The sequence below is a fragment of the Dioscorea cayenensis genome, chromosome 19 (assembly GCF_009730915.1).
Source record: "Dioscorea cayenensis subsp. rotundata cultivar TDr96_F1 chromosome 19, TDr96_F1_v2_PseudoChromosome.rev07_lg8_w22 25.fasta, whole genome shotgun sequence".
In the NCBI taxonomy this organism is placed as follows: Eukaryota; Viridiplantae; Streptophyta; class Magnoliopsida; order Dioscoreales; family Dioscoreaceae; genus Dioscorea; species Dioscorea cayenensis.
This window is the reverse complement of record NC_052489.1, coordinates 23,611,476-23,716,100: the sequence shown is the minus strand read 5'-3', so window position 1 is coordinate 23,716,100 and position 104,625 is coordinate 23,611,476. Positions and strand designations below refer to the sequence as shown.

General features: G+C 34.0%; 8 protein-coding genes across 15 annotated transcripts; 4 read left to right on the top strand and 4 right to left on the bottom strand.

Moving 5' to 3' along the window:
• Positions 1–13,576: 13,576 nt before the first annotated feature.
• LOC120249867 (CRAL-TRIO domain-containing protein YKL091C) lies at positions 13,577–15,594 on the top strand. Of its 2 annotated transcripts, XM_039258555.1 has the most exons (6): positions 13,586–13,920; positions 14,149–14,407; positions 14,500–14,536; positions 14,625–14,730; positions 15,185–15,295; positions 15,366–15,594. In XM_039258555.1, the coding sequence occupies exons 1-6, from the start codon at positions 13,792–13,794 to the stop codon at positions 15,492–15,494; spliced, it is 771 nt and encodes a 256-aa protein (XP_039114489.1). In that variant the 5' UTR covers positions 13,586–13,791; the 3' UTR covers positions 15,495–15,594. The 2 variants fall into 2 exon arrangements, with proteins under 2 accessions (XP_039114490.1, XP_039114489.1); XM_039258556.1 differs by lacking the exon at positions 15,185–15,295 and having other exon boundaries at positions 13,577–13,920.
• On the bottom strand, positions 15,510–18,071 carry LOC120249866 (cytochrome b-c1 complex subunit Rieske, mitochondrial). 2 transcript variants are annotated; one of them, XM_039258553.1, is made up of 2 exons: positions 17,581–18,071; positions 15,510–16,385 (listed from the first exon to the last, which is right to left on the bottom strand). In XM_039258553.1, exons 1-2 carry the CDS (start codon positions 17,747–17,749, stop codon positions 15,742–15,744), a joined length of 813 nt encoding a protein of 270 aa, XP_039114487.1. In that variant the 5' UTR covers positions 17,750–18,071; the 3' UTR covers positions 15,510–15,741. The 2 variants fall into 2 exon arrangements, with proteins under 2 accessions (XP_039114487.1, XP_039114488.1); XM_039258554.1 differs by lacking the exon at positions 17,581–18,071 and adding an exon at positions 16,771–17,354.
• A 767-nt stretch (positions 18,072–18,838) lies between these two features.
• On the bottom strand, positions 18,839–23,178 carry LOC120249590 (glycine--tRNA ligase, mitochondrial 1-like). Its single transcript, XM_039258152.1, has 9 exons — positions 22,633–23,178; positions 21,774–22,156; positions 21,563–21,680; positions 20,917–21,111; positions 20,555–20,779; positions 19,998–20,057; positions 19,827–19,907; positions 19,312–19,717; positions 18,839–19,241 (listed from the first exon to the last, which is right to left on the bottom strand). Exons 1-9 carry the CDS (start codon positions 23,152–23,154, stop codon positions 19,012–19,014), a joined length of 2,220 nt encoding a protein of 739 aa, XP_039114086.1. The 5' UTR covers positions 23,155–23,178; the 3' UTR covers positions 18,839–19,011.
• Positions 23,179–45,277: 22,099 nt separating this feature from the next.
• Positions 45,278–48,114, bottom strand: LOC120283321 (O-fucosyltransferase 13). 3 transcript variants are annotated; one of them, XM_039289969.1, is made up of 6 exons: positions 47,893–48,114; positions 47,720–47,817; positions 47,515–47,585; positions 47,217–47,305; positions 46,901–47,122; positions 45,278–46,199 (listed from the first exon to the last, which is right to left on the bottom strand). In XM_039289969.1, exons 1-6 carry the CDS (start codon positions 48,021–48,023, stop codon positions 45,467–45,469), a joined length of 1,344 nt encoding a protein of 447 aa, XP_039145903.1. In that variant the 5' UTR covers positions 48,024–48,114; the 3' UTR covers positions 45,278–45,466. The 3 variants fall into 3 exon arrangements, with proteins under 3 accessions (XP_039145903.1, XP_039145904.1, XP_039145905.1); XM_039289970.1 differs by lacking the exon at positions 47,893–48,114 and having other exon boundaries at positions 47,515–47,625; XM_039289971.1 differs by lacking the exon at positions 47,893–48,114 and having other exon boundaries at positions 47,515–47,622.
• A 1,768-nt stretch (positions 48,115–49,882) lies between these two features.
• On the top strand, positions 49,883–54,348 carry LOC120250142 (OVARIAN TUMOR DOMAIN-containing deubiquitinating enzyme 1). Its single transcript, XM_039258926.1, has 9 exons — positions 49,883–50,281; positions 50,854–50,919; positions 51,033–51,116; positions 51,211–51,333; positions 52,695–52,747; positions 52,877–52,926; positions 53,008–53,108; positions 53,503–53,805; positions 53,899–54,348. Exons 1-8 carry the CDS (start codon positions 50,006–50,008, stop codon positions 53,779–53,781), a joined length of 1,032 nt encoding a protein of 343 aa, XP_039114860.1. The 5' UTR covers positions 49,883–50,005; the 3' UTR covers positions 53,782–53,805; positions 53,899–54,348.
• A 9,542-nt stretch (positions 54,349–63,890) lies between these two features.
• On the top strand, positions 63,891–75,481 carry LOC120250058 (histone-lysine N-methyltransferase, H3 lysine-9 specific SUVH4). Of its 2 annotated transcripts, none has more exons than XM_039258812.1 (17): positions 63,891–64,057; positions 65,591–66,220; positions 68,264–68,332; positions 68,403–68,477; positions 69,262–69,330; positions 70,057–70,111; positions 70,243–70,352; positions 70,477–70,656; positions 70,921–71,019; positions 72,084–72,182; positions 72,494–72,543; positions 72,858–72,946; positions 73,376–73,535; positions 74,170–74,275; positions 74,364–74,546; positions 74,700–74,918; positions 75,066–75,481. In XM_039258812.1, exons 2-17 carry the CDS (start codon positions 65,597–65,599, stop codon positions 75,177–75,179), a joined length of 2,301 nt encoding a protein of 766 aa, XP_039114746.1. In that variant the 5' UTR covers positions 63,891–64,057; positions 65,591–65,596; the 3' UTR covers positions 75,180–75,481. The 2 variants fall into 2 exon arrangements, with proteins under 2 accessions (XP_039114746.1, XP_039114745.1); XM_039258811.1 differs by having other exon boundaries at positions 65,554–66,220.
• Positions 75,482–76,044: 563 nt separating this feature from the next.
• LOC120283261 lies at positions 76,045–78,755 on the bottom strand. The gene is made up of 3 exons (XM_039289897.1): positions 78,603–78,755; positions 77,696–78,105; positions 76,045–77,604 (listed from the first exon to the last, which is right to left on the bottom strand). The coding sequence occupies exons 2-3, from the start codon at positions 78,096–78,098 to the stop codon at positions 76,166–76,168; spliced, it is 1,842 nt and encodes a 613-aa protein (XP_039145831.1). The 5' UTR covers positions 78,099–78,105; positions 78,603–78,755; the 3' UTR covers positions 76,045–76,165.
• Positions 78,756–84,947: 6,192 nt separating this feature from the next.
• LOC120249678 (ADP-ribosylation factor GTPase-activating protein AGD3-like) lies at positions 84,948–98,774 on the top strand. Of its 3 annotated transcripts, none has more exons than XM_039258271.1 (19): positions 84,948–85,382; positions 86,857–86,933; positions 87,723–87,823; positions 88,731–88,801; positions 89,479–89,541; positions 90,128–90,172; positions 93,156–93,221; positions 93,367–93,414; positions 93,510–93,605; positions 93,786–93,827; positions 94,982–95,197; positions 95,299–95,430; positions 95,827–95,970; positions 96,096–96,182; positions 96,266–96,604; positions 96,892–97,034; positions 97,145–97,241; positions 97,785–98,290; positions 98,383–98,774. In XM_039258271.1, exons 1-19 carry the CDS (start codon positions 85,338–85,340, stop codon positions 98,498–98,500), a joined length of 2,436 nt encoding a protein of 811 aa, XP_039114205.1. In that variant the 5' UTR covers positions 84,948–85,337; the 3' UTR covers positions 98,501–98,774. The 3 variants fall into 3 exon arrangements, with proteins under 3 accessions (XP_039114205.1, XP_039114204.1, XP_039114206.1); XM_039258270.1 differs by having other exon boundaries at positions 95,749–95,970; XM_039258272.1 differs by lacking the exons at positions 84,948–85,382; positions 86,857–86,933 and having other exon boundaries at positions 87,809–87,823; positions 93,137–93,221; positions 95,749–95,970.
• Positions 98,775–104,625: the final 5,851 nt, after the last annotated feature.

Genomic DNA, 104,625 nt, shown 5'->3' with positions numbered 1-104,625 from the left:
TAATACTATAAAAATATAACAACAATAACAATAAATTAAATTAATTCTAAAAGAATAAAAATAAAATGATAAAATTGTAACAAAACAACAATATTAATAAGTGAAAATTGCCAAAAAAACCCTACAACTTTGCCAAATTGCCAAACAAACCCCCATAGTTTCGGAATACCCAAAAACCCCTTCTTTTTCAACTCCATGATTTTTGAAACCCCCAAAGTACGTAGCATGCATTAAGCGGAGTGTATTTAAAAATTTTATGGACGAAAATGCCCTCTGACGGAAGTCGTGAGTGCACTCCATTTCGAGTGTGAGAGGAAGTGGGTGGGTTTTTTTCTTAGAGCATTACAATGCTTTGTCTTCTCTCAACTCGCGACTCAGACTCAACTTGCGTCTCCAGCTCTTCTCTTCCCAGCGACTCTTCCCCTTTCCACTGGCGTCTCGAAGAAGAAGTCCCGTGCAAGTATTCGGCATTTCGTCACTGCGGTCCCTAAGGTATTCATTATGGTTTTTTTGTTAACTATTCATTACGAAGAGACATTTTTCGGTTTTGGTTTGTGATTTTGTTTTTTGTTGGAAGACATTGAAGCTTTCGGGGGGATTAATCGGTGAGGGTTTTTGTTAGTCTGCGAGGAGATGTCTCGGCTAGGGTTTTTTTGTTTTGTTTTACATTTTTCGTCTATGTATACGATCGAAATAGTTTTTCCGATTGTTGTGCTTTGTGTAATGTTTATAATCTACGTTTACCACTTTCGATTGATATGGTTACGATTTGTAAAAAAATGAGGGTCTCCGTTTAAACAATGAGCTTTTACTCGTTTAAGTTAGTTCGTCTCCGTTTAATTATTTGTATCTCTGTTTAATAGTATACGTCACTGCTTAAAAAATGATATTAGTGTTTAAGAACTGAGTGTTTACCGTTTAACAAATTACATTTCCGCTTAACAATGTGTTGTTATTGTCGCGAGCTTGTGATTATGGCGGTCGATCTAGTTAATGGGCGATGCTACTTGACACGCGTGAGTGGAGACCGTGGGGTCGAATCGAAAGTTCACATGATCCCTCGACATCGGGAGATCATCCGAAGAACACGTTCACGGCATTTCATCGAGTTGGAAGTCGTATACCAAGAGCGGGCCCTTCTTGACTCTCGTGCGGAGATACGATAACCGCACTCAATAAATTCGGGATCGGGGAAAGCATCGCGACTTTCGAGCCCTGAAGATGTGGCAATCGTTCTTGGCACTGCGTTGCGATGGGGAGGCGATCGTGTTTCGAAGAAGAAAACACGGTCGACTTCGAAGAGAGGTATTTATCGAAGACGTCACGAGAGACAGAGACTCCATCGGGAGCACTCTTGACGAACTCGTTGGACGAGAGGGAAGAGGAGAATTTTGCAAAACTACTGATGGTGTACCTCCTGGGTACAATCCTCTTCCCAAATACCTCCTGCTCGGTTCCTAACTGGATCGTTGATTATGTCGATGATCTACCTGGAATGGGGCGCTACGCATGGGCATGAGCGGCGCACTGAGTGGCTTATGGAGGACATACCACAGCCGCTACCCGAGTCGCAATCTAGATCTTGCGGGAAGAAGACCAACACCGGGTATGTTAAGGGTTGCAGTGGCGCTTTAACATCCGGGTTTTCTGAGTGACCGGAACCGGAAAGAAAGTCCGTTCTGCAAGATCCCAAGGATCTCGTGCTACGGTGAAAATACTTACCGGAAGCAGCGGACGATAGAGACGAGTTTGTCATCTCTCAAAAGAAAAGAGGTAATAATTCAAAAATATTTTTATTTAGCGTCAGGCGTTAACGTTTAACCATATCATTTACCGTTTAACTTTTATTCATCTATCGTTTAACATTATAACTTACCGCTTTAACTTTGTTCAACTACCGTTTAAACTTTTTTAGTTTAATGTTTAATTTGTTTGTTCTTTCGTTTTAACACAATAGGGTTATAACGCTTTAAATATACTGAGTTACATGTGTAAATATAGTTTTAATTGTTTAAACTAAATAATTTCGCTAAGATTGTTTGCTTTTACACATGCTAGTTTCGAAAGTGGTTCCCGCGAATGCTCTGATGAAGAAGTATTTGTTCGGCAACCGCCGTCGGTCGGATGCTATTGCTCGAACCGCTTGCTCAAAGGCAAGATGAGAGGGCAACCTCTTCCCTGGCTGGGACGCCGCTTCTCCCGCTTCGGGCCAAAAACGCATTCGCCGAGGCCGAGAAGCCCTCCCCACCCCGCCCGACCGTGGCTTCCCCCGGCACCGGTGTCCAGACTCTAACGGTGGCGGCTCCCTGCCGACTAGGGGCGAGGATGTCACCCTGCAACTCTCATGCGAGCTTGCAGGATTTTTGATGACCGAGGTTCCCTCGGCTGTCGCTCGGGTGAGGCATCGAAGGCCGGTCACAGTCGCAATCGATCGCGCCTTCCCTTCAAACAAAATGAAGCTACCCGGGGATCGCTGGCCGTCGGAGTTCGACGACGAGGACATCATCGGGTGGCCCTTCAAAGACGGGCCTCATTCAAGAAGCTTGCAAAAAGAGGAAAACAATAATGCCTCGCGTCTCCACCACGTACGGTGACGATGAAATAATAGCGAAGACCATCGGCAGCAGCACCATCGCGGTCGATGTTGTTAACATCGATGACATGCCCATCACGGTGGAGGAGATTGAAGATGGCGCTGAGTTTGCCGCGGTGGAAAAAGATCGTCGACTACGTTGTTGACGACATCATGCATACGGATGGAACCGGCACTGACGATAAGCAGTATCAAAGATGGACACAATCCATGAAGAAGAACAACCGGACAACGTTGTGTCTCCCATCGATGCTCGCCGCTGGAACTCACGGTTGAGAAGGTCGTTGAGTCTATCCTCAACGAAGTGGAATTCACGGTGGAACCAACGGCTGACCGTGCCGCATCGAAGGCAGACACAATCCCACAAGAACAAGAAGCATGCAAGGAAGTGTCTCCCGTTGATGCTTGCCGTCGTGCCCCCATTAAAGGAAGCCAATAAAAAAGTAGAAGAACTTCAGAAAGTCTTCATTCCGAAGAAAAAAATACGTCGCTAATCGCGCCTCAATAAGTACTGACGGGAGTTGATAAGGATCTTCCTCAACTGCCCTATGGACAAGTAAGTTTGAAGTTTTTTTATGATATTGTTTAAAACTGCTTTTTAGTTACCATTTTAAGTAGGAGCGTTAACGTTTTAAAAATTTTGACGATAACATTTAACTTATAAGTGATACCCTTTAAATATTACCGCTACTGTTTAAACATTCAATATAGAATTTAAAGTTTATACTTTAACGTTTAATTTTTATACTTACAACATTGTTTACATGTCTTTGTTCCGTTCAACCACAAAGAGCTCGTTGTGTGGAAGAACGACTCATCGAGACCACACGAGCCAATCTATTCGACCGCTCGAAGGGAAGGAGATGGTCACGCGAGCGATGTGATGGGACGATTCGTATGTATCTTGCAAAAAGAGCGATGAGCGTAGTGCCATATCGTTATAAGAGGCGCCGCCCATCACACGCCGACCCGGCCTTGTTCATGTCAAAGCGAGGCGGCAGCGCATGAATCCACGATGGCTATGATTGGAGATGCCAGCCGCAACTTGCGTGAAGTGGACATCGTCATCCTCCCGAGTAATTATGAGTGGCCACTTCCAGTAGTCGTCGCCCCTGACAATGAAAAAAACAAGAATACGGGCATTATTCTTCATGCCAAAGCCGAAGAATACGATAAAAACGCGCTAGAAAAATGGTAAGTGCTTTTAATAATTTGTGTTTGTGTAATAGTGTTCGTAAATAATCGACATTCTAATATGAACTTGTATATCTCAACAATGGAACCTATTCGACCTCAGATCGACATGGAGTTGGGCGAGTCGGCGACCGCAAAAGTACCCGCTTGTTCACGGCTAATCGAAGCCCCACGACGTAAAAAAAGGAAGTGTCGATCGCAGCCGCCTATGTCATGCGGTTTATCGAGCGCTACTCGCCGGTGAGAAGCTACTGGGTACCGCAGATCGACGTCCCCTTATTTGCGATTAAGGTATGTTTCCCGCATACTTAGGGAGGGGAGGCGCACGCATCACGACCAGGAGGGAGTCTCGCAAGCGGGTTCTTAGTCATTCTTTCTATATTTGTATACACGATTCTTTCTTTAATAATCCAGATTCATTGTTTAACATACACTTTCGGTGTTTAAGTATATAGTTCATTAGTGTAAATATCAATGTAATTGTTTTAAACTCCGCTTTTACTCGTGTAAAATGAACCCAGAGGGGAGTGTACGCAAGCTGGGTCATGGTCATCAGATAGGTGTAATAGTTTTCAAATGTAAACCAGCTTTTAAATTAATTCATTTTTTTCCGAAGAACATGACAAAATTTTGTCAATGTAAATGTATATGTATCTAAATTCAATTAAATTCATTCCGTTTCGCTTTTGAGGTTCTGTTCTTGTTGGATGATATTGTAGTCCGCAGGGTACATTATCGGGTAGGGTTCTGCTTTCATTTTCATTTTTCATTATCGGCTAATATCAACATTCATTTTAAGCGTATAATGATAACTTTTCGCCCTTTAACTTTCGTTTTCTCTGTTTAAGTTTAGGTTTCTCTGTTTAAATTTAATATTTTCCGCTTTAAAAATATCCTTATTATTTAATAATATCAATGTAATTACAACAAAAATATACTTAATATTTTTCTCGTTTAAAAATATCCTTATTACTTAATAATCTCTTATAGAGTGTAATGTAATGTTCCGATTTTTTATGTCGCGACGGGAGTGGAAAGCGCTGGGGAACCGAGCGTGTATTAATTACGCTTAGGGGAACCGCTAGCACCATCCCGTTGTACATTTTAAGCGGATACAAAATTTATTTTTAAACGATAAAAAAATAATAGCTTAAACAGAGAATAAAAATATTTAAAAACGTAAGAGATATATTTAAATATAAAGTTCAATATTTAAACAATAATAAGAAGTATATACACAATGCCTAGTCGGCAAGTATTCATTCCACGATCTGCGATTGTGACCGAAAACGTGGCAATGGCTACAACGCAACTTCGCGGACCTCGGACGCTTACGACTCGATCCTCTTTCGCCTCAGGACACTCGAGGGTTGCTCTTCTCGTCACAAAGGTGCATAGAACGCAGTTCGCGATTTTCATCCATCGGCTCTGTCATTGTCGGTATGGGGAATATAGCTTCCTTATACGCCATTTTTGAAGTCGAAGCTTCCTTCCACAATCGCCCGGTGTTTCTCGTTCTTCAGAATTTGAAGTCAAAAATTCCTTTTGATTGCAGAAATTCCTAAGTGCGTCTCGAAAATGTTCAACGCCTTCAAAACATTGTCGATATCCAACGACAACACTTCACTTGATCGGATGAGGAAGGAAGGCATGCCACACCCTCGAGGCTCGCCATGATGTGGAAAGCGAGAGCTGCCAGATTCGAATTCCCCGCGACACTTTAGTTTAAAGCGAACACGATCAATATTTAAAGCAGAGACACAAAAATATTTAAAGCGATAAACATAAATCTTAAACGTTAAAACAAAAAGTTAAATAATAAGTTAATAAGTTAATCGGAGACAATAGTGTTTAAATGGAAACTTGATAAATGTAAAGCAGATGGCGAGGGATAATAAACAATAATTAACTTCTACAACTATATAAACATAAAGCGAGAAGAAACTTACAACGAGAAGAACTCGTTTTCGGTGGGATACGATGCCACATCATCCGTCCCTCAACAACAAGATCAACAACGTAACATTTGAAGATGGAGTGCACGTGACACATGCTGTTTGGAAGTCAACCTCGCTTTTATATGAGACATACTGCTTTTATGTCCATCGAGTGTGATAAACTTCACCGACACGGAAATATCGAGACCCCATCGCTCACATATTTCATCTAACATCGATTCCCAAGAAGTCGGTGCAGTGAACATTAGCACTCGTCCCTCCCCGTAGTATCTAGCAATAGCACAAAAAAACTCTCCATAATTTAATCGGAAGAGCTAAAAATTGAATACACCAAATGAGAAGAAGAAAAAGAAGAAGAAGAAGAAGAAGAAGAAGAAGAACAAGAACAAGAACAAGAAGAACAAGATATGAGCCTTCTAAACTTTGTTTGAGAAAAAAAGCAAGCGGAGGCAAAAAAAAATTGAAAAACTATTGATAAAGAAAGTTATGATTGGGCGCCATTTTTCCCACCTTTTGCAAGGGCAAAAAAGGAATTTCATATCGTGGACCCACTTCAACTTACCGGCGGGGGGTTAAAAGGAATGTAAAATATAACGGAGGGTTGTCCGGGGTGTGCAAAAGTTGGAGGGGGTTTTTCGGAAGTTTTGAAAATTACGAGGGGTGAACAGTAATTTTCCCTATTAATAATGGAGATTGATTGTAAAATTAATTATAAAAATTAATTATAAAAATAATTATGACAATAATGACAACATATTACAAATAAAATAATATTATTGGCCAATGTATTTATTTATTTAATATTTACTCTATAAGGGCATAAAAGACATTTTGCACATATTTTTTCTATTTACTTTTCTCATTCCCAATGAATTACTCTCCCATACCCTCCAACCAAACACAGTTTTTCTTCCATTCCTAATCCATTCCCCCTTATTCTCATTACTATCTCATTCCTCCTCAACTCCATTCCTTGCAAACAAACAGCCCCGATTCTTATTTTGAAAAGATATGGAATCACTCCACTTCCGTACACTCTGACTATTAACCTTACATAGAGTGTTTATAAAAAAAAATATATAATATTTAATTATTATTATACCAAATTTTGGAACAGGCCGGGTCAACACCGAACCCAATGGGAAAAACCTAGAGCTGTCAATTCGGGCTTGGCCTGCCGGGCCAGCCCGCCACGCCAATAAAAATGGGCGGGTCGGGTTGATTTTTTATATGCCCACCTGGAGGCGGGCCTAAATGGGCCAACCCGTGCGGGCTCGGGTTGGGGCGGGTCAGCCGGCGGCCCGATTCTAACTTATATATAATATATTGTATATAATTTATATATATATATATATATTGATATTGACATATTGTTAAGGATTTAAATTTTGTGATTGTAATTGATGTTTTTATTTTATGGTTTGTTAATTTTGCTAAATTTTTGTTGATTGTAATGGATGAAATGTATTAATTGTAATAGATGTTTTATCTTGTGGTTTTTGTTGTTGTGTTTTTTTAAAAATTTTTGTTGATTGTAATTTTTGTAATAGATGTTTTTTATTTAGAGATTTTTGTAATTATTGTTGATTTTTGTTAGATTTTTGAATATTATAATGGATGTTTTTTTATTTTTGTTAATTATTGTATGTTTTAATTTTTTTAATTTAGTTTTTTTATGAATTTATAATGAATGTTTCGATGTTTTATATATTACTAACGTTTATAAAAAAATAAAAATAAATTAATTATTTTTGATTTTTTAGCGGGCCGACCCGCCCAACCCACAACCCAAAACGGGTTGGGTCGGGTCGGCATTTTGCCGGCCCGCCAAATAGTGGGCCGTGGGCAGGCAGGCCCGCCAGTCCGTTTTGACTGCTCAAAACCCGAAACATGATGCAGGCTTGATACGAGCCTGGGCTATTGCCAGGCAACTTCTTGATGGTTCAACCTTTTGGGCCGGGAAGCATGCAGGCCTGGGTTCAATGACAGGCTAGCAAGTCCAATAGCACAATGTGTAGCCCATGAAGCACTAAAAGACTCGATTGAAGTCAATTGTAAAGTCAGAGACTGGTATTAACTATTAAGTTGTAAAACAAAACCAAAAACTACAGAAAAGCTCTTGAGATGTGTCGAAGGCTGAAGATTGGACATTGTAAAGTTTCTAGTTTCAGTTCTCTAGATTTTTTTTTACTGGTAATTATCAAAAACCCCTTAGAAGCTTCTTTTATGTAATTTGGGTATTTTTAAAATGATTTTTTTTACAGTTTATTTTTTAGTAATTCTGACATAAAATAGATGATGTTGACAAAAACAACCCTTAGTCTTTTAAGTGAAAAAACATAATATTAAACCGGAAAATCAGATATTAAATAGAAATAAATAAATATTAATCGAAAAAGTAACATATTAAGTGAAAACTTATGTGCTTATACGTAAACAAGCAATGCTAAACAAAAACTATAATTATTAAATTGAACGTACATGTTCTACGATAGAATAAACTGACGGAGTGAGTTGCATTGACGGAAAAAAATAAAGTGAGGAGAAATTATTTGGGAAATTCAAATGTCATAGAGGTTGTTTAAGAAGTTTTGAAATTTCTTTTTTTTGTTATAATTTTTTTTTATTTTTTTAGTTGTTTATTTTTTTCTCATTATTTATTTTTAATTTAAGTTTTATTTTCTCTAGTCACAAGTTTCTCAATTTTTTTTTAACTTCATTTTTATTTTTATTGTAGATGTTCTTCTTTTCCACTTTTGTCTGTAGATATAGAGATGCTTGATCATCACTGCAGTGGTACACCGCAAGTGAAATCACCAAACAATTATGTGAATAAATACTTTAAAAAAATAAATTTTAAATAATATTAGTATAGAAAAAATCATTATTAATTCAAAAATTAATTTAATTTTATTTACTATGAGCTAATTAAAATTTTTAATTAATTTAAAAAACTCTTTAAAACAATTTTCAAACAACTAAACTAATTAATTGCACCAAAAATGTATAACATTATGACCATATATGAATATAGATATATAAAAATAATAAATTTATCATTTAAACACCATCTAGAAAGACTATTTATACATCTATATCACATATGTAAAATATTAAATTTCAAGTCTAATTTCTTATTTTATTTTTATTTTTTATTTTTATTTATTTATTTTTTTTTTTATTTTCATTTTTTGCACAAAGAATTTCAGTCTAACTTATACAAGGAATATATATATAAAAAAAACCTGAAGCATATTGCAATTTTCCATTTTTGTTACCAAGTTTGATATGGGTTGTTTTTTTTTTGGGAAAAATTGCTTGCATACCCCTATAAAACCATAAAATTGCTTAAATACCCCCATAAAAATACTATGTACTTGCATACCCTCATAAAACTAACTTTTTTACTTATATATCCCTACCGTTAGTTACCGTTAGACACCGTTAGGGTTTATGGAATTAATCATACTTCCCACTTAACCCAACTTAACAAAATTACCTAATTACCCTTAACATCATCCAAGGTCATAATTTTTAGTATGAAATTATTTGTTATTTTTAGTATGAAATTACCCAATTACCCTTAACATCATCTAACTACCCTTAACATTATCCAAAATTACCCAATTACCCTTAACCATACTATGAAATTATTTGTTATATATTGTTACACGTTGTAATTTTTACCTATTTTTAGGTTGTGTTTGTAAAGAGCATGTGATAATCTAAAATGTTTTAGAGATGTTTGTAAAAACCTTAAATAATGAATTTACTCAAAAATTCATAATTTTTAATATTTTTAAAAATAATTAAAGCGTATATAAAAAAATTATATTGGTTATATATAATTTAAATAATTTAAGTCTATAAATACAATAATAAATTTTGATGGGTATATTAACAAACTTATAATAGTCATTTGTTGAATGAAATGAGTAATGTCTACAAAATAAGAAGAAAAAAAATTTCAAGGGGTATATAAGCAAACCCATTTTGGTAATTTACCTTTATTCCATCTATTGATTTAACATCATTAAGAGTCAACTTAACCATAGGGGCATAGAAGCAAATATAATTGATTTGTAGGGGTATACAAATAAATATCATTTTTATGGTGGTATTTAAGCAAATTTATGATTTTACAGGGGTATGCAAGTAAATTTTTACCCAAGTTTGCCGCCAAGCAGGAGCCACAAAAGGAATACCTACCAAACCATCTACAATAAATGATAAATTAAATGATGGTAGAAAAGATAAATTTCTTTATTAATTTTCACATGTCAATAATTCACTATTATATAAATAAATTTCTCAACCAAGCATTTAATTTGATGATGGAGGTAGGGACTCCATCACTTGAAGTGGGACGTTTCACTTATTTGTTGGTTTTTTATTTAGTAAAATTAATTGATAATTTGCCAAACTTCATTAAGCCCAATGTAAAAGATATTGGCATTGAATATTCATCACATAAGTTGAAATTCTCTTGACTCAGTAGTGGTAACATGTACTTGATTACCACCGAGTGAAGATGTATGGCTTTTATTTAGAGGTGTATTTGAGCCGAGCCGTTCATGAGTAGCTCGGTGTTTAGCTCGATAAAGGTTCGTTCGTGTTTAGCTCATATTGTAAACGAGCCAAGCTTGAACATCATTTTTAAGCTCGATTAATAAACGAGCAGCCAAAAGCTCGGCTTGTTTTGGCTCGCGAACACAGCTCGTGACCAAGTTCATGAACAAGCTCGTTTATAAGCTCGATTGTGAGCTCGTTTATATATATATATATATATATATTACATTATATATATGTATATGTATATGTATATTAAGGTGTATATGTGACTACGTCATTGTTGTCAATTTGAGTTACACATATAGGGCTATAAACTATTATTCGAAAGGCTAAAGCTCATTAAAAGCTCGGTCAACTAGTTCATTAAGTTAAATGAGCTCATAAGATAAACGAGCCAAGCTTGAACACCACCAAACTCGGCTCATTAAATCTTGTGAAGAACTCGTTTATTAGTATAATTAAAAAGCTCGCTTTATAGTATCATTTACAATTTTATTTGTAACAATCATTAATATAATCAAACTCAAATCGAGTTGAGTCACACTTGATAATGATTCATTAAATAAGTTTACTAAATAAAAAAATAAAATATTAAAAAAAAATAATCAAGCCTTAATCAAGTTAGCTAGCTAAGTCTAAGCTTCGAATTTTCTTAACAAGTTGAGCTCGAGCATGAAGCTCGAAAGAAGCTCGATTAGAGCTCGAGCATAGTTAAAATAGTAACGAGCCAAGCTTGAACATAAAAAATGAAGCTCGAAGAAAGCTCGGCTCGAGTTCAAGCTCGATTAAATAGTAACGAGCCAAATTTGAACAAGGCAAAGCTCGGCTCGGCTCGTTTACAGGCCTACTTTTATTCTAGACTATTTGCATACCCTTACTAGGGAGTGCTTATCGCAATTATAAAAAAACACTAAATAATAATCTATAATTTAAAATTACAAATATATATATATATATGTAAAAATAATAATTTATGCTAACAAATATAGAAGTTTAAATTAAAACTCATTGTTATAATTAATGAATTCCAATATATATATATATATATATACAAATACACATATCATCACCAAATAATTTTTACATCGTTCCCTCTCTTATAAAAAATAAAGTGGTCAAATTCTTCCTAATTCAAAACTTGAGAATTAATAATAGGTATGATTTAGAAAATCAATTTTTTTTTTGTACAAAAATCTCTAGACTCCATAAACATCCAAATTTCGTTTGGTTTATTTATTTCAATTCAGCTACATGAAAGTATCATTTATGACCCAAATTAATATTGAAAAGGCTCCTAGCTTTAAAGACGATTATAAAAAATAGTTTGATCCCTATTTTTTTTAATATGGTATAACTTGTCACATTTATATAAAGTAAAACATCCCATTTTTCTCATAACATTTTATTTTTAATAGATATTATTTATTAAAAAATGAAAATAGAGAATACTTTTCCAAAACAATGACACGTTGATATTTTCGTGAGAAAGAAAGTATATCATTGCGTTTATTTAATTCCGTGCTTTTGCGAGCTAAGAACTCCAATAATTTCCTTTGCAAAAAGAAGATGAGCAAAATTAATTAATTCATAATTGTTCAAAGTAGAGAAGGAAAAAATACATACGAAAGATTTTAATATTATTTAAATCAAATTTTTTTTTGTATAATCACCTTATTATTTAAAATCAAAATTTCTTGTATAACCACCTTCATAATTGAAAGTTGGTATCTTCTTTTACCCCTTGTTTAGTTAGAGGATTTTGGAGGGGTAGCAATGGGTGAGGAGGAGTGATGATTGCTTGGTTGAGGGAGTAAGGAGGAGGAGGAGTTTGGAGGGTGCTTCAATCCTCCAAACCCGTCACATCCCACCCCTCCAAATCGGGGTTTTTTTTAGGGGTTGAATTATTCAACAAATATTTTAAACTTTAAATGCATATGAAAAGACCAAAATACCCTTTATCAATTTGAGAAATTACCATAATATATTTTTAAAACCTAATCTCATATCTCATATTATTTTTGTTTTCTCTTATATTTTTTTAATGTGTCAATTTAATAATAATAATATTATTATTATTATTATTTATATAATAGTATTAATATTATACAAAAAATATTATTACTAATGTTAAAATTAATAATATAAAAGTTGTACAAAATAATCCTAGATATGTATAAAAAAAATTATGATCAATTTTATATAAAAAGTCAAATTAGTAAAATACACACCACACCTCTCCTCACTCCTCCTAACTCCTCCTTCTGAGGAAACAAAAAAGATAGATTACCCCTCAACACTCCTCCAATGAACTAAATATAAAATTTTTTCAAACCCTCCATTCTCCTCTCCTCCTTACTCCTCTTCACTCCTCCCCTCCCCCCTCCCCCTTTGAACCAAACAAAGCCGAGGCTTGGGAAATTCCATGCTTTTGAGGGCGAAGACTTCAAATAATTTCTTTTGTAAAAAAAATGTGCAAAATTAATTAATTCATAATTATTCAAAGTAGAGATAGAAAAATATATACAATTTTTTTTTAAATTATTTGAATCAGAATTTATAGTATAACCACCTTCACAGTAAAAAAAAAATATATCATCTCTTGTTTAATAAGAGGTTTGGGGATCGACTCTTTAATACAATAATTACAGTGAATAGTTTATTTATTTTATTAAAAAAAATTTAATATATATATAATAGTATTTATGGACCAACAACAATAAGACTCACAAAGTATTTATTTTTATTGGCCTCCGAAAATGATGTGAATCTAACATTTCTACACCCATCTATTCCAAATTAATTAAATGTATTCATTAAATATTTTTTTTAATAAATAAGTGACAAGCGCCGAAGCTGAAATAAGGATGTGCATATATGTGGAGCGCAACTACAATATATGACATTATTATTCATTAAAAAAAAAACCCAAACAATGACACAAATACATACAATAATAGACTCCAACTCCCATTCTCATTTATGATAAAAAATTAATTTTAGCAGAGAGCCAGTCACGGTTGGTGGCCTAGAACTTCAACTTCAACTTGTCCAGAGGTCTCCCTCCACAAAAATTATAAGTTTCAATCCTTTTGACAGAATATATATCTCAATACTTCCAAAGAAAACAAAAAATTGGAATTAGTTTGTGTAGGTGAGATATGACTATTATAATCACAATTATCTTTTCCTAATAACAACTAGACCAAATCAAGAAATCAAAAAGGTCCATGTAGTTAAATCTTAAAACTCTCTAGATTTCTCTCTCTCTCTTTTCAAGATTGAGAGTCGTTAATGATGAAGACATTAAGCAGAGAGAGATAGGCTTCTTCTCTGACTGCATTAAAAGTGTGCTCCAACTGCCACATCTCTTTGTGTGTGTGTGTGTGTGTGTGTTCCTGTGAGTATAATAACTATAAAGAGAAGAGAGCTTGGTGGGCTTTTTGTTCATCATCACTGAGTAGGTAGTTGGTGGTAATGGATTCAGGAGCTAATGATGATGCATCAAGAGAAGTGAGTGTATTGGATGAAGAAGAAGACACTGATGAGTGGAAGAAGGTGGCCTTGATGAGGGCCTTTGTTGAGAAACAAGACTCAGCAGCCAAGGTCCTCTCTTTCTTTCTCTCTTTCTAATGAATATAATTTTTTTTTTTTCTTGTTTTGAGTTAATTTCTTATCTGCAACCAAAATGAAGAAGTAGAAAAGTCTCATCTTTTGACAATGAGTTTGTGGTATGTTCTTAATTGATTGGTTCAATATGTAGACAATTATATGTTCAGTTCTTGAGATTTAGAAATATATGACATATTTTTTTTCTGGTTATGTATTGAGCAGGAAGAGGATGATTATATGCTGAGAAGATTTCTGAGAGCAAGAGAACTTGATTTGGACAAAGCATCAAACCTGTTTCTCAAGTACCTCAAATGGAAGAAGGAGAACATTCCTAAAGGTTTCATTTCTGAATCAGAGGTGCAGAATGAAATTAGTCACAAGAAGATGTTCATGCAAGGACTCGATAAAAAAGGTCGGCCTATAGGCGTTGCGCTTGCAGTAAAACACTACTCCTCGAAACGAGACCTCGAGGAATTCAAGCGTGAGTTTGATCAAGAAATCAAACTTCATTTTTTTTCTGAATGTGATGAAATGGTAGCCATGTGAATTACTCATTTGAATTTTTTTTTTCAGGTTTTGTTGTGTATATTCTTGGGAAATTATGTGACAGGTATTGTGAAAATTGTTTAATAAGCCATGCATTCTTCTTCATTGAATATATGGCTTCAATTGACTGTGAATCATTATCTCAAATGAAGGATGCCAAGAGGACAAGAGAAGTTCACTGTCATTGGAGACCTTCAAGGATGGGGTTATTCAAACTGTGATATTAGAGCTTATCTTGCTGCTTTGGATATCTTGCAGGTCAGTAGATTTCAATTGATTTCAAGTCTTCCTTTTTTTATTCCTTATTAAGGTTTGTTTATATTAAGAATATATAGAGGAAATGCGAAGAATTATCAACAATAAAAAACATAGTAAATAATGGAGTCAAAAAGACGAAATAAATGAAATATAATAGCTCAAGATTGTGCATGAGTTGTATCACTTGTATGATACTTTAAACTGTTTCATTGATGTTTGAAACTGAGAGAATGTGAGAAAGAAGACTTTCAAGGCTAATACAAAGCAATTGTTTATATTAAAGCCATGTGTATTCCTGTAATCTTCAAATATAAATGCTAAAGATTTGAAAGCATTTGAGATCTATCCATACTTATGTGGATTAAAGTATTGTGAGGACGTCAATCTAGAAGCATATATATGTATATATAAATCGTGAAGGTGGTGCCTGTCTTTCTTGCTATATTAATTACAGAATAACTACCCTGAAAGGCTTGGCAAGGTGTACCTGGTTCATGTGCCGTATCTTTTCATGAAGGCATATAAGATTATATACCCATTCATCGACAAAAGAACTAGGGAAAAGGTGAAGTCTTGTTCAGCTAATTTACGTTGAAGCTGTATAGAAAATTTTGTGATGAATTTTTACTGCACAGATCATCTTCGTCGAGGATAAAAACTTGAAGGAAACTCTGCTGGAAGACATTGATGAGGACCAGCTTCCGGAGATTTATGGTGGAAAAGCTCCTTTGGTTCCAATTGAAGAATCTTTAACTGCTGAATAGCTGTTAAAAACAATATTTACATATATGAAAATTATTTATTTTCAGCGAAATCCTTGTATTAGTTCAATAATAACAATTTAAAAGGCTTCACCTTTTTTCATATGACAACGTTTACATCACTGAACAAAAAAGAATTGAATTATTCAAAGTCCAGAACCTGAAATTTCAGGCAGGAAATCAACTAGAAAAACCATGGAAAAATCAAAATTTTGCCTTGCGCAAGACCCATTTGAAGCCAGAGGATTTTTCAGCCAATTTGCAGTTTGTTCTCCTCCAGAAATGTGTAAGTGGGGACCTCGAGGTTGAAGGGAGCTGGACCTTTGCGAATCCTACCAGAAACATCGTAATGAGAACCATGGCATGGGCAGAACCAGCCACCGAAATCTCCAGCGTTTGGTAAAGGAATGCAACCCAGATGCGTGCAAACACCAATGACTATGAGCCACTCTGGATTCTTGACCCTAACCGAATCTTCCTGAGGATCGCGAAGAGACGCCACATCTACATTATTTGCTAGTTTGACATCATCTTCAGTCCTGCGTCTTATGAATACAGGCTTCCCACGCCACTTGACAGTAACTGTGGTCCCAGGTTCAATACTGGAGAGATCAACCTCCAGGGAAGCAAGGGCGAGCACATCCTTGCTGGCGGACATGCTTAGCACAAACTTGAGGATCAGAAGGCGAAGAAGAGATGCGTAAACAAATCTCCCGCCTGTCAAAACAAAGTATGCGAAAGCTCGTTTGCTTGGATCACCTGGAGGATACCGTTCATGGTTGTATTCATCATAAACAATCTTCGTGCTCGGATTCTTCATGGCTTCTACTGTAGCTGGCAGGTCAGCTAAACCCAATTCTTGATGCCCTGGGGCAAGTGATTCAGAAGCAAAACCTACATGAACAAACAAGTGTTTAAGATACAAACACCATCATATAACAAAATCACTATGCAATTCCAATAAGCATTTATCATGACAATTCCCACAGCACACACTCTGCTGAGACTGTTACACAGATTGATCTGATATATACCCATAGAAAGTCCAAGTAAACCTATGATTTAAATGTTAAGAGTTTGTTTGAAAATTTGATTAATCAAACCAAAAAGATTCATATTCTCCTATTGTCAATTTTAAAGAGCAGGACAACAAAGAAGATGATATCATATAAAGTTTGTATTGCAAGTGTACCAAATATGCAGAATTAAGTGTCCAATCAAACAAACTAGCTCATTAAAAATTTTCACAACTCATTAGAAGCATAACCATGACAATAACCTTGGCAATCTACCATCAAATTAGCTGCTCACTGAAAATCCCAAAAACCTTATATTTATACTCTTTGGAGTTGCAAAAAGAACCTAACTTCAACAGATGACAAATACTGCTCCAAAAAAATGTTCTTGGAAGCTATTAAATGAGTAGAAAGCTTTAAGAGGAGAATAGTGTGACAAAACCATAAGCATATGAAAGTTAAACAATGATGACAAATCCTCAGCAACACATAGATAATAACCATAGGAAAAAGTCTTCAACTTTTAGTGCACATGGTGACATACATTCAGTATCATTCCACTTATTCAAAGAGAGAACTCCAATCATAATTAGACCAATGGGCAAAAGGAAAGCTAAGGCATCATGAATTGTTATGTTTGAAAATGGACCTCAACCATATAAAATGGAAAAGATATACTAAAATTGAAAAACAAGCCCACATGCATGGTGTTCTCTTCAGCATCACGCTCAACAAAGCTCGCTATCATAGGTAAGAATAGCACAATGCATCAAACAGAGGCCTTAAATAAATCACATCCTTTGTCTTTTTTTTTTTTTTCATATATTAACAGCAAAAGCATGAAAATGACCATTTTCTAAATAAAATGCAAACAAAAATGAATCAGATTCAAACAATTTGGCAAATTATCTCCTTTTATCAATTTCTACAATAAAAACGAGATTAGAAAAAGCAACCTTTTCTCAATCATTAGCATCCCAACAAATTCAAAATATTTTGCCAAATAAAAAATAACTGCGGAATGATCATTCTAAATTGAAAATTCGCAGACGAAAATCTGAAAGGGCCCTGACCTCTGATCGATCCAAGAAGGGCGGAAGCCATAGAGAATCGAGGGGTGATCGATCTAGAATCATGACGGGAGGAGACGCCATCCATTGGGTTACGGGAGGAGAGGAAGGAAGCGGCAGAGGCTGGACAACATGAAAGGGACGCGAGCCTTCTCCCTGAAACCCTAAGCATCTTCTTCTCCTTCAAGCTTCGGATTCGAAAGCTCTCTTCTGGGTTTCGTTCTTGTTCTAAGCTTTTCTTTCTTCGAGATCTCGGCGCCGGAGAAGGATGGAATGAGCTTGTATGGTATGATGCCCCTCGGTCATATTTTAAGAGTTATACTGCTCTGCGGGACACACTAATCTCAAAGCCTCCGTGTCTCGAAGACAATAAAGTAAATGCCATAGAAGTGTATATTCAAAATTTTCACGGATGATAGAAATTTTATGCCAAATATAAATACAAAGGTTTTAACATCTATGTACTTTCGTGAATATCCATATTACACATAAAACCACTGCTTATAATGGTTTAATAATAAAATTATAAAAAAAAAAAACTTCTGTTTTGGGACAAGCCCTTAACCTTTGAATTTTTAGATTCTTTATAATTACAAAATGGTTATCATTTTTTTTTATAACTTGCACACTACCTAATTATATATGAATTTTAATTATAAAAACATGATTATCTAAAGACTAATTATATTTATGCTTGACAAATGAACATTGAATAAAGTTTATTTTTCCAAATATGCACATGGCAAATATATAGATAAGTTCACTACATCCATCCCAATAAAAATATGACCTTAAAGAGCCATTTGGTTGGTGATAATGATATATTACCATGTAACGAAATTATCATGATAATATAGATGAAAATATTATATATAATTGAAAATATTATGATAATTTAATATAACCATATTTGGTTGAAAATTCTTATTACCAAAAATAATTTATTACCATTGTATGAGATCACCACATATTTAGTAATCCAAGATAAACATCAAATTTAATGGTAATAGAATTACCAACTTTCTTGATAATGTTTTAAATTTAGTAATGTAATATTATCATCTACATTAGCACCTATGCAATATCTAATGTGGTAATATTTTCAAATCACCACGTGATAATCTTTCTACATTACCGCAAACCAAATGCCTCCTAAAAACTTCATAAACACATTGATATCCTTTAACCATGCTGCCGGCTAACTAGTAAAATGTCTGCTATGATATCCATGCCATACTTTAACTTCTCCAGAGTAAGTGTCTTTAAGACTAAACACAAAGCTTGCATATTATTAGACAAAAGATCCAACAACTTAAGAAGTGAAAATGCCAGGACTTGAAAATGGGTAACACTTGTGACGTTAATATATTTGTATTCTTTGGGAAGAAGATAATATATAACTCAATATAAAAATTGTGATGAGGCTAAATTCCATCATTCATCTGAAGAAGCTGCGTGAGTTGGATACCTCCACATAACATCAGCCCAAGTACTCTGACCTTCGGTGACCTCTTTCACCACAGAAGCCACCTCGTCAACAGCGACACGGATTTGCTCCTTGCTATCCCTCTCCCTAATGGTCACAGTAGCCACTGAATCCACAGTTACAGCAAACGGAACGCCAATCTCATCGGTTCTTGCATAGCGTTTTCCAATAGAAGTGCCTGCAACAAAAGGGAAGTGAGAGAGTCATCTATTAAATCAAATGAACATATCCCATGATTTGGATTGTACCTGTAATATCTATAATATTAGAGATCCCAGCTTTTGTCAATGCCCTTGCAATGTTTCTAGCTACCTCATCGAACTGATCATTTTTAACTAATGGAAACACAGTGCACTTGATGGGAGCAACAATAGGGGGGAACCTGAACACATTTAATTGCTCGCCCTCTGATTTACTAGGTCTTGTGTAGAAGGAATGCTCGTATAGGCAGTAGATGATCCTTCCAATGCCAAAAGAAGGTTCAATGACAGAGGGGGTGAAAACTCTCTGGTGTTCTTTCTTTTTCTCCATGCTTATTGATACCATGTTTTTGGTGATGGTGACAGTTTTCCCAAGAGTGCAGACAAGGAATTCAGCCTCTCCCTTGGATTCTAAGGTTGCCTTCAATTCCAAGGCTTCCTTTTCAGGCATTGCCTGTCCAATAATAAAAGAGAAAATGTGGAATTCACATGATTTAAGAGGCCGGAAAAGCAAGAATTATTTTTAACTGCAAAAGATGCTGATAAGAGACCACATCACCAACCTCTAATGCTTCAACTACCATCTTTTGACTCCCTTTAAACGCAAGACCAAGATCCTTCTTGGATGGGGTTATAACCAGTTTCTAGAATTATATAAAGCAACAATTACATTTATGAAAGGAGGTGCGCATATATTGATCAAAATTAGGTTAAGGCATCAGAATAAAGCTCACCTCCACCTCTCTAGGTTCTGAGAATTTTTCATGAGCAACCAAAGGCACACCACTTTTATCCTGTAAGAAATGATAGATTTACAAAAATTTAGTGCAATATTCAGTAAGTTGCAATGGCAAAGATGAGGAATCAACCAGAACTTAAAGCTTGTTCAAGAAAAGAGAACAACACATTTATAGATAACAATCAAGATATCTTGGAAGCTTCAAAAAGACCAAGGAATCTAAAATAATCAGCTAACATCGCCAATATATATTTATATATATATATATATATATAATATAGATATATAGATCTACTGCAGATATGACATAGGAGATTTTAAAAACCCCTGCACAAATATAAGGAAATTAAGACTGCTAAGTGCTGCATGAGAGTACAGGTGGAATCCATAGAAAGAGGATATATTACTCAAAAGAAAAGGTGAAGCCATTTTTCATAGTTAAGACATCATTGATCACGAAATCTACTCTTCAACTAACTCTTTATTTCACTCAAAGATAAGAAAGGAACAAAACAAGAAAAGATTGCAGAATTATCACAAAAATTCTCTTACAGTATGGGCACGCAAGTCATAAGCAGATCTATCTGCAATTCCAACACACTCAATCCAGCCGAAGGAAGATTCTATCTCCGCATCCCAGCAATCAGCGGCATAGTGGGCCATCTCATTTGGCAGATGTTGGCGGAAGCGCAACCGTTCTTTGTTAATTCCAAGGTGTGTAAGGAATAGGAACACTCTCCCAATGAAATAACCAAGAGTCTCATTGTTGATGGTTCCCTAATAAAGTGATTGTGAGAGTAGACAAGAAAACATAAGATAAAGCACAGTATGCCATCACATTCATAATAATAAAATATGAAAGACCCACGAAACAGTCAATATAAGATAACCAAATGAATACTTATGCCATCAACCTTTGAAACTGCTTCTCCGAGAACAATCTTCCTGGCCGATTTCCCAGTCAATTGATCCTCTCTTGGGAACATCAAAAATTCCAACTTAGCAACATCATGAAACTTAGGATGAGATTTGTCATCTGGATCCACAAAATGTTCAATTTCCGCTAATGTAAACTCACGTACTCTGAGGAGACCTTGGCGAGGTGATATCTGAACATAATAGAAAATACAGTAGATGATGACACAAAGTAATTAATTAAAACCAAAGCTCAAAAGATATCAATTAGTATATTGGACACGGACAGGACAACAAATAGAATGCCACAGATGTGCGATAGCTAACCCTGAATGTCTCTATTGATATTTGTCTTTCAGAGTATTTAGGAGGAAAGGACTAGCACGATCATACTGTACAATAAATTCCACAACAGTTTGATAGAGAAAACTAAATGCCGTTGTGGAAATGAGATATTCACCAGCAGGATAGATTCAAATATATATACATATATATATATATATATATATATAGAAGAAAATTGGAAGCTAAGAAGGTGCATAAGTTTCCACATCTGTGTATGGTAAATCATTTGCATAACATGATAAAACCAGTCCACAAACTAGAAAAAAAAAACATAGAAATAGATAACAAAATGAGCCCAACCTCATTTCTAAATGCCTGGCCTATCTGGGCAGCTGCAAATGGAAGCTTATTGCCATTGTAATAGTACAAGTCCTTGAAGTTCACAAAGATGCCCTGTGCCGTTTCTGGTCTCATATACCTATCTCAATATAGCCAAGCAAATCACTATATGTACAGAAGTTTATAAGCACTACTGCACAGAATTACCAGAGGAAATGTATGTTATTCTCACCCTGTGCTCAGACCTGTTGGGCCTATAGAAGTTTGGAACATGAGATTAAAGGGATATGGATCAGACAGAGGATTCTTTGTGTCTGGCGCCGTAATTCCATACTCTTTGAGTTTCGCCCCCAATTCCTCAGCGGAGAGATCATCCAATACAGCAATAACATGGTTTAGCTCAGCAACCTTTGCAGGTGCCAAAGTGAGGTCCTTCTCAAGCTTCTCTTTGCAATAGTCCTTGAGAAGATGGTCTGCCCGGTAACAAGTTCCTGTCTTCTCATCCTTGACCATAAGGTCAGTAAACTTGTCAACATGACCTGAAGCCTTCAAGACAACTTCAGGTGTGACACAGGGACAGTCCACTTCAAGCATGTTCTCCTCCAAAACAAAATGCTAACCAAAGAAAACCAAGCCATTCAAGAATTCAGGGACTGAAAAAAATAAAAACAACTAGATATAAATATACAGATACAATGAGAAGCAGAGATAAACATCTTAGAAGGTTGACAAAAAACCACCATCTCAAAAGTAAGATATTCAATGAATTTGGCATTAAATTCATTGCTAGAAAAAGAACTGCCTTACCTCTGCTGATCATCATACATTATAAGCACACAGTTTTTTTCTGGTAAGGAAGATGAAATTTTGCAGATTTAGGTCTCTAAATTTCCGTTTCCACGAAGCAACTAAGAATCCATTAAAATCCCAGACTCCAAAAGCCAAGAGAAACATAATGAATAGAATAACATATACAAATCATCAGAAACTTCAAATAAAGAAAAAGGAAAAGACAGAAAGATCGATCAAATCATCAACTCCATAAAAGCTCTTGCGATCAATATATATATATATATATATATATAGTTTACCTGGCGCCAGAAAGCAAGAACATTCGACTTCACAGCGCAGCCAGGAGGCCCATAATCGTATAACCCAGCAACACCGCGATAGATCTTAAAAGACGGGATAAAAAACAACCTCCTCTCCAGGGTATTCACCACTGTCTGCCGGAACGCATCCTTGCTAAGCCCACCGGTGCCGCCCTCCCCGTTGGCACTGCCCTCCGCTTGGAGCCGCTTAGCCACAGCAGCAACCTCGAGCTTCAAACCCTTCAATGACTCCACGGCCGAATCGATCTCAGATTGTGGCGTGCCGGGGCGAGCTTTGAGGGTCCGCACGGCCTCCGCCTGCGCTTCAACGGCGGCCTGCTTCTCAGCAAGAACTTCCCGAAGAGTGGCCTCCGAGGAGGAGGAAGAGGCCATGGGAGAAGTAGAGGAGGAGATGGGGCAGCGGTAGAGGAGGGGGAGGAGGAGAGAGATTAGGGTTTTGGATTGGGGTTGAGATTGGAATAGGGTTTGAGGGCGGAGGAGAGTGGAAGTGAAGAAGGGCATAAAAGCGGGGTGCTAGAGAGAAATATCTTGTTTTGTTTTTCTCTCCATTTTGTTCTTTCACTTTTGGGGTTGGAATCCACCGAGAGTTTGCCTTGAGATTGAGATTTTTTTTGAGTGAGTGGTGGATTTTTTTTGGAGTATTGTTGTGTAGGTGATCACGTGTAGAACACGTGATCATTGAGATGCCACGCGGAGAGAGAAGAATATCTCTTGTTTGCCTTGGGATGGTGTTTGGGATGATCCCGAAGCATTTTGCAAGGATCTGAATGGAGATTTCGGATTGAATGTGATTTTTTTTTTTTATAAAGCTCAGATTTTTTTTTAAAAAAAAATTAAGAATTTTTTATAGTGAGCAATATTGGCAAAAGATTTTTTTTCTGATAAATTGAAAATTAAGTTCAGGGTGGAATGCAGCCAAGCTTTTATGAGTTGAAATTGGGGTCGGCACAAGTTTGACTTGAAAAATATATGTTTACAATTAAAATAAGCTAAGTTCAAGCTTAGCTCTTTGGTCATGTTAAGCTCAAACTCAAGTTCGAGCGCAAAATGAACGAAGCTCAATCTTTATTCATTAATGGGCTCATTAAATATTTAAGCTTGAGCTAGAGCTTAATATCAAATTAATATAATAAATTAATTTAATACAATAAAGAGTAAATTTTTAAAATATTTATTTGCTATAATATTTTTCAATATAAGTCAAATAAATAAATAAATTACCACATTCATGAGCAAGCAAGTTGTTCACGAGTAAGCTCACAAAGCCTTAACGAGTCAAATAATAAGGGTTTAACTAACTGTTTTAGCTCGAAAGTCAATTTCAAACTTTGATTGATTCGTTTGCTCAACGAATAAGCTATATATATATATATATATATATATGTTAAAATATCAAATTAGTCACTCTATTTATGTTTTCCACCTTTTTAGTCCCTCTAATATAAAATTCGTCTTTTTGGTCATCATATTTTTACATTTTTGTCTTTTTGGTCCCTCTAATTGACAGATATGCCCTTTTGGTTCTTCCAGTTGATGAATTAGAGTGACCAAAAAAGATGAAAATATGTAAATACGAGGACCAAAATGGCGGATTTTACAATTAAAGGACGAAAATGTGCAAATACAAGAACCAAAAAGGGCGGATTTTATATTAGAAGTACTAAAAAGGCGAAAAACGAAAAATAGATGGATCATTTTGATATTTACATCATATATATAATGCTCATGAATAACTTGGTTTGGAGCCGTATAAATTGTGGGGAAGTCTCTTCATAATTTAGCTTTTCTATAACTTTTAGCAGAATACCAATTTGTGAACAATTGTCTCAAATGTATATTATCATGACAAGTCAAAATAATCTATTTGTCTGGAGCAATATGTCCCCAACAATTATTATTCATTTATATATAGAGAAATTGTTCAAAACATCCCTCACACTTTCCCATATTTACAAAACAACCTTTGATTTTGCCATATCCCCAAAAAAGTCCCTCCTTTATCATCACTTAAACTTCTCAGTCCAACAGCATGTTAACAGGGTTAAAATAGAGATGAAATTACACAGCTACCCCTCTAGCAATTACACAATTTTCAAAGTTTTGGAATTTCACTACTTGTCATAGTGGTTCGCATCCCGAGAATTCCTAGAAAACCACAATTGCCTTTATCTTCTTCCTCTTCGATGCTGGTGGAGTGGTTGTCATGCCGACTAGAGATGTAAGTGGGGCGGGGCGGGCGGGGGCGGGGAATGGGGTCCAATCCCCATCCACGCTTCCCACAGGACGGGGATTCCCCGCCTCCAAATTTCCCGTGGGGGAGAAATTATCCCCACTCACTCCCCCGCGGGGATCCCCACGGGGTCGGGGAATCCCCGCCCCCTCCAAATATATATATATATATATATATATATAAATATAAAAGTAGAAAACTTATTTGACACTTGTCAATTTCTCATAGAAATTTTACCAATATTATTTTAATAATATTAAAATATTTATAACATAACACTAAATTATATTGTTTTAAACTAATTTTTATTATTTTATCTCATAATATATAATAAAATTAATTTTATAAAAATATTATATTTTTGAAGTTGATAAATAGCTTATTTTATTTAATCTTAATTTTATCTTAATTTCTATAGAAAATAAAGAAAAAAATTTGTTAAATTTTTTTAAAAAAATTCATATAATTATATTCGTACATCACACGGGAGTAATACTAGTATTACTTAAAGTCTAAAAGTCTAAAACATTAATAAATACTAAAAATATATTTTTTTGAAACCCAAATATTTGGTCCTTATAATCTTATATTCATATTGAATTATTTTAAAAAAATAAATAACTAATCATATGAGTTATTATATATATATATATACATATATTATTATTAAAAATCGGGGAATCCCCACGGGGATCCCTATCGGGAGCGGGGCGGGGATCCCGCGGAGCAGGGAATGGCTTCCCCGCCCCGCCCAGCAGGGCCAGGCGGGGCGGGAGGGATTTTTCCCCGTTCCCGCCTCGCGAGGGGTTATTTCGGGGAATCTCCGCCCCGCCGGAGCGGGTCCCCGCGGGGAACGGGGATTCCCCACCCCATTTACATCCCTAGTGCCGACTTGCTTTTTTTAACTAGTTCTTATCGGGACAGAGAGAAGACATATTGAGGAGAAGCTTACCCCGAAGAGATAAAAGAGAACGAAACGCTTTGTTCTACGAGATATGGAAGGATGACACCATTTTTTGTTCAAAAGCTCTTATGCCTTAACTTTGTCAATTAGAGGAATCGAATCATGTTGTTTGAAAAATCACTAGAAGCTAAGCTCAACATCAATGACACTAACTCATACTAGTTAACAAACATGCATGAATGTCCCAAGCAAAGAGTTGGAAGTATGGACTGTTCAATTTATTTGTTACAATTTATGGAATAGTTACTAAAGAGCGAAGAACTTGATCTTCTGCACGATGGCATGCCACCATTGCGGCTAAAAGAATATGCTGCCAGGATTTTGGTCGATGGTATAATCCATTGCCCAACTGTAAAACAAGACACCGTGATCATACTAGACAAAGACCTTGCAATCAAAGATGCCTTGAAAGATGCACTTAGCAAATCCAGTACCACATAACTCCATGTCGGCATTGTGCATTTCTATTTGCATTAGGACTGTCATGTATGTTTTCAAGACTTCCTCTTCAAGTTTTGCTGTTTCTCATTATTTAATTCATGTCTTGATCATGTCAAGTTACTTTTGTTTAATATCCCAACTTTCCCCTCATATACGGATGATACTAATATATTGACTTTTATATTCAATATTAGTGGAAAGCATGGATAAGGATCATAGGAGTTTTTATTTTGCAGTTATTTATACATTCAATAATGGAAACGAAGATAACATTTCATATTAAAATAGTTTATTGCGCACATTCATTCCGCAATGACCTCATTACAAGTGGCCCTATCATGGAGAACTTCGTGGTAACGACTACAGTACAACTTGATAAGAGCCTAAATGTATGTATTTATATGTTGGTTTTGTATATGCTTGCATGCTATTTTAGATTAATCAGTGCTCGTTTTTCGCTTAGATTGGTTATTTTCTTGTTGCAGGCCTCAAAGAAGCTAAATTGTGCTCAAGAACGCAATTGTGGTGAAATCAGCACCAAAAATCATGTTCTCGAAGCAAAAAACACTGTTGCGGTTATGTAGCAAGGAACCGGGGCCCTACTTGGATTAGGCTGTGAACCTCGCGAGCACTGCGCGCCCGCGTGGGCCGCTGGAGAATTCGGTGCCAGTTATTGCAGACGATTCATTGTAGCAAAAATATTGTAGATGGCATTGTAGCTTAGTACTGTAGCACCGACCCGGGTTTTTGCGAGCGGAAAGACAGTGAGCCACGCGGGCACGACGCGGCCCGCGCGCAGGCCGCGTGACTCGGGGCAGATGATTTTTTATGTAAAGCAAGGGCTTATTTTGGGGGATCTTCTTCTTTCTCCATCATCATATCTCTTTCCAATATTGGAGGCTCTCGGCGGGGGCAACTTTACCGGAGCTAATTGAGGCCACAATCGACGATCTAGAGAGGGAAAATTGAGGGGAGAAGCGTTATTGGGCAAGATCTTTATCGATTCCACCTTTGAGAAGCTTGGAGACGACGTGGGAAGCCGCCCCTATTGCGGCGTTCGTGGAAGACATCTGCGGCCTTCCTCTTCCTCCTATTGTTCTCATTGTTTGAGGGAGTTTTTATATTCATTTGTTAGTTGTTTTCATGAGCCTATCTTGTGTAGTTTCTTATATGGACGGCTAAACCCCCCAAGGCCACGGATATCGGTGAACCTTGGGGTGAACTTGTGTTGTTGAATGCTTTGATTCGCTTAATGCATGTGGTTTGTTCATGGTTTAAGCTTGGTGCACTTTTATGTGTTGATCTTGCATGAGAACTCTGTATTTCAACTTCTAGGGTGTACTCGGTGCGTGACCATCGCCCTTGTACTAGACACACCTCGCTTAATGGGGATGTATGTATGAGCACACCGTGACCATCGGGCGTCTCATACCCCTCCAACCATTAGGGCTGACCCTAGGTTGAGTTTCGACCCTAATTAGAGATTTCCCTGTGTGAATTGCAATCGTAGGAGGATTTAGACGGAAGAGATTCCGCACCAATACTCGTATGGGATTAGGGATCATTACCGTGACCATCGGGATGATCTATCTTTGAATCTCTCTTGGCCTGAACCACCACGTGCTTAGCACTTCTAGCATTCTTCTAATCCTTAGTAACCCCGGGGGGATCCACATCCGTGACCTCCCTCACTTCTTGATTTCCACTTTCTTAATCGGTCCTTCACAATTACTCGCTTAGTTTTATTTTTATTAGTAGCCTTAAGCATCAAGTGATTTGTAGGTTAGACAACGAGTGAAAAGGAAGTAAGGGTAGCTCCTTGGGCCCAGGGAATACGACCCTCTCGTGCTCGTACGAGAGGTATTACTTGACGACCCCGTGCACTTGCGGGACACTCATCACAACTCTTGGGCATCAAAGGTTTGTGAGTTAATCCTCTGACATCTCGGCTGGCCTAACCTTCTCTTTGTTATAGGTGACTGAAGATGGAGATTTTGGGATATATCCTTTGGTTTCTTGCAATCCGGTATAGGATATATTGGGCTCCTGTACACTGTCCTACATGAGTTGACTGTGTAGTAGTCATCAACGAAATGGTGAACACTGTCATCTGTTTGCATGATGGCCGCACCACATGAATCTTGTGCTAATAAATAAGATCATATAATTCTAGAGGGAATTGCATAAAAGTTAACAGTTTTCAAAGATTTAGAATAGTAAAAGTACGTTGTGAGCAGGAACACTCAAAATGGTATAAGTACTTTATAGAGTGAAGAGTAAAGGAGTATTTTAACAATAACTATGAATACTTAACAGGAAATGCAAAAACCATACAACACTACTAAATAAATAAACAAGTAGATAGCATTTTAAACGGCAACAAACCATAATGAGAAACAATAAACACGATGCAACTAGACACTTTGTGCTTAATCAGTAACTATAAAAACAAACTGAACATCTGAAGGAGAATAAGGGGGCGTTTGGTTGCAAGGAATGGAATGGAGAGAAATGGAAGAGTAATAACAATGAGGGAGATTAGAGAAGAAATGAGAATGAAAACTATGTTTGGGTGGAAGGATTGAGGAGTTGTTTATTGGGATTATGAAAAGTGAAAAAAATTATGATAAAATTACTATTATGCCCTTTATGAAAATAAATTTTATATAAAATGAAAAAATAAATTAATTTTATAAATAAATATTTAACTTTAATAGGTCACCAAATCATTGATTAGCAATGAATTAATTATAATACATAACTAATTACATATTTAAAAATATTTTAAATAAATAACTAAAGATATTTTGTTAATATCATTAATTAGTAATTAATCAACTATAAAAAATAGCTAATTAATGAAGAAATATAACTAATTAATTATTATAAATAAAATTTTAACTTTAATTATTAGTTATTATTATTATTTCATTTTAATTTATTAATTATTATTAAAATTATCTACTTAATTATTATATTTAATTAAATTATTATTAATTTTATTTTAATTAATAATCATTTTTAAAATTATTTATTTTCTTATTATTTAAATTAATTTTTATTTTTTTATTTTTTTTCTGGCGGGGGTGAGCCCCCACTCACTCCTAACCCACTCCTCTCTCTTTCCCATTCATGCCATCCAAACAAAGCATTGGGATTACTCCATTCCTATTGTAAGCTTGCCAACTAAACACCCCCTAAGCAATAGTATTCTTACCCCGTTGATGACCTATGAGCAAGTAATTGCTCCATTACGCATGTTATATTTATTTTATTCCCAGATGTTTGTGAAGAATTGGATGGTGCTATGGCTCCCCCACCCACCCTTGATGGCAACAACTGGTCTGGATTACATGAAGTACTTTGTGATAATGGTTCCCTGGTTATAGTAGCAAAACTAAACAGGTAGTTAGATATGTAAGCAAGAACTGCATTAAATAAACAATTGGTAATCTTTGTAAATAAAAGAAGTACAAACTAAAACGTAAAATGGAAAACAAAGCACAAATAAACTTTAATGAGTATTAAACCTTTTAAAAGGGCATAAAACCTAAATCATGATCAATGTTTTGTTGTATGAATCACTTACAGAACATCTATTTCCTATAGGAGATAAGAGATTCTAGGGGACCATAAATGTATGGAGATGAAAGAATAAAAAGTTGTTGACATTTACAATGACACTAACGACCTAGAGAAGTGCTATGGTGTTTCATCAACCACCTCAACCACCATTTGAATTATATTCTTCTTGAACGTATGGTGAATGTTGCACATTCTCTAGAAATCACTGTCTTAACTGATACAAGCCATCGTATTACGCTCATCAGGGATTAAATACTTTACTCATACCAAAAGACCTTGAAGGATCCAATGTGTGCATATTTCATCAAATACCGAATCCCATCTAAACAAGACATAGAACTCTACGATACAACCATCTTGCGTGTATATTGCAATACCATAAAATGTATTCATCCGAGGTCTACAGTAAATAATAATAATAATAAATAAAAATAAAAAATAAAAAAATCTCACAAACTTAAGGAAGTTGTTAATATCATAACATGATCTTAACAACATAGCATGAAAAATCTAGCCCACCTTCAGTTACCCTTTGTTTGGTTCAGAGGGGCAAGGGGGTGATAAGCAGTAAGAAGGGGAGGAGAATGGAGGAGTTGGAAAAATTTTATATTGGTTCAATGAAAGGGTGTGGAGGGGTAATCTTTTTTTTTTTTTGGTTGGAAGGAAGAGTGACGAGGAGTAAGAAGAGATGTAATATGTATTTTACTAGTTTGCCCTTTTATATAAAATTGATCATGATAATTTTTTTATACGTATCTAAGATTATTTTGTACAAACTTTGCTAATATTAAATTAATATTACTAATAATATTATTTGTATAATGATATTATTACTAGTGTTATGCCCGTGCTATGCACAGGAGAAATGAACGCAATAGATGATGTTAATCACAGTGTTTGCACCAAAAACATAATTATCCTTGAAACTTAATTTATTCAAGCTATGGAAAACAATAAACTTAATCTAAATTTAAAAATTTGTTTATTAGCTTTTTCAATATTTACCCATTGAATGATTCTCCAATTTTTTTTAAAAACTATTTTAAAAACCAAATTAGGAATTTAAAAATAAAAAAAATTCCTCCAATCTATTAACATAGTTCAAATATGGATTGAAATTGTTGTTTATATAGTAGAGTGAATAATGAATAATGAATAATGAATATGTTATATATATGTGAGTGTATATATATACTAATATATTATTATAGAATATCTAAATCAAATAAGACAAACAATTAGATTATATTACCATGTTAGTATTTTTGGAGAATGTGTACAAATAGTTGATGTAATTGCTATTAGCAACGAATTATGATAATCCAATCACCTACTCCATAGAGTTCCAATTTCTCATCCTGCTTTGTTTTTATTTATTATTAAAATTTCTTGTTTGTGTTTGATTAGTATTACGTTAATCAAAGTTTTGTCAATATCTGAAAATATCAATAATACTTTTGAATTACAAATATTTTTGAAATTACAATTTGCTTTTAAAATTTTGGTACAACATAAAGGATAGTTATGTTTGATTAGTATTAAGTAGTTCAAAGTTTTATCAATTATTTGAAACTATTAATAATTTTTTCAATTACTGATGATTCCGGTGGGTGGTGTGGTAAGGAGAATCACTCAAAAACTCACTTGAAGATTGGACACACACAATCATGCAAGAGAAAAAAGACAAGCAAATTAGTAACCAAGTTCGGCACAACCTTGCCTACATCGGGGGCGGGGTCGGAGAAACAATCCACTAAAAGAGGTTTAAGAATAAAGAGTACAATACTCTCTCACTCTCTCAAGACAAAGAATATTCTCTTAAGATTAACCGATGCACATTCTCCTCAACCTTCAGCAAAGGGTGTCTCACTCCGTGGCTCATTCTAAATCTTCAAGCATGATCTCTTATACAGACGCACCGATGTCTAAATAAACCTTCCTCTTTTAGAATTCTCCGCAGCTTCCTAACTTGGACACCTTCCAAAGTTAGATGTTGTAACCAAATTACAACATTGCCCACCTTACTAAATATGATTGAGTTCTAGCTAGTTACACCAGAATCTGCAACCTTCAACCTTCCCGGTTCCTTCAGTCCTCCTTGTAGCAGTTGACTCGACCCGAGCTCTTCCTGCCTACACCTGCTTCCTTCCTCACGTCACTTCAGTAGGTCACCCTCTCCCGAGGGACATGCCCACCAAGACACACGTGACTATCTCACCAAAGATGATCACCGAAGATCTCCTGATCTTTTTTCTAAACTTGGCCCAAGTTTGGTCTTCTTAAATGATCTTCGCTTGACTCATGCAAATATTGTTACTAAACTTGATCTCATCTTCATCCAAGTTTAGCCTTCAATATCTTCAAGCATGATCTTCAATCATCCATGCTTGGATCTTAAAATCTCTAATCATATCTCATGTAACCTTCAATCAATCTCCATACATGATTAGTCTCTTTGAATATCTCCGCCCATAATTAGCTCTTGGATCTTTCTTCAAATTGTGTTGCTAAATATGGTCTTGATAATCTCATTGGCTTGTCCTTGCCTAACTTAGTTTGTGTCTTCAAATAGCTTCACACCAAACTAAGCTTTGTCCTTGTCTATCTTAGTTTGTGTCTTCAAATAGCCTCACACCAATCTAAGCTTCATACAATCTTGATGATTTTTTTATTCTTGCCAACAATAGAATATTCCTCTCTCTCTCTCTTTAAGGTAATCTTTCTAAAAAAGAGTTTTATCAAAGATATGATTTATCATCCCGGATCTTAACAAAAATAGATAAACATACTTTAAATAAACTTACCCTTTTTGAAGAGATCCTTTTAACTTGATGCACTTTCCAAAAATAGTTGATCATCACGTGACTCTATTGAGAGGAATTTCTTCTAAACATGATCTTCATCACGATCTTCTAACCCTATTGCTTCACATGTCATGACACTTAGCTTCATCCACATCATTATCCTAGGCACTTCTCTTTTTGCCAAGTTATCATTGCCACGTCATCTTTCTTTGCCATGTCACCTCTTGGCTTGTCATATAATGTCAATCCATGTTGTCAGACTTAACAATTACAAATATTTTGAAATTATAAATTTGGTTTCAAAATTTAGTTTGATTTAAAAGATTATGAAAATATCATATCAATTTTTCATATATTGAAAATAATTTTACTATTCATCCACAAATTTACATATTTATATATATTGATAGTTCTTAGCATAAATTATTCTTTATTTCTAATGTTTTTCAAAGTCAATTAACTACATGACAAGATTTTTTTCACTTGGTCGAACTATGAACTCCTCTAATCTCATATATATATATATATATATATTTGGCATTAGATGGTTACAAAAAAAAAGAAGGGATATATACCCCACGTGTATAGATATATATGCACTATAACCCTTTAATAGTATATAATTAATTGAATTCATATTTTAATTAATTCATTTTATGTAAGTATTACATTAATTTTAAAATAATATAATAGATCAAATTACATGCTTTGGTAGGCTTATTCAAGAAAAATAAACTTATTTGAAAATATATATATATATATATATATATGAGTGTGCACATATTCTAATATATTGTTATAGGATATCTAGAATAAATAAGACAACCAATTAGATTATATTAGCTTCAAGTACTGTTGGAGAATGCCTACAAATAGCTTATGCAATTGCTATTAGCAATGTATTATGATAATCTAACCACATACACCAAAAGGCCCAACCCCTAATGTCTTATCTTGCTTTGTTTTTATTTATTATTAAGATTTTTAGTTTGTGTTTGATTAGGATAAGGTAAATCAAAGTTTTGTCAATTTTAAAACTATCAATAATATTTTTGTAATTATAATTTACTTTTAAAGTTTTAGTACAATATTAAAAATATCTTGTGTTTGATTAATATTAAGTAAATCAAAATTTTGTCAGTTTCCGAAATTATCTATAATTATTTTCAATTATAAGTACTTTTGAAATTATAAATTTGGTTTTTAAAGTTTTAGTATGATTTCAGTGATTTTCAAAATTTTATATGAAATTTTCATATTTAAAAAAAAATTACTTATTCATCCACAAATTTATATGTTTATATTTGTTGATATATATTGATAATTCTGAACAGAAATTATTCTTTTGAAAGCTAATTAACTAATATAATAATTATAAGGTAAGATATTTTTTTCTCTTTGTCAAATAATGAACCTTTCTAATCCCAAAATGTATATATTCAAGAAACATAATTTTTTTTTTAGCTATGCTTACTAAGATTTTCCCTATTATATATATTTTTTCAAACATTTAATATTTTATTTTATTCCTCAAAATGAATTAACTTAATTTTATTCCGTATAGATTCCAAGTCCAATATATATTTTTTTATTTATAGTTAATATTTTTCTATAGAAGTATTAGGAGTTGATTTTTGTTTTCCAATAAAAAAATACATACAAACAAACTTTAATTACCCCACTAAATAAGAAAAGTAAATTATTAGTATAATAAATTCATAATCTATTTATACATTGTATGCTTAATGAAATCATTGATATGCATATAAATAGTACATGGTAATATTAATATTCATAAAAAATGATATAAATAAACTATATTGCCTTCATTAAAATTAAATGATTATCATAAATTTAACAGAGTTAAAATGACATAAAAAAACACAAATAAAGTCATCCTATAGGGGATTCCATTGCTAAAATTATTTATTACAAATTAGTTTTTCTTGCTTCAATTTTTTCTCATCTTGTTGATCGCTTTATAATGATTTTGCCTCATTGTTAGATACAGTTTTGCACATCAATCAAACTTTATTAATTCATAAATTTAATACAAAAAGGTGATATCATAAAAAATACCTTCACCTCAACAACATCAACATAGTCCTAAAATATTATTTGTTGGAATAAAATCAATTATAAAAATGTTAAATATGAAAAATTATTATTTAATAACCAAAACTAATTTGCTTTACACAAACCTTACTTTTCAAATAAGATGTTCTAATTCATGAGCTTCTAGATAACCATTAATCCCATCTACAAAGTCAGCCAGCAAAGTACATGAGAGCTTGTTTTTGTAAAACAAAGAAAATAAATACACATCAAAACTTATATGCAATAGTATAAGCAAATAAGAATATACTCTAACATATTAAAAAAACTTCTTGACATAATAAATATGAATATGAGACTATAATGATGCATATAAATATTTTTTTAAACAAAAATATATAAGTAAAGCATACTCTAGATCTTGAAGCACAACATCCCTGAGTTTGCTTGTCTTTTCATAAGATTTTTTAATTTTAGGATTATCTTTGCCAACGACTTCTCCTATTACATCTTCAACAAAGTTGCATCATAAAGCATTAGTTTTAAAGGCATAATAATTACATAAATAGTTTAATACTTACCAAATAATTCTTTTTCGTCGAGTTCACGTGAAACCAAATTATCAGCAAACGATCAAAACCTAAAGCATTGCCTTGAAAAATTTTCATCTATAGCATCTATAAATAATAGTTTTATATCAAGAAAAAAACCTATTCTATTATCATGAAAAAAATAATCTATTTGTATTTTTAAATTAAATAGTAAGATAATTATAATTATTACATATTTAATATTATTATAATATTTTATTTAAGTTTTTATGATATCTTGACACGTCATACTTTTGTTTTCTACTTTAATATATATATATATATATATATTAGATTATTATACAAAAAAATAATATTATTTTTAAACTAATTCTATAATTATTCAATTTTTTTATATTTGTTTATCTTTTTATATTATTATTATTATTCAAAAAAATTATTATTAATCTTCAATTGGCACATTAAAATATTAAAAAGATAATAATAATATGGAAAATTAAATTAAATTTTAAATAAATATTATAGTAATTTCTCAAATTGATTAAGGGTAATTTGGTCTTTTCATAAAGTTTAATAATTAAAAGATAGGGTTTTTAATAAGTAAAGGATATAATGGGAATTATTGAAATAAGTGAACGCAGTATTGGTATTTTATATCATTTAACAAAAAAAAAAATACAAACACATACTCCCCCAAAAAACCTCAATTTGGGGGATTGGGTTATGAGGGGTGAGGCACCCTCTTCACCCCATCTTACCCCCTTTCACTTTCCCAAACCAAACGTCCACTACACCCCCAAACAACCCCTCACCCCTCCCATTGCCCCAACCAAACATAGTCGTATGATTCTCAACCATTCAAAACATGTAAAAGAAGAAAGAGGAGGAGAAAAAGATGGAGAAGCCTTTCAAGCAAGCCACCAAGGTACAACCACCTATACCGTGACATGACTAGTGGTTGAATTCACTCTAAAACATGTACCAATTCCTTGTAAACATAAAGGGAAGTTTTGGGTTTGGGTTTTTCAAAAAAATATGACGGAGAAGTATAACGGGAGAGATGCAAAGGTACAAAACTCAAAAAGTAAGGTCTGATCAACATTGCAAAATATCAGAGGGACTGATCGGGATATTTAAAAAGTATCAAGGACTAACAAATAATTATCCATATCCTTTATGATAAATTTGGGTTACTTTTGGGAAACTATGAATGCACCCAAAATAGTAAACCATTTGATTTTTTTTTTGTTTGATATAATTAATGATGCATCTCATAATTTGAGTATATTTTTGAGTTGGTTTAATATCTTTTTTAGCCCCTCTATGTTAATCAACTCCTTTGGTCAAATCATCAAGAATACTAAGCAGCCGCCCTTGGTGATGGAAAATCTAACTTTTTAGTTCCTCTATTATAATTTGTTCACTGTCTGTCAGTCCATTTGTTTTCACATTTGCCACAATAGATTATAATAGGCTTACCTATTAAACCTTGTCTAATTAAATATCTTACACCTAGATTAAGCATCAAATTAAATAGCAAATTATCAAAAATAAATAAATGAAAAAAATGAAACAACAAATGGTCATAACATAAGAAAAATTATGAACTAATAAATGAAACAACAAGCCAAATACAAACAAAACCAGACCTTAGAGTCTTAGACCATAGTTCAAATTAATGTCTAGGAGAATATTGCTTGTCTTTACATCTTGATGAATAACACTTGGGTGGCACCCAGTGTGCAAGTATGCAATGCCTTAAAATATAAATTCCCATAATCAACACTAGCAAAAGTGATCACAAAACCATTAGAAAACATAATAAAATGATAAGAACCTTTGGCACCATCCTTTGCAATAATAAAAAGAGATAACTAGTCCAATCTTCTCTTTTTAACTGAATCTGGTAAAAAGGTTTAGTTTTAGTTGAAAACTCAATTTATTATTTAAACATATTAATTATCAAAACATACCATGAAGGTGATCAATTAAGGTTCCATTGTCCATATACTAATAACATAGAGCTTGTTTACATTCACAATAGCCGATTCACAGTATCAAGTACTTATGATGAATTCTAGATAACAGAGCAACCTGCATGTAATTCAATAGAGAACATGATTTCTGGCCATGAATTATTTGCCTTAAAAGATGTATTCTTTGATAATTGTGCATTGCCATTCAAAATACTTTGATCAAGCTTTTCAGAATAGTGACATTGATCTCTATTGTTGTTGTAGCTTTGCGAGCCATGCTTCTGCCTCCTCGTCATCATGTTGGGTTGCCATTGGGACACCTTGTTGGGCTGCCATTACGATATCCTGTTAGGCTACCATTAGGACACCCTATTTGGGAGGTATGTCCCTATCGATGACAAACAGCTGCTCGACTCTATGCTCGAGCAAATCCAGCTGATTCCTCAAATGGTTAACTTGTTGATGCATATGCTTCAACTCCTGCCCTAGGTTAGCTATGGCAACATATATGCCATCAATAACACGGCCACGACCACGACCATGATTCATCTCCCTGCAAAATGGAAACAAATATGTCATTAACTGCACCATGTTGAATAGCAAACTCAATGAAAGTCTTAACTCGCTGATCATACACAGATGAGTTTCACGGCTTTGTAATCCATGACTTACGCAATAAAACTATGGGGTTAGGACTCACATTTTTGTGTTTGGCTCTATATTTGTTATTAACTTTATAAAAGTGGTCATGTTAAATTTTACATAGTAATGGCAAACTCAACATGGAATAGGGTGAAGAATCTCAATCAGAAAAAACTAGTAACTGTTATAACTTATATTGGAAAATAATAATGATTTCCAACAAATTAGTTAAAAACTAATAATTCTCAGGGCACATTTATTATTGATAATTACAATCAAATTAGGCCAAACCTTTGAAAAATAGATCAATCTATCACACTATACTACAAACAACGCAATGCCCAAATTGGTCCTTCTACTCAGAAATGCTCCCAATTAGTCCCTCTACTCATGAAAATGGACTCATTTAATCCCTTCTAGTCTTAGTCTCTTTCCAACTAGTCCCAGTCCCAACTAATCTCAACTAGTCCCTCTACATTTAATCTCATACATGGAAATTCTCAAAAGCATAGTTTTATTCACCTATCATCTTTTCACAAATACAAAATTTTAAATTTAAACCAAAAACCAAGAACCAAGAACAGTTCATACTCTATATGCATATCACAAATCCAATAACAAGACAGAGGTTTTGTAAACAATTAACTATTGAACATATTACTCAAATCAGGCATATGATTCTCAAAAAAAGAAAAAAAAAAGTAATGAAAGCCAAAATTATCTGAAAAAAAAAACATATGGTTTTGTGGGGGAATGCTTACATTGGGGTGGGAGTTGAGATTTGGAGAGATTGATGGAGAAATCCCTCAAGGTTTCAGGGTATAAACCCATTTTAGTGATCAGGAAAGAAAAAGGATGGGGAACCTTTTTAGTTCTTCTATTATAATTTGTCCGTTGTCTGTCAATCCATCTATATTCACGTTTGCCACAAGGGACTTATAATAGGCTTATCTATTAGACAATGTCTAATTAAACATCTTAGACCTAGATTAAGCATCAAATGAAATAGCAAATTATGAAAAAAGTAATGAAAAAATGAAATAGCAAATGGTCATAACATAAGGAAAATTCTAAACAAAGAATTGAAATAGTATGCAAAATACAAACAAATTGTATACATGTACTAATTATTACAGAAAATTTTCAATAACATAAAAACTAAAATCTACCTTTTTTTAGTTCTATTATAATTTGCCCGTTGTCTGTCAGTCTATTTGTTTTCATGTTTGAAAAATGTCAGTCATTTTCTTAAACAATAGTCTCTTTTTAGTCCAAGACGCTAATGTGGCGCATATCACTTTTAAAATAATAACAATAATGGGCAACTGAGTTAAATAAGATATTAAACTTGGACAAATAAAAAGGGCTATCTGAGAGAAGGACTAACATTTCCCAAACGTTAAGTTAGAGAAACTGACAGTGGACAAATCATAAAAACTAAGAAAATATTAGTCTCCGGCGAGACGGTCTGCTTCACTGAAGTGGCGTGCTTTGTGTATGATCGTTTAATATGCGGGCTCATATATATCCTATTTAAATGTATAGAAATACTAAAATAATATACTAATAAAGGACATAACAATTATAATAAGCGGAAAGTATTTAATAGTTCCCATGAAGTCTGCAATTTCCCTATTAGTCCCTACCAGTTTCCCATTTCCTTGAAGATCTCTCCTTTATTGAGCTTTTCCTTTTTCAATCCAAATTCCACAAACAGTGGGAAATGTGTGGTTAAGTGACAGTGGAGATTACCAGAGTACCCCCTGAGTGGAGAACTTCTCCAACTGCACGAATGATGAAATTATCCTCCATCTTCTTTTTCTTCTTCTTATTTATTATTTATTCTTCTTATCATCATCTTCTTTTATATTATTTATTATTTATTCTTCTTTTTCTTCTTCTTTATTTATTATTTATTAATGGTATTCTTTTTATTTATTTATTTATTATTTATTATGTATTCATATGTGGGTAAAATTTTTATTTCAATTTTTAAACATTTTCGCAAATATAAATCCATAACCATGAAAACACATATACACAAGAAAACAGAACGGTAAACTGAAAAATCGTATAGCACACAAGTACAACTAAAATTACACAGGAACAAACATAATTAAACGTGAACAAACATAATTACACTGAAAGAAGCATACTTACACAGGAACACTATATACTATACAAAAAGATTTAACATTAAACAGAAACGCATGTTATTATATAGGAAACACATAAAGTATATATACACCTACATGTAAATGTATATGTAGATTATATAAAACTTCAAAATAGGTAAAATAACTGCATGAAAGATTTTTGATTGTTACTCCACAATAATTGCATTATAGGATCGACGATTATGTCTCATCTCATGCAAGAGCACTTTCGGACCCGTAAGTTGACAATACTGCTATAATGATCAACATTTCGTAAGTGTCATCAATTGATCGATCTACTCGCAAAAACCGACTGTGTTCGACAATTTGTTCAAGCTTCTTACGTATCTCAGGGCAAAGGTATGTATCCCACCTGGCTGACACTTCGTGTCGCTCCTCTAGCATGTTTATAAGTTTAAACCTCTGCCTTAATATGTGAGAAGCTAATTAAAAGTTGGTAATTTATATAAATAATTAGTATTACACACAAACCTATAATAATGCATAGCAATGTATGATTTTATACATTAACTATATTTACTACATAAGTAGTGATAATATTACACACGAATGTAATATCGTACACACAAAACTAAAATAATACATAAGAATATAGTATTTTACACATTAACGTTAGGTAGTACATATGTATGAAAAATATTATACATTAACAGTTTTATCTATACATAACAGTTTAGTACTAAATAGGAGCAAATGGGTTTACACACTAATGTTTATTAATACACAGAAAAGTACTAAACTATAGATTTAATCTAACCTTATAGAATCGATCATGCTCGTTACCGGTAGATATCTTGCCTCTTTGATCATTGAAAGACTCAACTACATTCGAGTACATCTCGCACCACCGTATACCCTTCAACAAATAGTTTGAACAATAATCAATGGTGGACTTGTGTAACAACCAAGTATGTGCATTCGCCGAAGTAGATGCAAGTTCACTAACTGCATCATCGAACTTCTTAGATTTGTACGCGTACGCAATTTTGACAATTACTATCCAACATTGTTCTTTCAATGGTTTCCCGAGTCTGCCATTGGCGTTCATGAAGTTGGCCTCCAAATTGCGTAACTAATAACCATGTGGCGATGAGAGGAAGACTCTCGTAACTACGTTCACCTCCAAATGACGCAGATAATTACCATGCAGCAATGAGAGGAAAACTCTCGAAACTACGTTCACAGGACCCTTGAATCGATCCTAGATGAATGTAATAACTTCTACATAGTCGTCTTGACCGTACAATGCCTCTCCAAGAACAGGAAGAAACCAAATCCAATTCTCATCTGTATCGATGTCAACCACAACGAATGCTATATGGAAGATACCTTCATTGTCATCTTTACACATTGCACCTAATAGAATCCCACCGTATTTACCAAGCAAATGTGTTTCGTCAACAAAAAGGTAATAACCTGTACCACTAATTGAACCCCAACAAAAAAAACCCAAAATGAGAAAAACGTGCGCTTAAATCGCTCACCGTTATTCTCAATGATGGCAATACTAAGCGTCTCTGAGAGAGGATGTTGAGATAGAAAAGTCTCGACAACGGCGCTCATACTTGCTGAGAAGGAGTCCCTGCATGACAATGCATAACACAAACAATATTAATAACAATGTTTATTACACACCAAACTTAAAAACTACATAGAAACGGATAATATTACATAAGAATGCATAATATTACACAGAAAGTATTGATATTACACAACAAGTATTGTTACTATAGGAAACACATTAAGCTAATTTAATACACATAAAAGCGTTTAATTACACAGAAACACACAAACTAAAAGTAACCGGCAGTCGATTCGGCAAAGCGTTTTGTACGAGTTAGGTGTCACAAACTTCACCTACGACACAAAAGGTTCCCATTGATTTTAAGCACCTGCATGGAATTTGAAAAACTACAAAAGTCATCGGCTGTTATTTACTATAAAATATGAGAAGATGAAGAACCTCAAAAAAGTTTTTCCCACGATCTCTAGAAGATGGAGAATAAAAGATGAGACGATGACAAATCTAAGAAAGCTCTTTTCCCGCCCTCTAGAAGATGTAGAATAATAAGAAAGACAATGAAGAATTGAAGAAGAATAAAAAACTGGAAAGCTTCAGCAACAAAATGAAGAAAAACAAGAAGAACTAGATTTTAAAAAAAAATGAAAAAGTTCTAACAACCTTGAAGCTTTCTTGGGATTTGGTTTTACTTTTCTTCAAAAATAGATGTGAGATGGAGGGGAAAATCCCTTCAGTATTTGCTTTTAAGAGAAGAGCATTCTTGACCATTCACACCACTTAAACTGATGGTTTTGACAACAAGGACTAAAAGAGAATGGGAACAATCAAGGAGAGACTATATGAAATATTGAAACTGAACAGGAAGAATGATTCTTCTCGGAGATTGAAAAGTAATTTTCCCTATATTTTAATATAAAACATATCAAATCAACCTAAAGTCATAAAAACTTCAATATATATATACATTCTTAATTATTTGTTCGTTTTACAAATACACATTCGTTTGACAAACACACATATCCAAACACCAATTATACGTCACGATGAGAAAAGACAAACAATACATACAAGCAAAAAACATACCGATTGCATTAGTGGGCAACTAAAAGCCAGGACAACATGAACTAGAAATTCCTGAATAAATATGTTAATTAAATCACAAAAAAAAAATCACTTCAAAAAACGGAAATAAAAATTAAGAAACTTAGTGTTCTTCAACGTATAGGGTCAGTAAGGCTGGCTTATGGCTGGCATGAAGCCTTCTCTACACTTAAACTGATGGTTTTGACAACAAGGACTAAAAGAGAATGGGAACAATAAAGGAGAGACTATGGGGTTGTTTGGTTGTCAGTATTTTAACTTACATGTAAGTGAAATTACAGTGTAAGTGAAAATATTGTATTTTAACTTACATCATATCTGTTTGGTTTGCTGTAATTTGAAATGCTGTATTTGCTTTTTCTTTGTTTGGTTTGATGTAAGTTGTGAGGTATAATTACCACGTAAGTGAAGTGGTAAGATTACCCCTATCACATATTTATATACTATAATTATTTAATATTATTCATAATTTTTTTTAATTATATACTATGATTCAATTTTATCTTCAAAAACTATTAATTATTTAACTCGCATTAATTACGATTAAGATTAATTAAAAAAAAATTAATTAATTTAGTGGTGATTTATTAAATTTAAAAAATATAATACAATTTAATTATATGCCATAAATATATTGTCCTATCTAAATTAAATAACAATTGGTATTTTAAAATATAATATCAAATTAAATAAAGCATAAATTACTATTTTTATAATCATATTATTACTAGGGATTTTAAATGAGAAAAAAATATAACCCCGGCATCGGGGTTACTAAATCCGATATTGGAGATATAACCCCGGCATCGGGGTTATGGCTAACCCCACCATCGGGGTTACAATTAACCCTAATATTACATCGGGGTTATGGCTAACCCCACCATCCAGTACGGGTTGTTTAATATAATTAATTTTAAATTATTATATTTAGTTCTTTCATTTAAATTTATTGAGAATGAAAGAAAAGCATAACCTTTTATCATTATCCATTGCTATTAGATCATTATCTTGTATATATTAATGAGTTTGGTATATTAAATTTAATAGAACTTGTTCTATTACATCACCTCACACTTATATATATATGCAACCTCAAGCATGATTAAAACCTTGGTTATGGATTATTTAGAACCAATAGAGTGATATATATATATATATATAGAATTCAAACAAATAACTCAAAGAGATAAATGAAATATAAAAATTATTTAGATTTTTTTGCAAAAATATGGAGCATTTCTTGATTAACAGCCAAAATTGAATTATTATATCCAAGGTCAAAACTGCAAAGGGTTGAGTTGACCAAGTAAAGACCCAAACTTTGAACAAGAGCACCTCACACTAATCTCCATCCTAACATTCAAAACCACATGGTAGTGCACTGTTGAGTCCATTAACACATTGTCATTTTGCTCTTTTAACTTTTACAGTCACCTTCTATGCCTTTCAGTGTTTCTTCAACCCGGTTGTTTTGTGAACAGTAAGAGATGTATGAGAAAAAAATAAAATAAAATCAAAGACACTAACTAGTGGGATATCCAGAAAAGCTCAATGCATAGATCCAAGAATTAAGAGCAAATTTTCAGCCAAGGATCAACAAGTAAGAGCAACAACAATCACAACAATCTCTTCTTCTTTTTCAGCCAAGGATCAACAAGTAAGAGCAACAACAATCACAACAATCTCTTCTTTTTCTTTCAATTAAACCATAGATCCAACAAAAATCAAGAGATGACAGCAAAAAAAAAAAGAAAGAGATTTGATCAATTACCTGTGAGGAGATCTTGACAGGTTTCTTCAAGCTCTTCTTTTTCTTTCTCCTCACAAGATCTGCACACATTATGATCAACCAAAAACATTTAAGAGGGAGAAACCAGATCTATTGATCTAGAGAGAGAGAGCGACAGAAAGACAGATCTTGCTCACCTGCTCGTCGCCGGTGGTGGAGGAACTCTTCGGTCGATGCCGGAGGCTGTCGCCGGTGGTGGAGATCATTGTCAGTGGTGGAGTTTTTTAACAGTGGTAGAGAGTGTGAGATGGTGACTGTAAAATTTTTGTTTTACAGGATTTTAACTCACAGCAAAAGTTGCTGTGAGTTAAAATGCTGTAAAATGAGGGTTTCTTGTAAAACTTTTTCCATGTAAAAGTAGCTTTTACATCTAACCAAACACCCAAAAGCAAGTTTTACAGATAAAACTTTTTACATCACACCTACTTACATCTAACCAAACAGCCCCTATATGAAATATCGAAACTGAACAGGAAGAATGATTCTTCCCGGAGATTGAAAAGTAATTTTCCCTATATTTTAATATAAAACATATCAAATCAACCTAAAGTCATAAAAACTTCAATATATATATACATTCTTAATTATTTGTTCGTTTTACAAATACACATTCGTTTGACAAACACACATATCCAAACACCAATTATACGTCACGATGAGAAAAGACAAACAATACATACAAGCAAAAAACATTCCGATTGCATTAGTGGGCAACTAAAAGCCAGGACAGCATGAACTAGAAATTCCTGAATAAATATGTTAATTAAATCACAAAAAAAAAATTCACTTCAAAAAACGGAAATAAAAATTAAGAAACTTAGTGTTCTTCAACGTATAGGGTCAGTAAGGCTGGCTCATGGCTGGCATGAAGCCTTCTCTACACTTTCATAGATGACAGAAAACAATTCCGTAGTTTGTGAGGCGCATGAAACGGTTAAGTTGGACAAAAACACAGCTACTCAGAATAAAAGAAAATTCACATTCCAATCTCACAAAAACAATCAGGCAATGCTGTTCCCCTCCCCATCACAAAATCTTCTTTGTGAGCCTCCCACAATGCGGATGCCAATTCCTTCCCTACCAATCCCTTTGAAGTGCTGCTCGCGAAAGCCTTACGGCTCAAAACAAGAGTTTTGTACATACCGTTCAATGCTCTCATTGCAGATACCATCTTGTCCATGTTTCCAAAATGGGTGGCAATGTAAGCCTCACTGTTTATAGATATATAGTAGTCCAATACAGCTTTTGTGTTTCCATGCATTGCAACAAAATCATCAGCACTGAGGAGAGAAGATTTTGTATGGACATTCGTATAGACTGATGTAAAGCCTTCGAGTTCTAAAATACCATCTCCAGCCGCTAGATAGATGGTGGTGTTTGTGGGGATAGCAAGAGCTTGAAGAATAAATGCCGTCTCATTTGGTGTCAGAGGACACTTCCCACGTTCCCTCCAGAGACGAGCAGCATCACCTGTCCATGGTTTCCTATCTCCACGAGCAGCTTCAATGGCCTTCAAAGATGATGGAGAAAGAGCATCATACTCACACTGAGTATAAGCTACCATGTCTGGTTCAAATCTGAGGTGTAGGGATAGGAAGGGTTTGGGTATAGCACTGAGAAGCTCAAAACCTTTCTTTTCCAAGGCCTTGTTCAGCCGCAGAGAATTGTAACAAGCTTGACAGAGAGCAGCCTTGGCATATAAAGGATACCTGCAGCATCATGGGATTTGGCTGTTAAAGGAACATTTTCTGACAAGTGGAAAAATCGATGAGCAAGTAATTAAAAAATAGCAATTTATAAATGGAAAACTTGGAGGCATACAAGAAACTGTGACAAATAGTTAGCCAGGAGAAAATAACATCAGTGGAGAGAGAATGAACATCCAGCACCGTGCAAAGATATCACACTAGTCAGTTGGTGCAAAAAGCATCGTGTAAATATTGACTGAAAGCAGCCTGACTGATAGAATTTCTATCAACCACATTGGAGCTTGGCAACCTAAACAACATCAAATTGACTTAAAACTCTCAGCGAGAAATTAAACAAGTTACTGCTTGGTTGGAAGTCATCGTCTAGGGTTAAATTATGTTTCATAGTCATTGATTTCAGGTTAGAAATGACAAGCAGAAAAACTTAATACGCTTGATACAGGGTAGCAATGAAATTGATAACTTATAATCAGTTATCTCACTACAATTTGATGGCAAGAAAATTACTTCTCTCAATCCACATTTCAACAAACACCATCCAAAGCTTCAAAACAGTTCAGTAGAACAAAGAATGACATGAAAACTTGGAGGTAGCAACAACAATCCCTTATGGTGAAACACAGTTCAGAGCTTTTATCATGAAAATTTTCGTACTAAATAATCAACCAAAAATATGTTGATGACAATGTTGAGTGTGATACCTATCTCTCCTCTGGCTCATTGCCGGTGTGATGGAGATAAACTGGTGCTTCAGTAACTCAGGGAGAACAACCTCAGCATAATCAAATGACCCCATGCGTTTGCTGCAATCCACTCTAAATGGTTCTTTTCCTGCAATCTCCTCTGGTAACTCTTTCACTATATCTACAAAACCTTTCGTCCGCTCAATAAAGAAGTCCACATCAAACACATCTGCAAAACCACTGTCAAAGACTCTCAATCAGTTCAGCCATTCAAGCCACCCCAGTACAAGCCAAGAATAAAAATAGAAACAATAAAAGTCACATATCATCACACCTTGATTCGTTCCAATAAGCAGCAACCTCAAATTTCGGTAAGACAAGTGTCGCATTCAAGAGTCGAGCAATTCCTATGCCATCACACAGCTAAAATGATAACAAATAAAAATTTTCATCAGCTAAAACTTTTCATATTGAATGAAGCATCGAAATGATATGGGGAAAACTTAAGAAACAAGGAACAAACTTGCTGTTAAAATCTCATCTTGTCTCTTCTCTTCGAATTCAAATTCATGAATTAAATGGGAGCAATCACAAAAACTGAATTGAAAATTAACAAAGAACAAAGGACTCACATCACGTCTCATCTGATTGAGGCCACCGTAGCAGTCAACCCGGATGAATCCATTGGTCTTGGGCGGCAGAGCTGCAGCATTTCAAACAAAAAACAACCAATTTGCAACCTTCTGCAAATAAAACCAGTCATCGTGCATTCAGGAAAATCAAACAAAAAAGGGAGAAAAACAATCTCCAAACCCTAACACCTCAGCATTTACTAACCAGTCAGAGGCCGATCCGTCCACCAATGACACGGCTTCCACTCAACGACCCTCGTGACACTCCAGATCTCCTCCGACGATCTCACCCTCGAGAAGAACCTGAACAATAGAAGAGAAGCATAAGATCCATGAACCAAATAACAGAGAGACGCGGGAAAACCCATCGATGCGGACCTCGGGGAGGTGAGAAGAGCGCGATTGGAGAAGGGGATGGAGGGGGAGAGGATGAGGATGGCAAGGAGGAAAGGAATGGCGAGAAGGAGTACGGGGGAGAGCGGGTGAAGCCATGAAGGATACGAGGGCATCGCAGCGCGGCGGAAGCGATCTCGATGCGTGGCCTCGCCGCCGAGGAGCGTAGATGAGAATGCGAGGGATCGAGATGAACTTTTTTCATAATAAACCCTCTTTTACTTTGATTTTATTATTGTTTTATTGTCAAGTGGTTAATGGTTGTTTTGCTGTAAATAAGATATTAAAAAAATGACTGATATTTGTTTAAAATATATTTTAAATGTTTGGTGGTATAATTTATTTTTTATTTATAAATTTTTGAGAGTTTGAGAAATGTGGGGATATGTTGATGAAATTGTTCGATATTATATGAATAAATTAGTATCTATAATAATTAGTTGTTCTGTGTTTGGGTTTTTTTTTAAATAAAAATTACTTGTTATTCATGTGTTGTTTTTTTACAAAAACAATAAGTGTTATATATCAAAGCATACTGGAAATTAATTATTTAATCTGTACACTATCAACAGGAGATAAGCGGTTTGGCCCATGAGCTCGCACCCACAACCCGCGATCGGTTAATATTATTATTTTTAACGATTTTTAAACTCGATATTTTTTGAATGTTGCATTCTTATTTTTTACAATAAGGCATATATTATTAGGTTACGAGTTTTTGATTTATAAGTTGTTTGTTTTGAAGCTAGTATATTTTTAATATAGATTACTTATATATGTTTCTTGATTTGCTTATTTATAAATGTGGATAAAATATTAAATTATTTAAAAGGAAAAAATATATACCTGTTACCCAAAAAACACACAAGGAAAAAACTCAAGAAAAAAAATATACACCTATTTCTTTTTAGCATTAGAGGTGAAGTCATGCAAGAAAAAAAAAATAGTAACTAATGCTCAAAAAAGCCATTAGTTGGAGTTGGGGTATTGGGTGGTGCTGGATGACAGTTGAGGACTAATCGACAAGCATTGCACAGGGCATGATCACCGAGAGTGATAATGGAGGATCTAAAAAGTATACATTTTATTTGATTGTTGACCTAAAGCATTCAAGTTTTAGTCATTTTGTGTTTGAAGCTTTGGAAGAACCTCAAGATTTATTTTAATTTACTAGTCAATACATATATATGAACTTGTTATTTACTGATTATTGCTGAGTTTTAAATTTAAATCTTAAACTTCAAAAATCATCAGGATATTTGTATATGTTATTTTTGTCACAATAAGAGATGGATCAATGGCAAATATCATACTATGATTTATAAAAACTCAAATAAATTACAAATTATAAAAATCTCAATCCATAAAATAGAAAAAAAATGGACCTATTGACAAATCAAAACTAAGCAATTCATGTTTGAAACTCTATGTTTCTCCAAATCCCTATAATTGATAAAATCCTTTCTATGTTTAAAAAATTTTTATTTTTTTGTATTATATAAATACATATTTTTAAAATCCAGATTTATAAATATTTTTAAATAAATATAAAATCGTGAAATCCAGCATTTTTAAATATATTCAACTAAACACTTATGTATTTACAAATATAAAAATTTACAAATACACTATAATTATAAAATATACTATGATTACAAATTCAATGTATTTTGAATTACATCAAATAGAATGGTACCTAAAGCAATAAAAAATCAATTATTGATAAAAAAATAAAATCACTAAATTAGAATGATAATTTTATTTTTAACCTTAAAAAATTTAAAATAACATATTTTGAGTATAGTCGAGGGACCTATGCCTGAGAGTAAACGAATATGTTTAAGCTCAACAAGGACTTTACAGTAATTTCACTACAATCAGGGAAGCACGCTTTAGTTTTCTTTTGGGGCCGATATGGGCCCACCTCTGATACGAATCTAGCCCCAAAAAATTAGAAGGTTCACGAGACTCATGTGCGACTAGTCCTCAGTAGCGAAGCCCACCAAAGTCTCAGGTCAAACACCCCCAATTCCATTCCCAATTCCTCATCGTCGGCACTCGGAGCAGCGCAGCCAGCGACCCCGAGCTCCATCGATCGATGAAGCGAGACGCCGGAGAGGCCGACGGGGATCTCTCCGACGCCCCACAGTCCTCACCTCCTTTCCGTAAGAGGCCGGCAGCTGAGACGGAAGCTGAGCCGCTTCCCCCTTCGGATATGGTGGAGACCTCCAACTCGAGCCCCAACCGTAACCCTAGTCCTCTTCATGGTGCTCCAGACTATGAATGGTCATGCTTCGCTGATGAGGATCCCATGCTGCAGTCCTCCGCCGTCCCGGAAGATGAGGCTGCCAAGAAACCGCTTATTGGCGACAAGGTTAGATTTCGGGATCATTTCTTGAAACCCTTAGTCCAGTGTCTTCTTGTTTCCGCATTGAGATCGGTGGCCTTTTTCTTGGATCTGGTTTTGGTCTGTGATTTCTTGCAATGTGAGTGAACATTTTACAGATCGTTTAGCACATTGATCTGTGTTTCTTTCCTCTGGGTAGAGAAACCCCTGTGAAGATCCAGGTTTCGTGAATCATTAGCATGGCAACGTCCCTTTGATTCATAATTAATACTCTTGAATTCTATCGCTCCCAAATAGATAGATATACTATTGACTATGCTACAGAATCAATCTGTAGTCGTTCTCCCACGCATGGAGCAAACTTTTCTTGAAATCACAAAGCAGACTGTGTGTGTGTGTGGCATTTAGAAAGAAATATAACCCGGATCTTTGTTTTCTTGAACCACATGTATGTCTCAAAGTCCACTTTACACGTATGAAATTATGGAATAAGTTCTTTTCCTCGTTATTTTGTTATGCCAGTGTTCTATTGCTGGCGTGAAAAGCCAAAGGTTAATATATCAGTGTGAACCTCTTAAGCTGGGCATTTGTTTTTACAGGAACTACTATCTGCATTAGCAGCAGAATACCAGTCTGGCAGCCCCATTCTGTTGGAAAAGATCAAGGTTTATTGAAGCATTATACTATGGATGCTTCTGCTGAATTTCTTCCTCTCGTTGGTAACATTACATCAGAGAAAGTCACTGTGAGGCATTAATGAGTATACTGTGCAATGCAGCTTCTTGGTGAGCAATATGTTGCCTTGCGTCGAGCACGGGGAGATGGGAATTGTTTCTTTAGATGCTTTATGTTTTCTTACCTGGTAATGTAGTACGGGTCACTTCTGAAGCAGCTTTTGCTCTTGTTTGTCTGACAAACTTATCTCATTTGTGTCTTTTTTGTTTTTTTTAAATTAGGAGCACATTTTGGAGACACAAGATAAAGCTGAAGTCGATAGGATTACTGCAAAAGTGGAGGAATGCAAGACAACTCTGCAGAACCTTGGATACGCTGATTTCACCTTTGAGGATTTTTTCTCAGTAAGCATTGACTAACAAATCTTTTGAGTTGTTCAATTCATTCGGTGCACAATCTAGCTTATGGTTATGGCATTTGTGATCTTGAAGATAACTACAAATTGAAGCTGTTTCCGTATATATATTGTTATATGATTTTCCATATGCCAACCTTGTTTGAAGAATCCAATTAGCAACTTGCACCAAAAACCTGTCAAGGTTGTAGGTAAACTTTTCCATTTTCTCATTGTAAAGTAAATATTACACGGCTTAATTCTGCTATGCTATTTTTTCTGGTTATAAATTTTAATTTTGTAATTAATTTCTCTCAAAGCCATTCTCTCACTGGTCTTGGATGTTTCTGTTATGTGACGGAACTTTGTTTGGATTTAAACATTTAATCATTGAGCTCTTAATGATGTTGTCAAGGCCTTCACCTTTCCTTCTACATTTTAATCATCACCATCTATTTCCTTCCCAATTTTGTTCCTATTTTGTTGTCAGCATTCGCTTTTCCATCTCAATATTTAGCGTTTCCAATGAGCTACGGATTGTGCTCATTGTCTGTCACTATCCATCATTTTGAGAAGTTTGCCTGTTCTTGGAGTCACATGGTGCTAACTTTTCTGTCATCTCTGGCCTTCTTGTCATTCTGTGGCTATATTTCTGACAAGTCTGGCTTCTGTTAGCATTTTGCATCATGGCAAAAGAAAGCATCTCAAACTAGTGGTGCTTGATTACCAGTGTATGCAAATTGTACTGCAGAGAATTTTCTTTTGTCAATACAACAATTTCTCCTCAGATGCTGAAATGGTATTCTTTGGAATAAGTCTCTTTTGTCATGTTGTTTGTAGTAATTCTTAAAAGGAAGAAAATATACAGATCTCTTTTCCATTTGGTAGTTGCATATCTATTTTGACAACTCAAAAATTTACTTTTAGTCTAATAAATGATGGACATTCTTTTTGGTGTAGACTCTTATAACAATATTATTCATTTGCAAAACCTTGGTGTAAAATTTCGAGTCCATCATCTTTTATGATTCTTCTAGTTTGATATGGTGTTGCCAAGGAATGCCTTATTATCTTTAATCCAAATTTTCTCACACTAATCTCAATTGCTGGTAACAGCTGAAATGGTAAGTGATTTTTGCAACTTCTTGAAAGCCTCCATTCAGTGTAGGAATATCTTCCTTTTCCAATCCAAGTTAAAATAGCAAGGCACTTTTTTTTGCCTGAGATTTAGTAATCTCTTTCTGAGTCTAATCCACTGAAACATTTTAGTCTAAATCAGCTTTTGTGTGTAAAATTCACAGAAACATGTTGGAGTTGGGACACTTGAATTTATTGCATGCTGATGTTTATTTGTCATACTCAAATTTCTAGGTATTCCTTGAGCAACTAGAAAATGTCTCGCGTGGAAATGATACTCCTGTCAGGTAAATACTTATTGTGTTTTACTTTTTTCCTGATACTATTTGATCTAAAAGTGATCAACCTCTTTTATTTAATTCATTGGAAATTTTTTATGATGTTATGTTGCCAATGTGTTTCAATTTTAATTTCAGCCATGAGGTACTTGTGGAAGTGAGCAGGGACCAATCCACATCTGATTATGGTAAATAATCTCAAGTATATATCATTTTATATCTTTGTTTTGTGTTGTTAATTATGGGCACTGATATTGTTTAGTGGCCAGTGGTTATGTTTTTCAGATTTGTGACTGCTGGCGAAATACAAAGACGAGCAGAGTTTTTTGAACCATTTATTGTTGGCTTAAGCAGTGCTACTGTGAGCCAGGTTATTATATGCCTGACTATCTTGCAAATTCTGCATCTTTTTTTGACATAGCACCTCATTTTCCCCAGTTTTTATTTATTTATTTATTTATTTATTTTCATGTCTTCTTTAATAGTTCATGTTGTGGTTAAAATTTTCTGGAAATTCAGTAGATGGCCTGCGAATTTATGTACATAATGTAAATTCTCTTGACCAATTACTGCCACTGTGACCTAGATAGAGAAATTTCTTAAAATTATATAGATTAGCAGATTTGAGATAATTTCTAGTTGTTTCATCTAGATCACATTAGGTGCATGAAATAAAACTCTCTGATTAGGCATGCTGGTTATGTTACTGTTCTCATAATTGGATGGCATGTTGATTGAACCAATTCTGTCTTATCCTGTAATAGTTCTGCAAGACATCAGTGGAGCCAATGGGAGAAGAAAGTGATCATGTTCACATCATTGCTTTGTCAGATGCTTTGGGTGTTCCCATTCGTGTCATATACCTGGACCGAAGCTCGTGTGATACTGGAAGTGTAAAAGTCAATCATCATGACTTCATCCCTGCTTCGGATGGCCATAAGGAGATCAGTCAGAGCAGTGGATCAGACATTGGCAATCTCTCGAAACCCTATATCACTTTGCTGTACCGGCCTGGCCACTACGACATTCTCTACCCCAAGTGACTTCACAGTTAAGTTGCATTAAGGGTGAGTTGCTGGCATTACCTATTTGTTTGGAGGTGCTTCCCGTTACCAGTTTTTGTGGAGGTGACCATTTTACTTGTTTTCAACTTCTTGCAGGTTGTGAAAGGTGGCAATGTCTATGGCGGGTTGTAAAAAGTACGATGACATGAAATCATTGCAGGAATAGCATGTATGGCCTGGAAACTAGGTCTTGGCTATCATTTTTTACTTCATGTTCCTTTTTCACCTGTAGGTCTAGCTTCAAAAAACTTGTGAGATCCTGGATTGGCATCCAACCTGAATTGACACTCTCTTGTTTAGCTTTATCTGCCATCATGCAGATGTGCTAGATGATGGAATTCTTGAAATGAGTGTCCATTTTCAGGTGCAGTGATGCATGAGCATCCTCAAGACATGATCCTTAATTCTTGTTTCATGTGGAAGCCACCTGAAGAAGTGCATCAGATAGTTACCGATGCATTTCAACTACATTTTGGTCTCCATCTTTTATGGTGTGGTTTTTGTTGGTAAATAACATTGATGTCCCTGCGAGCTTTTTCTTCTTGCTGCATTTTTTTCCTGACATGCGGGTTTCTTTCTTTCTTTTATTATTATTTTTTTTCTTTTGCCTGCAAGTGATTTCATCAAAACTCTGTGCTTTTAGTTGTCGTCATTTCCCTTAACAAGCAACACTCATTTATCATTTCTTTTCATCCTTTTTCTACCAGTTCCTCGTATGCTTCTTGTTATGTTCTTCTTGATCTTGTCTTCTTTTTCTTTATCTTATTGTTCTTGTGCTTGTTCTTGTTGATATTTACCTTTGCCTTAGATGTGTTCTACTTGATCATGTTCTTCTCTTTAAACGTGTTCTTGTTATGATTGTTCTTCCTCTTATTTATCTTGTTATACCTGAAATGTTTGTCTCATGCTTTTCTTCTTATTTGTATATTAATTTCATTGTAGTGAAGTAGTTCTACTCTTTGCTCATCGTTTCCTTCTCTCTCTTTTTTTTTTTTTAATAATAAAGTTTGTTTGTTGTATGCAAGTCTTTCTTCTTCCAAATGTGTATATTCTTGTATGCTAGTTTTTTATACTGAAGCCATTTCAATTTTGCAGTTAGAAGTACGTAGAAATAAGTGAAGCAATTGGAAGTAAAAAAACAAAATAGTTGGCAGTAAACAAGAAGTGGGCTTGGAAATCTAGGCAGTTGGAGGTAAATGGGAACAAGCTTAGTTGGAAGTAGATATGAACGAGTGAATTTGGAAGTAAATCTAGAAGTAAAAATTTTTGACAATAGGGATAGTTTGATGAGTATAACATTAGGCTCAGACTGAAACTAAATAGTTAAAGCGGATAATCCAAGTAATTGGAAGAGAGAAAATCAAAGGAAGTGGAAGCAAATAGATACAAATGAACTTGAAATTGGAAAAAAATAATAATAATAAAAAATAAAAAATAGAGAAGGGAACCCAAGTAGCTAAAAAAGATGCATCTGTCCCCGGATTTGAATTTCAAAATCCACTGGTTTGGCCAAATGAGGTAAATTAGCTCTTTTTGGCCTGCATTTATTTCAGGCAGTGCAGTGCGCCTTGGGACTGAATAAGAAAAAGGAAGGATTGCACGGTTATAAACAAACATTGTTGGCATATGATCTTCATGCCTTTTTTTCTGTCTTTTCCTTTTTTATGTTGATGAGTCATAAAAACTATCCATATCTCCATCTGATTTGTGAAGAGAAGGAAATGAAAGGGGTAAAAATCCTGAAAGGGTACCCAACTATGCTCATATTTCAAAATGGGTATTATTTTTTAATTTTTTTTTTTTTTTGGTACCACAATATAATTTCAGTTCACCATGTGGGTACCCATGTATTTCCGGTTAATAGGGCTGTTAAAAAAAAAACCGTTTAAACCGTAAACCAGACCAGACCGGTTTTTTTTTTAACCGCCGGTCCGGTTCCAACCGGTTTTGTCATTAACCGGTCCGGTTTTGAAACCGGTTCCAGACCGGTTCGGTTCCAGTTTTCGGAACCGCGGTCCAAACCGGACCGGACCGGTTTATTTATAAATATGTAAATATGGTTTTACGTTTTAGGGTTTATTAAAAAATTGATTTGATCTCTCGTGTGAAAAGTTCAAACAAGACAAATGCGAGGATATATAGATAAGCAATGTATATTAATTAATTTAATTTTAATTCATAAAAACTGGGACCGAACCGGACCTGTCCAAAATGGTCTAAACCGGAACCGGACCGGACCAAACCGGTCCAAAACGGTTTGGACCGGTTCGGGTTTCCCTGTTATTTGGTCCGGTCCGGTCCCAATAATAAGGAAACAGTTTAACCAGTCCGGTCCAATTCTTGACCGGTCCGGTTTTGGACCGTGCATAGCCCTACCGGTTAAAACTTATCTACGTGGCAGCCGGAGAAATGAGTTGGCAGGGGTTTGGGCACGTCAGCTACTCACGTGGAGGAGGGACGTTGCATTTTAAGCCAGATCAGCCAGCTTATTCCACGTCAGCCCGGGCTCTCGTCATCGTCCTCCTTCTCCACACTCTCTTCTTCTGGTTCGTCTTCACCTTCTTCTTCACGTCCTTCTTCTTCATCTCATGTTCTTATTTTCTCTTCTTCTTCTTCTTCTTCTTGTTCTTCTTCGTCTTCGTCGAACCAGGTGTTAGCTATTACATTGGAAAATACATTAAAATTAACCTCAGATTGTGCCATTATAACAATTCCAAACGGGTGAATACGATCAACCAGAAACCGATTTAGAAGATTTCTAAGCCATAAAGCTCACCCTCTCTTTTTCTCTCTATTTCTCTAAATCATGACCTGAGAATTCTGTAACCAGTTTCTCAAATTACTAATATAAAGTTTTAAAAAAAACTTCCACGCTTGGAACTAGATGGCAAAGCTTTGTAAATTTGCAAGAACTGCATATTGATAGTATTAACCAAATGTCTGCAAAATTTACAAAATGACATAGTTCTAAAATTGGAACTGGATGGCAAAGCTCTATAAATGACAATAAAGACATATTCTAAAATTTGCAAGAACTGCATATTCATAGTATTAAGCAGATGTCTGCAAAATTTACAAAATGACATAGTTTGTTTGTTTCCTCCTTTTGAAACACCACAAAAAAGAAATAGTTTCCAAAATTTACATATCATAGACAGTTTGTTAAACACTAATTTTTGTAAAAACTACTTAGCCCACTACATAATGCTTCAACTATTGTGTATCACCAGATGTAGTAGATCCTTTTGAACCAGATGGCACCCAAATCTTTTTCTTCTTGTTAGCAGCCCCATCTTTGTCATTGGCACGAGCCCGCATTGCAGGAATTCTTAGGACCGTTGGAGTTTTTTTTCTGCCGAGCTTTATCTGTTTGAACCACATGCTCCTTTTCCTTTATAACATCCTTTGGTGGGCATTTTGTATTGGCAATATTTCTTCCACTTCTAGTTGGTAATTTAGTCATATTTAGCCTTCTCTCTGCCATAGTTGTTCTTTCAGTAGGAGGCTGCTCACAATTACAAATAACATAATATAAGATGGCATACTCAAATTTTACTCTAGAAGACAATTTAAATAAAAATACTAAAAGTTTTACACCATATTAATGCTCATATCTGATCCTATTGTGCATTGAACCTGTTGTGAGAGTTGGCCAATATCAATTTGTTGTGAAAGTTGCCCAGGTTCACTAGTTCTGTTGATGAGGTGTTGTGAGAGCTGGCCAGGTTCAGCATTTCTATTGATGAGGAGATCAACCTGTTTATCAACTGCCTTAGGTTTAGCTCAAACAAATGGATCCAAAGGAGATACATTAATTTAGAATACTTTAATTCCAAACCTGGATAAAATGCTCTTCAAGGACATGGGGATCAATAGCAGCCTTAGGATCTATGCTATCGTCCTATAAAGCATGACAAATTTAATTAAAATGGACAATGTCAGATTAAACCAAGTTGTTGAAACACTAAAAAAAAAAACCACATTGCCCACATTCTCTGTTGCAGATGACTGACAACCTGCCATGTCCCTCTTCCCCTACAACAAAGATATATTTATTTATGTCACATAAATGAAAAACCCAAGTAAATCTTAAATGAATGTAAATTAAATATACCTGCGCACCATGAAATCTTTTATTGTGTCCAGGTTTTCTGCCAAAACTGCACTTCAGTGTGATGCCTTTCTTGCATACCTTCCCTTTATTGAAGCCCACATTTTGTTCATCTGCTTCCCTCCTTCGAAGTAAAGGTTTCCTACCTCTCTTCTTATTTAATGGCTGAGGTGGACAAATGGGTATTTGATCACTTTTGGGCCAACATTCTCTACCTTGTGTGGGGTATAAAATATAGGAATAGGTTTTAAGGTAAGTTGCAACTGTGTAACACTCATCCAAGTGATTTTCGGGTCTATCCTTATTATAGTAAATGGCTGAGATTGCATGACTACAGGGTATTGATGTAAGTTGCCATTTTCTACAAGTGCAACCCCTTTCTTTCATGTCTACAACAAATTGGCCATATGGTCCCAAGACTTGATACTTAACTCCTCCAAACCAGGTTGACATGTATTTATTACTTGTCTCCTTCAATTTCTTTGATTTTCTGAGAATTCCAGGGCAGTGAGTTGTGTTGCATTTCTTCATAGCATCTCTTCTTTTTTGTATTCTAACCATTAGTTTGGTTCTAATCATTTCATTCATGGTGATGATGCCCTTTGTCCTAGCTGTCAATATCTGACTATTAAAACACTCACATAGGTTGTTTAGGAGCATGTCGCATTTGAATTAGGTTTAGAAATGACTTCTAGACCAATGTTTTGGGTCTATATTTTTCAAATATTGATATGCACCTTCAGACATAACTTTTAAATCATCCATTACCTTCTGAAATGCTGGAACATAGCTAGCCTTGGCACAATTCCATAATTGGTCCTTGAGGGCCTTACACCTATAATTTTTTTTTAAAGTTTGTATGTATGTGCCTCACACAAAATCTGTGTTCAGAGTATGGGAATAATTCTTCAATAATGGGTATAAGGTCCTATATAATTATTCATGTCCACAAATCACAGCCAATAAACATAAAGGTCCAACAGAATAACAGAACAAAGAATGGCAAACACAAGAAATTCAACCAATGAGATCTTCAATTTAATTTATCTTAAAAAAAAAACATACAAGAAACAAATTACAATAATCTTACCTTCTGCCTATCTGTCATGAATGCGAAGTGGTGGCTATTGTTTAAGTCCAAATCCTCAGCCATCAAGCTCAAGAACCACTGCCGATTCTCGTTGTTCTCCTTCTCAACAACAACCTATGCAAAAGGGTATGTGCTATCGTTGGCATCTATTCCCACATCCGACAGCAACTGGCCACCATACAAGCCCTTGAGGAAGCACCCGTCTAAAGAAATTATATGCCTGCAGCCTTCTAAGAATCCAGCCTTGAGTGGATCCAAACATACATACATCCCTGCAAAAACACTTTCATGACACTTGAACTTCACTGTTAAATTGGCATGAGTTCGTAATAATTCAAGCCTATAATCATAAAGGCTCCTTATCTGTGACTCATCATCACCATCTAGCATCATGTCAAACAAGGAAACAAATTACAAATTACATTTGGGTATCAAAGTTTAGACTGAACATAATTAAACTAAACAAAATATAACAAAACAGAAATTAATCAGAGTTACCTGAGAGCAATACATTTGGCTCTCCATGCTTTAAGTCTACTTATATCAGCTTGCTGGTTCAGCTTGACTGCTTGGATGATCCCTGCAATTTTCCAGGAAGGATCAGCTCTAAACTGCTCTAGGTAGTTATTTGCTATCCAAGTTGCATTCACGTGTCTAATATTGTGATCTCTTGTGCACTCATGCTTTAGGTTCCCATATTTAATTTGGATAGTTGCTTTGTCTTTGTACATCGGTGAAGCCCACAAATACCAAGGGCAGCCAGCACGTCTGCAGAAAAGCCTTGCATCTTTTCTTGTTATTTGGCTTGAAATTCATGGCATATCTATTTTGTATACCATAATTTCTAACAGCTTCTCTGAACTGCTGAAAACTTCTGAATTTCATGCCAATTTTGAATTCTGGTTCCCTCATATCAGTATCTTCATTGAAATCAGCATATTTTTGCCTTGCAGGGGCTAAGTTTTCCTCACCTGTGCTAGAACAAGATTGCAAGCCAGCAAAGTCAGTAATATCAGAGTCTTCATTATCATTATCAAACTCTGCCTCAATAATTGGTTGTTGGTCTCGTTTTTGAACACCTTCTTCCTCATGTTCTTCCTCAACATGTTCTTCAGGTTCTTCCTCAAGATCTTCCTCAAAATCCTCCTCAGGATCTTTCTCCTTTGGTTCTTGAAATTCATCGCTATTGAAGCTATAGTCTGAGTCATGCAGGTCACTAGCATTTGACTCGTTTTCATCCTCACCATCTCTCCTTGTGTCCCTGCATGCAGTTGCATCTTCACCCAATTGTACCCTTGTTGCATCAGCATCAGCATCATCTTTTCTATTATCTTCAGTGACACCATCAACAGACTTGCTACATCCTACAGTGCATAATTTAGCATAAACACTGATAGCTTTTCTCCTTCGATCAATATTCCTTGCCATTGAGAGAGCATCCAAATCATTTCTTATCTGAACTAATGATTTCTGTCCATTTTTCACTTCCATCCACCAGAAAGTAGTACCTTCCACTTGTAATTTCAATTCATTAGCCATGTTGAGTATTTCTAACATAGATATCTTGTCTTCGCAGCAGAAATCAACATACCCCGCTAGTTTGTAATCAGCCCAGGTGTACATGTCACCATTGGTGTAATACATGTTGATTATGAAATAATCAGAATTGTTTGCTAAAACACAAAATCGAATTGCCAATTAGCTATTGTCCACAGTGTAGTAATAGAACTAGACTACAAAATTAAAAAAACTGTAAATTCAACAACTACTAATCTGGAAAAATATTCCAAAACTAAGATAATGCAAATTGAACCAGAATTTCATAACTAAACAACTGGCATAATTAAAATCAGCGAACTAAGCCAATATAAACTAAGATTCTGCAAACCTCTGTGGCTAATTAAGTAAAATAGAACACTATGAAGTAGCCTATAATTGACACATTCAACAACAAAATTCAACTCTTACTGGCTAAACTACTATCATCAAGAATAAATCAAAGTAGATTACACAACAGAACATGCAACTCAAAGAAGGATGCTAGCATCTAACTCAATGTGGAAAAATATCTAAACAACAAAATTATACACATAAATGACAGAGATGTGAAAATGTCATTAAACCCTAATTAGCGATTTCATCTTCATCCATAATAAACATCCAAATCAATGGCACAACGCTAAACAAAATACCGAAAATTAAAAATAAAAAAAAACACAAAATAAACCCCTCAATTTGATAATACATAACCAGATAGGGCCCACATTCAACTGTCGATTTCCTAGTAATTAACCTAAATGCCCTCAATTTCTTTCCCCCATTTGCAAGAATTTTCCCAACAGAACAACGCAAAGAGAATGACACTTACGGTATTCTGCATCTCCAACATCTGCAGGCCGTATTGCCCACTCAACATCCATGTCGATTCCTGCACCGTCTCTCGTCCCGGATGATTATGCGCTGGTGTTTGATAGAATGTGCAACCTCTCGATTAGGGTTCTGTTTAATTGGAGATGAAGAAGAAGGAAGTGAAGAAGAAGGTGAAGACGAACCAGGAGAAGAGAGTATGAAGAAGGAGAAGAAGACGAAGATGGGCGATGTTGATGAGGGCCCGGGCTGACGTGGAATAAGCTGGCTGATGTGGCTTAAAAATGCCACGTCCCTCCTCCACGTGAGTAGTTGACGTGCCCAAACCCCTGCCAACTCATTTCTCCAGCTGCCACGTAGATAAGTTTTAATCGGAAATACATTGGTACTCACTCGGTGAACTGAAATTATATTGTGGTATCCAAAAAAAACAAATTGAAAAATGGTATCCATTTTGAAATATGGGCATAGTTGGGTACCTTTCCAGGATTTTTACCTGAAATGAAATAGTAACTACTATTTTATTATAATGATGGTTATATATATCTAAAGTAAACAAGTCACTCACTTAAACCATGGTGGACACTGTTGATCTCTTATTTTTTTTTTTTTCACTACGCAAGAAAGAGAATTATCATCTTTCTGTCACAAAAATAGTGGTAAGGTTGTTCTTCAAGTTTTTGTTTCTATCACTGTCATTAAAAAAATATTTAATAACTTAAATTATGAAAATATTTGACAAAAATACTATTTTATAAATAATACTTTTAATTATTACTATGCTTATTCTTTTCACACAACATCGCAGAGTTAGAAATTTTTTTTTTATGGAAACCACTTATATAGAAACAATTTTCTTTAATCATTTATTTAAGATTTTTTTTAATTATTATTATTATTATTATTATTATTATTATTATTTGCATTTTATTCTTTTTGTTTTCACATATGAGTGTATAGGTATTAATTCTTGGTGATGCGTTTGGTTTTTATTTTATGAACAAATTTTCTAATTGTGTTTTTAAAGATAAAATCATAATTAATAATAAAGTACATAGTTTGATTTTTTTGATTTATTGGTATTGGGTTATTTGCATAGAATATTTGTTTCAAAAAAAAGATTTAAGATTCAATCTCAAATTTGTGTAAGATGATGACACATTTGAGTTTACTCTATATTTGTATGTCACTCACGGGCCGTTTGAATCGTGGAATGGGAATGAAAATATAAATGAAAAGAATGGTAATGAGAATGATAATGGATGTTAATAGTATGTTGTAAAATTATCATTTTGCCTTTTAGTGCAAATCAATAATATTGAAGCATTACTTATTTTAAATTTTTTATTAGTGAAATATTTTGAATATTAGATATTTTTATTATTATCTTATATTAATTAAATAATTTATTTTTATTATTATTTAAATTACTTACTATAAATAAGTATTATAAATATTTAGATATTATTGTTCATTTTTTTATAATTGTAATTAAATATATATGTTAAATTGTTCGTATTATTATTATTTATTTTTTAAATTAGAATTAAATATATATGTTAAATATGTTGTAATTAAATATTATGGGAGAAAGTTATTAACATCTTTTTCCTTTAATTCCCATCCATTATCCTAAATTTGGGGCTAATAGAATTTGGGATAATGAAGACTAGCCATCTATTGTTTTGACGAGGGAATCCATTCCCATTTTCCACCTTCCCAAATATGTGCTTCTCTTAAGAGATGTGTCTATTTTTATTTTTGGGTAATCAAAACCTCTATCCAAACGCGCACTTGAATAAGATGTTGCCCAATTATTTGTACATATATATATAAAAAAAAGTTACGCGTTGTTGTTTGGTTTTTAATTTTAAACGAAGTGCATATTCAGTTTTGAATGTCTTCAAGTATTATTATTTGTTTGTGTTTTTTTTTAAAAACTTTTTATTTGGTAAAAATATTATTCAAATCCCCGCTCAACAACTCATAAGTCCTGCGCTCCTTCCTGTAAAATTTCAAATTCAAACCAGTGGCTAATTCGTAAATAATACTAAAACCAGAACCAAACATGGCACAACAATCAAAACAACCTGTTCAGTTGAATAGTTTCTCACGCCGTTAACAAACCCAACGTCACGAAATTGAAAATAAATATATTTAATATTTAAAACAGTACAAAAATATAAAATTAGTATAAAAATAAAAAAATTCAAAAGAAAATATTCTTAATTAATATTAATCCAGTAAAAAAAATCTGACCTTGCATGAGAATTTTTCTTTAAATCAATAAATAAACTTTATTTTAAAAACAAACATTTATTCTCCAGTAAAAAACATTTCCAAAAACCACCCCAACAAACGGCGTGTGTTGACAGTTTATAATTTTTTTATAAAATTAATTTTAAAAACTCACATTATTATATTTATTTTAAATAATAAATTTTTTAAAACATTTCCAAATTTGGATAGTTAAAATGGTCCCAGTTTAACGCCTAGAAACATTTGCAAATAAGGCACGCAACAAACGCATCCTCAACCCTTCTCGGCTTCTCGCTGCTCTTTCCCTCGCCCCGCTTTAGCTCTCGCGCTAGTTTCCACATTCGCTCGGCGGACCATCCCTCTAGGGTTTCGGAGGCAGGGATTGAATCAGTGATCGGAAATCTTCTGGCGGTGTTCGAACTGCTGAGGTAAAAGTTTGGTTGCATTTTGTTGAGAAATTGTTGTTCGGTCTCGTTGTTTGGATAGGTCTGAGAAATTTTTAATTTGAGTTCGTGTTTCTTTTGATGAGGTCTTGGATGTGAAAACTTGCTTGTTTTGTATCTATTGTGGGTGTTTTGGTACAGTGGAGTGATGGATTTCGCTGTGATTTGTGACCTTAAGAACTCTTGGGCAGCTTGTTTCACGTTTTGCGGAGTGATTTGAGTTCTTTTAGGGTATTTGTATTGAAGCATCATGCATTTGATTGAGAAATGTTCAATTTTTATCTCGGATGATTTGCTCGTTAGTGTTGGGGTATGTGTAGAGATCAGCTTGTGCCCTCCGGTTCCATCATACACCTCACAAAAAATTCACTTAGGGCCGAGCCCTCAAAAAATGGGTCGGCTAATCAAGTCAGATCACAAAATAATTTAAGGCACATACATCACAATTAACTACAAACTATAAAGTTCTAGTTCTTTTTATGGATCTAATGGATATAGACACTGTAAAACCTTGGATCTTCTTGTTTAGAGATTGCTTAGAAACAAAGAAAGTGGCGTGGCTGCATTGAATCCATTGATAATGATGATGATAATTGGGCCTTATGGTTCTTCTAACTGATCACATGCAGAGGGGAAATGAAATCCTAATTCAGAAAATCTAATTTTGAATTTTTATGGGGCTATTATCATAGACTTGACGATTTTTCCCCCACACATAATATGATTAACATGTAACTCCACACATTCAAAATTAGATAATTAGGACCCTATTAAAACTTTAATTAGATCACCACAATTATGTCCATTCAAAATTTAAACATGATATGATAAACACAATGATAAACATCAGTTGTGTACATTTGCACAACTTATGCACGTAAATCTTTATATCCGTACATGATATGTGGTCACAACCCAATACTTGTTATTTTTATCCATGTTTTTTCCAACATTGAAAGTGGGATGCAGCTGCATTTGCCATTTGAATTGAGGACAATAATTTGCTGCTCCCCCTGACTATCACTGTGATGGGGTTTTGCTTGATTGGCATGAATTGATTCTCAATTTTGAAACTTAACATAATTTGATGCTCAGTGTCTTTGTTGATAACATCTATGTTGGAGCTCTATTGTGCCTGCTTTCACTCTGCACTTTTGAAGGATTCTACTATAAAGTTCGGTCAAGATATATGAAACTATTATCGCTCTGGGACTCTTTTTGTGTCTTTTTTAAGTTTTTTATACTAATTAATGCTTTGCTTGCTTCGGGCAAATTAAGTTATCTTTTTTGTTAATGGATTCAAAATCCTACTAAAAATTTTTAAGTTTTAACCTTTTGCTGCGTTGTTATTTTTTATTCTGTTTTTTTGGTCCAAATGCTATAGAACACCGCCATTTGACATTGCGGTTTATATCTTTTACTTTATTTTTGGGTTTGATGGGCGTATAACTTTATATTCTTTTTGTTGTTGCACACACCAGGTGAGTTGTAAACGAGGTTGTGTGTTGTGTTTTGTAGTTTAAGATGGTGGGAAGCATTGAAGACGCGAAACCCATTTCTGCTTCTCCAGTGCCAATTGCCTCCTCTCTTGTGGGGCAAAATGAAAGTAAAGAGAGCACAATTGGTGGTCGCAGAAAGAGAGGGCGGCCAAAGAAGCAGGCTGCTCCTCCGGTTGTGTCACAGAAGGCAACCAAAAGAGATGAGAATTTATGTAATGATGTAAACATGAGTGATGGTGGAAATGTGGAAACCTTAGTTCCTCATCATGTCGATGAGAGTTCTATTGCTGGTCGCAGAAAGGCACTTGGTCGATCAAGGAAGAGAGCAGCAGATGCCATAAAGGATCAAGTGGAACTATGTTCAGCTATTCCCTTAGCCTCCTTGAATCCTGTATCTGAAAACTGTGGGACCTCAGATATCACAGGAGTGAAGGATAATTTTGTCAAAGAAGGCAACTCAGATGGTCATTGTCGTAATTCTGTGAGTAGACCTAGGAAGCAAGACATTGTGAAGTGTGATCAAAACGACCATTTGAGTGGTGCTGCTACAAAGGATGGAGAGCCTGATGATGCTGAAGCTAAGAGTGATCACATGAAGGTGAAGGATACTTTGAGGTTGTTCAATAAGCATTATCTCCATTTTGTTCAGGTGAGCCAATTTGTTCAGAGCCTGTTGATATTTTTATATATATATATATATATATATTTATATAGTGGAGTAAAACATGGTTATCGCAAAAACCGCTTTATTATTTATTTATTTTTCTCATTTGTGTTGTGATTTGCTGGTTTTTTACTTGTGCATTGACCAATTTTGTTATTTGTCTGTGTCAAAGTTTATCCTATTTGTAATTTTAAAAGAAAACTGGTGAACTTAAGAGGAAATTTAGCCTTTTTTATCATACCTCTATTCAAACTTCTTGTTGATGTGGTCCTCTTTGTCATAAATGTCATGGTTTGAAACAAATTAATTGAAAAAACTATATGGTTCGCTGTACTTCTAGGAAAAGGTTATTGATGCCGAATATCCAAATATATCTCATCATATTTTTATAAATATGATAAGTCGTGTATTTTTGTCAAAATTGAGATAGTGTAAGATATTTAAATCAGATTCAAATTTATATTAAAATGAGATAAGACTTGCAATTTAAAAAAAAAAAATGCTAGCACTTAACTTCCAAGATTCTACAAGATAAAAAAAAATACAAGATAAAGTAGATTAGAAAAAAAAAAAAAAAAAAAAAAAGGCAAAAAGAGAAGATATATGGTAAACATGCAATATATAGTAGAAATTGATATTTTAGAAGATACTCGTAATCCTAAAGGTTGTGTTGCAGTGTAGAGCCGTACTGTTACAAGTCATAAACGACAAAAAAAACCATATTGTCCATCCATGTGAAGAAACGTGTCTTGCACCTACTGCTTATAATCCTAAAGGAAAGATTATGTTGCAGTTAGAGCTTTAGTTAGTATTGCTACAACTGATATACGACAAAAAAAAAGAAAAAGAAAAAAACACATTGTCCATCCATGTGAAGAAATGTGTCTTGCACCTATTGCCCGGTTGCACATAGTCAATAAGGAATCACCCATATTCAATGAGGAATTAGGTAGTACATGGTTCTCGAGGTATATGTTGGATTCACTTGGCGGAAACACTTTCTTTTTTGAAAGTTGTAATGGTTCCATGGTTTAGCCAATTGATTTGGTATATCATGTAACACTTGTTCATGTTTTGAAAGTTGTTATGGTTCCAAGATTTAGCCGATACCTTTTTTCCTATCTGGTAACACTTGTTTTTGTTAGTAAGTAGTTATGGTTCCCTTATAAAAAAAAATAGTTATGGTTTCAAGATTTAGCGGATAAAGTGATGGATCCAAGATTCATTTTCTATCTGGTATCAATTGTTGTTGATATTTGGAAGTAGTTATGGTTCCAAGATTCTGCCGATACATTTGACTCCATCTAGTATTACATGTTTTGGCGTATCTTTGGCGTATCAGTGTTCATATTTGAAAGTATTTACTGCTTTAAGATTCAGCTGATGTATTTTGCTTGTCCTATATCACTAGTTTTTGGCGTATATACTATTACTAGTACTTGTTTTAAATTTGTTATGGTTCCAACATTATCGGGTTTATCCACGGTTACTTGTTCATGTTTGATAGTAGTTATGGTTCTATAATTTGGTTCCACTTGTTTTTGGCATATCACTATCATTTATTCATGTTTGAAAATAGTTATGGTTTCAAAATTTTGCTGATACATTTGGCCTATCTGATAATAGCGATTACTTTCGAAAAGTAGTTATAGTTCCAAGCATCATCGCTTTAGGAATTTGATTTTGAACAACAATCTCTATTTTCTCGCATTGCTTTATTGTTTATATTTGCACATGTGTACGAAGTTTGATATGGCCTAAGATGAAATAAGTTTGCATTATGTTTGGTATGTTCCTTCTGACTTATGAATGCAAATAATAATTTTAGATCTGACAAGCTTATCATCAAGCTTGCTTGTACATAAACATGCTGAACATACTTGACCTAGCTTAAAATAGTTTGGGATTTCTGGGCTATGCTCTGCCTGGCTAATTATTTTTGGTTAGATACCTGCACATGGTAAGCTTTTTGCATGGTCTGGTTGAATTCTTCAGGCTGTAAGATGATTGAGTCTTAATCTTAAACAGGAGGAAGAGAGGCGATACAAGGAGGTGGAGGCAACACTTTCAAAAGCTTCAAATGCTGTGAAAGTAAAGGTATATATCTCTTTATTTCTGTTAGTTTATCTAATGTGGGATATGTACAAATGTTTGTTTTGTTTTACAGCCAAAAGGGGAAAACAAGAAAGTTGTAAATGCCAGCCCCAAGGCTTCTAAGTCATCTAAAGCACAAAAATCTAAGGTAGAAAGGTGTTAGAGTTTTATGATTTGTTTTAATTGTTGTAGGTTGTATTTTTCTGAAAGAGTTTTTGAGTATGATTAACATATTAGTGTTGTTTGGTGATATTCTCTCTGCTACACTAGGTTTCAACTGGTAATTTTTTTTTAATATCTTATCTAAGCCTAGTAAATTGAAATTTTCGTGGTATCTAAGGATTCGTGGCAACTTGTCTAAATATGGTCGCCTTTGTATATTTTTAAAACAAATCTAATAATGATGTGTTTTCCTTGTATTTTTTTATATTTATTTTCTGCTATTTGCATGCTCTAGAAATGAAGTTTATCTGCAGCTTTCATAGTCAAACAAGTCCACTTTTAGTTAAATATCCATATCAGTTAGGAGGTAGATATTTTAAGATCTTGAGTTCTGTAAATTCTCGAAGTTGTAAGGTCTGTGATGAGTTCTGTAGAGTATATAGGCGCTACCAATGCTAGTTGGAGGCCTTTCTGCTCTTTGTTCTTTTCTCTGCCACTTGATGGATGTAAAGTCATAAGTGGCAGTTCTTATTTGGTATATTTAACTTATTTTTCTTGCCTTATGATTTTCCAGTCGTGAAAAGAAAAATTCGGCTCTTGTTCATATTAAGGTAGTTCTTACTTCAACTTAAGCAAATAGACCTTTAGTCCCTCATTTCCTATATTTTACAATTGATTTTCCTGGATGCTTTTTTGTTCTTCAGCATCTCTGTTACAAAGAATCAAGTCATATTAGTTTCTAAATGGCTCACCTTCTTCAATTTCTGCAGGCAGAGGATGGTAATGAGGAAATTGTGAAACGAGCTTCAAAACGACCAGATCTTAAGGCAATTTCAAAGGCAAGTGGCTCTGTCCCTCTCTCTCTCTCTTTCTTTAAAATTTGCATTCACACTTCAGTTCTAACTTTTTTACAATTTCTATATAATTTTTGTTTGATAGCTTTTAAATTCTTTGTATTTTCCGTTTTGCTAGCAAACAAAACCAAACACACCAATTTAATTTAAAAGCTTAATCTGATATGAAGAAAGCTCTCCGCCCATATATTTAAAGTCAAATTTACAAATTATGCTGATGTGGAACTATTAGTTTCTCTAATGGGCTGGAGCATGTGTGTTGGGGTTTGAAGTGTGTATTGTGCTTATTTAGGGCATGAAGTTATTGTCATACTCACTGTTATGTTATTGCAGTTCATGAAAAAAAATTTTCCATCTGGTGTGTTAGTTCTTAAAAGACATCCTAAATTACTCTGTTGTTATTTTTGTGTATCTTACGGATACACCTATGAAGGTGTCCATATTTGTGTGCAAATAACTCAAATTTTTGCTATTCACTGATCTCCTTTTAAGTTGAATAATATATACAAGTTCTCTGCATTGGGTAAAAACTACTACAAATGGCACCAGTTACGGATTATCAACTTATTTTTAGTTATATGATGTGTTTTGTTGTAGTGGTTCAATTTTCAACACCTGAAATTATTTTCATGTTGTGTCCAAGTATTTTCTTAAGGAATTTTGGTACAAGTCTTACTAGAACTAATTTATTTATTGTAATATATTTTGCAGATGATTGAGGATCAAACAGTTCTTAACCATCAAAAGAGGATTGGTTCTATCCCTGGTTAGTTTTTTGTCACTGTCATCCTATTCATCAGGGAAATATCTTTGTTCTAGTGCCTATTGTTTTAGTAAAGACACAATTTTTTACAATGTAGCTGAATGCACAAATTCCTGATGCTTGTGTTTTGATAGGTGTTGATGTTGGACAGCAATTCTTTTCACGGGCTGAAATGGTTGTCTTAGGGTTACATGGTCATTGGCTCAATGGAATAGATTATATGGGCCAAGGTTACAGCAAATTGGTATAAACTCTAGATGTTTTGAAAGTTATCTCGTTAAGGTTGTTTGTTGCAACCTATTTAACATAGACTCAATGTGGGGAAACTGCTTTTATCATTGGAACTTGGCATATTTTGGATTTTGTAGGAGATGTACAAGCACCTCACCTTCCCAGTTGCTGTATGCATTGTTTTGTCTGGGATGTATGAGGATGACACTGACAATGCAGATGAGGTTGTTTATACTGGACAGGGTGGGCATGATTTGCTTGGCAGCAAGCATCAAATAAGCGACCAGAAGATGGCTCGTGGTAATCTGGCATTGAAGGTTTGTTTTATCTATTTTGTAATCATCCTACCAATTAATTTGTAAGTTTCAAGCTGCTATGATGCACTCCTTTAACTTTGTTTTGTGATGGTTCTTTTTCTTGTGTTTTCCTTCTTATTGTCAACTACTGGTGATATTTTCTGTTGTGTGTGCGTTTGAAATTTTTAGTCTCGTATGTCTGGCACTGAAGTGTGCATTGTTGTGCAGTTTTTTTCCAAGATCTGTTATCATATTTATTATATAGCTGATTGCTGTTTTGTTCAGAACAATGCAGATACTGGAGTGCCGGTTAGAGTTGTTCGTGGACATGAATCTACAAATAGTTATTGTGGGAAAGTTTATACATATGATGGTCTATACCAGGTTAGTAATCCATATTCAATTTTTTAGCCATAATACCTTTTGACATGGGTGGAACACAATATGGCCTGGCATGTGCAAGATTTGAAGGATTAGATGTTTGATGCATCTGATGGTGCATGAACAAAAAAAATGTCAGGATGTGTTTTAAAAATATATTTCAAGTATATTTTCTATATTGTGTTACTAGTCAAAATTTATATATCTCTTAATGTTAATGGCATATTGATGTTTTTCTTGTCACCTTGGATTCTTGATTATATGTGATTTATCTTGATAGACGTGAACTAAAATAATGCAAATTCACTGTCTTGAGTATTTGAATTAATGGGGTAAGGCAGGCATGATTTGAATAAAATTTTATGAGCTGTAAATTTGGACAAATTAGTCAATGTTTTGCCTGATAAAATAGGGGCTGAACTTTGAGAAGTATGGTCAGTCCTGAACTGTAAATTTTAGGGATGTTTGTTAACCCATTTTTTTATGTTGTGCCATCGTAGCCTACTAAGTATTGATAGCCCTTGTCTGAAGAAGGGCAGACATTTTTTTCTATTTCATTATAGAAGAATTGTTATCCTATTGTCTACACTGTACTTTTTTTAGAATCTCTTGAATGTTGACGACTAAATCTTAGTAGTTTGGGAATTGAAAAGGCAAGACTACTTGAAAGCTGAAAGATCTTCCCTTGTATTGAAAGGAATATTTATATTTTCCTTATTCATTGTACAACAATCTTATCCTATTTTGTACAATACACTGTTTGAATCTCTTCTTTATTCAAATGTATGGTGATTTTCTGTAAAATTGGAAGGGCCGTTGATATTTATTCAGGAAGGTTAAGGCATGGAGATGTTGTAAATTAAGGGTGTTAGATATTGGTTTTACTGGCTGTTTGATTAGTCAATGTTGTTCCATTCTCCTTATTTTAAGTTTTTTTTCTTTGCTCACTCCAATTGTTATTGTGATTTATTCTGTGTCTAGTGGTTGACATTGATTCTGTTCATTTTTCTGGTAGGAAATCTATTTTTTTTTTTTTTTTTTTTTTTTTTAATTTTTTTCTTCTTCAGGTTATTAAGTGGTGGGGAGAGAAAGGTGTCTCGGGATTCACTGTATTCAAATATAAATTGAGGCGGCTTGATGGTCAACCTAATTTAACCACCAAACAGGTGTCTTAACAAATCTTGCGTATCACTTTTCAATTGCTTTTACTTCCCTAGTATGTGGATCATATATAAAGGGCTGTTTGTTTGCTGGTGTGCGGATCCTATTTTGATCTTGGTCTGAAAGACTCTTGCATGTGAAGTGGTATGTCTGTCAGGGATCTTTAAATTTTGGTATGCCTTGATGGTTTGATTGCCGTATCAAAAGGGTCTCTGTGACCCTTGTAATCAGAGATTGACTTACCTCCTATTTATTTTGTTATCTTGTTGGTTCCTCTTTTATTTTTTCTTAAGTTTGAAATCTTTTTGTTTCACAGGTTCATTTTGCTAGAGCTCAGGCACCGCGATCCATTTCAGAATTACGTGGGTATGAAAATTTTGCTTTATTCTTAAGAAAAGAACTTTCCTTTCTATTTAAAGGCACTGGGTTGCACTGCCCAAGCCAAAATGGAGAAATTATTGTTTGTGTTTTAGAATTCAAGATGCATTCTGGTTTCAACTCTATCTTTAAGCCAAATTTATTTTAGGCTTGATTCATTAATCTATATTTAAGCCTGTGAACTCAGCTGACTAAACTCCTTTTTTATGTTAGTCCTGGTTTAATTTGAAGCTGAAGTCCCATGTTAACTATTGTGTATATTTTCTTCTGTGGCAAGCATGCTAAGAGTCCTCTGTTGGCAGGTTGGTTTCTGAAGATATTAGTGATGGCCAGGAAAATTTACCGATCCCTGCTACCAATGAGGTGGATGATCCTCCTTTTGCTCCTAAAGGTTAGCGAAACTTTCAGTTTTTGTTCTTGTGTCTAACCTTGTTGTTTGTGTTCATTTTCATAAGTTTACTTCTAAACAGTCACAGCAAGAGTAACTGTGATAATTTATTGAACACGCTGCATGACATTAAGGGTGGTACTTAACCTGGGGTTTAATATTGCCCTCAGATAGTACTGTAAATTATTATAAAGAGGTTGTTTTGGTGGATGATTCCTGAACCCTTGTTATCCAGATTTGTCTGATCAATTCCCTCTCCTTACTTTCTATACAAAATCATTTATCTATGTTGTTTTAGCAGTTTCCAAGGGTGGTGATATGCTAAAAATTGTTGATAAAGAAATTTGTTTGAAGCCAATGGGTGTTGAAATTGAAAGTCTTCTGTTCACTGTTGTGGTGTCAAAGTGAATCCTGATTATTTGTATGCTATAGGCTTTGTGTACAGTAAAGCAATGCGGACAGCTAAAGATTTGAAGATCCCTTCAGATGCTGTTGGCTGCGACTGTGTTGGTGACTGTGTTGATCTACGGAAATGTGCCTGTGCTGGTTTGAATGGTTTTGATTTTCCATATGTTCGGAAAGATGGTGGCAGGTAGATTTGAATGAGAATTGACATTCTTTGGATCTTTATATATATCTATATATTGCCTGATTTATTTCCACTAATGCAATTGGAGTGTTTGTTGCAAGTATTTAGGAATGCATGGTGTGATCATTCTGTGCTTTGCACCTCACATGATTACTCAGTTGTACTTGTGTCCTTAATAGTAGCCTTTTTATACCAAATATCTATTAGAGGAACTAATAATATATTGGTTAACTTAGTAAATTATGGATCTGAATATACAAGCCTATGGTCTCTCATCCTGTAAGTTTAAGTTATCGGGATAAATAGTACCCAAATATTATTTTTGGTTTGTGTCTAACATGGTATGTGTTAGAGCTTGATTAATTGATCTGTTTGCGAGAGAGCTGGCTAAAAATAGACTAGCATATATACAATGGGACATACTAGTGTAATTTTTTGATTGAATTAGTATCATATAATATATTTGGTTTGCATCTAGCAACAGTCACTTTGACTCACTTAGACAATCCTACAAAGATTTAGGATGTAGAAACTTTTGTAGGTGTTCAAGTTGTATGCCGCCAGTTCCTGGTTTTGGTTCTTGTTTTGTTAGGCCATCTATGCCTTTCTCACCAAAGTTTATGCTGCCTTTGATCAGGTTGGTGGAGGCCAAAGATGTTGTATTTGAATGTGGTCCGAACTGTAGTTGCAATTGTAGCTGTGTAAACAGAATATCTCAGCGGGGGCTGAAGTATCGTTTGGAGGTTTATTATATCTCACCATTCTGAGCAACCTAAATCTTTGATAAAACTTATCCATTCTCATCCTTTCCTAACTGGACTTATCTGACAGGTATATCGAACACCAAAGAAGGGCTGGGCTGTTAGATCTTGGGATACCATACCTTCTGGCGCACCTGTATGTGAGTACATAGGTGTACTTGAAAGGAGTGATGAAGTGGACAGTGTTTCTGAAAACAGTTACATTTTCGACATAGATTGCTTACAAACAATGAAAGGCCTTGACGGCAGAGAGGTTGTCACTGATGAACATTTTCTTTCTTAGTTTTGGATTAGCTAAGTTCTTCCATACATCTATTTGTCTGTTGGTTAGACAACCATGTGGTAAGGGCATGATTGTTTTTGACAGCTTCCATCAAGCTGATAATTTTTCATTTTGTTTTGGCAGAGACGTCGTGGAGCCTTGGCTTCGCTCTCAAACATTGATGATAAGCAGTCAGATGTCCCAGAATACTGTATTAATGCAGGCTCAGTGGGTAATGTTGCTAGGTTTATTAACCATAGTTGCGAGCCAAACCTCTTCGTTCAGTGTGTTTTGAGCTCACATCATGACTTCAAAATGGCGAGGGTGGTGTTGTTTGCTGCAGATACAATACCTCCCTTGCAGGTTACACTTCTGTTTGGAATTTGTTTTCGGTCTCATCCTCTATGATAAACCATACATACAACACATGCTTTAGTTTTGCAGAATTTTCCCAAAGAGCAATTAGAATGCTGAGGATGCTAACATGTTCTTATTTTATATGTGATGCAGGAGCTCACATACGATTATGGCTATGCATTGGACAGTGTTGTAGGACCAGATGGAAAAGTTAAAACTCTTAACTGCTATTGTGGGGCGACAGGATGCAAGAAAAGATTATACTGATTGTCAAATTTGATGATTGGTGTATTTTAATTTGTTCAGATGGGATGGGGCAATTGTTATAGTTGTAATTTTTCTTTGAATAGAGACGGTTAAAGTTCTCCCCTGGCATTTTAGCAAACATGTAATGTTTGGTTTTGTCATAAGAGTGTTGTTTACTAAATGTATGTAAAAATATGAACTAGATTTAGTTTACTAAATCTAAATTTTGTTTTTTTTGTTTTTTTAAAGAGATACTCAACTGATGTCAGATGACTATCTTTTTAAAACTGAATGCTATGACAATGTGCCTTGTCATTTTGTTTTCTTCTCTTCTTTAAGACCAAGTTTTGTTGGGTGATGATTTATGTTCTTTCAGCCAGATGTCTTCTAACACCATGTAAATTTATTTTTAAAGATAATTAACATTGAAATAAATATGTCGAACAATTAATAAAAAAAATTGATATTTTATAGACATATAGTATGATTTAAAAAAAATATATTAAAGTTTAATTTAAAATATTTAATTTTTCATTAGTATTATTATGCAAGTGTAATATTTGAAAATGATTCTTTAGCTCCATGCTATTATCCTCTAACCAAACATACCCTGAAGAATGAGAATATTAGGGTAATATTTGTGATAATATCATACATGAATATATGCATCTGAGGTTCAAATTGAATATGATGTGCTTGAATTTACATGTGAGCTAAACAAGTAGCATTCAAGTGAGTAGTGTATAATCAGAAACCAGATGGTCAAAAAACCATTGTGAAGAAATTATTGGAGAATATTCAAGAAGTTCAAATCCTTTGAATACATCACAATTTGCACATATTTTCAGTAAAATTAAAACTGGAAACATACATCCTAATCACAAACTTCTTCAAAGAGATCAAAACCGGCACGATTTGACAATATCATGAGAAATACACAGAAAGACACTTAAGTTAACAAAAACAAGTATGACAAAATCAAGTGGATGTTGTAGCTGATCATGAATTCAATTGATCCATTTCAGCGGTAAAGCATTAGGTTCGAGATACCATGATCCTTGCGGAATACAATCGTTTCTTGTTAATCGAACTGCGAAAGCAGGAATTTGATGTGAGAAACTGAGCATTTCTATTTTCGATATTTGCTGTGTTAAGTGGAATCCCCCATGCGATTTCCTATGAAACAAGGTCATGCATCCTGGCACTTCAATCAAGTTACAAACCCTAATACCATTTTCCTCTGAGTAGTCAGAAAGTATCTCAACTATCCGGCATTGGTAGCCAACCAAATCAGACTTTTTCCATCTAATGTTCCAATTCTTGTACATTGCCCAAATTTCGCCTTTTCTTGGAAAAATTCTGTAGAAAGAATTCATTGAAATCTTATGACAATCAACAATGTGTGAGAACCTCGACATTTCCATGCTAACCATTCTATTGCCAGCATGGAATACACCGCATACGATTGGCAGGCTTTCTTCATTAGTCATCGTATGATTTTCTAAGAATGCCACACATACTTTACTGGGTGGAACTACATAATGTACTTCGACGAAAGCCCGAGGCATTGCATCAGGACCAACATATACTGCCCATACTTGACCGGCCTTGAAATCATTAGCTGACCAGTTTGGTTTTTGGTTTTCGACATTTCTGAATTTAATCTCTTCAGTTGTTTCATGAGCTGTTGTAACAGCTAAACTGACCAAATTATGAGGGACAGCCATAGGATCAAGCTCCAACATGCCACAAGTAATGCCATGAATCTCTCCGCCTACAAAACGAAATGCGGGGATGCTGTGAGAAAACATGACCGTATTGCTAGCAGAAATCTGAAAACATATCTCCTTTCCTCTCTTTAACCTTCTCTGATACACATTCCTGAATCCATCAACCTTTGCCAGACGGACAACACTAACACCAACATCTTTCATATAATCTGTCAAAATCTCGACAATTTCAAAGCCACTGCTTTTCCTCAATCCAGGCTTAGAACACCATTCAGTATTCCAGTCTTTATAAATAGCCCAAACCTCGAACTTTCGAGGAAATACCTCGAGCGATTGTTTCAGTTTATAGTTTGAAAGGATGTGCGAAAACATCATATGCCCATTCAGAGTAGTTTTAGTTGTATCTATGTTATACTGTCCACAAGCAGCAGGTAAGCCAGAATTGCACCACAGCTTCTCAAACATCGATTCCGGGCATGGCTTGAACCATCTCACTTGCATTAGAAATCCAGGGTGGATACTATCTATTTGAGCATAACGACATGGTCGGTTCTCTTCATCATAAACCACCCAAACCTGACCAACAGAGAAGAGGCCCGGTTTCCGAATGTTATTAAAATCATAATAATCAATTTGATTAGCAATGCAATTCGATTTCTGATGACTGTCTTCTAACAATGGAACAGTGTCACCATTTTTTTCACAGTAATGTGTTCCTGCAACATTACCATACAGAGTAAATTCATTACACATACTGGCAATGCAAATTAAAAATTCTGTCAATAAATGTCACAAACCATGCCATACCATTTCGTTTTGCATCAAAAGCGGCACGTTTAACCGGATCAGAGAGCACAGTGTAAGCATTGTCCAGAAACTCGAGGGCCAGATTAGTGCCTGGGAAATGCTCCTTTATGGGTTTCAATAAGGAAACCAGCTTATGATATTGTTCTTCAATGACCGAACTCTCTACTGAAGGGAAGAGCTGCAGAAGCCAGTAGTAGTCTACGCCACAGCCCGGGAGTTCAATCTTAGAGGAGCATAGGATCTCACAAACAAGAAGCATTTCATCATTGTATTCCAAATTATGAAATTTCTTCAATGCCTTTTGTATGATGATCCTTGCGCCGATATAATCTTTGTTTTGGATTTTCTCCGCAACAACTTGTTTGACATGAGCTAGCTCCGCATTGCCGCTATCACATTCCATCCTTCGTCTACGAAGTTTTAAGAGAATAAATATCTTTGCAATGAAATCAAACTATAAACATAGAACAGCAGAAAAATACAAGTAAAAATTTCCTAAAGAGCAAGTGATCATCAAAAGCTGTGAATTTTCATTAAGAGAATCACAGAAATAAAGACAAGTTAAGAAGTTCTGATGAGTTCACAATGGAAATGGAAATGGAAATGGAAATGGTTAGTTGTGATTCAGAAGCAAACATATAGAAATAACTTAGAAACATTGGATATAATCTCAATTTCCTAAGCATTGACACTGGGCATTGAAGATTTATGCAAGTCCTTCAATAATTGGAAGAAAAGGAACAGAAAGGATGAAACATAATAAATGTACAAAAATGAAGAAACAAATCATGTCATACATTTTTCACATCAATGAAAAAGGATGAAAGTTGTAATTGAAGCTATAGCACTACAAATCAAATGATATGCATATGAAAATATACCAAAAAAAAAAAAATTGCAGAGTAACCTTTAGGGTTAGGGTTCTTGCTTCCCATTGTTTTGACAAATCATAAAAATAGTTAAATCAGTACAAAACTGTTACAAGTAAAAGTCTCCAAACCCTAAAATGAATATGAAATGCACTTCAAAGAATCACAGCTGTTTTTCTGGGAACCAACGAGATTGAAAAACTTTTTTCACTGTTCAACTTTCCTTTCATTTTTGCACATATGTCCTCTAAAAGAACAATAATTTGAAGGCTTTCCTTCGACGACTATAAATTGGGTGTATGTATGCCCTTTATTTCCTGTGATTACAAAAAATTTTGAAATAAGTGAGTTTTTTAAAAATTAATATGTTTAGGGCTTTTTTCCAATACGCCATTTTTTTTAATTATTTAAATAACTCCATGTTAAAACTTATTCATCAATATGAGTTTTAAAACATCACATTATGTAATGTCATCACGCATGTGATAAGTTGATCTTTAAGATAATTATTATTTTTTATTTCTATCCTTCAATTTTGAAAAATCATAAAAATGAGATTTTTTTTATTTTTAAACCATTTTTAAGGTTTTTTAAAAATTAATTTTTTTTCAATCATATTTATTTTGGGAAAATATGTTGATGTTGTTATTATTATTATTATTAAAATAAGAATTATTTTGCATGTTTTTTAAAATGTATTTGGGGTTTAAATTGTTTGAAATTATTTGTCTTTATTTTTTAAAATATATTTCGATGTATTTATTATTATATGAATTATTTTGCATTTTTAAAATGTATTTGTGGTTTGAAATCTACAATAAACAAATTTATTCTCTATAAAATATTAAATAAATAAATAATAAACACATCAAAATAAAAAAATAAAGACAAATAGTTTAAAACAATTTAAATCACAAATACGTTTAAAAAATATGCAAAATAATTCATATTTTAATAATAATAATATATTTTCCAAAATAAATACTATAGAAAAAAATTAATTTTTAAACATTAATAATAACTTAAAAATAGTTTAAAAATAAAAAAATATCTCATTTTTGTGATTTTCTAAAAAGAGAAGGATGTGAATGAAAAAAACTAAAATGTTCATATTTTTAAAAATCTAACTCATCAAATGGGTAATGACATAACATGATGTGATGTTTTGAAACGCATGTTGATTTGAATAAATTTCACAAGGTGTTATTTAGATAATTAAAGAAAAAAGTAAAATCATATTGATAAAAAAAAACTCTATGTTTTAGAAAAAGACCATATTTTTTAAAAAATGTGGTTAAAAAAAAACCATTTTGCCATTTACAAAAAGAAAACAACATGATAAAAAAACCAAACCAAAGAAATCATAAATAATATAAAATTTTATTATTTATTTTTTAAAATAAAGTTATATGTAAATAATGCTCCGTCTTTTCTTTTTTTAGTTGCTAATTTTACCCAATTCATAAGGATAAAGAAAAGTTGGTTATTAGGTGTAGTTGGTTATCTTATTTTATAAAAAAATTCTATTATTTTCCAAAACTACCTATATTTAAAAATTAAAACTCCACTAATGCTTAGTTGATTGTTTTTTTAAATTTATCTTTTATATTTAATATATTTCTACAACTTTCAATAAAATATCATTATTTTTTTAATTATCCAAATCTTAAATTCAAACTTTTAATCTCAAACGATAAACTGAAAATTTCTTCCTTACATCCTAAGATTTAGAGCTTAGGTAGGGTTTAGAGTTTAGGATTTTAGGGTTTAAGTTTTTAGATTTTTTTGATATATGATTTTGTAATATTTGGGTGTAAAATTTTATATATGATTTTATAATTTTTTTTTAAAATTTTAAGAATTTAAGGATTTTTAATATTTAAATTTGAAATTTATATGAAAAAAAAGAATGACGTGTATGATGACATAGATGACAAATTAGCATATATTCGGTAAAAATAACATCGCTCATATTTATTAAATTATATTTTAAATAAAAGTATTTTTAAAAAATTAATATAATTTTTGTATGAATTTTAGATTTATAATTAATTTTAATTAATTTTTTAATTTATATGAATTAGTTAAGATAGACAAATAAAAAAGACCGAGGATACCATCTCAATAATTTTTCCAGACGGTAAACCCAAAATTATATAAAATCCTGTACTTTTATATGCCATAAAACCCTCTACTTTAAATACTAAACCAATTTGAGACAATGGATTTTTTTTTATTTAAAAAAAAAAAACAGGCCATAAAAAATGGGGTTGTAGAGCATCCAAAGCCATGAACACTAGACAAGAATATCACTTTAAATGTTTTTGGCCATACCTTGTTTCATGTGTAGCTATCCACATTAGTATCTCATTGTGTTGTGGTCCTTACATACAATACCGACAAAGTCTTTGATTTTTTCTTCTATCCATATTTTTCAGGAAATCACCAAATTATTTATGTTTAAAATAAATTCTTAAATTCCATATATTTAAATTTCTCCATTTATGCTTATGTTTCCCAACAATGTTAAATTAATTAATTTTATTATTTGACAATAAACAAGATTTTATATTTACTAATTATGTAGATTTTTTTTTTTTGTTATATTTCATTTCAATTTTTTGATGCAAAATTTTATATCATAAATAAGAGGAATATTGTAATGATTATCAAATAAAGCCTAGATTTCTTATTTATTTTTTGTAAGGATGAAAGGCACTTAATTAGATAGAAGACATAGAACGACCACTGACAAATAATTATGAAAATGATTATTTTTTAAAAGCTTTATTCTAGTTTTTGTCTCTGTCTTTCTACTCTTAATATGTCACCTAACCAATTTTGATGGTTGAGAATAATTTATCTACATTCTTAACAGTGATTATGTATTTTATTCATGGTCTCTTTATCCAACTTGCTATACAATAGATTATAATAATTATATGTCCAACACCTTTTAATGGTTTATTTTTTTTTAAAAAAAATATTATGTGTTTTTTAAATTAAAAAGATGAAAAATTAAAACAGAATTTGAATAATTTAACCCACAAACATTGGAAGATGCGCAGTCGTTGTTTTCCCCCCATGTGCAGCCATGATATTGTTTTTGTTTTTTGGTGTTTTTTTCCCTCTCTATAAAAAATCCTAAAAAGATGAGATTTATAATGAGGTCATTGTACTATTACAAGGTGTACTTTTTAAAAAAATATTTATTATTTAAGCTTTGACAAGGAGCCCCCAATGACAACTTAAAAAAAGAGAAGGAATTAATTTAAAATTACAGTGAAATAATTGTAACTTTTTAGGGTGTCTTGTTGCAAGTTTGACCGGCAAAGCTTTGTGAGTTGTGCTCACATGATTTATTTTTAATATTTTTATTGTACTCCAACTCCACTCTTTCAAGACTTTAACTTGGTACAATTATTTGATTGTAATTCAATTGGAAAAAAATTAATTATAATTATGTATTAATAATATTCAATTATTTTTGTTGCAAGACCTGTCCAGATAATTCTGAATTCAATTGGATAAGTTATTCATTATATTAATCTGTAAAAAAATTAATTAGATGGATGATGGCATTTCTTTTTAAATTTTTTTTAGTCCAAACTGATTTTTTCCAATCAAAATAAAATTACTGTTTTAAAATTTTTATTTCATACCAATAACTTGGCTTGCCTTTTATTAATATTTATTGAGTTAAAAAATTACTGGTAGTAATGTTAAAAAAAAACATAATTTTTATTTTATGATAATTGCAACTACAAATCAAGTAAAGGAAAAGAAAAGAAAAGAAATAATCAGGACTATCAAGTGATATAGCAGGTCTTTTTTCCGGTCACTTGCTTCGGTGCTTGTTTTATCTTCGGTGGGCCCGTTAAGGAAAAGAGAGCAGCAAAAGAGATGAGAAAGGGTGGAACGAGTGGGCCCCAGCCAAGAACGGAATGATTTCAGAGCCTATGAGAGTGGGACCCATGATTGAACCCCCTTCACTATTAATTAATATTATATATGGAAAAGAAAGCCTTAAAGCAAAGTCTAAAGAGAGATTCTTTTCTTTTCTTTTTCTTTTTTATTTAAATTATCCAACATTTATCAGAAAGAGAAAACAAAAATTTATCTTTTACTTGATATTTTAAATAAATTATATCTTTGGTTTAGTAATTTTAATTTATTTTTATTATTTTTTTTAGATACCCAGTATAGAAAGTGAAGCGCCTGTAAGAGGTTAGGATTAATCATTCAACCTATGCGTCCTCACTCCTCACTTGAGGACGCAGGGTTTGAGTGACAAATTCAAATTAATCACTATTATTTCTAGCAAAATTTAAACTCACTCACACTTGTTTTTCATAATGTGGCCTTACTGTTAGATTATGAGCTATTTGATATTTATTTTAATTTTCTCCCTCATTTTTAAATAAATAATTTTTTTTATTTATATTAAAATATGAACTTTTAAAATTGAAATTGATTTTATTTGATTAACATATAAGATTCTAAAAATTATTTTATGCTTTAAATTAGAGGCCAAATATTAGATTTTAATAAATTTTTTATTGGATTCATGTGTGAATTTTTCTTTTTTTACTATAATGGATCCAAATTTATAACTTTGCTTATTATAAAATATAAAAAAAAAAACCAATTATCTTTTTATTTATTAGTACTTAACCTCTTGTATGAGATGTTTGTGTCTCACTAAAGAGACAAATTTGAATATTGGCTCACATAAAATGAGAGCACAGTGTGTTGAAATGATAACTTCATAATTATATAATTTTTTGATGTGATTTATTTATATATTAATATATAAGGGAAAGAGTGTTTGAGTAGAGGAGTTTTTTTATTTTCATGGAACTTTATTTTAGTTTTTTTATTTAATGGATGTTTTGATGTTAAAAATATAAAAAAAATAAAGAAAAGTTTATTGGTATGTTGTAAATTCATTAAGCCTTTCAAAGGATATCTTTTGATAGAGACATTAGGGAGCTATGCATGTTGTATTACCTATTCACTAACAAGTGCGTGGCATTTCAAGAAAGTGAAAGAAAGGGCGGCTAGCCTCATTTTTTTTCTTTATAGCTTCGATGACTTCTGTTTTGTCCAAAATAAAAATAAAAATAAAAATAAAAATAAAAATAAAAATTTAAAGATGTCATTTTTTTTTTCTATAGCTAACATATATTCACACACATTGAGATAACTACTCCCTCCGTTTTTAAATACATATTTTAACATAAAAAAACAATCAAATTATTAAATTATCCATCTCTTGAAACTATGCATTTTATTTGGGATTATAAATATTACTCTCTTCATTTATATAACTTAGAAAATTGAAGATGGGTAAAATTAAAAAAAAATAAATAAATATTGCTTTGATATTATAAAACGACAACTATTTTGAAATACTTTTTTTTCTTAAAACAACATGTATTTTGGAACAGAATGAGTAATAACTTAACTTTAATATTAGACCCATCAAAGCAGCTAACTTCTTGGACAACTCAATGATAGGAAGGACTGATAATTCATTTATGATAAATTGATAATTATTTTCGATGTGCCACCAATACTTTTGTTCGTTTATTAACATTTTTTAATCACTCCTGAATTATGTAATATATCTCAACTACATTTATTTTATTGTATTATTCCATTATTTTATTATCTTTTATTATATTAATAATTGTTATTTATTTTTATTAAAAAAATTAATATAATACAATGTTTATTTATAAACTAAATATCCTACATTAATTTGATTCACAAAACTTTAAAAATGTGTTGATTTCATTAGTCAACCGAAAAGATGATTTTTTTTCCTTATATATGTGTTAAATAATATTAAAAAAATAAATCAAAATAAAAATAATATCATTCACTCATGTTTATAATTTTTTGGTCTATTAGCATCAAGAAATTTATGTAGGGTATTTATATTTTTACTAAAAAAAAATTGAGTTCAAATCTCAATTCATATCAGATGGGTGAATAAATATATTGAGATAAATAAAATAATAATCACCCCATTTCTAGGAGAATAATGACAAGCTCAATGAATATATATTCAAAAATGTTATAAATAAAGGTTTTAATTATCCCAAGCAAGCTTGAAAATGTACAAAAAGTGATTTGATTTGACACCATATTAACCAACTTTGAATACCCAATTAGAATATCCTGTCATCATAAATCATAATCAATAGCACCTCTGAAAAAATATTTACCAGAACGGTGAAAAGTAAGCTTAAAATCACCGGAAGTGCCTGTACCAAAATTCCACCAATGAAAAGCAGTGAAATAAATAAATATTTAATTAATTAAACTTTATTTATTTATTTTCTTTATATTTCTTTTTACCCTTTTCCCTCCTTTTTCTCTCCCTTCCTTTTTTGCCCCTCCTTCGTTCCACCCCTGTCCACCCCCCTCGTCTCTTCTCTCCGATTTCTCCAGTTTGAATACTCGATTTGATCCTTTTTCTCTTCTCCAATCGCTTCATTTCTTTTGATTTTTTTGGAGTTTTTTTCGATGAATTTTTTTGTGGGTTTTTTTGGGGGTTTGGGAGCTCAGGTGAGAGATCTGGAGCTCAAGGGAGGGTTGGGGGATGGCTTGGGTTGGAGGAGTGTAGTGGAGGTGGTGAATGGAGTTCGATCTCGATCGGTTTGATGGTGTTTGGAGGGATTGAAGTAGGTTTTAGTTGGGAGTTTGGGTAGTGGGGGGTTGATGAGGATTGGGAGCTGGGAGGAAGTAAAGATCGCGGCTTCAAGATGCACTTCGCCAGGCTTGATGACTCCCCGATGTTTCGGAAGCAGGTGAGTTTTTCTCTGTTGAAATTACTTCACAGTTCATATAATCCTTCAAACTTTGTTCTTTTTTAATATTTGAGTGGATTAATAGCTTTTGTTTTCTAGTTTTGATTTGAATATTTTTAGATTTATGGTATCCTTTAGTTTTGAATTTCACTAAGTCGATAAAGGTGATAGGTTAGCATTTTGTAGTTTCTATGCTTGCTGGTTGGATTATAGTACTATTTAGGCACAGTTTTGAATCAGTGAGCGATATCTTTGGTATCTGAGAGAGTTGACTTATAAATTCAATCTAAAGTTCACTAATAAGTGAGGTTTTTAGTTCAGAGATTTTTAGTATGGCGAAGAAACAGAGTGTTTTGACTGGAAAATTTGAATGTTTGACAGAAATAAGATTTGGCTACATCTTCGTTACTTGGGGATATGGATGCCTGTATGATTCTTATGAGCTGTTGCATGTTTGGAGGTTGGAGTATTCATTGAATAGCTCAAGGACAGTTCCATTGGCTGTCTAACAAAAATATCTTGTTGCGATCAACTGTTGTTTAAACTTTGAGATTACATTATTTCTATCCTATGTCTTAGTGTTCAACAGAACTTTGACCTTGTCATCTGCAAGTCTGAGCTGTTTCATTCCAATTAATTGGGTGTATCATGACAAGTTGATTGTGCTAGAAAGCATAATTATAACTTCAGTGGGATTCTGAAATATCTGTGCCAGTTATCTATTATTATACAACCTCAATCTTCTGTCATGCTCATGGGATTGATTAGCTGGTTAAACATCTTACTACTATTTCTCAAAGTAATTTCCTGTGGTAATTGGCATGACATTGAAAAAATTGTTCAAGTTTACGTATAATGTTAACTAAATTCTGTGAAATAAAAGTGTCTAAATCATGTTAGTGATTGCCATCAAATTAGTACAGTTGGTTGTCATAAAATGCAATAATGATGATAATGAGCTAACTATTTTATGAATGCTCTACATCTCCAAGCTTCAAAATTTCAGATGATTGAGACTAGTCTTGAGGTCCTTTGCAGTAGTGTTAAGTCAATTGATGTGTTCCCAAATTATTTTAAAAAACATTCCACTTTTCCAGCAAATTGTGTAGCAGACCATTTTTGGAGGCTGGTCCACCCCACTTTTATTCCGGTTGAATGGTTAAATTTGGTCTTAGAAGATGGTACCTGATAATTGGAGAACTATATCACTGTAGTTGGTGAGAATGAAGAGAAGTATATCTATGTAAGCATTACTAACTGTAGTGGAAGTAACTTCATGATGGCTTGAGATATGGGTGGAATAGAAACAAAAACATTATTTGACATAACGCCATAAAGTTCAATTATTCAAGCCATTTTTCTTCTTCCAGATCCAGAGGGAAGTTATATAGATGAGCAGATTGACAGTAGCTCTAATTTATTATTATTTTCTGTTTTGGCATTGAATGGTATTGACCTGCTTTTTGATGGACAGATTCAGTCGCTTGAGGAAAGTGCAGAAACATTGAGGGAGAGGTGTTTAAAATTTTATAAAGGCTCTCGCAAGTACACGTATGTCAAAATTTTCTCACTTGAGTTAATTTGTTGTCTGAATTACCTTTTAATTTGGGAACTGTTATGTATGAAAGTTTTGTAATTTTGTACAATTTCTTTTCATTTCTATTATGAAATTTTCTGCCAAAATACACTATTCTTTTTTTACAGTTTGGATGGTATTGCATCCTGTTCTTTGATGAGTGGCAAATAATAAAACAACAATATTTATGAAATAGGGATGAACTTTGCTTTCATTTGGTAGTTCTGATTTAGATGTAAACATGATAACCCTAAATTTGATCATCTTTTGGTAGCATAAATTTATTTTTTTTATAGATTAATGTCTAGTGAGGTGCACATGCCAATGCATGGGTAAGACTGCTCTATATCTCATGTAATGGACTGGATTGTGAAAGCTCAACATATATTTGGTTGCTAGTTGCTTTTTAACTTTGAGATATAAATAGAGTGTATTGAACTATTTAACTTGTATTATGATAATTACAACAAATTTACTTTTGTGGTGGTTCTTATGCATATACAAAGGTATCTTTTTTTGATCTCTAATGTAGCATTTGAAAATCTTGGAAACCTTGAATTGGTAATGCTGGACTATTAGACTTCTAACTCTTTTTGACAAGATAGAAGCTAGGCCTTTTTTTTTCTTGGCCCAGCATTTTTCCAAATCAGCAATCGCTTTTCATAAGATGGTGATTGGGAATGCCATTATCTGATTATGGTACCTACTGTCAATTCTTTATCCTATTTCTTTAACATTTCACAAAAAGGTTTTGTGGCTGGCAGGGAACAACTTGGAGAGGGATATGATGGGGATATTGCCTTTGCAAGCTCTCTTGAAATGTTTGGTGGGGGGCACAATGACCCCATCAGTGTTGCTTTCGGCGGTCAGTCCTTTGTTAAGATAATTTGGTATTCTTAACTGTTAAAAAGTAAATTAAAGTTGTGCTACTGGACATTGTTTATTCTATTCAAGCTAATCACAATTGCGTTTATGTTTATTTAATTGCATATGAATCTCTAGTTTTTCCAGCTCCATGTTCCTTGGATGAGCAAATGTTGTGGTCACCGTTGAGATACCATCACATTTGTCCTTTAGTCTTTTTTCCTAGCTGTCTAACCATGAGAGATGGATTATTTGTCTGATTGTGTATTCGTGGCATTTGCATCTGAGTGTAATTCCTTCAGTTTGTGCCATAAATTAATGAACATATGATTTTCATGGGTTTTGCTGAGTATAAATTGAGTATATTGAAGTAAGGCTTTCAAAAGTTTAAGTTTGTCATTTTTCATGGCATTTGCATCTGAATGTAATCAACACGTGCCATGCATATCATTTTTTTTTAACACATTTTGTAAAGCATAGATTTGAGCTTTTGGGTTGGGTTGAATCAAGTCCAAATAACATGTTTGGTTTTCATCTAACATGGTATTAGAGCTTGGTCTATTTGGTTTGTTTACAATGTTTCTAGTTCAAATAGACTAGCATGTATTAAGGGGTGTATTAGAGTGACTAATAGTTCCATATCAGTTAATTTAATAAAGATGGATTTGAATATATAAGTCTAGGTCTTTTATCCTATTAGCTTGAACTTTTGGGTGAAATCAAGTCCAGACAATATGTTTGGTTTGCATCTAACAAAATTGAGATTATGGAAGTAGGGTCTTGAAAATATCATCTTGTTGTGTCTTGCACACTGATGTACATCAATGCCTCTAGCGCTATCTGTCTAGCTTCTGGGGTTTTATTCTTTGTTTTTTTGTTTGTCTTATACAATTTTGTGTGTTTTGCAGGGCCTGTTATGACCAAATTCACAATTGCCTTAAGAGAAATTGGTACATATAAAGAAGTCCTACGCTCCCAGGTATTGTAAATTTGAAATTACAATGTAGCAACGTGTAGTTCATCGGGTAATGTATGCTTTATGGTGTTTCTATAACTTGTTAAGTCATTGTCAAATCATCTCTTATGTCAAGAAGATGAGGTTGGTTTAGGCGCACAATGCTTGTGAGAGTAGGGACATGAGTTTTTTGTTGATGAATGGCTGTCTACCAGCTAGTGGCTGTGGAAGTCTATCTCATTTGGTTTCTAGTTCAAACCCAAGCATTTTATGAAGTCAGACTACGAATAGAAAGAGAATTGATACTTGGGAAGCTTAACACTTACTTGATGTTTTATAAAGAACCAAGATTAGATTTCTTTATAATTTTTTAAGCATTAGTTTCATTACTTGCCGTTAATTTGATGTGTGCTCTGCCTTCCTTTTACAAAGGGAACTTACTTAATGAGATTCGGTAATTTGAAACAAATAAGAAATGTTGTATGCTCATGGATAGCTAACTGGAAACATTATCTTAGAGTTGAGTCTATATATATTTTCGTAGTTAATTTTTTCTTGGTGTACCTTTGTTTCTTTAGGTGCTTGCCTTCTGATTTATTTCCGTCAGCTTGATCTCTAGTTCTCTATCTGATATAGTCAGACTAGTATGTTTTTGATTTGATTCTTCAGATGCTGATGATGCTTGTTTTGTGTTTTTTAAGGTTGAGCACATGCTGAATGATAGACTTCTGCAGTTTGTTGACATAGATCTGCATGATGTCAAGGTAAATCTGATCCTGCTTTAAAAGTTAGTTAATGGAATTGAGAAGTATTTGGACTGGCCCCTGTTTTTTTAATAGTCAAAGCATTCAAAATTTTCTTGCATTTGCATTTTCTACTCTCAAAACAAGGACCTGCATGATAGACTTCCTCGATTTATTGACATAAATCCGCATGATGGCAACGTAAATGTGATGTTGTTTTAGAAGTTAGTTAACGGGATTGAGAAGTACACACACACACACACACACACACAAGAATGATGGACTTCTGCAATTTGATGATATTGATCTGCATGGTGCCAACTTAAACATGATCTTGTTTTAGAAGTTAGTTAATGTGATTGAGAAGTATTTGAACCAAAGTCTGTTTTGTAACAGTCAAAATATTCAAGAATTTTGTTGCATTTGCATTTCTACAAGGGTGGACACACGCACGCACAAACACAAACACAAATTACAGGATTGTAGAGATATCAAATTGGTTTCATTTTGGACACGGGCATGCATGTTGCTATGGCCTTATACTAAATGCCTAAGCTCTTAGAATACACTTTAGTTGCTAACTTAGAGAAAATTATAATCATTGCAGGAAGCGCGAAAATGTTTTGATAAGGCCAGCCTTGTCTATGATCAGGTCTGTTTTCCATAATTTATGTCAAAAGAGTGATCACTCTTTACCTTATGGTTACACATTAGAAATGCAATGTTGATTTCTAAATTTCATGATCACATATTCTATACCATTCCTGCTGTTCTAGTTATTCATATATTATAGTTTTAAGTTCAAATGTGTTCTTCAAATCTTTAGCTTGATCCACAAAAACATCTTGTTTGTATAACCAACCTGCATAAGACCGAAATTTTGTGGTGTGGAAACCTTACAATAGATTAGCCATTGTCAAAAATCCATGTGATGCCAGGCTAATAAATTCTAGATTTGTTGGATTATAGTGAATAGAGATATGCAAAAAAGCCATTAGAGTGATATTCTTTGAAGAGAGCATGTTTGCATTTCAAAATATTACTTTTGTATAACTAGGAAAAATTTTCATTTTCCTAAGAGGAATTTGAGCTGTAAGTTGGAGAGGCCTTAATTAGATGAACGGTATCTGAACACCGAGTGAAATGTGGTTGTAATACTGCCACTTATATGATTATCACTGCATTATACAAAAGACACAAACCTCAAGAAACTATAATAGCAAAAGAATTAGTCATATAATTTTGGAGTGAGGTTCCTTTTCTGAGCAAACTTAGCTGTTCTAATGTAATTTTTCAATGGTCTTACTCTTAGAGAACTATTGGTCATTGTTTCAGAGAAATTCATAACTTGAGCAATAAACCTCCAAACCAATCAAGAGTACTCAGCTGCTATTGCTTTGTAGAATATGCAAGTGACGATAATGAAAAGATTAAAGATAATAAAAAGGTTATAGTTCTGTGCTTGGCATGCATACCATAAAGTTTACTTGTGAATCATTTCAAATAATTGTTAGATTTTATATTTTGTACTAGTGGCCCTATATGGGTGCTACATAAGCTTAGGGGTCTTACACCAAAAATCTCAAGACTTAGTGGCTCAACCCCTATACCTATATATAAACCCATTACATTTCTATCACACAACCGATGTGGGACTATATTTCTAACACCCTCCCTCAGGTTCAACTGAATCAAATCTTTTTTTTTTTGTCAGTTTGAATTTGCTCAGACTTGTACACCAAAGGTCTGTTTTTATCAGGACTTGTACACTATTGTGTCTCAAAGGTCCTACACACATAAACTTGTACACTACTTGTGTCTCAGAGGTCCTACTCACATGGACTTGTGCACAACTTTGTGCCTCAGAAGTCCTACTCATATGGACTTGTACACCACTTGTGTCTCAGAGGTCCTACTCACATGGACTTGTACACCACTTGTGTCTCAGAGGTCATATATCTTTTTTTTTCAATATATATATATTGGGTTGCATTATATTTCTCTGATACCATATTAGATTTTATATTTTGTACTAGTGGGCCCTTGTATGGGTACTTCATAAGCTTAGGGATCTTACACCAAAAAGTCTCAAGGCTTAGTGGCTCAATCTCTATACCTATATACAAACCCATTACATTTCTATCATACAACCGATGTGGGACTATATTTCCAACAATAACCAAATACACTTGTCTCACTTGTGGTTTCCTTATAAAAAAATGGTTTATTCTTTAAAGATAATAAAAAGATTATAGTTCTATGCTTGGCATGCATACCATAGAGTTTCCTTGTGAATTGCTAGAGTTATGTTATAGTTTAGATTGGTTAATGGGCCATATTGGGCCCATACCACAAAGCCCCCAATATTTCTTTATATATATCCTTGTATTCGTTTCCAAATGAATAAACAAACTATTTTTCCTATTCTCACATGGTACCAGAGCACTGGGTTTAAACCTTAGCTGTCACCGCCACCACTCCAAAACCCTAGCCTTCCACCCGCCGCCACTTATCACTCGTTGTTCCTGTTGTCTATGAGCACCTGGTATTGTTCCTCAGCTTTCACCAGTGATGCCCTTGTCTCGTTACTGAAGGATTTGTCTCTTCATCATCATGTCTTTGTCTTATGATTCTTTAGTTAAGAATCTCCCTGTTCCTGTTGGTTTATGAGCACTTGGTGATGTTTCTCAGCCTTCATCAGTGATACTCTTGTCTCGTTGCTGAAGGATGTCTCTTCGTCGTCATGTCTTCGTCTCATGATTCTTTAGTTAAGAATCTCTATGTTTCTGTTGGTCTATGAGCACTTGGTGATGCTCCTCAGCCTTCACTAGTGATGCCTTTGTTTCGTTGTTGAAGGATTTGTCTATTCGTCATCATGTCTTAGTCTCATGATTCTTTAGTTGAGAATCTCTCTGTTCCTGCTGGTCTATGAGCATGTGGTGATGTTCCTCAACCTTCACCAGTAATGCCCTTGTTTCGTTGCTGAAGGATTTGTCCTTTCGTTGTCATGTCTCTTGATTCTTTAGTTAAGAATCTCCCTATTTCCGTTGATTTATGAGCACCTGGTGATGTTCCTTAACCTTTACCAGTGATGCCCTTGTTTCGTTGATGAAGGATTTGTCTCTTCGTCGTCAAGTCTTCGTCTCATGATTCTTTAATTAAGGATCTCCATTGTATCTTGCAAAAGTTAGATGGGAGGAACTATGTTTTTTTAGGCCCAGAGTTTTGAGCAGTTCCTTATGGCGGATATCTTTACCAAGGTTTAAATGTTAAAGTCTTTTGTAATTTATATAACAAGCTGGGCATGTTCGATATATATGTTCCAGCTAGAGGGAAGTGTTAGAGTTATGTTATAGTTTAGATTGGTTAATGGGTCATATTGGGTCCATACCACAAAACCCCTAATATTTCTCTATATATATATATCCTTGCACTTGTTTCCTAATGAATATACAAACTATTTTTCCTATTCTCACATGAATTATTTCAAATAACCAAATACACTTATCTCACTTGTGGTTTCCTCATAAAAAATGGTTTATTCTGTCTAATTTTAAATGTGTTTATGCATCATGATGATTAATCACCTCAAGAATCTGACATTGACTATTTCCAGTGCCTATCTTGTTCAACAGGCTCGTGAGAAGTACTTATCACTGAAGAAAAGCACAAAAGCAGATATTGCCAACGTCCTAGAGGAGGTAAATAGCAGTTTGCCTTTTTCCCCAGATAATCATGTTTATTTTGGATGACATAGCGATTGTGTTTGTGAATTTTGATGAGTAGGAATCTGTCACTTAGAGGAGATAAACTAATATATATTTATTTTCTATCAAAATGATTCAGGAGCTCTATGCTGCAAGATCTTCCTTTGAGCAAACACGTTTCAATCTGGTAGGTGCATTGCATTTGCTAAAAACAGGTGCATCAATCCACTGTCATCATATGGTGGTTCGGAAACTCAAGTTGCCTATTTTGTGTATATCTAGGTCACTGCCATTTCTAATGTGGAGGCGAAAAAGAGATTTGAATTTCTGGAGGCTGTTAGTGGGACAATGGATGCTCATCTCCGCTATTTTAAACAAGTATTTCTGCCCTACGTATCTTTTATAGGTTATTGTTGTTATAATAACTGACTTTTATGCCAAGGTGCTGCCAGTCATCTCTTCCCTTAGAAGAGATGTTTCAGTTTCTTGTGGGGTCATGATCTAACACCTCCATCAAGGATTTTTCAGTAGAATTTGATGCTATTCTTTTTAATGTAGGGGTATGAGCTTTTGCATCAGATGGAACCATATATCCAACAGGTTAATATTATCAATTTAGTTCATTGATGTGCATGCACTTTCTTTCATAATGAAGGTTTCTAGCGTTTATATGAAGAAAATTTGGAGAACTATTGATGTACGATCAACAGTTGGTGTTGTTAAAATAATGCCATTTTTATGGGTGGTCTTATATAATATAAAATTCCTATTTGGTAACTTAGTGCAGAATAAACATGCTGCTTTCTCATGATTACACAAATAAACCTGGCACATCTTAGATTTTTTATTGATTTGATTTATAAGTAAATTATTATCTTTAGCTATGCCTATATATATCCTATTAGTTTTTCATTATCTTGATGGAGTTTATTTATTTATTTGTTTTTATATGCCACCAATGCTGACACTGCCTCATAGTCGTAGTACAGATGATCCTTGCGTATTTTTACTTTTCTTTTTTTCCAAAAAGAAATGCTTATTTAGTGATAGAAACATATAGGGGAAGATAGATGCGGACAAGCTTGATTTGGCATGTATGCTTTAGGAAAATGCCCCCTTTAAAAATTAGGAAGTATTGATGTGAAGATCTGTGCAAGATATTAGCAACTGATACCTATTTATCCATTAGCTTGTCTAGTTTTCACTGTATTATTTAGAATCAGATGATCTAGGTACTTCTTATATCTCTATTCACTCCGTATGTCTTACTGGGGTGGTTAGGAGTTACCGACTTGACTTCCAAACCAGAAATTGCTTATTTTGGAAACTGATTTGACTGCATCAATGGTAGAGTATCAGTGTTATAGATCTCACTACTGTTGTAGAAATAAGGAAGAAGGAACTCCATGACATTGTTTATTCTCCTAGAGAGATTTACAATGGACATATATAGGCATAAAGGCAAACTAATAAATCAATTTATGATAGGATAAGTTGTTAACATACTATAAAATATAAACTACACAAAACAGAAACTGAATAATCATTTAATGTACCTTACCACTTCTCATCTTCTTTTGATCTTTTTCACAAGTGAGATTTTCATATGTTTGCTGGTAAGCTATATATTATGATTTAGTTTACTTGCTTATAGTGGTTGTTTTGGTATCAACAACTTTACATATATTCACGTAAAACAAGCTATATATGACCTGAAATGGGATTGTTGATGCTTGACTTCTGATATTTTGAAGGTATTAACTTATGCACAACAATCAAGGGAAAGGTCTAATTGTGAACTGGCAGCTCTGACAGAGAGGATGAAAGAATTCAAACGGCAGATAGATCAAGAGAGTCGATTGGCTTCAAATGGTGCACATTCTTCTCCTAATGGAGATGGTATACAGGCAATTGGAAGAAGTTCACACAAAATGATAGAAGCAGTGATGCAGTCTGCTGCAAAGGGAAAGGTAACTTCTTCCTCAGACGATGGCTTCATGGTTCTTTATTTCATAAAATTCTGGTGTTTCAATTTCATTCTCTACTTGATGGGTATTTCTAATATTTGAAGGTTCAAACCATCCGTCAAGGTTATCTTTCAAAGCGTTCCTCAAATTTGAGAGGTGACTGGAAGAGAAGGTTTTTTGTCCTTGATAGTCGTGGAATGCTCTATTACTATCGCAGGCAATGGACCAGGCCATCTGTACGTCCTTTCTAAGTGAATTGATTTAGAAATAGTAATAAACTTACCATTTGGGTTTGGTTAATTGTTGGGTTAGCCAAACTCTCCAACCAAACACCGTTGAATTATTCTATTCATATATATATATATATATATATATTGTAAAAATTAAAAGTGTAAGTGTATACCATTTAATTTTGATCAGTTTTATTTAAGTTGTCAGCTTATATAAGAATTTCCCACCAAACAAATTTTCAAAAAGTATTCCCCTCCAACATGCACTCTGACTCATCAACCAAACACAACCTTTATATTTTATTTTTGACTTGTGTGCTCTAGGGAAGTCATAATTCCAGTCATAGGGGTCACAGTTCTGATCATGGTTCTGGATTGCTAAGCCGGTGGTTCTCATCTCAGCATCATGGTGGAGTACACGATGAGAAGTCTGTCGCACGTCATACTGTTAATCTTTTGACATCAACAATTAAAGTTGATGCAGATCAGTCAGACTTGAGGTTCTGCTTCAGGATAATTTCACCAACAAAGAATTACACGCTGCAGGTAGAATCTCAGGGCAACATTAACTACCTTGGTGGTTTTATTCTTTCAAATGTTGCTACATGGTATCATCTCAATGGAATTGAATTTCAGTTTCTTGTAGACTATGGTTGTGGTTTTTAATGTAGGCAGAAAGTGCTGCAGATCAGATGGATTGGATTGAGAAAATAACAGGTGTTATTGCTTCGTTATTGAGCTCTCAGTCTCCTGAGCAGGTTAGACTTAAATCTGGAACTTCTCATTGACCATGTTCCTTACTTTGTTAATTCATTGCAACTTATCATGTATTATTTTCTAGCGCCTTCTCACCAGTCCTGCTAGCAGTGACCATCAGCAAGTTGCCAGTGAGAGTAGTTCTTTCAGTAGCTCTACTGATTTTGATCACGTCGCTGAAGAATCGTCATTGGATCGACATTTCATTGCCGGGCAGTTAGATCGATCAACTAGAAGCTCACAACAGCATAGGTTCAATATAAAACATGAGAAACCAATTGATGTACTAAGGAGAGTACCTGGAAATGACATTTGTGCTGATTGTGGTGCTTCTGAGCCTGATTGGGCATCGTTGAATCTTGGAGTTCTTGTTTGCATTGAGTGCTCTGGAGTTCATCGCAATCTTGGTGTGCATATATCAAAAGTAAATCTCAATCTTAATTGTCTAGAATTTTTTTATTTTTTCCTTCATCTCACTCCAAATCAAGACATTTATCTTTTCTGAGTGTTAATTTCTATTTGATATTTAGTATTTGGAGAGAGTGTGCGTCATGTTTTTACCATTGATTTCACAGTTTGGATACGGGCATTAGAAATTTAAATTCTATTGAAGGATGCCAATGAACTGAAACTTGTCCTTCATGTTACTGTGTAGATTTTCCCTTGCAGTTCATTCTCTATCAAGTAATAATATTATGGTTTTCTTTGCAGGTAAGGTCTTTAACACTTGATGTCAAGGTATGGGAACCTTCTGTAATTAATTTGTTCGAATCATTGGGTAATACGTATGCCAACTCCATCTGGGAGGAACTGTTGCTCATTGCAACTGATGAAACATGTGGAGAAACTGCTAGGTAATACTACTTGGTAAAATGGAATGCTTTGAACTGTCAAAGGGTTTAACTCCTTCCTTAAGTCTTTGTTTATGAATAAATAAATGTCCGTTGATGTTTTCATGTTGCAGTTTCTGTAAGTTTGAGACTAAACAACAGCATATGTTTATCAGTAAACCTAAGCATGGGGATCCTATTTCAGTAAAAGAGAAGTTCATTCAAATGAAGGTATTTCAAGGAATAGTTCTTTTAGAATTCCTTTCCGTTGCCATTGTCATTGTGCTGATTTTCCGGTATCTGGTATACTCTTAGCAAGTTGTTTTTAACATTTCTTATCAGATGAATTAGAGGACTTATTAATTATAGATTAATAGAATGTTGTGGGAGAAAGATTGAATTCATCATTGCAGTCTGAATAAATCTTTATTAATCTCAGGGAATCAATTTAGTATGGAATTGGTCAATGTTACTAACTCCATCCAGTTATTCAGCAAAAGATGGGATAACTGCTAGGTTTTATGATACTGCGCATGCTGCCATGATAATCACAAGAAGTGCTTATCATTTGATTTTTTGAGAGGCACATTTGTATGGATTGTGAAAGCGTGATCTATTGCTCATTGTCACTGATTTTTGTTGTGTTCATGAGCTCAACATAAGTTAATATGCTAATGCTCGTTGCGTATCATTCAAATTGCTGCTTTTTTTCAAAGTTATGATGGTTGGTTTATAACTGAAATTTTTCTGTCTGTATTCCCTTTGACTGTCCAGTATGCGGAGAAGGCATTTGTTCGGAAACCAAAACCGGAGCAGAGTCCACTCCTCATTGCCCAACAGATGTGGGACAGTGTCCAAGCAAACAACAAGAAAGCAGTATATCATCTCATAGTAGCATCAAATGCTAATGTGAATGTTATATATGGGCAGACATCATTCGTCTCGCCTTTGACTCTTGCAAAAGCAATGCTTCTGCAAGAGCAACCAAGTGCACTGTTGGATAACACTAGCTCCTTTCCAGGGGATGAATCCCATTTGAAGAGTTCTGCTCCAAGTTCTCTGAATTCACAGAGTGCTAATGAGGACAGTAATGAATCCGGTGAAATTATTGAAGGTCTGACCCTGCTTCATCTGGCATGCCAAACTGCAGATGTAGGCATGGTAGAACTTCTATTGCAGTATGGTGGCAATGTTAATATTACTGATTTGAAAGGCAGGACACCGCTGCAACATTCCATTGCCAAAGGAAGACATGTGATTACCAAGCTCCTGCTTTCCAGGTAAATTTCATTATCTATATTCATTTTTACGGAATGAAAAATAACGGAAGCAAAGGCATAATGTAATGACTTTATTTGTTGTATGTATTCAGAGGAGCTGATCCTCATGCTGTTGACATGGATGGCAAAACTCTGTTACAACACGCAATAGAGTCCGGAACCATCCATGATGAAGAGGTTCTTGTTCTGTTAGAGGATACCAATCTATAAAGTGATGAAAGGCGGACACTAAAGAATCAATTATGGAGTTTTTACTGGATATTCTTTTCTTCAAGCAGCTAATGGCTCTTTGCCCATTAGACTATCAACCAATCAAGCTTGTTATGTTTAGACAGTTATCATATTGCAAGCTTTGATCTGAGCTGTTTATAGGTATAGGTGTTTATTTAATCTAATTGTCTTTCCTTGGTTTTGAGTTGTATGTCTATTGTTTGAGTTGTGTGCATTATTATTTTTATCAGGTATTATATATTTTATTAGCGTATATAGTTATGCTTTTGATGTTTCCGGATTTCTGTTTTGTATGTACACACAACAAAATTTTAAAATTAAAAATATATAAAAATATTGTTAAGTAAAACCTTTACTATTATTTATCAATGTCACTTTATGTGTTCTAATTTTTATTCCACTCATCACATTAGATTTTATCTGATACATTTTATTCTTTGACAAAAACTAAAATTTTCCCGTTTTCACTTTTCAAGAGTCAATTTCTTTACGTCTCTCTTTAAGTTCCATTCAAGACATTGCGTTAGATTTTTATTTTTAAAATTATTTATTAGGTTATCATTTGAGAATATTGATTTTCAGAACTAAAATATTTGGATTTGTAAAAATATTATAGCTCAGTCTTAAATTTCAATGATTCAATTTCCTCCAATTTCCTTAAAATAATAAACTGCACAGTAGGAAGAAGAGACAGTGCAAGCAAAGAAAATATAAAATAAATATTAGGAAACATCATTCATTGTGGATCCCTATTACCACCAAGTTAAATAAAATGTAAATTATTCATGTAAAATGAATTTTTATTTTTACAATACTATTTAAGTGTGTTTTCACATATTCCACACATTACCATTCATGGAAAAAGAATGAACTTATGATGAATCCCATTTGTTGGCCATAATTAGTTCACTAATACTACTCCAATTAGTCTCCAACCAACTAATCACTAAGAAAAGATAGACATTATATATCTGACTAAAACCACAAACATATCATGCTCTGCCATTACACTTTGAGCAGATATTCCAAATTAACAAAAAAAAAACAAATATCAACTATAAAATATTTGACCATCATCATTTACATTACTTGTATGATGAATAACATGAGAACAGATAAAAGCACAAAGCTAGGAATGCAAATTGTGACCCTTCTTGATTCTTTCACTCAAAAGCAGAACTTAGAAGAAGAAGAAGAAGAAGAAGAAGTAAAAGTTGATAATCCAAGACAGTAGCACTCTAGAGGATAGCACTAATAATTGAACCAACCCCTTTTTACCTCCTGGTTTGTCAGTAACCTCCATGAGCTCAAGAATCAACAGTCAAGTCTACGTCCCCATCATATATAATCAGTGAGAACCATGTCTCTCCCTTGCTCCCCCTTCCTGCTTTTTTTTATTCCTTTGATGCTTCGGACTTCTTGTATCAAGATTGGAGACACAAACTTGAAGTCAATCCAGCTCCCAGGTCCATGACCAAGACTGAATGATATATATATATATATAGTTCATGCATGAATGTTCTTCATGCACTGTTATCTTTCTTGGGTTTAATTATCTGGATTTGTGAACTTTCAAGTGCTTCTTCATGTGTGAACTCATAGTATGATAACTATCAAGTCTTTCATGCTGTTCTTTCTCTCTTTCTTTCTACTGAGTTTTTGGTTGGATGCAATTTTACAATTTTTTTTTTTTTTTAATAATAGGTGACAAACGTCTTTTTTATATGAATATAAACAGTACCAAACAGTACTGAAACCCGGATATACAGTATAAAAATAGTATAAAAATCCCGGATGAACAGTATATGAACATTGCGATGAACAGTACTATCGGGGGAGGGGTTTGAACCCATGACCTCCCCTTTATACTTTGGTGTCATACCATTGGGCTATCCAATGGTTGATAATTAATCCTAATTTTCATTTAGTTGCTGAGGGATTATTATTTTTTTTTAAAAAAAAAAATCTCAAAGCTTGATTTTTTTTCATTTGCCTTCACTATGTATTTATTATTTTTTAATTTACTACATTTAGTAATCCATCTTAATTAAATATATATATATATATATATATTGGTGCACTTGTATGATATGATTATTTTTTGCTTTTCTGTTTTTAAGTTTCTTAATTTTTTAGGTACGCAAGGTAAATTTTGCATTAACAACACCAAATTCAAGTCATATTAGTTTACCATAAATTTAGTATATAGATTAAAAAAAAAACATCATCAAACAAGCATTTATCCAAGTTATTGTTCTATTCTATCATAAGGTTTCATTACTTAATTCAAAAATTTAAATTCTAAGCCAATGTTTCCACATTCTCAAAGAACGCGGTTGAAGTTCACCCACCAAATTTGTTTTATTGATTTTTTTATCTTTTGCCATTACAAATTATTTTTTTGATGATTAGCTAACTTTCAAGCTTTCAATTGGTGATAATGTTATGGATTAATGGCTTAATCCAAACTCAATTCTCAATCACCACCTAAAGAGTCACATTCCAAACCAAGTTTCTTCTAAGATATATTGAGTATCAAATATTAAATAATAAAAGATCCAATATGAATAACATAATTCCAACAAACTAACCTCATGGAGTTATAGATCCAATGAAAATATTACAAAAAACAGTAAGATAAGTAGAAAATAGCTTTCCACCAGAGCTGATAGCCGAGATGCTCGCCAGAGCTTAACACCAGAACCAGACGTCTCTTTCTTCTTTTTCTTCTTCTTCTTCTTTTTCCTCTTCGCTACCTTATCCCTTCTCTTTCTTCCCCCTTTTATAGCCTCCTTACACGTAGGCGTAATTGCAGAGCTCCACCTCTTCACTCGTTGGCCACGCTGGAGTTTGTAACAAACCCTTCTAGACGTGTGCCTCTCCTTTTCATTCTTCTGCTCCTGCGCCAAGCTGTCTTATCTCCTTCCACGTCATTAGCTCCGCTTTTCATTAATTTTGTTGCTAGAATATCATCCATCCTCCCCTCATGTGCTGAACATTTAAATCCGAAGTCATTGGTTCCCCCTTGCTGCTAGCCCTAACAATACCCCCTCTTTTTACAATGACCTTGTCCCCAAGGTCTAAGTGAGGGAAATAAGAATGCAAGAGCTCACAATCTTCCCAGGAAGTATCATCCACAACATAACTGTCCCATTTCACAAGCGCTTGACAAACAGAGATGCTATTTTTGAGAATGTTGCGAAATTGTAGCACCGCAACAAGTTGAAGGATATGACCTTGTCCTGTGGTAATTAATGGCGATGTGGCCTTATAATCAGTGTGATCGCCCACACATTTCTTCAAAAGAGACATGAAACACTAGATGGATACCAACACTTTTAGGCAATTGCAACCTATATGCAACAACACCAATTTTTTGTATAATTGGAAAAGGCTTAAAATACCTCATACTCAGTTTTTCATTCCTACGCAAAGTAATAGAGTGTTGACAATATGGCTGTAACTTAACAAATACCCAGTTCTCTTCCTCAAAGGAGACCTTTGTATGATGTTTATCAGCAAACTTCTTCATCCGATGCTAGGCCCTCAACAAATTATGTTTCAATTGGGATAAAACTGTATCTCGTTTCGGCATTAATATGGAAACCTCTGGCGAATCATTCTCATTAGAATAATAAGTAATCAAAGTTGGAGGATCACGTCCACTCACTAATTTGGATGTGGTTAATTCTGCACTGCAGTGGTAAGAAGTGTTATACCAAAATTATGCCCAAGGTAATAATTCAACCCAAGCTTTTGGATTGTCTGAAACAAAACAACACAGATATAATTTAAGGCATTTATTCAAAGCTTCAGTTTAACCATCCGTCTGTGGATGACATGCTGAAGACATTGACAATGTTGTGCCCATAACCTGAAACAAATGTCTTAAAAAACGGCTTAGAAAAGCTCTGTCCCTGTCACTAATTATAGTTTTTAGAACTCCATGCAATTTTATAATATGATGAATAAAAACTTCTGCCAAGATAGCGCTAGAAAAATTTGCTTTTAATGGAATGAAGTGGCCGAATTTGGATAGCATATTAACCACCACAAAAATAACAGTAAATCTTATAGAATCTTATAGAAACTGGTAACCTCATGATGAAGTCCATTGAAAGATCCTCCCATATTTGTTGTGGAATAGGGAAAGGTTGTAGAAGACTCCTAGGATGAGTGTGATTAGATTTTGCTTTTTGACACACAAGGCAGGATTTCACAAATTTCAGCAATGTCCTTGAGCATGCCCTTCTGGAAAAATTGATGAGCCATCCTAGCATAGGAGTAGAATGGAATTCTTGCAGTAATGTTTGTTTCAATTGATGATTATCTAGAATCAGTAGCTTACCCTTGTCATTAATAGAATCAGTTGACTAAATATTTTGAATAATAGCCAGACAATAAGGGTTTTGCAGCTGTGATTATTGAATGTGTGAAGACAATTGCAATGAAAAGCACTTTGACAAAGCATCTACAACCACATTATCCTTGTCGGGTTTATATTCAATATGAAAATCATACCCAAGTAACTTAGGAAGCCACAATTGCTACTTTGAAGTCTAAATGGTATGTTGACATGAATGCTTCAATACTTCTTGGTAAGTTCTTATAATAAATCTATGGCCATAAAGATAATGGCAAAATTTGCTGACTAATTCAGTTATTGCATAATTTCCTGTACATAGGTTAACTATTTCTGCATGCTCAAAGAAAGTCATTTGGAGAAATAAGCTATAGAATGATGATCTTGGCTTAATGCAACACCTATGCCAATCTTAGATGCATCAGTTCCAAAATGAAGGGTTGAGAAAAATCAAGTAATTTCAAGATAGGTGCAGAAGCAATGGTGTCTTTAAGAGTCTGAAATGTTGATAGAGAATCTACAGTCCACAGAAATGAGTCCTTTTTTAAAAGATCAATCATTGATTGAGCTTTTAGTTCATATGCTTTAATAAATCTTCTATAGTAAGCACTGAGTCCCAGAAATCTTCTCAATTATCTGACATTAGTTGGTGTTGGCCACTGCAAAATAGCATCCACCTTAGATTTATCCATATAAACACACGTTGCTGATACTACATGACCCATGTATTTAATTTGAAATAGAATAAAACAACATTTAGAATATTTAGCATACAATTTATGTTCTTGTAGAGTGATGAGGACTTGCTCCAAGTGTAATAAATGGCTATCCCAATCTTTACTGTAAACAAGGATATCATCAAAAAATATGAGAACATGTCTGCGCATTAAAAAACTGAAAATACAATTTAGTAAAGCTTGAAAAGTTATTGGAGCATTTTAATTATAACCCAAAGGGCATAACAAGCCATTGAAAATGGCCATGGTGAATCCTGAAAGCTGTTCTATGTTTGTCCTCATTATGCACCAAAACTTGATGATAACCAGTTCGATCTGAGGTCTAGCTTGGAAAAAAAATTTGAGCTCCACTCAATTCATCTAACAATTCATCCACTGTAGAAATAGAGAATGCATCTTTATGGTACCTAATGGCATTCAAGGCCCTATAATTGGTACAAAAACACCATGTACCATACTTTTTCTTGACAAGTAACACTAGTGAAGAAAAAGGACTGATACTTGGTTCAATTAAGCCTTCCTGCAACATTTGATTCATCATTGACTCTATTTTAATTTTTGGCTGTGGGGATATCTATAGGGGCTAACTTTGACTGGTGGTATATCAACTCGTAATGGGATGCAATGATCACAATCCCTTGGTGGAGGAAGTCCAATAGGGAGAGAAAATACAATTTGATACTTTAACGATAATTGCCTTAAGGATTCAGGCATGTTAGTAGGAAATTCCAAGTAGAAGTCAGTAATGGAATTTGGAGGCTTTGATTGCATCTGTTGATGTGTGCTAGTGATGGAATCTTGAACAGAAATATTGTAACATTTAGCAATAGCTTTAGAAATACAAAGTCTATGCAGTTGATGTCGTGATGCTAATTTTGGACCCACATCCTTGTCACCATGGAAGGTAATAAAATTATTATTATTAAAAAAATTGAGATGATCTAGCCTTGTAATCAACAATATGGAGCCCAAAGTGGCTAACCATGCTGCACCCAGAATCACCT

What these genes read in the sequence shown, in the direction of transcription:
- LOC120249867 (XM_039258555.1), top strand. Translation starts at nt 13,792, where the DNA reads ATGGATTCAGGAGCTAATGATGATGCATCAAGAGAAGTGAGTGTATTG. An exon ending in CTTGGGAAATTATGTGACAG is followed by an intron (nt 14,537 to 14,624) that starts GTATTGTGAAAA and finishes TCTCAAATGAAG; the next exon opens with GATGCCAAGAGGACAAGAGA. An exon ending in CTGCTTTGGATATCTTGCAG is followed by an intron (nt 14,731 to 15,184) that starts GTCAGTAGATTT and finishes TATTAATTACAG; the next exon opens with AATAACTACCCTGAAAGGCT.
- LOC120249866 (XM_039258553.1), bottom strand. Translation starts at nt 17,749, where the DNA reads ATGCTTAGGGTTTCAGGGAGAAGGCTCGCGTCCCTTTCATGTTGTCCA. An exon ending in CCTTCTTGGATCGATCAGAG is followed by an intron (nt 16,386 to 17,580) that starts GTCAGGGCCCTT and finishes TTGTTCATGTAG; the next exon opens with GTTTTGCTTCTGAATCACTT.
- LOC120249590 (XM_039258152.1), bottom strand. Translation starts at nt 23,154, where the DNA reads ATGCCCTTCTTCACTTCCACTCTCCTCCGCCCTCAAACCCTATTCCAA. An exon ending in TTCTTGCTTTCTGGCGCCAG is followed by an intron (nt 22,157 to 22,632) that starts GTAAACTATATA and finishes TTCTTTGGTTAG; the next exon opens with CATTTTGTTTTGGAGGAGAA. An exon ending in GCCAGGCATTTAGAAATGAG is followed by an intron (nt 21,112 to 21,562) that starts GTTGGGCTCATT and finishes TATTATGTTCAG; the next exon opens with ATATCACCTCGCCAAGGTCT.
- LOC120283321 (XM_039289969.1), bottom strand. Translation starts at nt 48,023, where the DNA reads ATGCCCTCGTATCCTTCATGGCTTCACCCGCTCTCCCCCGTACTCCTT. An exon ending in GCTCTTCTCACCTCCCCGAG is followed by an intron (nt 47,818 to 47,892) that starts GTCCGCATCGAT and finishes TCTATTGTTCAG; the next exon opens with GTTCTTCTCGAGGGTGAGAT. An exon ending in TCAATCAGATGAGACGTGAT is followed by an intron (nt 47,306 to 47,514) that starts GTGAGTCCTTTG and finishes TTATCATTTTAG; the next exon opens with CTGTGTGATGGCATAGGAAT.
- LOC120250142 (XM_039258926.1), top strand. Translation starts at nt 50,006, where the DNA reads ATGAAGCGAGACGCCGGAGAGGCCGACGGGGATCTCTCCGACGCCCCA. An exon ending in CCTTTGAGGATTTTTTCTCA is followed by an intron (nt 51,334 to 52,694) that starts GTAAGCATTGAC and finishes TCAAATTTCTAG; the next exon opens with GTATTCCTTGAGCAACTAGA. An exon ending in CCAATCCACATCTGATTATG is followed by an intron (nt 52,927 to 53,007) that starts GTAAATAATCTC and finishes TTTAGTGGCCAG; the next exon opens with TGGTTATGTTTTTCAGATTT.
- LOC120250058 (XM_039258812.1), top strand. Translation starts at nt 65,597, where the DNA reads ATGGTGGGAAGCATTGAAGACGCGAAACCCATTTCTGCTTCTCCAGTG. An exon ending in CATATGATGGTCTATACCAG is followed by an intron (nt 71,020 to 72,083) that starts GTTAGTAATCCA and finishes TTTCTTCTTCAG; the next exon opens with GTTATTAAGTGGTGGGGAGA. An exon ending in CTAATTTAACCACCAAACAG is followed by an intron (nt 72,183 to 72,493) that starts GTGTCTTAACAA and finishes TTTGTTTCACAG; the next exon opens with GTTCATTTTGCTAGAGCTCA.
- LOC120283261 (XM_039289897.1), bottom strand. Translation starts at nt 78,098, where the DNA reads ATGGAATGTGATAGCGGCAATGCGGAGCTAGCTCATGTCAAACAAGTT. An exon ending in TTTTGATGCAAAACGAAATG is followed by an intron (nt 77,605 to 77,695) that starts GTATGGCATGGT and finishes GTAATGTTGCAG; the next exon opens with GAACACATTACTGTGAAAAA.
- LOC120249678 (XM_039258270.1), top strand. Translation starts at nt 85,338, where the DNA reads ATGCACTTCGCCAGGCTTGATGACTCCCCGATGTTTCGGAAGCAG. An exon ending in ATCTCCGCTATTTTAAACAA is followed by an intron (nt 93,606 to 93,785) that starts GTATTTCTGCCC and finishes TTTTTAATGTAG; the next exon opens with GGGTATGAGCTTTTGCATCA. An exon ending in GCTCTCAGTCTCCTGAGCAG is followed by an intron (nt 96,183 to 96,265) that starts GTTAGACTTAAA and finishes ATTATTTTCTAG; the next exon opens with CGCCTTCTCACCAGTCCTGC.